This window comes from Melitaea cinxia, chromosome 14, assembly GCF_905220565.1.
Source record: "Melitaea cinxia chromosome 14, ilMelCinx1.1, whole genome shotgun sequence".
Taxonomy (NCBI): domain Eukaryota; kingdom Metazoa; phylum Arthropoda; class Insecta; order Lepidoptera; family Nymphalidae; genus Melitaea; species Melitaea cinxia.
In genome coordinates, this window is record NC_059407.1 from 10,198,390 (window position 1) to 10,342,568 (window position 144,179).

General features: G+C 34.5%; 1 protein-coding gene and 4 long non-coding RNA genes across 5 annotated transcripts; 4 read left to right on the forward strand and 1 right to left on the reverse strand.

Moving 5' to 3' along the window:
- The first annotated feature begins 20,648 nt into the window (after window positions 1–20,648).
- LOC123659998 (zinc transporter ZIP11) lies at window positions 20,649–87,539 on the forward strand. The gene is made up of 7 exons (XM_045595147.1): window positions 20,649–20,832; window positions 20,906–21,140; window positions 31,549–31,730; window positions 33,170–33,360; window positions 63,738–63,836; window positions 77,141–77,299; window positions 86,573–87,539. Exons 1-7 carry the CDS (start codon window positions 20,725–20,727, stop codon window positions 86,649–86,651), a joined length of 1,053 nt encoding a protein of 350 aa, XP_045451103.1. The 5' UTR covers window positions 20,649–20,724; the 3' UTR covers window positions 86,652–87,539.
- LOC123660000 lies at window positions 33,962–59,411 on the forward strand. Its single transcript, XR_006744117.1, has 3 exons — window positions 33,962–34,073; window positions 47,569–47,574; window positions 59,400–59,411. It is a non-coding gene; the product is annotated as an uncharacterized LOC123660000 (long non-coding RNA).
- LOC123660004 lies at window positions 82,866–116,327 on the reverse strand. The gene is made up of 2 exons (XR_006744122.1): window positions 116,164–116,327; window positions 82,866–83,335 (listed from the first exon to the last, which is right to left on the reverse strand). It is a non-coding gene; the product is annotated as an uncharacterized LOC123660004 (long non-coding RNA).
- On the forward strand, window positions 93,338–94,557 carry LOC123660003. The gene is made up of 2 exons (XR_006744121.1): window positions 93,338–93,828; window positions 94,287–94,557. It is a non-coding gene; the product is annotated as an uncharacterized LOC123660003 (long non-coding RNA).
- Window positions 116,328–134,862: 18,535 nt separating the features above from the next.
- Window positions 134,863–135,817, forward strand: LOC123660001. The gene is made up of 2 exons (XR_006744119.1): window positions 134,863–134,964; window positions 135,346–135,817. It is a non-coding gene; the product is annotated as an uncharacterized LOC123660001 (long non-coding RNA).
- The last annotated feature ends 8,362 nt before the right edge of the window (window positions 135,818–144,179 follow it).

Sequence of the window (144,179 nt, forward strand, 5' to 3'; positions counted from 1 at the left end):
TCTAAAAACTGAGATACAACGACATTTCCTAAAAATAAAAACGACCTAGATTTATTTATCTCCCCCGATATTCCCTGCATACTAAATTTCATGAAAATTGTTTGAGCCGTTTTCGAGATTCAGATTATATATATACACATATATAAGAATTGCTCGTTTAATAGTATAAGATTTTTAGTAAATACGATAATTTAAATTCAATTGAAATACTCGCCCAACTCTTTTAAGTTATAAAAATGTTCGCTTCGCAATCTAAGGATTGTAGATCAAACGATCAACCTTAGCCAAAATGATTTTCTAACAAAAGAATATAGTAAATGCCAAAATTTTTCAAAAATCATTTGGGCGCTATCTAAGCACTCCAAAAAAATCGGGCAAGTGCGAGTCGGACTCGTACACGAAGGGTTCCGTACCATTGATCCGTATTTTGTGAATATTTCAAGTGCCTAACTGTTACCATTTATTGATATCGAGCCAAAAAAAATGGCGTTTTTTGTATGTGAGCCCCCCTTAAATATTGGATCGAAGTTCCTTACGGCAGGCTTGACATTTAGCTGGGTGACCGAACTGAAAAAAATGTGATACTAAAACCGTAAGAAAAATATATAACGGAAGTGACGTAATATCAGTTACACGACTGTATAATATGACGTTTGTAAAATTAAAATATTACTAGTAAACTTTTATTAAAATTATTTATGTAATTTTATACTGTCGACAAAAATAAAATAAAAACCACGTTTTTTTATTTCACTTAATAGTTTGAATTATTACTATTATTATTATTTTGTTTGATTTATTTTATTTTACGGTATTTGTCATTTTCAAAAATACTAAATTTCCTAAATACGTAAAATAATATATGTAATTAATTAAAAACCAATCAACAAAATTAAACAAAAAAAAACAAGAACTAGAACATATAATATAAAGTTCAACATTTTTTTTTTCAAATTGTGTTGCTTCTATACATACTATCCGAAGGAACATCGTTCCAACCTGGTTTCCCATGACACCAAATAATTTTTTATTTTATTTTGTTTTTATTTTGCTTTTAACTACTTTTTCTACTTTTTAGCAGAGATTCTACATATTTCTTATTAAGCATGATGTATTAAGTACCTAAGGTAATGATCAATGAATGACAACCGAGATATAAGGTTTTGTTTGCAAGTCGGAGGCAGCTGAGAGCATCGATCCATGACCGTGACCGCTTCTGTCACGCCCTTTCTTTACTTTAATAACAATAAAATCTTCGCAGCTCTAAGCTTATGCAAGAATTCATTAGAATCATAACTTGCTCTGTTGGTTTCCATATTCGCTTTATGAATTGCGTGAGATACGAAATCTTTGCATTGGAGTAGCTTGGTGGATTAAGCTCTGATCTTTCTCCTACACTGTGAAAGAGGTCTACACTGTGAAGATATTACAGACTGAAGCGTTATATATAGTAAATATGTATAGCAAATTTATGTTGCAATGATTTAATGTAAAGTAATTTTGCTCATCTACTTGGTAACTAGTTTTGAATTCAATTGAAGATTTAACCTGTAGGTACCTATAAGAAAAAAAAAACTAATATAATTTGAATGTTATTGTATTGTCATCGTCTCGAAGTGGAAGTATAATGAATCGCAAGATTCCATTACGTATAAATGGACACGTATCAATCCACAAAAAGCTGGTTTATAAAAAAGTTTAAAAAGGTCCCTCACCGTATGAGATAGTGATTAGACTTTTAAAGATTAGATTATAAAAAGTCTATTTATGATGTGAAATTTACACCCACAATCATAGTTATATTATTATAAAAAGTAAATTAAAGGAAAATATTCGATGTTTTTTTTTTTATATTTCTGAAATTATAGATAGTTCATCAATTCAGCCTATTGCAGTCCACTGCTGGACATAGGCCTCCACAAGTTCGCGCCAAAAATTCGTGAACTCATGTGTGTTGCCCATAGTCACCACGCTGGGCAGGCGGGTTGGTGACCGCAGGGCTGGCTTTGTCGCACTTAAGACGCTGCTGCCCGTCTTCGGCCTGTGTATTTCAAAGCCAAAAAAAAGTTAGATGATTATCGCGCCATCGGTCGGCTTCTTAAGTTCCAAGGTGGTAGTGGAACCTTGTTATCCCTTAGTCGCCACTTACGACACCCACGGGAGAGAGGGGGTGGCTATATTCTTTGGTGCCGTAGCCACACAGCACATATATAGATAGTTATGTCTCATATAATACATAATTAATCCAATTAATTATGTACTTAACGACACGTAAAGAATTTGATAACTTCTTAACGTCAATAAAATTTGCTAGGAACTTTAAAAATATTTCACTTTGATACAAATGAGACAACAACAACAACCGCTCTAGTGTAGTGGTGCAAGCAGTCGCCGATTTGTGGGTTCGATTCCCGCTCGGGATGGATATTTTTATTTGTACAAATATTTCTTTTCCGGTTTGGATGTCTGTCCTTGTGGAGGCAGCGTGGTGGATTAAACTGCAATCATATTATACATGATAAAAAGTTTACTATCAAAGTGCTCACAAAAAAGTTCCCACGACAATGTTTAAGCACGCTTGCAAGCAAAGAACTTACCTGATTTATGATTAAGCGCAGGTAATGAAATTTGTTAATTTCGTCCATGTCGTCATTACTATTATTAATTTAGTAGTTATGATCTATTAAAACAGATATTTCGGTACACCAGTGCTCAAGATGTCAAATCTCGCTAAATGAATTTTTCGGCGAGATTCGATTTATATATATTTATTTTATATAACATACACTCATGACCGTCTGTTTCTACGGTAAGCAACTTAATGCCTGTGTTATAGGGTTATAGGTAACGGCCGACTGATATAGCTAAATAGTTTTTTTTTAAATAATTACACATAGAATTGTTACATATATACATTTATAAATACAAACATTACATCCAAACACAGGCGGGAATCGAACCCGGAATACGAGAGAGTCAGGCAGTTACTTTCGCATTTTTTATATTAATGAGGATATAGAGAGGGAGTGCAGAATACCGATATGTTTAAAAATATGCATAAAATACATTAAAGCAATAATCAAAAAAAGAAACATTATATTCACTACCGCGTATTTGACACACACACACACACACACACACACACACATAGATTACTCTTTTGTTTATTGTTAAAGTTCGTTGTTTAAGTTATGGTCGAACTTCGAGCACTAGGCGACCTCTAGTATAAATATGTTTCTAAAGATAACCACAAAAAATCAGATACAAAAGCTTAAAACTAGCTTTAATTTTTTTTTTAATACCCAGATACGTCGGGTCTATAATTCTATAATAAAATATTATAATTATAACAGAGGTGTAAATACATATAAGACTGACGAGTACGATGCATGGTATTTGATTAAGATTTTTTGATCTCAAAACCAAATTTAGCTTGCGAAAACTCTGAGACTAGAACGTACTGTTGGCGTTCGCGTGTTCTATCCATTCAGCCATTTATCTTCATGATAACTATAATATATCTAACTAGTAACTAGATTTTCTCGGTATCACAGATTGCTTTCACTGTAAACTAGGTTTACTTGTTCCACAGATAGGACAGAATAACACTAAAGGAATTCGACGTAAAATGGAAGTCTTAAACGAGTCTGTTATATCTTTACGCCAAGTGATTTATTTTGTACATCATATCCTGAATTATTTTATGTCGAAAGCAGTCGTCTTCGGGAGTAGTGAAGAAAGTAGGATTTACTTTGATGATCGCGAGTTCGAGGACGATTGAAATGTATTAATACAAGGAATAGGTACGCGCATAACTTCTAAATGAATGCAGCAAATTGTGTAATTCCTTATTTTCTTATTCGTTGTTTTCTTTTTTTTTTGTTTACTTTGTAGTCAGCTTTTGAACAGGATTCGTACAGAAGGAAATTATAATAAAGGCGATATGTATGCAAAAAAGAATACGTTGCACTATATAAAAATCCCCAAGAATTTATGGGTGGACCCGAGTAGAAATTTTTTCGACTTCCTGAGAAGGACCGGACCAGGCATGCCTGATCAGGATTAGATAAGGCATGTAACGCAGATGATTGGTCTGGACCCGATCAGGAAATCTTATCTCATCCTGGTCAGGTCCAGATCAGGAAATCTCATCTCATCCTGATCAGCCGGTTCGGTCCGGTCCTTTTAAAAAACACGAATGTATATTCTTGAAAAAATTGTTTAACAAAAAAAAACGACGATATTATAAATGTTACTTAACATAATTATTATGATATTTATTTCCGTTTATTTTTTCCAATGTATTATTTATTTATGTTTTTACTTTAGATATTAATTATTTATATTTATTTTTATGTTATTAATTAATTATTATTAATTAAATTTTATTTCTTAACTTCTAATATTTAACTACTAATTAACTATTTCCTATTACTTACGACTGCTCCACTGTGTAGAAATGGACTCCTTGCTAGACTGTCCTAATAACTGTATATATACTAAGTGCGCTTAAAAACTTTAATAGCGCGGTTCAGGCTCAGTTCGCGTAATTTCTTTCAGGCTATCCTGATCTGGACCGGACCTGGTCCTGATGAAGTATGCCTTACCATACTTGGTTATATTTTACATCGGTCTATCCTTGTCTGGACCGGGTCTGGTCCTGATCCAGTATGCCTTACCATACTTGATTATATTTTACATCAGGCTATCCTTGTCTGGACCGGACCTGGTCCTGATCCAGTATGCCTTACCATACTTGATTATATTTTACTTCAGGCTATCTTTGTCTGGACCGGACCTGGTCCTGATAGAGCTTGCCGGATCAGGCGTACCTTATCCTATCCTGATCCGGTCCAGATACATGATCTGGTTGAGCCTGACCTTTTTTCTACTCGGGGAGTGGAGTTTAAAGGTGAATTAAGCTAATCTTTTCCAATATAAGAGCGAAGAAATTCGACATTTAGTAGCTTGGATGGCATTTAGTTCATTCAGTTAAGGTCTAATTAAGTTTTATATTATTTTTTTTGTAAGGGATCCTAAAAAATCCCAGCAGTGGGATAAAACCGTGTAAAGTGAATACAGAAGTTTTTAGTTTTTTAGATTTTATAAGGATATTTTTTAATGATACTATTTCAGTTGTCGATAATAATATCAATTATTAAAAAAAAAGAAATATTATCACTGTCGAAATACCTTCATTGAATTTTAAAATAGACTATCGAAAAATTTAAAATCTTTAACGAGATTAATATTGCCCACGCTTCGTTAAGTAATTACTTAAAGTAATATTTAAAGGAACCATTTTTAGAAAATGTCGTTTTATCCCTGTTTTTAGACAATGAAAAAATGGCTACAATATCGTTAGAATAAGAAGGTAAATTTCGCAATTGTTAATAACATTGTAATAGCTCAGGTGGGAAATCGGCCGGTCGAAAACGACTGAGAAGATCACGGTTCAAATCCTCAAGTCTTCTAAGTCGTTTATTTTTTTTTATTTCACTCGTGATTTTTTATTTAAATAGCCAGTACTGATTTTTTATTATTGTCGGTAAAATCAAAAAATATTATTCATATTTTATAAATATGTAATTCGTATTTAAATATGATTTCCAAAAAACACGATTTACTAAAAATACCGAGCTAAGCTCGGTCCGCCAGGGACTATTTAATAATTTAATACTATACGTAAATTACATGGTCAAGTAAATTCTAAAGTTTTACTTACCTAATTAGTCAAGAAATAATTTTCTTTTATTGTGATTTGCCATAAAAATTTCATTAAAAAAATAACAGAAGTAACATATGTACCTATATTTTTAACATCTTGTAGGTTTTATATTTTGATATTCTTATTGACGTGATTATATATATTCTAAAAATAAATAATAGTATTCATAATACTCTGATGTGTAACATTTGTGAAGAATAGAATTGAGGAAAATCAATTCGATTTCGTTTTATTTAGTAACTAGCTGTGCCCGCGACTTCATTCGCGTGGAATTTAACAAAAAGTTAATGTTCAATTTGTAGAGTTATAAAATAAATAAATAAATTTTAAAAATAAAAATATCCAAGTTACTCCTCCCTACATCAACTATCTGCCTGTGAAATTCCCGTCAAAATTGGTCCAGCCGTTTCAGAGATTAGCCGGAACAAACAGAAAGACAGACAAAAATTGTAATAAATGTAATTTTGGTATATGTACCGTGTATACATCCATATGTATTTAGTATAAAGCGGTTATTTTAATATTACTAACAGACACTCCAATTTTATTTATTTGTATAGATAGAGCAGGAATGTTGGAGCTAGGTGGCGAATGCTAGCGCGACCCCTCTCGCCCCACCCAGGCGGATGCCTGCTAACACGTGGTGGTTTTTAGTCAGTAGGAGTCTGACATAACCCTCTGGCGCCCCCGCGCTGGAGGGTATCCATGATGGATTTTCCCCACGTAAAAAAAAAGAAAAAAAAAAGGAATGTTGGAGCTATTATTATACATACTTACATGTCATGCGTATAACTTAATTATACCCTAGCAACATTTTTGCAGTTATTGTTTAAAAATACACATTCGACTTTTTACAGTAACGAATGAATTTAATATTTAAAAGATAACTTGATCAAGATAACTGGATAAAAATGACTTGACGTCTTTTACTCTTCATCGTATATATTTTTTGGACATTTTAAAGCTTTTATTTTCTGTTTAATCTCAGATTTAACTTGATTTTTTCTAGTACCGCACTTTTTGCAGTAGATGTTGCTTGCCGTAAGAAAAAATTCTGTTATTCTGAATTTGCATTAAAATTAACTAGTCTACATTTTAATTGTAAAATTTAGTTCGATTACGGGCATTATCGAACTTCACATAACGTGGTTTGTCTTTGACTTGGCATAGATTGTGTATTTAAGGAGATAGTATTAGTTATTTTAGATAGTATTCCTTTAGTGTTCATACTACGCTATTCGTTTGAACCAATTCTCACTTGACTGACAAGCATGGAATTACGCTCCACAAAATTTAGAGTAGGTTTAGTTTTATCTTATTTTTAAACCTTTTTAGCGAATGAGCTATTTACCGGTTGGAGTAATGATAAGATCTTTGCTATCTCTACCGAATCTTTATTAAAGAATATTAATAATAATAATAATAACAAAGTGCACGAATTCAAATTACAAATTCTTGACATATATCAAAAAATATTTTTATAAACAAAATAAAAACAAGAAATGAGGTTTCATTATTATTTCCATATCAACGATTTAGACAGTGTCAGACAGACATTGTGTCGCCTAGGACACTCTTCAGGAAAACGCAGAGTTGCCTAAGCTCTGCGCCACCCTCTCGACCTCACTGGCTAGGCCCAGAGGAACGACGAGTCGATACGTGTGCAGCCAGTTCGGCTGCAGGAGGCTTTCGCATTTTAGAGCTATGTCACGAATACTTGACGAAGACCCCATTCCGGGTTTCAAATGAAGTTTTCCTTCCCCAGGACTCTGATGGTTTTGAGCCAGGTTTATTCCTCAGGCGCCTTTTACGATCCCTATGAGAAGAAAGGGGGTGGTGCTATTCTACTCAGCTGACACCACACGGTATAAAAAGTCTATATATGTGGATACGCCCCACTTTGTTATATTAAAATTTGTAAAAACTTGTGATAATAACTACTCTATATTATACTATCTGACCCGACAGACTTTGTCCTGTCTTGGAAACCGTCAAATTCGTGATTTTGAAGAAATTGTTACACGCTCGCTCACTTTAGCCTGTAATATCCCACTGCTGAGCATAGGCTTCTTTCCCCGTGAAGGAAATTGTTATGATTTCTAAAATTTTACAATTTTCTGCGCAACTTTCTTAATTTTTCATTTCAAAAGAAGTATCTACAAATTATTAGACACTTTTAAAAAAATGAGCTCCGTTTGTCCAGGCGTCGTCAATTTTTACGCTTAGCGACACATTTATCAATTCATTTTAATTTAACTATATACTTTTGTACTCTATTGCGAATGAACCATAAATCTTACACAATATTATTCTTTACAAACGATATAATATATAATCCCGCTTATCACAGAATACCGGAATACAGTGAATGGTCAATTTATTGTACATTCTTCGCTTACGAGCAATATTGAAAGCATTAGGGAAACGCTCGGCGAGCGCGTGCCGTCGACGCGTTTTTGCCACCATTACGACCGAGCGCGAATCGAATCCTGTGATTGATGATCGAAAACCTTCCGCCTCGTGACACGACTGGACGTGGGCCGAAACCGATATAAACAGTAATGCCTAGTCCCCGTTACACAATCGTCTCAAAGACGTGCATGAAAATGATTCGTGGACCTGGCGCGAATCGTCATTAACTCACAACGTAACAACATTCATGATTTTATTGAATTTCATATCGTAGGACGTCTAAAAGTTTATTCAATTTATGTCCCTGTTCTTTCCCTTTGCTCTTCAGTCTTGAGCTCGATTTCCGCTCTGATACTAGATATAATATTTTATATAGGTATTTCTAAATGTATTACATTTAGGTACTAAGTTGCCTGCCCCCCTAGATAGTCTATAGTTATACTTAGTTAAACATTTTTTTGATTTAATTTAATATTTAGTTGAAAAATCACAATTGGAATACAGATAATAAAAATTAATCTGAGAGGTAAGGTATATAATCAAATTAGGTTTTTCTTCTTTGTTATCAATAGAGTAGTTTGTTTTCGATTACAAATAATAATTTGTTCGCCGTTCGTCACCTGGACTCGGCTTGTTTCGATCTGTTTGTTTACCGGGCCGTTCACACGGTTATCCACTACGGACGAACGCCTCTAATTTTGACCAAACTAATCGTAATTTCAAACTTGAAGTAAATGGGACAAAAAGCGTAGACCGGAACAAACGAATAACTAGTACAGCAAAAATTTGAATAATGACGATCTAGCGGATTTTGTTGATACGGTAGCTGCGTCTCCGCTGACGTCAGCGATGAGAAAAAATAGCGACAACTGCGTGTACCGTACTTATCTCGGATAACACTTTTGCTAGCATATCATATCATATAATATCACATCATATAAAATCACATCACATGACATCACATCACATCATATCATACGGACTATAATATTATAATAATATCATACTATTGCATGACAGTTTTCGCTTATGTATATTTTAGGTACAAAACTGGCACACACCATTGTCACGCTCGGAAGAAAGTGAATTCTAGAGCTAATCTTACCAGCCACTTAGATATAACGAATAATAAGGTTAGAGCGCTGTAATGGAGGAATATAATAAAATTGTCAATATATGTCGATTATATAAAAAAGAACAACGTTCCTGACTTTGTTTTAAAATTATTGGATTCAAAAGATGACCTACATAAAGTAATTAACTCAAAGAAGTGGAAATCCGAAGAAGGGTTGGGATGCACTTTGTTCTACTGCGGATTGTCGAATTATTTATCTACAAAATGTAATGACACTAATTGTTGTAATTCCAAAGTGCTCATAATGACATCCAGGACCAATGCTATTGCGTGTTCTCTCGAAGTCAGTGACGAAATGTACAAGGATTAACATCTCCAAATTTTTGTTACCACTAGATAAGAAAGGTCGTCAAAAGCAACATCGATCATCAACATTGATTACTTGTTGTTGTTAGACACGGGCTGTTTTCCGCAACTCGACGTCTTTATGCGCCTATTTTGCGTGACTCGCTATTGATTACTTAAATTTCAATTATTTCTTTGCACTATTTATCGCAAGTGGCAGCCCTGTTAATTGTTTTGCAAGTGGAGCTTACGGGACCTAATGTCGGACTCTCGTCGGTTCACCCGGTGGTTACCTTAATGCACGTGGCTAGTCAGTCTGGTTGCCTGACGCCTACTACGCCTACCAACTACACCACTTACACAGAAACAATTAGGTGTTTATAATCAAGTGTTCTTACATTGTTATGAGAGTCCCTAATTGATAATTGTTAAATGAGAAATATAGCGGTAGAATTTATTTATTAGATAAGCCTTCAAATAATCAAAAAGTGCGTCTAAATGTGGTTATGCTTTGAAATTTCAATATTGAACTCAACTTTGAGAAAAGAGTTGTAATCAACGTAATTATAATAGTTCTATGCCCCCGAACACTATGACCTGATAACATAATGCTTAAAAACATCAAAAAGGATAAGACAAAATAATTTCAAAATTAGATTTCATCAATTTTAGTTATAATTCGTAAACTTATGAAATGAAATGAAAATATTTATTTCTCTATAAGATGTTATACAAAGTTAACGAACGTCAAAAAAACCAACATTTCAAAAAATATAATAAAAGAGTCATGTTAGCAAATCAACCAACAATTTCAAAATTAACATTAGATTTATTATAAACTAAGGCAATATAGGTATAGGCAAAGCAATATAGGTAAGGTAGGTGAGTTACTAATTTGAGCATGAAGCAAAATTAAAAATAATTACTAATAATTACTAAGAGCAGCGCAGGAAAATGCTAAACAAGAGGTAAAGAAATAATGCTAACATAAATACATACCTAAATAAAAACATAAGTGTACAGAATAAATTACCTATATTTTAAAACGGGCAAGTAAAAATCATTGGCACGCGCATTCTTTTATATATGTCATGTATGCTTAAAACTGTATATTAGTCTACATAATTATGTATAAATATTAATTAAATATACGTATTAGTGTGTAACAGTTTTAAGTTGTGAAAAATTATAACACATTAAGAAAATTACACTTTTCATCTTTCAATCATATGCAATATACACAGAATATATATTGCGATTGTCAAAATTTTTATTATACGCAGTGTGTAGGTAGTCCACAGGCAAGATGTTCTTTTTTAATAAAAATTATGTGGTGTCCTGCCACACCAGGTAGGAACGAAGTTCCTTCGGATAGTATAGAAGCAATACAATTTGAAAAAAAAAATCTTGAATTTTATATATATTTTAAAGAAAGATCGGAGCTTAATCCACCACACTGCTCCAATGCAGATTGGCGGATATATTTCCTACTATGAGTAACGATTAGTATCAGGTATATATGATAACAACCGGGGCCAACGTCATAACGTCCTCTCCGACGCACGGTGGGGAGACCCACAAGGACTGTACAAACACCCAGACCGCAGCAAACATCTGTATGGCCAATAAAAATGTTTGTCATGTGCGGGGATCGAACCCGCAACCGTCAGCGCAACACTCACAAACCAGTGCTATGACCGTGTGTCGTCCTTTCTTAAATCCTTAATCCTTTCTTAACTGACGTTTACTCCTTGTACACTATCATTCAATTCAATAAGATAATATTATAAATATCAAGCTGTTTAATTAATGTGAAATACATTGAAATTTAGCCTACTTTTAGTTTTCTTTAAAAATAATGAATTGCAAATAAAACAATTTCGTTTGTTACGGTATCGTTATCTCCATCTTAAAATATCCATAACGGTACGTTACTTCTGTTAAGTATTGTTGTAGTACCTACAAATATTTTAAAAAGGTCTCAATTAACACTAATATATTAGTATGATAACAATTGTATGATAGATTAAATTAATTACCGTCGAACGCTTAATAACACCGTCGCTAAAATTATTTCTATTGTGTGTCAAATCCGATATTAATGACTTATTAAATATTTGCCTACTTTTGGACTATTACATACTACATTTGGTTGGTAATTAGTTGAAGACTTGTATTAGTACTAGACATTGTATTCTAAAAGTTCAAAAGTTAGGTAATACATGACACAGCTAATGTCTAATCATCACTTTTTTTTTAATTTATATTTAATAATAGAAACTACAATTAATATAACAATATCTATTCTTTTAATTTAATATTCATAAATAAATTATTTAAAAGAAACAAAAGAACAAAGTTACAACCCATTAACAATTTTTAATGCATTTTTATTATCAGATTATTCTTTTTTACATATTTACGCTTACGTCAATGCGGTAATCGATCTTACCGTGTAAAAACTTAACAATGTTGTTATCGAATATAATTTCTGATTGCTGTCATTATACTAGTCTTCGTTAGCCTTGAAAATGTAAGTCAAACTTCAAATATAGGCGCTTCTAAATAACCTCTAGGATCTCTTTAACAAACTGTTTTATCACTATAAGATATCAGTCACGTAGTCATTGTGCTACCGGGTTAAACGTTTATTATAATTACCGTTTTTATTATAGATGTAAATTGCGTTAAGTACTTAAATTAATTACATGAACATTAGTCTTATATTATAAAGATAACGTTATACTGTATTATTTCACGTAAATTTTAAGGAAAAAATGTATAACACAATGCTGGTGTGAAGTTCTAGCGAGCGTTGATTATTACTGTAAACATGGATGAAAAAACATTTAATTCTACAATTATATTCTTACCTAGATTTTTAGCCTAACGTGTCTTTAAAAGCTGCGTTTTAAGCCAACTATCAGTTCATTCATTATAACTATGTTCCTAAGCTTAAGCTAAGCTAAGGTGATTATGTTCTTAAGACATTCCGTATATATGCATTTAAATCTCATTCCCGTATTATAATAGCTTTGGGAGAAATACTAACATCCCAGGAGAAAGCTTATAATGAGGGAGTAGCAAGTTATATCAATATACTACTTTGGCTTCAGGATATTACACTCCACCAAGTTAAGAAAATATTTATTTAATATAGTAACAGATAATACATATATAGCTAGTAAGTAGTAGTAGTTAATGGTAAGAATTATTTTTTATTTATTTATAATCTAGCGGCCGGCTCCGGCATCGGACGGGTATAAAATATATAGCCTATGTCATTCACTGAAAAAATGATTAAAATCGATCCAGTAGTTTTGATTTATTCATTACTGCCCGTGGCCCGCACGCGTTAAATTTAGAGTAAAAGCATTTTTCTTTTCCTAAACCATGAAGATTTCCTGCTATCTTTGAAATATCTAAATTCATATACTATATTTTTACTTATTTACTTTTTACATTTTTACCTATTTGTTTTATTTTTCATTTATATTTTAAAACTACTATCAGACAATTATTTATCGTAACTTACTTATAATATAACTGATACATTTTCGCGCTGAAAAGCACGTTTTTATTAAATATTGTTATTTTCCTCTCTAGAGACCTCCGATAATAAACGCGTCCGATAGCTGCTAAATTCAAAGTGCCAGAGGAAAAATCGCGGCCTCCGACGCGCTATTTATAGGCACGCTCCCGCCGCCCCGGCCGGCCGGAAACGCAGCAAACGCTACGTCCCGCAATTTTTAAATCTATAATATCGAAAATATTCATTTAAATCATATGCTGTAAAGGGCCATATAAATCTATATTAAATCAACAATGTATTTAAGGTATTTATTTACATAAGGATTAATGCTGTATTGGTTAAAATCGCTTCGAAAATTAGCCATTATTTGTCGTAAAAAGTAATATTATTAAAAAAAAATGGCACATTTTATTGCAAACATATATTTTTGTAAGTTATCATACTAATAGTAGCTCAAATATATTAAATCAACTATCATATTATATCACTATTACACATAGAAAGCTATGACATTACTTTTATAAATATAAGAAAATGAAAAACAAATAACTTTTTTATTTAAACGACTCTTTCGGATTTTATCGCGGTTTATTAAGTTTTTTAGACGCCCGACGTTTCCTAGACCCGGTTGCTAAACAAAAGTAATACTTGCGCAATACTACCTAGGGTTGCCTGATGGTCGGGATTTGGCGGGTTTCTCCAGAATTTTTGTATACCTTCCCGACTCCTGACAAAGAAAAAAAAAAAACTCCCGAAAAACAACTCCAGTTTAGAAAACAATAATTTTATGTTCCGTATTTTCGACAAACGAAACGTTGACACTCGGCGCTCCGGTAGTATTGGCGTGTTGTTATGAAACTGAGGTAGAGCACAGCAGTCCGTCTATTGCAGACGATTTAGACAGTGTCAGACAGACACTCTGTCGCCTAGGACACTCTTCAGAAAAACGCAGAGTTGCCTAAGCTCTGCGCCACCCTCTCGACCTCACTGGCTAGGCCCACTGGAACGACGAGTCGATACATGTGGAGCCAGTTCGGATGCAGGAGTCTTTCGCATTTTAGAGCTATACCACGAATGCTTGACGGAGACCCCATTCAGCGTTTCAAATGACGTTTTCCTTCTCTAGGACCCTGATGATTTTGAGCCAGGTTTATCCCTCGGTCGCCTTTTACGACTGCCACGGCAAGAAAGGGAGTGGTGCTATTTTACTCGTCTGACACCACACGGAATACTAGTAGTAGGAAGTATCTCGAACTTAATAATACTGATCACAGCTAAATAATACTGATTTCCAGCAATGTTGTATTTTATTGGTGAATAAGGTGTACTGAGGGGGGTTAGGGGTAGGGTTAAGACGCGCTTGCAATGCTGGTGTTGCAACCGTCTAAGTATATAAAAAAGATGCTGTAATCAGAAAACTACTAGCCAACTCAAAGGCCGAATGCAAGATAAATTCTATAGCAGTAAGAACAGATCCATATCCATTAGAGTATCCGGTGCTAAAAAGGAACAATTTTATAAAGAGGTAGAGTAGTTTTTCAAACGAGCTATTAAATACTTATAAGAAAGATTTTATTTCAGAGAGATCTCCATCTTTCCTCCTCCTTCGAGACTTTGATCTCATGGAATGAGCTCTTGCATCTAGTAGAATAATTGAACATTTCTAATGACATCAATAATGATGCATTGTATAATTTATTATTTTTCTTTATAATAAACATTTAATTTAAATCACCTCTCAGAAGGAAAAATGAATATGTCCAATGACAAAATATGGGCCTATTTTATTAGTAGGTGAAATAGGGTAAAGAATTATTTTTAAAAAAATGTGTTTAGTGCTGTCTATTCCAGTAAGCAATGCTTATTGTGTAAGAGTGTTTAGTTTACTGAACATTTTATGGATTTAATAAAAACAGAGGTAATAATTTCACTTAAAATTGAGGTCAATTATTTGGATTACAAGTTGAATAGTGAAAAATCACAGAAATGGTAAAATCTGTGAAAAGTAACAGAAATCACAGGTGGAAAGCTATAAAATAAATCACTTTATTCAATTTCGTTGATTATTATTGATAATACGATGATATAAGTAATAAGAAAACCATTTTCTATTTTTTTTTTGTTAGTGTTTATTTAAATAGATATTTGTATCGGCAGCGGACGATGTAATAATACCGTTAGGCCGTATTAACTTTTATTTTTTTTTTCTCTCGGCCAAAGACCCAATATCCCAAAAATTGTTTTCTTCTCCCGATAATAGGGTCTTTCGTCCTAGCAAACTTAGTCCTGCCCGTCGTTGTGGCTTGTTGTTTTTCTCCCGGCCAAAGACCCAATATCCCAAAAAATTGTTTTCTTCTTCCTTTAAAAGGGTCTTTCGATCTAGCAACCTCAGTCCTTCCCGTCGTTGTGGCGGGCGTCATGTCAACTATCGTTTCAAGGCCACGCACTGACACCAATTGAGTGAGTAAATAAAGATCCGTATCCGCGGATCTTGCTACTAAATATCCGTATTCGTATCCACGGATATCCATTTTTGATGATCCGGCACATCACTAGTAAATACATACAAAAAATATTTATACAAACATACAAATAAATATGACGGCAGCCACCTTATTTAACAGTTTTGAGAGACGGCGGCTAGATGGCGCTAGTGGAACGTGCACCGGACGCATCATTATCGACAGTACAATATTGTAACTGTTCTCCCCGCCAAGCAATCGCCTTTATAAGGAGCCGCGCTTTTGAGTCGACACGCCGCGTCTTCTGGACAAAAGGTCGACCCGGGAAAATAACCCTATTTGGCACCCCGATTCCTTGGCTAAAGGAAACAAAATACCTAGGCGTTATACTCGACAGTAAACTTACATTCAGAGCCCACATTAACCGGGTCCGAAACAGGGCAGCGTTCATATTAGGCCGACTGCACACACTGCTATGCGGGAGGAGTAAAATGTCTCTTAGAAATAAGACGACATTATACAAGGCCTGCATACGACCTATTATGACTTACGCGTGCCCCGTCTTCGCTCATGTGGCGCCAACCCTCATCCATAGGCTCCAAATCATTCAGAACAAGTTTCTGCGCACTGCCACGTACTCGCCGTGGTACGTGCGTAATGTCGACTTACATCGCGACCTTAAGATCGATTCAATCGCGAAGCACCTCAAAATACTCGCTACAGCGTATTTTGAGAGAGCGCGCAGTCACCCAAATCCTCTTGTAGCAGAGGCTTGCAAATACGTAGGTAGAGGTAACTTACAGACCGTACAAAGGCGTCCCATGCACGTCTTAACCGACCCTGACGATAGGATCACGGCGCTTAACGCCATATACACCACACACAATACACACACACACCGCCCCCGCCGGCGAGGGCGAGGTCCCCGCGTTCTGACGGCTCGCACGCGCCTAGGCGCGTAGCTGACCGTCCGTAAGCCGTCTCAGCGCTCCGCATAGCGCCTCCTCCACTCCGACGACGCTCTAAGCCGAGGTGCGATCTCGCTAGGAGACACCCTTAGGGCGGGCGTTTTTCCCCCCCGAGCCCTCCCAGAGGGCTCCCATTCTTCCTTCGCGGCCGGCTTGCCTAAGTGCCCGGCCCCTCTCACCGGTGACGCTGTAAAGGCCGCTAGGGCCAACAGCACTCTTCAATTCGAAAAAAAAAAAAAAAAAAAAAAAAAAAAAAAAGAGTCGACACGCATTTCAAACGGATGCGTCTTGGTGCACGGACCACTGTCTCTCGACAGTCAGTACTGCACAGTTATTGGACGTTGGAACGTTGTATAATTAGTACTGTCCTTATTGCAGTGGGTGCGTGGAACCCTGTCTCTGACAGTCAGTACAGCCCTATGTGACCGCCCTCACTGTCATATTTTGTAATTGTTTAATTTATTATATTTCATTTCTGTATTTCTAGATTTAAGATAACCGATTGTTCGACTGCAATAAATTTGTATAATACCTTATCTGAGTTTTCCTTCTGATGTCTGGGCCGAATCCGACAAATATTAAAAAATTTTTTTTAAATATTTACACAATACACACACGGTCGTCTGTTCCTAAAGTAAGCAACTTAATGCTTGTGTTATAGGTTACAGCCGACTGGTATATAGCTACATATTTTTTTTTTCAATAAACATACTTATAAATAATACATATATAAGTATATAAATAAATATTTATATTACACCCAGACTCGGGGTGGGAATCGAACCCACAACCCTCGGAGCAGAAAGCAGGGTCACTACAAACTGCGCCAACGGGCTAGTCATAAAAACAATATAATACATATATTTAATACTATCTAAGAGTTGGGTAGTATTTGTGCAAACGATTCTTTAAAATATTTATAGACTCCTCTTGACGGATGTTATTGAGCAAGGAATTCCAAAGCTTAATCTCTTTAGTAGTGAAGGAATTTTACCTTATTGTAAAGAATAATGCCACTAATGTTACGTTGCAGGATGGAGGACTGTTTATGACTTCCTTTACGAATTATTGTTATATTTCAATAATAATAACTAAAAAAGCCGACCGATGGTAGGATTCTATCCAACTGCTGGCTTTCAAATACGCAGGCCGAAAGACGGGCAGCAGCGTCTTCGGTGCGACAAAGTTAGTTCTGCGGTCATCAAACCGCCTGTCCAAAGTGGTGTTCGGACAAAACACAAGGACAACAGCCATTTTTTGGCGGGAACTTGGGGAGGCCTATGTCTAGCAGTGGGCTGTGATAGGCTGAAGTGATGATGATGGTAAAGTTTACATAACTTTCTTTAAAGTAAATAAAATTGATACACATTTATTTAATAAAAAGTGTGATTAGAATGTACTCGTTTCCAATTCAACTGTGTAACTTTGAAATACGTTTAAAATTTAGAATCATTAAGAATTGGTTAAATTTAAAAGTCCATTCAAAGTTTATGGCTATATTATTTTATGGCATACCATAATAATATTCAGGTGCATTAAAAGTAGGAATTTGCAAATTTGGTGATTTATTTTAGATTTTTACTTTTTTTAAGAGTGTTATTACACCTCTTATAATGTTATAATAAAAACTAATAATAATAATTCTGTATGAATTTGGACAAGACAAAGGTTATTTTTAACAACCAAGTCATACCGAGACCGGTATCGGTCGATGGTACCCTTCTCGAGGTTGTTCAGGATTATATTTACCTAGGCTATACTATCCAAATAGGCGGTAACAACTTCGAGAAGGAGGCCAATAGGAGGGTTCGGTTGAGCTGGGCGGCGCTTAGCAGGCTTCGTCGAGTCTTCACTGCGAAGATTCTGTAATGCTTGAAGACAAAAGTCTTCGAGAAATGCGTCCTGCCTGTTTTAATATACGGAGCCGAGACGTGAACACTGACGAAGGGACTGGTCCACAAGTTTAAAGTCGCTCAACGTGCAATGGAACGGGCTATGCTTGGGGTTTCTCTCAAAGATAGGATTAGAAATGAGACTGACCGCGAGAGAACGAAAGTAACCGACATAACCCACAGAATAAGCAAGGTGAGGTGGCAGTGGGCTGGTTATCTGTGTCGCAGGACTGATGGCCGTTGGAGCAGACGGGTCCTGGAGTAGAGACCGCGTTTTGGCAAACGTAGTGTGGGTCGTCCTTCAGCCCATTGGACCGACGATCTACGTAAGATTGCCGGTGTAAGCTAGATGAGGAATGCGAAAAACCAGGATGTCTGGCATAAACTTGTGGAGGCCCATGGCCAGTAGACTGCATGAGACTGATCTGAATAATAATAATAATGAAATCTGTCTAAGTAACACATTTTTATTTATTTTTTTGCTATGCGCGTTCAAGATGCTGATGGACATTCCAAGTTCGCGCCAAGCAATCCGTAATCTTCATTCACTGGCAATCTTACGTAGATCGTAGGTCCAGCGGACCAGTGGACGTCCCACATTGGGTTTGTCAACATGCGATTCCCACTTTAGGATACGTTTGCTACAGCGACCATCGGTCCTGCGACACACGTGACCGGCCCACTGCCACTTCAACTTGCATATTCATCAGACTATAGCAGCTACTTTCGTTCTTTCTTCTCTTCACCACGTTGTCGGTAGTCTCGTCCACGTCACTATTGTTTTCCTGGTAATCAAATCATTTTTGGTGTTGCAGTTAGAGCTGCTCGGAGTGAAGAATTATTTGGGGCAGCGAGATTATATTTTATCAAGTGGACTCGATTCTTTTGGAGGCAGGTATTCATAGAGCCTCGCAGGAGCTGGTGATCGTTTCCGGACTTAAAGAGGTTAGGTGTTAAATAGAAGGCAAAAGCTGTCTTTTATTCATCATGATGAAATCAATCTCATTCCTCGTCACATTATCGGGTTACTGCCATATCGATCGGCCTTTGGGGTTTCTTTATCATAAAATAGTTCATCAAAAAGAGTCGCTCCGATTCGAGGAAGTTGACAAGTATCTGCCCCTGTAACTCCTGTAAGCTAATCAGTGTAACCCGATTTTCGACCCGTCGTAGTCTTGTATTCTCCCTTTGGCGCTAAAGTCTCCCACAACAACGTTGTCGAAGGCCGATGTAGTTCCATGTATGACTTTTGTAATATCTTCATATCTGGCTTTGACTTTGTCGTCAGATTGACACAAGGTCGGCACATGCCTGTACCACTTTCAGGGAGAACTTGTCAGTGACTTTAAATACTAGGTGCGTTACCTGGGTTGAGACACTCCTGACCTCCGCAACGTTATTAGTGAGAGTTACTTGTGAAGTAGAAAACCGACACCACCTTGGCAAACCTCATCATCTTGAATGAACTGAGGTATGGCATAGCAGGAGATTTCCTGATCAAAGTATAATAAAATTAAGTAGTAAAATATATATTTACAAATATATATTTTTTATCGAAATATAACTACAACAGTTTTTTCGGTATATATGAAGCTCCTTAGAGCACATTAAAATACGGTTGAATGACCTCTGTGACATTGGCTTAATATTGCCATGTAAAAAAATCAAACTAACTTAAAACTACTTTGTACTTAAAATTGAAAACAAAAATCGATAAATAAGATTTAAAAAAAAAAAGTTCAATGTAACACTGATTCATGTTATAAAGTATGGGCTTATCTTGTACTTTTTTAAATATATGCAAATGTTTATACCTACATATGTAGAATCTAATACTTTTAATTTGGTTTTGTGTAGGTTAATAATTAAAAACATACATACGTACTTAATTACATTTTTACACTACGTTGCTTCATAACTGACTTATATTTAGATATCTGTACTGAGAATTTAATGACACAATAGTTTTGTTATTCTAATTTTTCTGCGAGGTATTTCACGAAGTGTTTTAATGAATGATGATTTAATCAAATGAATAATTTTTGTCATTACGGTTTATATTACTCTAATTACGTTACATTTGTTTTAATTATTTATGGTGGCAATAAAATATTTAAATATTTGACATATGTAACGCCACTATCGTTACACTGTCAAAGTGTCAGTCATGTCAGGACTGTAAACATGCGGAGTGCAGGTATAAAAAGATCGTGAAAGATAACATTCGCTTACTTCGAAAACATAACTTGAAATATGTGTAATAAAAAGTACTTAATCTGAAACTTGTTACTTAAAAAACAATATATAAAAATGATTCCGGGATACGGTCCAGTGACGCAAGCCCTTTTAGGGACACTATTCACGTGGGGACTTACTGCTGCGGGAGCCGGTTGTGTGTTTTTTATACGAGGAAAACACGTATGTATTATTTTCAAACGTCGAACGTTTGTTCGTTTTCTTTAAAATCTGTAATGTGAATGTTTGATTTTAGAGAAAACTACTAGATGTGTCGCTCGGTTTTGCTGCTGGTGTTATGACAGCTGCTTCGTATTGGTCTCTGCTAGAGCCAGCTATTGAGATGTGTGAAACCTCTGGCTTATATGGAGATAAAGGACAGTATGCGTTTGCCCCAGTCGCAGTGGGCTTTTTGTTTGGGGCTATATTTGTGTATGGAACTGACAAATTTTTGGATTATCTGGGCCTAAATTCAACAAATATGATGATGAGTGAGTACTCTTATTAATATTTTTTTACCAAAAAATTATGGCTATTTATATACAATACAGGTAGATTTTTTTATCGGAGGTTAAATTTTTGTTATTTCTGACTCTACCTTAATTCCAGTGCTGCGGTAAGTGTACTCCTGCTCCGTACTGCGACTATCATGCGTTATTTTCGAACAAATTTACGTAAAAACGATCTTTACTATAAGATCAAAATACGATACGAACTAACCTTTAACGACTGACAAATAGACACTTTTAAACAAAATAACGCGTCAGACAATATTCTAATAAAACTAGTAACATTGCATGCTAGAATATAGGTATAGAAATTCGAAAAATACCCAAAACCGAATCGGAGCACCCCACTGTCCACGTAGTCTTGGTCTGCCCTACCCCTAGAATGTTTTTTTTTAAGTCGGAGGCGCAGAGGGAGCCGGAGCCTAGCGTTACTCTAACCTTAAAGGTGATAGGTTAATTTTTTCCGATTTAAAAATTGAACCTCAAAACTTCAACCACAATATCTCTGTGAAAAACCCACACTACCTACCCCACCCCCACCCTTTTCCCCCCAACCCCATAAATTTCTCGCCGGGATTGTACATTAATACCGTACACTTGAATATTAATGATTTTAAAATGCATATACATTTATAACAATTGAAAAACCTTCAAAATATAAACATTTAAATAAATAAAAAAATCATTACATTCCATAACATTTCCTGTTAACAATAATAATATTTAATTATATATTATATGTAATAGTATTTAAAAATCTGAAGGTCTGATATGAATGATATGTTGTATCTGGATACATTATGTATTCTTCACAAAACTTTCCTGTTATATTTTGTTTCTATTATTTGTTAATATATGCAGCCTAAATAGTACTTAACACAATTTATTATTTTGTTTTTTCTCTTTATATGTCTAAAGGAGTTTTTATGTAATGAACATGGCACAAAGAATTTCATCAATATTAATAAACTATTTTTTTTTAATGTTAATTGTATTGGCTATTTATATGGAAATATTTTAGCAAACAGGTAAACTTGGCCAATAAATTAGGAATGAGATATAAGTATATTACTAAACTATTATAATATTGTAAATTTTGAGTGATACTTATGAAATTACTGCATTTCAATGTATACTAAAAATATTTATTGATTTACTAAGGTTGAAAAAATAATAAATGAACAATTTATGTGCTAAACTTTAATATAAGCTAAAAAGTATATTTATTAAAATTATTAAATTTAATTTTTATTCATATTTATTTGTTATCTTTTAACTTACTTGAGATTTTTGATTGTTGGTCCTTTACTAAAGGCTGAAACTGATTATCATTTAAGGAAGAAAAAATTTCGAAATCCATCATACAGTTTTGGTGCTAATAAAAGCCATTAATGAATGAAGAAAAAAATGCAGCATTTTGGTGTAATAATAATTAGACTGAAATAAAATATTTTGGCCTGTAAAAATTGTTCTCATGGGCACAATAATTTCTTTATCACTTGATAACTATTTTATAAATAAAAAATGCATCGTGTCTATAATGTTTACTGACGGAATGAACAAATGTCAATGACTCGAAGAGACAACACTAATTAGGTTAAAAACAGAAAGTTTGATAAAACTATCTTGAAAACTTTCAAAAAAAAAAATTTGTTTAATTGTTAGATTACAAATTACAGAAATATTATCATTAATGGTTTTCTACATGAATGATATCAAGTGTAATTATTTTGAATTCTGTTTTTAGTATAGATGTGTTTAAATAGTTTTATTAATTGTTGCAATTGACTAGATGCAGTTTAATTCATGCATAAAGAAAAATACATGGAATTTATTTTGGACTATGATGAAATATCATAGATACGCAACAGACAAAAAGTTTGAAGTTTAAAAACTAAACTTAATTAATAATCTTGATTGACTTTATCAAAAATACAATTTTTTTAGGAATGTCGGGATAAAAAGTAGCTTATGTATTATTTTCATCTCCACCTACGTACATACCAAGTTTTATAACAATCTGTCCAGTAGTTTTTGCATGAAAGAGTTAATAACATCCATATGCTTTTGTGATATTAATTAGAAACTCAAGAATCATAGTATCGAATTGACTTCGTTTATAAATATAAAATTACTTACATTACATTTTATCTACTGTTTTTTAACCGACTTTCAAAAAAGGAGGAGGTTCTCGATTCGAATGGTTTTTTTTTATGTATGTTACCTCAGAACTATTGACTGGGTGGAAACATTTTAATGATTTTTGTTTTAATCGAAAAGTCGTGCGTGTTATGTGATCCCTTTTGAATTTAATTGGGATGTGATGAATACTTTTTGAGTAATTTTTGATAACCTGCATTTACTTGACAATTTTTCGTTTAATTACGTTGTATTACTTGTTGATGTAATAGAAGTTGGTTTTTTTTTTCGTTTGTGAGCAAACACAATTATGTTACACAAATACAAACAGTGGCAATTTACAATAACGATCTCTTAAAGTCAACATTCTTACTAAATTGCAAATGTTATCAAATTGTAGTTGAATTAGTCAAATAAATATAAGGCATTCAAAAATTTCATTATAAAAATATAGTGTATTAATGATTTGAATATATTAAAATATAATAGAGGATGAAGGTTATTAGAAGGCACATTGACCTTGATGGCTAACCAAAATCGGCAGCTTGTTTTGAGGAAAGTCGAAGAAAGGAATATCTAACACTTTAAAGTAATGAGCGAGAATAACTTGCCTTGCAGTTACTATGGTGATAAAAGAACAATGGTGGTCTGAATAAAGGGACTATACATGTTTATAATTGAATAGTTAGGTTTAGTCTAGACCGATCTGTCTCTACTTACATGTGTAATGATTTATATATATATATATATATATATATAGGTTTCATGTACACAGCTTTGATATTATATTAAACTAGCGGTGCCCACAATATTTATATGAATATATATATATGAATTTAACAAAAAAGTTATTGTTCAGTTCGCAGAGTTATAAAATAAATTAATTTGTAAAATAAAAGTAGCCCAAGTTACTCCTTATTACATCAGCTATCTGCCAGTGAATGTTCCGTTAAAATCTGCCCAGCCGTTTCATAGATTATCCGGAACAAACAGACAGACAGACAGACAAAAAATGTAAAAAATGTTACTTTGGTATATGTACCGTGTTTATATATGCATTTGGAAAAGTGGTTTTTTTAAATTTAAATTATTAACTGTTATCATTTTAATTATTTCTATAGATATTTTCGTTTCGATAACATGAGGAGGTAAAAAGTAGTATGAAGGAGTTTACGCTAACGCCTACTGTTTATTACAAATCTCAATTACCATAATTATAAATATGCGTGTGATATAGTGTAAATGAGGAAAGTGCCTTGACATTTGATTAGAACAATGATATTTTACTTCATTTTCTTTTCGTAGATTATAAATAAATAAATAAATATCATATAACATAGGTACACACACGGTCCTCTGTTCCTATGGTAAGCAGCTTAATGCTTGTGTTACAGGTAACAGCCAATTGCTATAACTTTATATATAAATACAAATATTACACCCAGACTCAGGCGGGAATCGAATCCGCAAAGCAGGGCCACTACAAACTGCGCCAACGGGCTAGTCTAGTCAAATTATTCTTAGATTTCAATGATTTTAGAAAAACTTTTAGACGTCCTTTACAGACGTTCTATCCATATAGATTATGTCACCATTTTAGAAAATATCCTTTTTAATTTTATTCCTATCTATCAATATTTTTTACTTTTAGGTGATTTTAATAAATGTTTAATTAAAAACGATGCTCGTTCGCGTAAACTTCTTTGTATTCTCTCTTCAATAAACTTACAGTCTTCCACTGTCTGCTACACATCACTTTCCAAATACCACTCCTTCTCTTCTTGATCTTACTATCGTTTATCTATTCTCCTGAACTTGCTTCCGCTCATGGCCAATTAACCTTTTGTTTTTCTTACTATGGTCTTATTTTTCTATCTTTTAAAATCCGCCGCTGTAATTGTAAAATCTTGTATTTATATCGTCGAAGCTTTAGTCATATCGATGTTGAAAAATTGAAATCAGACCTTTCCAAAATTGATTATGCACTATTTTATAACGAGAAAAGTATTGACGCTAAGGTTGATTGGTTTAACTCTACAATAACTGATTTATTTAATCAACATGCTTCTTTAAAAAGAGTAAAACTGAAATCTCTCTGAATCTGATCTCAATAAGGCAAAGTATGACCAAGCGTGATAAATCAGAGTCACGTTTAAGAAAAAATGCATCTGATTTCAACTTGGATCGGTAGAGGTCCCTGCGTAACATATGCAATAAAATGTGTCGTGAGGCGAAGCGTCGTTATATCCACAGCACTATTGAAAGTTCTGACAGTAAACGTGTCTGGAAATTCCTCAAATCTTTTGGTATTGGAAAATCTCCGTCTTCTTGTGACAATTCTGTAGATATCAACGCTTTAAACTCTTACTTTTCAACTTCACCTATTTCTATGGATGACCACAAAAAATCAAAAACTATGTCGGACTTATCCAAATCTTTATTACTGAATTGTTATTATTTTGCTTTGCAACCGATTACCGAAGACGAAGTTCAAAAACATCTTTTATCTATAAATTCTGCTTCTGCTGTCATGATGGAGTATGTTTAAGAATGTTAAGTATCATTCTTCCAGAATTTCTTCCTATACTAACTCATTTATTTAATTCCTCTATCTCTATTTATTTTTATCCGTCAGCGTGGAAAAAAGCCCACGTTGTCCCTTTATCAAAAATTAACAAACCTACTTCATTAACTCATTACCGTCCTATCTCCATACTCTTTTTCTTTTCTAAAGTGCTGGAGCATATTGTGCACGAGCAATTGTTTCGATACTTGCTAACTAAATGCTTTTGAACCCTTGGCAGTCTGGATTCCGATCGTGACATAGCACTGTTACTGCGCTCGTAAAAGTTTCGGAGGATATCAGCTTTGTCATGGAGAATCAGAATCTTACGGTTAATGTTTTGCTGGATTTTAGCAATGCATTCAGTTCTGTCGATTTTGACATTTTATTAAGTGTCTTAAGATCTTTAAATGTGTTTTCCTCTGTGTGTTTGCTTGAGTGAAAGTTATTCAAATTGGTCACTCCGGTGGCGTTTTGTCTCTCTTACTATTCTTTATTTTCATAAATACAATTACATCGGTAATCTCTTCTAATTTTCACCTCTATGCTGATGATCTACAATTTTATCGACAATTTAGTGTTGCGGATGTTACGGCAGCTATTGCTCATATTAATGAAGACCTTGACCTTTGCTGTGTGGTTACAGCATCAAAGAATATAGCCACCCCCTCTCTTCCCGTGGGTGTCGTAAGAGGCGACTAAGGGATAATACAGTTCCACTACTATCTTGGAACTTAAAAAGCCGACCGATGGCGGGATAACCATCCAACTGCTGTCTTTAAAATACAAAGGCCGAAGACGGGGAGAAGCCAGCCCTGCGGTCATTGCGGCGTTTTTGGCGTGAACTTGTGGAGGCCTATGTCCAGTAGTGGACTGCGAAAGGCTGCTGTGTTGAATGAAGACCTTAATCATATATGCTACTTGGCTGAGTGTTTTAGTCTTGTCGTTAACTCCGCAAAATCACAAGCGCTGATTGTTGGTAGCCGTTATATACACTCTTGCCTATCTACTTACAATATTCCTATCGTGACGTATAATGGCGTACCTATTAATTATGTCGACACGGCAAAAAATCTAGGTCGTCTTTTTAGCAGTGACTTGTCCTGGTCCAAACATACCAGTGAAATCTCTAAAAAAGTACATTATTCATTTCATTTGCTTAAAAGTCTCCAAGATTTTCTTCCTATTAAAACTAAATTTATTCTTGTTCAGTCACTCTTACTTACTCACCTTGACTATGCTGATTTTGTTATCTAGATGCTACTAAAGAACAAGTCAATAAGCTAGAGAGACTACAGAACTCATGCATCCGTTTTATTTTTGGACTTCGTAAGTTTGACCACGTCTCTAAGTTTCGAACTGAGCTCAAATGGCTTCCTATTAGGCTTCGCAGGAATACTCATATTCTTTGTCTCCTTTATAACATTTTATTTAATTGTCCTTGTCACCTTCGCGAGCGTTTTGTATTTTTACATCCTCCTGGTTCCTCGTGCCGATCCAACGTACTACTGTTAACTGCGTATTCCTTCACACTCTTCTAGTTTCTATACTAATTCCTATACCGTCCACGCAGCTAGGCTGTGAAATTCATTGCCGTCATCAATTTGCACTTGTACGACTATAATATACTTTTAAAAAAAAAGAGGATTATCTTTTCTTATCATAATTTTAAAATGAAAATGAAAATGTGGGTATAAACATTTTTTAATATCATATCAAAAATCAGTCGGAGATGCAGGTTCGATCCCCGCTGGAATGGTCGATTTTTGATATGATATTAAAAAATGTTTTGAATTTCCTATGAACACAAAAAAATGTCAGTTATATTTTTTTCCTGTACCTATTGTATATATGTATATATTGTATATGTTTGCACGTGTGAATGTATGTCTATATATATCCGCGTGTGGATGCATATATATGTATATATATTTCAATGATTTAACGTTTTCTTATTGTACGTCTACCTACTTTAATTTCTGACTGTAACCGTTCCTTTTTGGGTGTGCTGGAAGAAATCTCTTACAGGGATAAGCACACCCATTATACGCGAGTCTCCATGACAAATATATTATGTATATAATTTTGTACATATAAAATTGAAATACTATGAAATTTAATTTTATTGTTACAAATATTTTAAATTTTAAATATTCAGTCAGTTTTAAAGGTTACTTTGTCCTTTTCATAGCATATTCATTGTCAAAACATTCATTGTTTGTTTGACCTATAACAGTTATAGTGTTTGTTATATAATAAAATTCCACTAGAAACCTTAACTGTTTATTAGATATTGCGACAATGTAATGTAAGTCCATTAAAACAAATAAATCTATGTAAATAAAAATGAATGTTGCTAAGCGCATAAATCGAGAATGGCTCGACCAATTCGGCTATTATTTTTTTTTTTTTTTGTAAGTTCTTTAAGGCCCACGGAAGGTTTTAATATAAAAAATAATTAATTTTACTATTAACTTTTGACAGAACGAAGTCTGTCCGGGCAGCTAGTAAAAAATAAAAATAAATAAAGTAATATGCGGGTAAATAGTCAGGTAAATTGCTTTTACAGAATATTTCGACATAAGCATAAGTTATTATTTTCTCCTCCTGAAAATGACCATTAGATAGGCTAAGGAATAATTTTACGGGGGGCAGATTTTGACACCACTTATTAATATACATATATATATTAATATACATATATATATTATACATACATATATTTACTTAAACCATAAATTTAAAATTTTATATATCTAGCCTTAGAAATACTGGATTATAAGTATTTACTTTAACTACATACACTTATTAAACTCGCTTTTAAATTATTTTTAGCACTTAACTTTAAATAAAAACATTAAAATTTAGTTCCGCAATTTTGATATGAAAATGTAATGGGCAGACGGAAATTATATTTATAATAATTTGAACTATGATAATTCGATGGGTATTATAAACACTTTTTGTTTTTACTTATCTTAATTGTAAAGATTAGATATTAAGTTCGAATCTTTACAATGAAAGTAGATAGATATTAAGTTAACAACCGCTCTGGTGTAGTGGTGCGAATAGTCGCATTGACCGACGGTTTGCGGGTTCGATTCCCGCTCGGGATGGATATTTGTATGTGTACAAATATTTCTTTCCGGTTTGGATTTCTGTCCTTGTGGTTCTCCCCACCGTGCCTCGGAAAGCGCGTTAAGCCCGTTGTTGTCATATATACCTGATAGCGATCGTTACTCATACTAGGGAACATATCCGTCAACCCGCAGTTGATTAAGCTCCAATCGCTCTCCTACATGGAGAAAGAGGCCTATGCCCAACATTAGGATGTTACAGGCTGAATACGAAATATTAAGTTATACATGCAAAACAATATTTAAAAATATTAAGTTATTTAAACATGCAATACAATAGTTAAAAAAAATGTATAAAAAATTTACATATAAAAATTGCAAAAAGTTCATGCAAGATCTTTGGTACATTATCACTTTTTTTATTGAAATGTCTTTTTTTTTGTTTATTTATTTGGTTCTGAAATTAAGTGTAACATTTGGAGGTTACATAATGATATGAAGATGCACTTGTGTCTATTCTAAATACGATAAATACAGTATGTATTTTTATAAACATTTAAAAGAATATGAACATTAGTTTAGTAGTAAAATGAGATTTATTGCAGTGAGAGATTACTTCTATCTTATCAAGGAAGAGAAGCTAACACGTGCTCCCGACTACAGACTTATTCAAGACCATGTTATCTCATATTGACAATGAATCTTTATACATTACTATACATATATACGTATACACAGTAGGATTTGTAGATGAAATACGTATGTACTTATATCAAAGTAATCTGCCGTTTTATCATCTGTGTGTATTCTTCATTTAAATTTAATCTATGTTACGAGTATTAGGTACAAAATATGAAATGTTGTTAAAACAATTGTTGGTGTAAGTTTGACGAATTCGTTGGCAGATGTAAACGAGTTATTTTAACGTGTTTTTCAGGCTCTGTATTTGTCATGTCATGTAATTTAGGTATTTTAATTTGACTTTGCGTGATACAAACAAAAAAACCTTATAATTACATGTATGATTTATATTTCAAATTGAATAATTAGTCCAATTACGAACAATATTTTTGTAATGTGTAAAATGATTCCGCCATACATTGTTTTACCGTCAAGTATATCTCAAAAGGGTTTTGCAGCGTTTTCGATGAAGCTTTAGGACAACTTGATTTATTCCGCTTTTTAACAATCATCATCATATTTTAATCAAGCTACACTAAACCTTAGCAAATAAAACACCTAACACATTCTTGTGAATCAAAATGTCACAATTTGAAAATCGCATGAAAATCCGTGCAATAGTTAATAAACAGGGACATAGATACACATACGCGGCGGTTGGCTTTGTTTTATAATATTATGTAATTATATATTTGAAATCTATACTTATTACGTCTATGATGAGTATGGAGTGTCAGATTTATACATAATTGTTAAATAATTCGCATACTCTTAAAATTGATTTTGTTAATTTTTATTCGTTTACCTCCAGTGATTTGTTCTACGACAGAATCGTACTGCATGAAAATAACTTTGTCACTGGATTTTTATCACCAACTTGCTGACCCGTCCGGTATTGCACCCCCAAGTGCTGAAGCCGACATACGGTCTAGGACTGCTTACCTGGATATCACCCGTAAATGGGTTCCCCTGCGATACCAAAACAAAAATAGACGTTGTTTTGCGAACTGTTAAATGCGCAAAGCTTGAATAAACTAATCATTCCATAAGAACTTTCTAAGAAGTATTAGAAAACTTATCAAAAAGTCACTAAATCAATTTAGCTATTTTTGAGTTTTTCGGTTAGCAACATATTTAGCAATTCAAATTTTTTTATAACACGAAGTCGATTCAACCTGTAACATCCCTTTGCTTCGCATAGGCCTCTTTCTCCGTGTAGGAGAAGGATTGGAGCTTAATCCACCACGCTGCTCCACTGCGGGTTGGTGGATATGAGTAACTATCGCTATCAGGTATTTGAGATAACAACCGGGACCGACAGTTTTTTTTTTATATATATGAAACGTTAATAAACACTTTGTACATATTTTAATTACGATACATTCTTTGTCTGTTTTTTTTTAATATGACATTAAACACATTTTATGACTTAGGTACAAATATTGAACTCGTGAAATGACTGCATTTATTGGAATCGATATTTATGCGGGCATTTCGATTTTTATGCGGGCAAAAAAATGAAATATGGCATTTTTCCAGTAAAGTTTTAACAATAGTCATTTAGAAATCCAAATGAACCTTCCATCACATTCACGAAATATGATTTTAGGCTTGTACCAAATAAGATATTTTGCTCGTTTCGAAAGTATTCAATAATGATATGTTTTAATTATCTATCTATCTCTTTTTCTCTATTTATAATTTGATATTATATTTATTTCGTTTAACAGTATTATTATACAAATGCAAAATGATTTTTTCCAAATCGCTCTTGTAACTAACTACATTAGCGCAAACAAACAAACGACCGCTTTATAATGTTATTATGATACTAGTAAAGATTTAGTTGTGATTGATATTTAAAATATTTTATCCAATTATTATTATTTACTATATAAAATAATTGAAACAGTTAAAATTTCATCGACAGCAATTACAAAAACCAAGGATTCAAAGGAGAAACTCGAAGACTTAGAAATGATGACAGCTCTCAGGCGGCCATCGCACCCCACACTGGTGACGATGGAGCAGCCCGCGGAATTCGCAGACTTCATCACGAACCAGCACACCGCTCAGAGGCGGCGTGGTCACCATCACTCGCAGAACTCATTGGTTTGTACTCCGATTATCGATTTAAAAAATGCAATCGTTTCTAGACAGTCTGGACTAAGTAACACTATTAAAAGTTGACGGATAAGCAAAAAAATTTATATATCACGGTTCCGCTACCACCTTGGAACTTAGAACTTGAAGCCGACCGGTGGCGGGATAACCATCCAACTGCTGGCTTTGAAATATACAGGCCGAAGACGGGCAGCAGCGTCTTCGGTGCGACAAAGCCAGTACTGCGGTCACCAACCCGCCTGCCCAGCGTGGTGACTATGGGCAAAACACATAAGTTCACGTTATTTTTGGCGTAAACTTGTGGAGGCCTATGTCCAGCAGTGGACTGTATAGGCTGTAATGATGAAGCAAAAAAATGCCTGACGAACAAAAAACGGCATGGACAATTAAGAATCTGTAGATGCTGTGTCCTTAAATATATGTAGTTAAAGAAATTATCTGTTCATCGTTATACACATTTGCGTCTTACTAGTATATCACTATCACATCTTCATTTCAGAATTAATAGATAATTAGTAATAAACTGTCTAGGAAAGCTAGGACGATTATTTATGGCACGTCTGACATTTAAATTATCAATATCAAATGTTAACGGAATGAAAACTAAATCTTATGTAAAAATATGATTATTAATTTATTATAAAAAGATAGGGGTTAACAATTTAAATGTACAGACAGATTAGGATTAATAATTGCCTCGATATATATATATATATATATATATATATATATATATATTACATATATATTTCCGTGAAGCAGCTATCTATCGTCGAAATAAAAATATGAATTTTTTTAAATATCCTTTCGCATGAAGCGAATCTATACTAATATTATAAAGTTAAAGAGTGTGTTTGTTTGTTGGAACACGCTATTCACAAGAACTATTACTACCTACCTAGGAAAACTGACTAAAAGAATATAGAATAGAAGGATATGGAACGCTTCAGCCTGTAATATCCCACTACTGGGCATAGGCCTCTTTCCCCATGTAGGAGAAGGATCAGAGCTTAATCCACCACGCTGCTCCAATGCGGGTTGGCGGATACATTCCCTACTATGAGTAACGATCGTTATCAGGTGTACATGATAACAACCGAGACCGACGACTTAACGTGCTCTCCGAGGGACGGTGGGGAGACCCACAAGGACTGCACAAACACCCAGACCACGGTAAACACCTGTATGGCCAATACAAATGTTTGTCATGTCCGGGGATCGAACCCGCAACCGCCAGCGCAACGGGTACAATCCATGGCTATAACCGTTGCGCCAACACGGCGAGAAGGATATGGAAGGAGGCTATTTAATATTTTAGTACATTTTTCAAAATGTGGGACGCAGCTAGTAATTAATAAAATAACTTGTGATATAAGTAAGCGTCATATAGAATCAATAAAATTATCAAAAACTTGAAAAAATTTCAGAAAACTGAGGGTGGTGAGGGCGACAGTCGTGATAGTGCAGCTCGGGCGCTGGAGGCGCGCCAGTCGCAATGGAAGCGAATAATGCTCCTCGTGGTCGCGATCACGGTCCACAACATACCGGAGGGACTGGCCGTGGGCGTGGGCTTCGGAGCCGCAGCCTCGTCCTCTGCGGCCTCCTTCCATAGCGCGAGGTCAGTGACATTTCATGATATCTGCAAATCTCATCATCCTCTTACCACATTGTGCAATTCCCCATTGACATGAGTTTTATTAGTGGCCATGTTAGGAGACTTGGAATTTAAGTGTGCATACTAAATTTAATTTAAAATTAAATGTGGTAATAATAATTGACTATCCCTTTGGCGCAGATTGTAGTGGTACTGATTTCTGTTTCTCGGGTTACGGTATCGATTCCCACCTCATTCTGGCTGTAATGTTTGTATTTATATATGTATAATTTTTATGAATATTTATCAAAAAAAAAATAGCTTTAACAGTTGATTGTTAGCCATAACACAAGCATTATGTTGCTTACCATAGAAGCAGCTACGACTGTGTGTGTATGTCATAAGATATTTATTATAATTATTAATAATGATAAATAGATTTTGGTTGTCTGTTGCTAACTGCCAACTGATATAGTTTTTTTTTTTTCTACAAGTATAAATACATAATACATATATTTTACAATACTCGGGGCGGGAATAGAACCCATAACTCTTCATAAAGATGCCTGCCTACCTAGAGAAGACTATCGTGTGTGTATGTTAAATATATTTAACCCCCGACGTATAAAGAGGGGTGTTATAAGTTTGACGTGTCGGTCTGTCAGTCTGTATTTCTGTGGCTCCGTAGCTCGCGAACGGATAAAGCGATTTCAATTTCTTTTTTTTTTGTATGAAAGGTGAGTTACGACCGAGTTTTTTTTAGATATGTTTGATGAAAATCGGTTGAGTCGTTTAAAAGTTGTGGGGGGTGAAAGTGGGGAAGAATAACTGAATGTCTGCAAATATAATCTAACAGGGTCTCAAATGAAAGCGCATCACGTGCACATTACAAAATAATGTGTTCAATGAAAATCGGTTGAGCCCTGAAAAAACTCTGGGGGTAAAAGTGGGGAAAATATCCAATTAATAACGACTTAACAAAATCTAGATTATAATAAGTGTACGTATAAAAAGTATAAAATAAAAGTTAAAATATAAGAATAAATATTGAATTTATTTAATTATTTTTTACTTTTTAAAGGCAACTCAGGTTATTGTGTCGGGGGTTTTTTAATTTTTTAATTTAATTTTTATTATTTAAAAAAAATGTAACTCAGTAATCAAACACTGTTACAAAATCTACAGTTTTCCATAGAACGGTATTTTATTAGAACACCTTAAATTTACACATGTCTGCATTCTATAATCATTTAAAATTAATTAGGATTTTAGATTGTATAGTATTATTTGATGTAGTAGTATTTTTCGGTTGGTCATAAAATATGCAGGTTTAAGTATTTTATATCCCAGCTTTACTACCATTTCAGCTTTACCTATTAAAAATTAGATAATGTTATCTAACTCATGGTCCAGCGTATAATTTGTTTACTGCATGTATTAATTCATTCGTCGCGATGCATGCCGATTGACGCAGAACATCTGACGTAATACTTCATTTATTAAGAAATACTGCGTATTATAAAGGTAGGTAATAAGAGATAAAAATAAAAATCATTTCTTGTTTATAGAGAAACAATTCGTTTACTAATATTTTTATGAATAAAGCATTATTATTATTATTGTTAAATCTCATAGGTGGTTATTTAAGTAACGTACGTTTTACATGATATTACTAATCTATAGGTAGATGATTTTTTGGTTAAAATTGTCATAATAATTTTATGATAAACTGCCGGCCAGCCCCGGTCGTCCAACTAGCGTTAACTTATAGGTATATTATAAATAAAGTCTTAAATGACCCACTGCGAATGCGGCAATTTAATTAGTCAGTAGGCATTTCTTTTCTTATATTATTTATGTAAACTCTATTGATCAACAATTTATAAAAAAGGAATTCTTTAACCAAAAAGGCGCACTTCATGCCTAGTGACATTCTTTCCCAGGCCCTGATTTTTTTTATTGTAGACATCTAATATTATTTACCGAGATATGATGTACACTACACATACACACACACACTTAACACTATTACACTAACAGACTATAGACAGCTGTTTAGGTAAAATAAGCTATTTTGTAATAGACTGAACTGTGACCTAGGCAAGAGCTTCTATTGTATTATATCTGTATCAAATGAAAACCACTCTACTTGGTATTATAAAATTTTCTTGATTTTGGGATATTACGTTTGTACGCCACAGTAAAACAGGCAAAAGATGACCCAATCTTTCGACTTTGATTAAATTATTTTGATCTAAAATGAAATTTTATAACCTACGCTACGACCCTAATGGCTATCGTACATATAAGATGCACTATCATTTATTTATACTATGGTTACCTTCTCATCCGCTGGTTCAATTTTTATATCCTTTAAATTAATTAACACTTACTATTATCACTATTCTTATAGTAAAATCATCTTACATATGTAATGTCATCATGATCATCTTGTATATGTAAGCTATATTTCATCAAATTTGGTTGTAATAGAAAGCTTCAATGCATAATTTATCCATTTATCCTTAAATTTGTATGTAAGTCATAGTGTGATATTATATCATATAGGTAACTAATGCGTATTAGGTACCTATCTATATCGTAAGAAATTTTTACGCTTTAACTTCATACAATTCTTGCGATTAAATCAGTTTAATCACTACTTAAATTTTAATTTATTTTCTTGCAACTCGGCGTAAATCAACTTGTAGGCAGTTTAATATAATTTTATTATCAACGCCATCTGTTACATGCCGTCGACATTTCAAAGCCCTATAACTACCGCCATCTAACGGTGATTCTAGAGAAGCTTGTCTATAATATATTTGTTAACAAACATCATAGGTGCGTAGCTCCTTTGTTATATTATTAGCTTCTGAGTTTTGTTACAGAGATGTCGCTACGTGTCATGTATTAAATTCTTTGTTGTAATTACCATAGTAGGTAAATAATTCAATATTACTACAATAACATACGCATTTAATTACACATATATGTATTTGTTCTATTTTTGGTATTTTAGTAGCTTTTATTTTTTATCATTCAGATAATTGTTATTTTTTTTATATTTGAAATTATAATAATTACATAAATTCTATTGAAGTCATAAAATCCAACTTTATAAAAATATTTATTATAAACATTGTATTTTTTTAAATAATTACCTATTATGGTAGTGTTGTGCGCACGATTCGAGGTATCATAGGTCGCCATTTTGTTACGTCAGAAGGAACGCGAGGCACCGGAGGGCGCCGTTTCAAGAATTTCATTGATAACTTGGCGTGAGCAGAATAAAACTAGTTACGCTATGGGCCCATCGCCGACTGGATTCCAATTAGATTAGGCTGTGTTATTTGATTTTATTAACGAGTTTCGTACCGTCACCGGCTATTGCTATCTCTGGTACTATTATTTTAAAACGTTTTTCTCTTGAGAACTGATAACAGGAGCGTGTAAGTTACGTCAATGCCATACTAACAGAGTAATAAAATAATGAGAACATGTTATTCTCAATATTCAGCCAATTTGATTTGAATGTTATATATTGTATATACCCTAACATTCTTGGATATTAAATAAACTGAAAAGAAGTAAGTTCGGGTGAAAGGCTAGTTAAGAAATAACAGAAGAACGTTGTTAAATTGTAATATCATCGCGTTTGTCTAAATTTCACTTTTATAATGTAGACGGACAATCATAACTGTCACGGTTCCGACCATTTCGCAAGCTATAAATAATCAACATTTTGTCAAAGTAAAAAAGTTGAAAATTATATCGTTTCGTCTCGTCGATCGTTTGGCATGGAGGAGCCGTCACACGCCTAGGTACTTACCGCGTTTGCATGGCGATCGACGCCTACTGCTAGAGTTAATTTTGTCAATAAGTGATTATGAAACGTTTAACGCGCTGTTTCAGTCCTGATTCAATCTGACATGTATTACAGGCGAATCGATTCTAAATGGCTATTTAATGTTTAGGGAAGCGACAAACTGCTACTTGAATAGTTTTTGAAACGGTATATATTTTTTTATTAGGAGTAATAAATTGTTTTATTTGACAAAAGTAAGATATCGTAGATAAATATTTCTTGACAATTTCGTTTACTTGAACATTGGGGATTATTTTCTTATTTATTTATGACCTCGACTATATAAAATAGAACCTGAAAGAAATATTTTCAAATTTTTTTTTTTTGCATTTTCCGTTTAGACAGTAAGCCATACTGATTCCTTCTTTCGTATCCAAAAAATCATAAATTTTCGTTTGATGATAATAAGAGGAGATGCGGTACTAGAATTGGCGAAGACGGTTCATTTGTAGATGCGGCGAGTGGAGCCAAATCGCGTGGCAGGCGGGGGCATCGACCCGCGCCGGCGCAGACGTTGCCGTCACCGCCGCCGACGCCGTTCGGTGAAACTATTTCACTGAAAAATCCGCCGGCACGGCGTATCATTGAAGTCAACCTTGACGATTTGTCGCGTCGTCTGTACCGCTGCGTGGGTGCCCCCCAAGTACATATTCATAACCGTTCAATATTGCCTATTCATGGTCTTGGAGACATTCTTGACAGTTTGCCCCGCCGGAACCGAAAAAATTCGATAAAGCTAATTTCGTAGGGTGATTTTAACTATAACATTCCTTTATTTCATCGTCACAATGATGTTACGCGTTATTGGCATTTCCTCAAGTCACAATGTATCTATTTCGGTAACACACGAAAGAAGATCCGCAACCGGCCCATGTGTCACTATTTGTAATAGATTGTTATATTTAGATTCTATATGTCACAATTGCAAGACTAACTTAGTAGTTCGATTAAAAATAATTCGATAAGTAAGATGCTAAAATTACTTACAACACGTACGAATTTTACATACGTCTATCGTATGTACATGGTATTCAAAATTTATTTAACCGTATGGAATTACTGAAATTGTTCGTTTTATGAAATACGTATCTCTTCACAATACAGATAACCGAAATATATAATCACCACATCAGAAATTACCTTACAATACAGATAACCGAAATCACCACATCAGAAATTATGTACCCAATAACTGACCTGGTGAACTTCGTACCGCTTCTTTTTTTTTCTTGAATATAATAATTAAATATAGCCTATCTTTTAAGTTGGATCAAACTGCACACGGTGTGTAAATTTGATTAAAATCGGTTACGTAGTTTAGGAGTCCATCGCGGACAAACGACGTGACGCGTAATTTATATATATTAAGATGTGCTTCTAATGTAGGTGTGATTAAAAGTAAAATTATTATTTACAAATTACGTTCTGGGTACACTGTCTGTTTGTGTTATTTTCTTTTAAACTTGCAACCACCTACAACATTTTTGTAGGTATATCTTCAATTTGTCTTTACCACGATGACTGTAAAAAATTTCATACGTACATATTATCAACCACCCACCGTTATTCTCATTTGAAGATGACGTAAATGACAATAATTCTGGTAAATTTACATTTTAAACAACTTGTTATAACGGTTGTACTTATACAAAACATGCGTTACTTACCGGCAGAAACCAATGGTTTTCTGCCTCTATCTATATCTACGGACCTTCTGAAATATAAGTCATTCTCAGCCGGTTAATTTCAAATTAACCGGCTTCTTTCTTATCCTATGTTGCAGGTTTTACTCTAAGATTATTTATACCACTCATAGATACACTCATAGATTTATTACCTATATATTTATTTATGTATATATGTGTGTATATTTATTTGTTCGTTACCTATCTACAACACAGGCATTAAGCTAAACATATTTATCATTATATAATGTGATTATGAAATCAGTCAATACGTAATTTGTTTGTAATACTTTAAATCAAATTCTGAATATATAGTACCTACAACGAGGTATTATTATCCTTATTTGTGGCATCAACTTTCACGCGGGATATTGCTCTCGTAAATAATTAAGGCGTTAATTAAATATAGACTTACTACTTAATCATATATATATCTAGCTAAGTTCTTTATGGCGTTTTATTATTATATCAAAATATATTATCTTAACCTTATAAAGTTAGTAGTAAGTGTAAAATGAATAGTCAACGAACTAAAGTACCCTCTTAGATTTGAAGGGTTGGCTTATTGGAATCATATACTCTATGTCACATTTATGAAATTGTTATAACAGAACATATGTTGGTTGTTTTTTAGCTTTACTTTTAATATTCGACATCAACGTGCTCTTTTTAATTGCCCTTGCCCTTATAAAGTATCATGCTTATTCTCCAGGTAATTATTTTACGACAACAGATCGATAATTCTATGAAAGTAAGTGTCAGGCGTGATCCCACAATATTCTTGTAAACATATAAGTAACTTAGTCGTAAAATGAATACACTCGAAAGTCGTTACCCGGGTTCTGGGGAAATCCAATAATCAGCTATTTAAAAATGCACCTCTGCACATGTTAAATTAAAAAGAATAACAGATTCCGTGTGTTTAAAACAATTCAATAAGTACCGACGATACAAGGTAAAACACATTAAAAATATAATGATAAAAATAATTAACAAAATAAAAAATAATCTTTATGCTTTTCTTTTGTAATATATTTGTGGTGTACAATAAAGTATAAAATAAAATAAATAAATAAATAAAAATATATACATCCTCTGCTTTCACGGATGTGTTCTTAGAAAGTTCAGACGTGTGTAATATAATAGAAATTGTCCGAAATATTGATTTGATTGTAGATATTTAATTAATTAAGCATACTAACAATATACCTACATATTTTTACATTGATATAAAGACATTATGAAATAGGACCTTAATATATACTTATATCAATAACCAGCATGCATTACATACAATCATTTTTTTCAGCTCAAAAAAACATTAATTATTATATTTATATAAAAAAAAAAAATATTAAAAAAGAATAGAAACAAAAGAGATCTCGATATTAATCAGTAGATGAAGCAGTTGTTACTGGTAGGTATAATCTATATATGTAAAACTGAATGTTGTGAATGTTTGTCTGTATGTACTGCCTATCGCAGTCCACTGCTGGACATAGCCTCCACAAGTTCGCGCAAAAAATGGCGTGAACTCATGTGCTTTGCCTATAGTCACCACGCAGGGCAGGCGGGTTGGTGACCGCAGGGCTGGCTTTGTCGCATCGAAGACGCTGCTGCCCGTCTTCGGCCTGTATATTTTTATATTAATTTATACTTGTATATATAGCTCAAGTAAACCGCAATTAATCGCGAAAACGTTGAATCTAGAATGACCATCAAGGGCTAGTAATTTATAGTTATGTAAAACATATCTAAACGATTATGGACCAGATAAAGTATAGACGGTGGTCAATCTTAAAAGTATAAAAAATAACACATTTGCTATTGCTAGAGATTTTAAACTTGCTGAAATAATTGAATGCAAATTTGAAATAAATTACGAATTCATTTTTAATTTTAATTATGATCTCTAAAAATAGGTATATAAAAATAAATTATTAAAGATAAAATATACGTATGCAGTCGTGGGTCGAGTTATGTTTATACACAAGTCTCGTAGTACTTTCCAGGAACCACATATCCAGTAAAAATCTAGTAAACACCGGTAGTAGTACGATCAAAGGAATTGCCGAATTGAATCGGCGAACACTGTGTAAAAAATGTAATAACCACTCAGATATGCATAAAAATAAAAGACGCATCCTTTTAAGTACCGAATAGCGTACTACTTGGTATGATAATTTTACATTAAGCATACTAGTACGTTTACTTAGGCATAAGTTTCTGTTAATCCATATATTAGTTAAGTATAGTTTTATTTATTAGAAGAAGAGTTAGAGATTAATAATAGAAAAATATTGGTAACGTTAATTCCTTAAAAATCTTTGTTTCTTTTGTTGTCAAAATCAAATAAACAATTACTTTATTTAAGTAAGCTTCAAGAGTAATTTTGAGTCGCCATTTATTAACGAAATAAAAGAACCGAATAAAAACTATTCGTTTAAATCTCGTTTTCTTCTAATTACAGTTTAAATAAAATGTATACAATAACATCGTCCAATACCTCGTCGCTTAGGGACATCTTCCTGGAAGTCGGACTGGAGATGCCTAAAAAGACCCCCGTGGTTTTCCCTTGGAATTCTATAATAGACTGTTATCCTAAAACCATAATAAATGATATATTTTTCCCGTATCGTTTTAACATTTTAAAATTATTATTTTGAACTTGATTTGTATTATATTGTTGAAACGAATATGAACAAAAACAATGAAATACGATCGAGTGTACTTAAAATATAGCTGAATTACTAATTCAGATCTAGATAGGATAATCTCTAGTCGGGACAATGGCGGAAAATGAAATAACTGTTAACAATTTCTTTGTTTCTCGCTACTTGCTATGCAAATCGGTCTATCTCATTATATAAATAACTACCGTCCCTGTTGTAATACATACCTGCTATAATTTACCCTGCTTTTACTTAGTTTTTAGATATTAGGTTAATAAAGAATCAAGTGGATATGCTGTAGTTCAATAACAAAAATTAATGAACAATGACAATGATGGATAAAAGACGTAGATACATGAACGATGTTCGCGAACTATCGCAAGCCCACGTTTACCTCGGCAATTTATTTGTCATATTCCGAGAAGAGCGATGTACCAATAATTTCTTAATATTTAATATTTATTTATGCATTAACAAAAACTTAGAACTAACATTACAGAAACCCAATGCGTTAGTTAGTATATTATTAGTTAATAACTGTTAGTAGTTAGCCGCGTCCCGCGCTCGAAGTCTCGTCCAGATAAGTGGCAAGCTAGCTGTGTAGCGGCAAGCCCGAGGTGGTCGTATGGCCCTGAGGAGCGGAGGGTGGCGCCCGAGTATAATGGGAGTCGGCGACCGCTTTGTGTCCGTCGCTGTTATTATGCAGATTAACACCGCCGGGAATTTGTTCAAATATCGTAACGAGCGCTCCTCCCGGCGCCGGCGCCGATCGCGCTCTTGTAATTTACGATTCGAGCCTCGGGAATGTGTCGGCGTTCGCTCCTTCTACGGAATTTGGAGCCGTTTTGTCCATTTTACATTACGCCTCTTGCCCGAGACGGCTGTTGAAATTTTTTGGGGTGTAATTAGGTTTTTTATACTTTGTTGCCCAATTTTCGCGTTAAGCTCGCAAGTGGAAACCGCTAACATTAACTATTCTAAAACAAATCCCTACACTAATAAATAATCGCTTTATTATTTCATATTTATTTAAGAGTAGATATACTTATTGTTTTCACTTTAATCATTAAAACATTAATAAAAAGAGTAATATTGAAATTAAATTGCTTACATAAATTAAATTAACGTGTGTGTGTGTGTGTGTGTGTGTAATTATGCGTAATACGTAAAATACCAATACACAATTAACGATAATTAATGCGTAAACGTATTATAATACGGTATAGTAGGCACTGTATACGTTAGAGCTAAAATCCCCTACAAGCAATTGTTTGAAAGCTTAATAAAGCATGGCGTCTGAAATTCCGCGCACATTTAGACATGAGTTAAGCAGCAAAGTGAAATAAATGGTTGGGAGCAGCGGCCCAAGGGAGGGGGGGAGGTCCGGCCGCATTCCTCCGAAGCCTCCGACCCTCGCATGCCGAACTTTCTGCCGCTTTCCCAGGATGGAATGCCAGCCTGCCTAATGTTACACATACATTTCTAACGTTTGAGTTGCCTTTAGCTTTTGTTTATCTTTTATGTACGTTTCTATTTTATAAAGTAGTAGAATAAAATTGTAGAAGTGTGATTGTAAAAAAAAACGTAAGTAATAGTAAGATATTGAGTGATAAAAAGGAAAAATTGTCTTGCTATTAAAGGTGTCCAAAGTAATTGGCAAAGTACCCACAAAAATAAAATTGTAATAAAGGAATTACTAATATAATAATAATTTTCACGGAGTCGTAATTTTCTTTCGATTAAAATCAATTTCCTAAATATACAACGAGCAAAAAAATATTTTGTGAGAAGGTTAAGACATGTAAAAGTTAGAAAATAAATAGTTACGGTCACTCGAAACACACACACAAATTATTTTTTCTTTTTTACGTGGTCCACATTTGGTGCGTACAATAAAATGTATAAAATTTGTTTACTTAACAAAACTCTCTAAAAAAAAAGAAGCTTTTAAACGAAGTGAATGTTGAAAACTTTGCTAAAAGTTCCGCGCGCAATTTTTGTATTTTTTTCAGTGGTAAACTTTTTAGATGACCGAAAATTTTGCTACTATATGTAAAAACATAATACACCCTTTAATATTTTTTATGTGACATTGGCGAAATTATCTGTGCTCATTTGGCACTATTGAAAGCCATTAACCCTAAAGAAGAAGAACCTTTAATATGTCTATCTTAAAATCTCATCTGTCTCAAAGTTACCCAAAAAAGGGTTATAACTTTGACACACAACAAAATTGCCAGTTTTTGATACATATTATGTTTTTTATAGATATTAAATAACTTGAGAGTATGAAAACCTACCTGAAAGCACATATTAAATTAACTCTTGTGTCTCATATTTAACATTGCCAAAGTTAGCTAACAAAATATAGTAATGATCTGTCAAAGTTACTCCGATTAACTGTACTTGTAAATTTAAATTCCTTAATTTAGTACGACACAACAATGTTTGTATATTTACATTAACATTTATCTCTAACATTTCATAGATTTTTAGCCTTATTTAAATGTGACAGGGATCATTATCGTTTGTTAAGATCGTACTTCCAATTAACTTGCGCCGCGAGCTTGAATTCTAACAAAACTATAACTAATGTAGTGGAGATCGCTGTGATTAGCAGTTACTTAAGCGACTGATACAATTTAGTTGCCATTTATTATCGTATAGTATCCCATAAAACTCCATTTTGATATTTAGACACACATCTTTCAGCATATTTACCATAGTAAATAGTACATAAGTACTTATTCAGTATATATATAGTTTCATAAGTGCTTATTGGAAAACAGCTTTTAGCTCCGCAAATTAGCAGCGTGATATTCTCAAAGAAAATATTCAATTATAGTTGTATATTAAATATTAAGGGCCCAGTTTCATCAATTGTGGATAACGCTATTTGATGGATGACGATATCCAATTTATAACAATTTTTTAAGTATTATTCTTATTCTTTTTTACCATCGAATTCCACTATACATATATTTGTGAGATATTTCTATTCGCAATGAATCTAAAAGTTATAGTTTATTAATTGAGGAGAAACGGGTCCCAATGAATGGTTCTACCTCCTGCTGTTCAAGTCTATTGGTAACTTATGTACAGGATAAACTTTGTCCACAACTGGTGAAACAGGCCCTCAATAGTTTTAACATGTATTTTTTTTTATGTCACTAGGTTGGCAAACAAGCGTACGGCTCACCTGATGGTAAGCGATTACCGTAGCTTATAGACGCCTGCAATACCAGAAGCATCGCAAGCGCGTTACCGACCCAATCCCCAATCCCCCAGGAGCTCTGGTCACCTTACTCACCAACAGGAAAACAATACTGCTTGAAAACAGTATTATTTTGCTGTGATCTTCTGTAAGGTCGAGGTACTACCCCAGTCGGGCTGCTCCATATTTTGAGCAGGAAATTTCTGCTGTGCCCTACCTCAGTTAATGTAAATAGATACTTTTCATATGGAATACTTTTAGTAAGTAAATAAAGGAACTTTTTATTTAGCTTAAAAGTTAAAATCTTTTCTTAGTAAATCGCAGACCGCATAATATGTGATAGACCCTTTTACAAATTTTGCTTTGCGATAAACATCCAGATAATAATTACCTTAACGATTAACGAAACAGTTATTAACATTTTTTTTTAAGTTTAGCTAATGAACGTCTTTACTAATCGTTGCATATTTTTTTCCATGCTTTTAATATGCGAAAGGGACTGCGTAACCAGCGTGTTTTACGCAATCGTCTGTATCTGTCTTAGTCCTAATTAACATTTGCAGAATATTTAGCAGATGTTTCGCTTGTTGCAAAAAAAATGGTGTTTATGTATGTGCATGTAAGCTAAACGCTACTCGCGCAGGGCGGGCGCGGCGGCTGCGGCCGGATTCACGAGCGTTGCACTTGTTTTTACGCACGCGCGCACCGTGTGGTGCATGACCCCATTGGAATGTACCACGTGCACTAGCCAATGGAATGCGCAACTGTTTACTTTTTCATTTTTTCCCTCCATCCACCACAAACAATACCTTTTCATGCTATTTCATAACGAATTCTTTATGCCCGTACTTTCTAATCTCGCTTGTGTATTGACATTTTTTATTTTGTAACGATTGTACTTGCGATTTCCTTTTAATTATTTTTTTTAAAATCATATTTACATAATAAATAAAGCAAATACTTTCGGTCGTAATACATAATTGATATATTTAATCTCATTGAAATTTACGATCGTTTCTAAAATGGAATGTAAGTTAAGATTAAGCCGATAGAACACGCGGCGCGCTTTCCTACTCCCGAAATAGAGGTTTACTAAACGAGAGCGTGTAAGGAAAGGATATTTGGCGAAAGCCAGGCCGGTGCCGGAAAGCGTACCGGAAGATGCTCGCTCTAGATGCGCTTTTACGATTTCCTGTGCGCCGGCGCGCGCCGGACACTCGTCCACTAATGACTCATTGCTGTCTGATTATTTTCATTCACTATTTCCCCCTATGTATCTTGAATTGGTTTTGTTGAACTTAAGAGTGCTTGAGATTTTTTGAGTTATACTTTTAATAATACCAATAAATGTGAATCACTTAAGAAATGTTAGAATAATATTCTTGTGGCTGTTTGTATATCTATTTACTTGGCATGATGTGTGGCCTAAATTGACAGGTGTTAACATACGAATTGTCGTTAGATTCGTTTTACTTTGGCTTCACCACCGAGGTGAAAGCAAATAAAACATAACTTGGCTATTTATTTTTTGATTATTTTTTTTTTCTTTCTTGAAAAATGTATAATTCATGGACACGAAATTAATTATATTTTATCTATATGAGAATAAAGAAAACATTTTTTGCTTTATCTTAAATTTAACGAGAAATATTACGTAGCATATTGCATGCCATAAATTATTCGTCATTTACTTATTATGTTAATAAATAAACATATGATTCATAGATTTATATTAAAATGATACGGTACATACAATCGGCGTCGTGCAGGTACGACAGCCGCGCCCGTTTCAACGTCAATCGTCAATTACCGTCTCCCGCATTTACTGGCTTAAAACACGTGCAATAAATATCGAGCCTTACCATTTTAGGATAAATTGTGGATAGTGGGATTAGAACTCGTAATAAACTTTGTAACTTGGTTCGTTTGTCTAGTTTATGAGGAATTTTTCTCGTGGCTTATAGAGTGAGAAGAACCATGGAACAGCTCCTTTAATTTAGTTATATAAATGTAAATAAATGAATTTTTTTTTATGTGACTAGGTCGGCAAACAAGCGTACGGCTCACCCGATGGTAAGCGATTACCGTAGCTTACACCAGAAGCATCGCAAGTGCGTTGCCGACCCAATCCCCAATCCCCCCAGGAGCTCTGTTCACCTTACTCACCAACAGGAACACAATGCTGCTTGAAAACAGTATTATTTTGCTGTGATCTTCTGTAAGGTCGAGGTACTACCCCAGTCGGGCTGCTTCCATATTTTTAGCAGGAAATTCCACACGGTCATCTGTTACTAAAGTAAGCAACATAATATTTGTGTTATATCTACGTATTCTACAACGCGATATCAAAGTCATCCGAAGATGTCACATATATTATACAAGAACCCGACAACGACCGTTGGGACAGTAGCCCACCAGACCAACACCCGTCTGGTCGGAGGACCCTTCCGTTTTAATGACCGTTACACCCTATTCCTCACACCCCCAAAATATTTTAGAGAATAAGGCCGGAAAGTTCATTCTTCGTATTTTTTTTATTTATAAATTGTGGTAACAATATCAGAAGTAGTGACATTGGCATCTGTAACTGAACTAGGCATAGATACAATTGGTTTTGAAAGCACTAATCTCAGACGTTATTTATTTATTTATTTTTATTTATTTACTCTTTATTGTACACCACAATACAATATGCAAATACAGAATAATAATAATACAGACAACTTAAGAATGTGCAGTACAAGAGGCGGTCTTATGGCTAGTTAGCCATTTCTTCCAGACAACCCGAAATAGGATTGAGTACTTACTATTATTATTAATTAGGAGTACTTATTATTATAAGTAATCTTAAATAATTATAATAGAAATCATTTAAGGAATAGATTCAAGATTGTGTTATAATGTACTATGTATTGAAAAGGTATGAACGAAGTTCCTTCGGATAGTATGGAAACAACACAATTTTTTTTTTTTTTTTTTTTTTAATGTAGTATTTGCAATCAGTCTGTCCTAACTATAAGCAAATTGGTTGTGATATTCGTCTGTGGCTGAGTGTGCCTCCAATGAGACATCTACTCTCAGTTTTTCTCCAGTTCACTGTCTGTTTTGTAGTTCCAGTATGTTATGCCTTCTTAGCCTTTTGATACAGTCGTCGATAGTTAATTGACGGGCTAGCTCATTCGGGTGGTTTAATAGCCTTTCTTTATATCTTGAGGTATTGGACCGGATCTCGTGCCTCACAGAATTCATCGATAGGTGTTGCATGATCTCATTGTTGGTGACATACCAGGGAACATTGGCTATAGATCTGAGTATCTTGTTCTGTTGCCTCTGGATTACATTCACATTAGAGTCGCTTGCGCTTCCCCATAGCTGTATCCCGTACATCCATATTGGTTTAATTATCGCTTTGTAAAGCAAGAGCTTGTTATCTAGCGATAGTTTTGCGTTTCTACCTAGCATCCAGTACAGATTCCGGTGTTGTATGGATATTTCGTCTCTCTTGGCCTTAATGTGCTTTTTCCATGTTAGACGACGATCGAGGTAACAACACAATTTGGAAAAAAAATTTTGAATTTAATATATATTTTCTAGTTCTTGATTTTTTTTAATTTTGTTGATTGGTTTTTAATTAAGTACATAAAAGTATTTAGGAAATTTAGTATTTTAGAAAATAACAAATACCGTAAAATAAAATAAATCAAACAAAATAATAATAATAATAATAATATGGCGGAGTGACATTCAGTAAGATAATAATAATAATCCAAACTATTAAGTGAAATAAAAAAACATACCTGTCTTTATTTATTTATGTCGACAATATAAAATAACATAAATATTTTTAAAAAAGTTTACTAGTAATATTTTAGTTTTACAAACATCATATTATACAGTCGCCTGACTGATGTTACGTCACTTCCGTTATATATTTTTCTTACGGTTTTAGTATCACATTTTTTTCAGTTCGGTCGCCCAGCCAAATGTGAAGCCTGCCGTCAGGAACTTCGTACCAATAACTTACTTTGTGACGAGCAAAATTTTATATCAATGTGTTTTTTAAAAGTGATTATTGTTTTTGTTGTTTCAATTTCAGCCCGGAAATTAAATTTCGTTCTGCTTACTACGAATTATGTTTCGTAGTATTGAATATTACGAGAATCTTCGTAATGTACAGTTGATCAGTGCCCGTGAGTCATTATGCTTGATTCGAACTAGTTCTCGTGATATACACAGTCTTTCCGAGTATTCAATGAACAAATCGTATGAATATTCAATATTGGTGAGTCGGTTATAATCTTCGCTAGGTACCGCCCTTGACATGTACCGGAGTTATGTGAATGGGTGAGTAATGCCAAGTGAATTATATGAAGGCTATTGAGACCTGCATACTTTATGAGACTTGCAGCTAAGCTAAACTTCTTGTGAGGAATTTTCAATTAACAACTAAAATATTTCGTTTGTAATTTAATTTGATATGTAATCAGGGCTCTATTTTCTGCTATAAACGTTTTTTATTTCATGTTTAATGATGAAATAAATATTATACGGTCAAAGACAATAATTTACGCGAATTCCTAACGGTTAGATATTTTCTGTTCGAAATTTAAAACATATCAACCATTCATTTCTAGGAATTGATAAACACGTTTGAATCTCAGATTATTTTTATGTAAAATATTTCGAATAAATATTTGATGATATATCTGGTAATTCGTCAATTAAGTATATTAGAAACTTTTTACATATTTTACGATTCACAAAAAAGGCAAATGAACATCGTAACCGACCTGTCATATCAAGTTACAAAATAGCATATAATTATATTTTTCACACCACCTTCGCACAAGGAAGCAATCTAAAGCTTGACAGATGTGTGTGTTTAGTGAGTAATTTAAGTAACACGTGGGCGTAATGTGACCCATTCATAGCACGTACCTTTTCATTGTACGACAGGTACCTTCGCGGTAATCGATGCGAAGGCTGAGTAATCGCGACGGACCGCATGGAATGTTGCATTTGTCGAAGGAAATCCGCCATGGCGCCTAGAATTCGTGTCTATACCTTACTCAGAAACTGTACTGTGAACAGATATGATATCATTTTCATTTACATTATTGTGCTATTGACAATATTGCTTTATGCTTCGAGTAATGTCGGAAATGCTCAAATTCGTCTTTTTGATTCCAATTATTACTATATTATAATTAACTTTTAATACACACATCTTCACACAAACTCATTGTGTAATGCGCCAGCTGTCAGGATAAAAATATTGTTTACTAATTGAAGTACCTAGGAACTTCATACTTATGTAACTTATTTAATGCCTGCGTATAAATGCAATGTCAAGGGCCTTTTATATTCATCTCAGTTAGTGATATTATTCCTTTTTTATATACCTAATATAATTTAATTAAGGAAACTTTAATTAAGACAATGTTATATTTTTTATTGTCTATCCGCCATCCCGCAGAGAAATAAAGTCCAATCTTTCTCCTGCATGGAGAAAGAGTCATTATGCCCAGGAGTAGGATGTTACATCTGTATCTTATATCTGTTTAGTCATCATTATCATCATCATTACAGCCTATACAGTCCACTGCTGGACATAGGCCTCCACAAGTTTACGCCAAAAATAACGTGAACTCATGTGTTTTGCCCATAGTCACCACGCTGGGCAGGCGGGTTGGTGACCGCAGTACTGGCTTTGTCGCACCGAAGACGCTGCTGCCCGTCTTCGGCCTGTGTATTTCAAAGCCAGCAGTTGGATGGTTATCCCGCCATCGGTCGGCTTCTTAAGTTCCAAGGTGGTTGTGGAACCTTGTTATCCCTTAGTCGCCTCTTACGACACCCACGGGAAGAGAGGGGGTGGCTAAATTCTTTAGTGCCGTAGCCACACAGCAGATCTGTTTAGTAGATTAAGCAAATTTATTTTTGATAAAAAATTAGGTCACTGAACATTTTCCAGAATTGGAATCTGTGGTTTGAAAAACGATTTTTACCTTTACTTGAATCAAAATAAATTTAGTTAATTCTCTTTAAATACCTACTTAAATCTTAGAATTTTATAATTACGTTACAAATAGAATAGATATATGATTATATATATAATATATAATTTTATGATATTTTTCGAGTTTTATTTTTGCACACGGTCGAACACCGGTAAACATAATATGTAGCGATACACTCATATATACTCGTACTTTCGCGTGTCGCGTCCGTCGCAAATTCCGAGCTGAAATCGTGCTTCGCACTTCATTTTCACGAATAATAAAGTCGTAGACTATCTAATGAGTCATTTTTTGGCGAGACATCTTGCGAGCAGACGAGACGACCTTAAAGATGCGACCTTATTTTTTTTTAAAGTAGAATGCGGCTGTGTTTACATCTTTCTCTTTATTGTGACATTTTTGGCTAGACTCCATATTGTGACATTGAGCAAATTACCCATCATATAATTTTGTGGCTGCAATCCGACTGACAACTTGAATGTGTCTCCATACATAAACATGCGTATGGGAATGTTGCTACATTTTCTCTTGATTTAAAATGGACACGTAAAGCAGTTTAGTTTAAATAACTTCTCATTGCTAAATTTTTCGATGTCATAGCAGTTATCGAAAAGAATGAAAAAAAAAAAATTATTCTCGTTTCGCAAAAAAAGCACGCCAATACAAATTTTTAGTTGAGGCTCGTACAAAATATGTTAACGACGCTGATGTATTATCGTTAGTACTTAAGCAAGAGGTTGAATAATATTAACCTGTTTTAAGCTAGCCACGAGTCGGGCGTCGTGCCTAACCACATTCCGCTCAGTTTGTAACAGAACTTTGTATTTAGCTGGTGAAGCGGCCTGCTTTGTTTATTGACGCTTGTTCTTGTTTCAGATTTAATTACTTACATAAGTATAATTAAAATTAATTAATTAAAAGCTTACGTCACTGTCATGATAGTTGATTAGTCATAAGTAATATAAGTAAAGTAATAAGTAAAGGCGGTAATAGCTGAGCACAGTCAGTATTTTGATTTTTACTGGACGTGTAATTGGTTTTATTAAAAATTGTCTAATAAAGAGCGATAGTGCGGCCCGGACACAAAGAGTTAACGGTAATGTACAAAGTCACCTGACTCGACAAACAACCTGCGTTTCTCACAGGAAACCGGCGATCGATCAAATCACATAGCCAGTATGCAAACATACATAGGTACGCATCGGCAGATATGCTGCGCTTGTGCCGAAAGGAACGCTTCATCACGAGAGAGCGGGACGGCCATATGTCGAGTGACGGACGTAAGATGGAACGCAGAAAGTCCGGTATCAAATCCGTGCGCTTGCGCTTACGAATTGCATTCCCATACAGGGTAACGGCGCTCGTTTTCCTTTCTCGTTCCTACCAGAGGCCTCACGGCGACCTCTCACTCGCGCAACATGAATGGAGGCGCCATGGAATGCGGTCGCGTGACGTGTGCGGCGCCGACGCCGATCTCGATGCACTTTAACATAGGGCTAGTTTTACCTTTGTGGAGGTTCTAATAATAAATAGCTAGGACAATTTTATGATCCTTCCAATCGTAAAGCGCCGTAGGTACTAAATACTATTAAAACGCTTAACAATTTAATGAAGTCGTATAATAACCTTTTTTTAAAAAATCACACGTTTTTTCTCGTCTTTTAAGATTATCATATATGTTCAGACTTTTTATAGCATGTTTGATCAACATAACTTTTATTAAAAAGTATATTAGGATTAAACGAATAGAAAACAAAATTGCTTTTGTATATGCTAATAGTATTGTCCTTGTCTTTTGGTTTATTTGACACTTTAAGTTATACAAAATAGTGTTGAATCAAGGGTCGATGCACTCAGTGCATAGGATTTGTAAATTAATTATGAGTTATGACATATCTAATGTATAAAATTCTCGTGTCGCGGTGTTTGTAGGTAAACTCCTCAGAAACGGCTTGACCGATTCACATGAAATTTTGTGTGCATATTGAGTAGGTCTGAGAATCGAACAACATCTATTTTTCATCCAACTAAATGTTAAGGGTAGTCCACCCCTAATTTTTTTAATATTATTTTTAGATAAATTATTTTTTTATTTTATTATGATTTGGCGTTAAAAATACATACAACCCTAAATTTTCACTCTTCTACCACCAACCCCTATTTTTTATTTTTAAATAGCGTTTAGCGGCAAGACAACGTTTGCCGAGTCAGCTAGTCTAAGTATAATATATGAAATAGTTAAAACACTAATAATGTTTAAATGGCGTTTATTTCGTTTTCGTAAATGAGTCGATGTAAACTGAGAAAATCTTAGTTTATTTATTTTTATTTGTATAGCCGAGCTGCGAGGCTTGAAATGCTAATGACGTCTATGCTTACTGCACAGTTTTTATAAGTTGCATCGAAATACAGTATAGCTTATAACCTACATAAAGAAACGGAAACCTTTCTGAAACAAGAAAATAAACAAATATATTAGAAATTGTGCCTACTTATTTTTAAACGACTTCAAAAAAGAAGGATGTTAATCAATTCGACCATAATCACCATACTCATATATATATATATATATATATATATATATATATATATCTATAATATATATAAAAGCGAAAGGTCACTCACTCATCACGAAATCTCCGAAACTATAACACCTACAAACTTGAAATTTGGCAGGTAGGCTCCTTATAGGACGTAGACGTCCGCTAAGAACGGATTTTACGAAAATCGACCCCTAAGGGGGTAAAACGGGGGTTGCAAGTTTGTATGAAAGTCCTATGTTTTTGAAGTAAGAGACTTGGAATTTAAAATGTATGCTCTATAGATGATGAGAAGGTGTCCAAATAATATATCTTTAGAAATCAACCCCCTTTTGGGGTTAAAACGAGGGATGGTAGGTTGACTCACTTATCACAAAATCTCCGAAACTATAACACCTACAAACTTGAAATTTGGCTAGAAGGTTCCTTATAGGGCGTAGACATCTGCTAAGAACGGGTTTTACGAAATTCAACCCCTAAAAGGGGTAAAACGGGAGTTGAAAGTTTGTATGAAAGTCCTATGTTTTTGAAGTAAGAGACTTGAAATTTAAAATGTACGCTCTTAAAATGGTGAGAAGGTGTCCAAATAATGTATCTTTAGAAATCAACTCCCTTTTGGGTTTAAAACGGGGGATGGTAGGTTGACTCACTCATCACAAAATCTCCGAAACTATAACAGCTATAAACTTGAAATTTGGCAGGTAGGTTCCTTATAGGGCGTAGACATTTGCTAAGAATGGATTTTATGAAACTCGACCTCTAAGGGAATAAAACGGGGGTTGGAAGTTTCTATGAAAGTCCTATGTTTTTGAAGTAAGAGACGAAATTTAAAATGTATGCTCTATAGATGGTGAGAATTTTGTTTGAGAACATTGTAATCAATATATATAAAATAGAAAGGTCACTGATTCATCATGAGAACTCAAAAACCGCTGGATGGTCCATCCATCCAGGATGGACAAAGATGTAATTGAGCAGGGAGGTAGATTATAGTTAGTAGACGTCCGCTAAGAACGGATTTTGCGATATTCCACCGCTAAAGGGGTTTAATTGGGGTTGATAGTTTGTATGAAACATATACAGCAGCTATAGCTTCGCCTGATAGGTTATTTATACTGCAGCCTAAAAATAAAACTAAAAATGTGGTGTATAGAGAGGTTTTATAAAAAAAAAAACTATTAAATTATACTAAATTGTGCCTTTTAAAAAGTTACTCAGTGTGATAAGCATTTCAAGTGACTGAAATAAAAAAAAAATTTCCGTTAAACATCTTGATAGTGATGCATATCTTCATAACCACGCGGACGTAGTCACGGGCAACAGTTAATGTATTATAAAACAAAGTCCCGAAAAGTGTATGTGATCGATTCCCTCAAAATCTACTGAACGGATTTTCTCGCGGTTTCACCAATGGAGAGAGAGCTTTAAGAGAAAGGTTTACGGAACGGCTAAGCCGATTTTGATGAGAGTTTCACTGGAAGTTTGCCGAGAAAACTTTGTGACACACTAATTTCACGCGGGCGAAGCCGCGGGCACAGCTAGTATATATATATATATATGTTCGGGGATAACTCCGTCGTTTATGAACCGATTTTGATAATTGTTTTTTTGTTGGAAAGGAGATATCCCTGGTGTGGTACCATGATAAGGAAATCAGGATCTGATGATGGGATCCCAGAGAAATCGAGGGAAACTCGAAAATCCGCATAACTTTTTACTGGGTGTACCGATTTTGATCAATTTTAATTTAATCGAAAGCCGATGTTTATTATTTGGTCACATTTAAATTTCATCGAGATCTGATTACAACTTTTGGAGTAATTTTGATAATGCGTATTTACTTGACTAATTTTTCGTCTACCTACGTTGTATTATTTTGTCGATATAATTGAAGTCGGTTTTTTTTCGTTTGTCTGCAAACACAATTATTAATAATCTATCCTTAATGTGTTAAAGTATAATACATAGTATGCATAGCAAGTATTATAACAATTTTATTTCTTTACTAGTCTTCCCTCGCAGTATTGTCTGCGTTTCACTTGAATTTTGTGGTTATATTTATTGATTACTCTGCATTTTTATAGTGTTGTAGTGGAATATTTTTCTATAGCGTAAGCTTAGTATAGCCGAATAAGTATCATTATAGATAACATGTTTCTAAGTATTAGAGATCAAAGCATTCTATTAAATAAACAAACCCGTCAGTTTTGTTACATATTTTGGATTATAATGATTTATTTATATAATCCTTAATTAGGGTGGCCTAAAGTGTAAAATAATAATTGTTATTATGAAAACAAGCAATCTTTTTGAAGTTATCTTCATCTTTTAATTAATCAAATTTGCACCTTGCCGTACATTCATAATCGCATTAAAGGCCATTCCAATTATTCTCTTACAATTATGTTATGGGTTATCGTGTGCGCGCTGTTTCTGCTGTTGACTATTGGAGCAAGGATTTGCATCGAGATGCGCTTTGAACGTATCAGGCAATTTCAAAGGTTATATATTGCAATAGTCTTCTATTCGCAATATTCCCTGTTATGCTGTTCATGCCTTTATTTAGTTTCGCATTTGTGGTTCTTTTGGAACTGCAAATTAATTATTATTTCTTAACGTCAGGTAATTGACGAACTAAATAAAGCCGATTTTCTAGCTGTTTTCATAAAAGTACAAATTGCTAATTATAGATTGATGGCATTAACCATGTTTCTGGCCAGATTATAAATTGAATCAATTGTTATATTTGATCAATAACTTAGGTAATTGTCTGTTCCACAGATTGTCTTGTAAAAAAATACTACTTTCCTAAATTAAAACATAGAATATCTAATTTACTAACCCAAAACCAAGCTGAAAGGTGAGTTCGCTATAACTCATTTCAAGGAGAAAGTACTAGCTACATGAAGTTCACGTTACTTTGTATACTTAGAACTTATCTACCATTATTGTAAACGTGTATAAACAAGCAAAGAGCTAAGATCCAGCAAACCAGGTGACTAGGAATCAAAGTTTCGGGCTACTGAATTTACTTTAACATGGCCATATCGAGTTTGTTGGCCAGCATGGTGTCATTTGTGACAATAAGCAACTATACCAGTCTTCACTGTTCCAGAATAATAACACAGAACTGGGTATTGTCTTTTAAAGAATGCTATCGTTAACTGCTTGTCTTTCTTTCTTGACTCGTATTGCTCAGACAAATCCTTGTTTTGTTAAATCCGTCTTAGATTTTCAAACATTACATGAAGGCTTAGCCGTTCATGTAATGCGTTTTTGCGCCTTGTCTATGTAATTTTTTTCATGTATCTATCCATTTCTCTCCTCTAAATTCCATCTTAATAAAAATATTATGGCGGATCTTTGGTATCTCCTACCTTCACAAACTTTTTAGCATGGGTAGAATTAAAGAGTTGTAAAATAGGAATCATCCTACAAGAAACCTTCGTATCCTGATTAGATCATTAGAGCCACGCTTGATCAATGAATTCTATGCGTTCGAGGAAGTCTGGAATTGCACTGTCAATGTATTATAGGTCCAGGGTCGAAATAAGCCATTAATGACGTAATAAAATAAAAATCTCGTAGTTAAATTAGGCGTTGTTGAAGTTCCGATAAATGCTTTCGACCCAGACAGTGTTAATGATAAGGAGCTCCTACATGCAGCAACTGCTACCTGACATGTATTCTTAGCTATAGATAGATTTATCAATACTAGTGGTCGCCCAATAGTCAAAATTTGACCACAATTAATTTAAATTATACGTTTGAACATATATGTATTAGTTATTAGCTATTATGTTTGACATTCAGTAAAGACAATATTAATTTATAGTGTAGATATAATCTATTCTCCATTCGATTGACGCGTGTGTCAAATACATGGTAGTGTGTGTAATATTTTTTTTATCGGTTTAATGTCTTTTTATGCATAATTTTAAAAAAATATTAGCATTCTGCACTCCTTCTCTATATAAATTATAAGTGTGCGAAATTTCATACTCCTCCATTTGCGCAATGTTCGTAAAAAGGGGTAGGTACAAAGTTTTTGCTTCACGTATTAATAATATATAAATGACGGCAGATTTTGCAACTAAAAGCGTACATTGGTGTTGAGTCGATGAAAGTCAGACACGTTATACGGGGTGTAGTTACAGGGGACAATGTTTTTGCAGGATTGAGAAATTAAGTGAGTAATCCCTTGTATCAGTACTTTTTTGAGAGAAATTCAACTAAATTATTAGAACGTTCCCTTGCAAATATGAAAGTAAATTATATGAATTAAAAGTTCAACTTGATGTTTAATGAATATGGTAAACGAGAAATGAATAGCAAACGAATATTATATAAATTAACCCAAAAATTTACTCCCATTTTTTAAGTTTTACTTTTGTGTAGCTATTCAAGCTAAAAATGTGGATACAATTGGATGAAACTAAGTTTGAAATGTATAAATTGTGTGACCTCTCGTAGACTAAGAATTTAGGACTGAAATTTAGTGATCCGCCCCGCGCCCCCGCCCCGGGCCGTCTGCTCGAGACGCTAGTATTAAACATTACTATTAATTACATTTACCGGCTGTACCGCGCTCGTCGCCGTGCCTCGACCATTTGCACAAGTAACGACTAACGGTCACATGTCTTTTGTAACATCCTCGATGTAATGTTTGCTCTATTTCTCCAAATCATTTCTATACATTTCTAATATTAAACATAGAAACCTTTTTTCTTTCTAGTTATGTCAACTAATATGGTTTCTGTAACGTTTTTGAGAGTTATGTTTGTATAGACATTAAATTGGGTAAAAGTTGTTAAAAACGGTGAAATATAAAATATTCGCACAAGCTATGCACGTCTGAGTCGCACACTCGCCGGTTCGTCGGTTATTTATGAGTGTATACTTGGTATAACTCGGTTCGCTGTGCAGTATCGATCGAAGTAGAGCACCTTTCGCGGTGATCGAGCTATCACGGCATTGCAAGTGGCAAGAGGCTGCTGTTAGCCTCCCATGCGGAGCCCCGCTGTCTGGCAGCCGGCTCCCCCTCCGCCTCGCTCCACACCCCGCGCAGCTCGCTAGCCGCTTGCACTCCCCACTTATAGCTAGCGCAACTACCTCGACTTAAAAAAAAATTGACACTGTCTCATATTGTTATAGCATTATAATTCGCTTGTACTGATAATAATCAAATTAAGAGGAATTCGATGTTCGATTTTGTCGTACACTTTAATCATACAATATACATATATCAAACAAACTTTCAGGTAAGCAATCTAGACATTGAACTCAATTTTAAACATAAATTGATGTATAGATAAATATAGCTAAGTTCTCAGTAATACATCGACGGTGGGTTAACAACCTAGCACTTATTCCGTATGTTATGTATTACGTCATGAAGACATAAAATTCACTAAAGAAAAATTAAACTTTGTTATAAATCAATTAATTATATTTTAATTAGGTATTTACGTTTTCTCTCTTATCCTATGTGATTACTTGTAGTTATTGTAACGTTACAGTAATTAAAAATATAAAGTATACTAAATTGTCCGTCACTTAAAAACTAAGTACATTACGAAATAATTTAAAGATTGTATGAATATATTTATGTAAATTAGGGCTTTTTATTAATCTTGAATGAAATTGTGCTGTTAAGTAGGGTGTTGCTTTGTCGTTAATTTAAGTATTTATTGTGTAGTACTTTACTCATTGATCGTAACGAAGAACGGATATCTTTATAATAATTATGCTTCCAAGTCAAAACTTGATCAATTTTGTTTGATTATTCAAAAAATGTTTTTAATGAATAAATATGAACCTTGAAATCATCAAGACTATGTTTTATTTTCCTTTATAACTACTGTTTTTGCATTTAGTTTAGCTTATTACATACTTCAAAAAAATTTACAGACAAAGGAATGGCATAACTGACGTATGAACACAAGGGCGCTTAAAAATTCTTCCCCAGAAAGACAAAGAGGGAGGGTTATCCACGTTACTATTATACCTTGGACTTTGTGTATTATTTCAGTGGCAAAGTATCGTATTATTTTAGTCGACGATGTAGAAACTTCTTTGTGTAAGTTGGTTGAATGAAGTGTCTAAGTGTCAACGAGATTGTTAATTGGTTTTAACAGACCAAGTGTAGATTACCTACGAAATGATTGCATTTATAGTGTTCGTTAAAATGGTCTGTTTAATGTCACTTATATTATTGATGCCAAAAAAAAATAGTTTGTGTTCGTGTGTTTATGCTGTATGCCAGTTATCCATTTGAGTGAAATTGGACTGTAATTGTTACAGGTTTTATCTTAGGTTAATTAAGTCAAACATTATGTCGTGCTTGTTTCCAGACACCATCATGAGGAAACATGTATGTATCGGTAGAAATTTCAGACATTTACATTTGTCAATACAAACAAGGTCTCAGTCTTAAAACAGTTGCTAGTCAATTTTTCAGTTAAGGTATAGTTGCAAAGACGGAATAAATTTAAAATGATCGTCGCGCTAGTTTGTCGAAAATAACATTTAACAAGCTTATACATAAACCCCAGCACACAAAATTACGAAAAGCTTACATTTATTGTAACTTAATCGAATCGAGTTTATTTTCGTCAAATGCGCATATTATTACAAGGCTCTCATTGAACACGCGCGGTGATGTCGGTGCTGCTTCGGACCGTCGTGCTCGAGTCCGATTGCGACAATGGCCATCATGAGGCCATGTAACTATTTGATGGAAATTGGAGTGTCGCAGCATTAGCGGTGCTGATACAGCATTAGTCCTGCGCGTCAAGCAGCGCGCGCGAGGCCGCGGCATGAATGGATCCACGGTATGTAGGTCACGGTGTCGTCAATGGACCGTCGCGTCGACGAGGCCCCGCGCCGCCGCTCGTGCGCCCCCATCTTAACGTGTCGTGAAAGTTGCAACTACTTTCGAGACTCGCACTCCACTCTCTACTACAATGTATACTCTAACCCTTGAAAATTAAGTTACTTTTTGAGGCACGCCGTCGAACATTCACATCCGCTTTAGTGTTTTGTGATCGCCTCCGACGCTTTCCGCGACAAGCGGTGGCGAGGACCGTATTGCGGCGTGGTAAGGCTTCGTTTCGCGTGCGAACATAATATCGGCCGCGCCGTATGATCGTGCTTAGGAATTCACTTCCGGGTAGGTCGGAAAGTGAAATGGTCACGTCTGTGATGTAATTGGAATTCGGATGTATCCGGAGTCAGCATTACTCCGTTCACTTATAAAATTTCTATATGAAACTGTTCGGCCGGCTCGGTCGATTCCGTCAAACGGTAAATCGTCGAAACGATCTCGCGCTCGATGACCATCGATGCAAAATAAATTTAATGGTCCATTGAAAATACTTTTATGCATATTTTTAATAAAGCCGTGAAGATGGTGTAAAAACTATTGGAATTCGTAACTGAGTATTTCAAAGGTGTCACTGACTCGTTTGAGGAATTTCTACGTTTTTTTGCTCGTGTTAACAATTAACCTGTTTCTATAAGTATTTAACACCTAGAGATGTTTCAGCTGTTGTATCCTCGCAGACTATTCCTGGAATTTATTTTTATGTTACGATAGAAATATTGTATAATCGTTTTAGGAATAGGTGTCAAAACGATGGTAAAAGCAGACAATAATATGTCTGTTTTATATCTGCAGCACTGTAAACATATTGATAATACCTCAAGAAAAACTTTCGAGTTATTCATTTTTTTACTTTATGGGGAAAAATAGAGTTATTAATATTGTTCGATAAAAATATATTTTAAATTAAATGTTAAAGATTCATGAGACTATTATAACGACTACTGCAAAATACTATACAACCGCAATTAGCTATCAAGTTCTGTTTTTCATGTGGATTACTTACAATAAGTTTTGTAATACATATCTATAGATATTTATCCCAATATTTCCAGCTCTATAATTCACATGCCACTAATACTCACAGATCATCTAAAAGACCAGCCTGTGTCAATTAACATGGAACTCGAGCACTTAAATTAAAAATGAATGTTATTAGTCTCCCATTAAAGTTCGGTACATTCTCGGGCGTACTACAGTCGATTTGTACTTTTTTTTTTGAACTAAATATAAGGAATGCCAGTGCGCGAGTACCTCGGGCGAGTTATCAGTAGCGGTGCGCATGCGCCACCCGTAGCGAGCAGCTTTCACCGTACTCAAAGGCTCCGCACCGGCGCGCATGTTTATTAAGTTAACCCTTTTAACAGGAATTCCCGAGGTTTTCGTTTATGTCGCTATTAGTGCCCACTTACATTCATGCACTCAGTTGTCGTCTCTTCGTTGTTATTTGGTAACTCTCTCAGCACTTGTACAAACAGAGCTCTTACATTTTATTAACTTTAACATAACTTATGTTTATACTATTTTTTTGTCATGCTAGTTGTACGAGTAGAAGTAACTAGAATTATGACGATCATAACGTGAGATAACTTATAAATGACTCCAATGCTAATTGAAGTACAGAAACTCTGAAGTATGGTAATGATGTACTCCACTATGGCATTACGTAATTGTACAGACGATGACCTTTAGCTGTAGGAACAGTTGAGTTTAACGGTGACGGAGGCTGTACAGTTAGCCGCATTCCTAGAGCCGACCGGGAACGGCAGGTGCAGCGGGGAGGGAAACGTCCTCCGCTGGAATGTTCGTATCTTCCTCCCACTTAATCACTAGGCGACCGCGTCGTAGCGAAACATCCGTGCTTCACTTGTTTTGGATGACGCTAGAGCTGATAAACAATCTCGTTTAGTAAATATACGAAACGTTACATTTGTACTATCTTGATATCAAGCGACAAACAATATGCAGAATAGCATTGCGTTCGACTTAGTCATCGTGTGATTCAATTCAATTATTTAGGCAGATTTTATCGTGCATTCGAATCGTTCGCATGGTGTCGCAAATGCCATAAGTGAGATTAGGTCCTGCGTGGGCGAAATATTAATAATAATATTGTAATAATATTGTAATACATCGTAGTCTGAATGTCAATATCGCAATGAGCGGTGATTATTAAATGCGGTGATTATAATAAACGAAAATGAACCTGTTTCTTCAACCATTTGACGTCTTTGAAATTTTAATAATTTATTGGAGTAATTAAAAGTTCCATTTTATGCCATTTTTGACTTCAGTCTCAACATATCAGTTAAGTCTATTTTTTGACTGCGAAATATCTAATCTAGTGTAAAGCGATAAAATTCAGTCTTTGAAGTTGCAATACCTAGGAGTTTTTGTCATCTTACAATTATTAGTGAATGCAGTTTCAAAAGACACGCGTCGGTTCCAAGTAATTGATGAAGATTTCGGAGAAAGAGCAAAGTAAAGAAGAAAAATAAGGAAAGCTGATCCCTCATATGGGATGAATTGCTTGGAAGAGAGACAGAAAGAGAGAGAGAGAGAAGGGGAGATGGAGTTTTATGTTTGGCTATGCAAAAAAACCTAAATACCGCTTGAACCATATATACAGAATACCAACCATCTTAACTTTTAAATATCTCATAGGGAACGTTTAAAATTGTTATTTTCGGTAGCAATAGTTCTATTGAAGGCAATTAAATAATTAATATGTAGTCAGTATATTATAATAGTCATTAAATATTTAAAAAATGTTATAACTCCATTTACTGCCCATCATAGGAGTCAATTCCTTAAGAACTTAAGATTGATACATTGACGATTAGTGATCATCCAAAAAGTACCTACATACATATTAGTTATACGATATGCTGCTTCGGTATATCTTATAATTGTGTTTGGTCACAAACTAAAAAAAACCGACTTCAATTACGTCGACATGTAACGTAATTTTAGCCGAAAAAATAGTCACGTAAAAACGCGATATTAAAAATTACTCAAAAATTAGAGATCAGATCTTAATCTAATATAAATTGGAATAAAAGACAAGTATCAGTTTTTTGATAAAACAAGAATAATTAAAATCGATATAGTCAATGAAAAGTCATGCGGTATACCTACCTACAACATAGATCGACGAAAAAATAATCAAGTAAATACGATTTATAAGATATAATTCGAAAAGTACTTGTCAGATCGCAATTAAAATTAAACGGGACCACCTTTCGATTTAAAAAAATCATCTAGATCGGTCTACCCAGTCAAAAGTTCTGAGTTAATATGCATAATAAAATAGAATCGAGTTGAGAACCTCCTCCTTTTTTGAAAGGCGGTTAAAAAGTGTATCGATTCACGAACAAGCATAGAAAAACATCTTACATAACATAACAAAAATACCCGTTGCATTAATTAAGACGATGTTTTATAAAATTTTATTTAATCATTTACGTATCTAACTTTCTTATTTTCCAATAAATAAATAATAAAGTATATTATTTTGTTTAGAAACTTGGCGCTTGGGATTGGCATCCAGAATTTCCCAGAAGGCCTCGCAGTCAGCCTACCACTGCAGTCTGCCGGGTTCTCTGTCTGGAGAGCGTTCTGGTAAGTATTGTTGAAATTACTAGTAAAACAATAGTGTAGACTAAAAAGTCCCTACTGTTGATCAAGGCCCCTTTTCCTATTAGGCAGCCGAGTAAAATCTTCGTCCGCTACGTTTCTCCATTACGGTGTAGCTGATATACATCATACATTTGTCGAAATTGCCCTATACACTATCATAGATGATTTTCGCTTTTTTTTTCTTTACATGACAGAAATAAGAACATACTTCTCTTCAATTTTATAAGCTGATGAATTTTTTAGTTTGTTAGAACGCGTTAATTTTCAGTAAAATGAATATTATAATGAAATTTAACACCGATAAACTGCAAGGAATGTTTAGTTGTTTTCTGAAACTCAGCCATTTTACAAAACTCTAATATAAAAATATGTATTCGATGAAAATATGGTTCAGATAACACTTGAAAACAGAACGTTTAATATAGTATAAATAATAACAAAAATATTTTCTGCTATTTTGTATTGCAGCTTACAAAATTATTCATATCATGAACCCTAGATGACGACAAATTATTAAAAATGCTAATAATTTAATATTTTGATGAATAACCGTTGTATTTACAGAAAATATTTAGTCTAGAAAAAATATACTTTTTTTATGTACCTAGAGGAAGTATGAACATATATGTATATAGGATGAGCTTAGCGCGAATCGCTCGGTGGCTAGATGTAGTTGAGAATGCGCTCGCGTCGTTAGGCCGAATGCCAACACAGCCAGACTGGCCGACCTCATTCCTGCTCAGGCTAATTCATTTAGCCAGCTCCGACGTTCCTCACATGCTCTGCTTATGTTCTTTATTCTAAGCCTCATTACTCTCCTGCGTTTTGTAACGATTATATCACCTAGGCTGACGCTTATTCAGACATATTTCAGACATCAATAAAATATCACAATTTGTTCAACCGTACACGCCGTAATTCCACACATAAAGAACCTTCACATTTAATCTAATGATTGATCAATACTATTTACAAAATCAAGTGTAATGTGTTCAACATACCTCGATATAATCCGTTTCATTTAAATTCAACGTCTAATCCGCCCGTTCAAAGAAAATACTTATGTCGAAGGAAGAATATTCAAATTGTCGGAGCAAAAGGTCACATCTGCTAGTGTAGGTACTACGTGCACACATTGTAAATGTTACCAAATAGGTAAAAGTTGTAAATAGTCGCATTCTGTCGTGTAATCGGAATGCTGGCGCCGTCCTGCCGTGTGGGCGCCGGGACGGAGCTTCGGAACTGGATATGATACTCCTCGTATTCCTTAGCATTTTTTTTAACTTTTTCATCAGATAATTGTAATATAATATTTGATAATAAATAGTTATCAATCTCAGATAGTATCGATTTTATAATTTTTATATTGAAATCTGTAGGTAATTAAAATAGTTGACTACTTAGTCCTTCCATGTGACGAGGATTTAAACAATTTTTCCTGTTTCTATTGTTAAAACAATTGTATTAACGATATTATACATTTTGTAGAATCGAGTAGTTTGTGAATATGATTTACTGTGTACCTATATAGATTTTAATTAAGTATAGTTATGAAATGTTTGCATATCATAGAATAACAGTCTGTTTAAATGTTGTCTGTTTCACATTAAATACTCGTAGATACGACTGCTAATGCAGCAAGATTGTGACCAAAAATCCAACTTGGAACAGAAAAAGAGCGATAACCTTTTTACCCTACTACATTTTTACCATACGACATACCCCACCAAACCCTATGATAAATAGAAATACAATAGTTGTATACGCGTTTTTGAGTTTAATAAAATTTTGTTAGTTTTTGTTTGTTCTACCAATAAATTTACAGCTAGCTATCCGATATGTAACGGTATAAAAGCTTTTGGTATGTTTCTTCCCGAGTACAAATTTTTTCGTCTTCCTTAGAAGGACCGGACCAGGCATGCCTGATCAGGACTAGATAAGGCATGTAACGCAGATGATTTGTCTGGACCTGATCAGGATGAGATGAGATTTTCTGATCTCTCTCGGACCCGATCAGGAAATCTCATCTCATCCTGATCAGCCGATTCGGTCCGGTCCTTTTAAAAATCACGAATGTATATTCTTGAAAAAATTGTTTAACAAAAAAAAAAGCGAATTGATATTATAAATATGTTACTTAACAAAATTATTATGATATTTATTTCCGTTTATTTTTTCCAATGTATTATTTATTTATGTTTTTACTTTAAATATTAATTATTTTTATTTATTTTTATGTTATTAATTAATTATTATTATTAATTAAATTTTATTTATTAACTTCTTATAACTAACTACTAATTAACTATTTGCTATTACTTACGACTGCTCCAGTGTGTAGAAATGGACTTCCTGCTAGACTGTCCTGAAAACTGTATATATGTAGGTATACTAAGTGCGCTTAAAAACATTAATAGCGCGATTCAGGCTCAGTTCACATAATTTTTTTCAGACTATCCTGATCCGAACCGGACCGGGTCTTGATCCAGTATGCCTTACCATACTTGATTATATTTCACATCAGGCTATCCTTGTCTGGACCAGACCTGGTCCTGATAGAACTTGCCGGTCCAGATACATGATCTGATTGAGTCTGACCTTTTTTCTAGTCGGGTTTGTTTTACCCTCACACTTTCGTTTTATATTTCGAGTACACTATTCGCAATATGTAGAAGCAAAACCTGCAATTTATTATTTAAGGTGAATCAGGCAAAGATTTACGGCTCATAGATTATCTGATAGCCTAGCTGTGACTTATGTGGAATATAAATTTTACCAACAATCGGAGAAACAAACTCTCAGACTTGACTAACAAGGGGTTGCGGACTGTGTAGCGCATCAAGTTGTGTGATTACGGAACATCGAGTAGCTGGCTTGAATTATGTGTCTACTAGGTTTATGACTGTTAATAATTGTGTTTGCTCGCAAACGAAAAAAAAACCGACTTCAATTACATCGAAGAGTAATACAACGTAGATCGACGAAAAAATAGTCAAGTAACTACACGTTATCAAAGATAACTCAAAAATTAGTTATCAGATTTCGATAAAATTTATATGTGACCACATGATAAACATCAGCTTTCGATTAAATTAAAAATTATCAAAATCAGTATACCCAGTAAAATTGTTATTGTGGATTTTCGAGAGTTTCCCTCAATTTCTCTGGGATCCTATCATCAGATTCTGGTTTCCTTATCATGGTACCAAACTAGGGATATCCCCTTCCCAACAAAAAAAGAATTATCAAAATCGGTATATCCAGTAGAAAGTTATGCGGTATAATACAACGTAGGTCGACGAAAAAAGCGTCAAGTAAAAACGCATTATTAGATATAACTCGAAAAGTAGTTGTTAGATCTCAAATAAATTTAAATGGGACCAATTGACACATACCACCTTTCGATTAAAAAAATTTTTGTCGAAATCGGTCCACCCGGTCAAAAGTTCTGATGTAACATACGTAAAAAAAAAAAATCAGTCGAATTGAGAACCTCCTCCTTTTTTGGAAGTCGGTTAAAAACTGAACAAGAGCTCCGCATATAAAACCCAAAAAGGTGGAACTAAATCGCTGAAAGAATACATTCTTTGTTTCTCTATCAATTTTTATATATTTAAAATAGATAACAGGTATTAGTTATATCAAGTCTTTTACTACAGTACCTACTGTGACAGAAGAGAGTGTACTGATGCCATTATTTTGAAATATTATAGATTTATCGGAGATACAATCAGATAGCTTTATTACCTGCCATTTGTATATTAAATAACTGAGGCAAGGCAAGTAACAGACTCTTTACATGAAACAGTCATAAATCAGTCTCTTGACGAGGCTCAAGCAACCGGGATCAAAAACAAAGATAGAGGGCGTTTTGCCAGCAACTATACTCTTATCCACAGACCCTAAAGAAGGCGTTCAGAAATTAATATAATTTTTTTTTATAAGTAAATAGAGACAATCAATTACAATATATATCTATATATAGACCAGAAGGACGAGTAACGCAGTCTTTGTAAGAGAGTTTAAGGTGCTCTAAGGGAACAGAAACCTAAATTAAATAAATAAATAAATATCATATAACAAACACACTCGGTCGTCTGTTCCTATGGTAAGCAACTTAATGCTTGTGTTACAGGTAATAGCCGACTGTAATAACTATTTTTTTTTTTTTGATAAACATACATCGAAATAATACATATATAAATATGTAAATACAAATGTTATATTACACCCAGACTGGCGGGAATCAAACCCGCAACCCGCAGAACAGAAAGCAGGGTCACTACAAACTGCGCCAACTTGCTGGTAAATTAGTTGCTGATGATGATAATGTATTACAATATTGCCTACTTTTTAGAGTTCCGTACCTCAAAAGGAAAAAAACGGAACCCTTATAGGATCCGTCTATCTGTCAAGACCCTTTTTTCTCAGGAACGCGTGAAGGTATCAAGCTGAAATTCATATCAAATACTCAGGTTTACTGTCCCTTGGAGCTGTAACAAAATCAAACTTCTAAGCCAACGCAATCAAAAGATACAGCCATTTATGCTGCAAATTTTTGACGCTCGCAAGGGAATCAAAACCTACAGGTTATTTCCCGTGTACTCAGAATCTTCAATTTTGGTACGAAGCAACGTCTTGTAGCTGTGCTAAATAAAAGTTTTCGAAAAGCCTAAATTTTTAATTACAGCATATAATATTTTTAATAATTTTATACCCTATACGTACTAATACATAAACGCACTAAGCGATTCGCTATTACATTCTTGATGCGTACGGCCAAAGAATGGAACTCTTTACCAGCGTCTGTGTTTTCGGAAAACTATAACCTGGGGATCTTTAAGTCGCGAGTGAATAGGTTACTTCAAGGTAAGCGTGCTCCATCTTAGACCGCATTTTCACTTATCATCTGGTGAAATAGTGGACAAACGAAAGCCTATCATTGTATAAAAAAAAATTGTTTGTACGGAACCCTCAGTGCGCGAGTCCGACTCGCACTTGACCGTTTTTTTTATTAATAATAGAAATACAACAAACTTTTGCAACGTGAATTGTATTTGTGTAATTTATAATTTACTGTAACTATAAATGTCACGTGGTCCGTATAAAATTAAAAACAATAAAAATTGAATAACCAGTAAAAATAGTAGTAGTAGTGTTCCTACGCAAGCACAAAGACCACTTGAAGAGTTTATCTTTGCGGTATGGTGATGTGTCCTCACGCGCTCGCGTTAACAGAATATATGTAGCGCAAGGAAAACGCAACTTAATTGGTAATCCTTTTAACTGAATCTGATATTAATCATCACATCATCATCACAGCAGTTCACACCAAAAATGGCGTGAACTCGTGTGTTTTGCCTATAGTTATCACGCTGGGCAGGCGGGTTGGTGATCGCAGGGCTGGCTTTGTCGCACCGAAGACGCCGCTACCCGTCTTCGGCCGGCCTTTTAAATTCCAAGGTACTAGTGGAATTGTGTTATCCCTTAGTCGCCTCTTACGACACCCACGGGAAGTGAGGGGGTGGCTATATTCTTTGATGCCGTAACCACACAGCAGCACACGTAACACACTGATATTAATATATTTGATCAAATTTACATATCTCATTTATGAATATAAGAGTAATAGTTTATTCGGCAGTTTTTTTCTTTTCAAAAGAAATTTATATGTTTGATGAAAGTGAGTTTTTTAATCGTTTTCGATATTTATTTTCACTGTCACTAAGAAGATCAGTCAAAAATCAAAGTGCGGTTCAATTAAATAAGACAGTAGGTACAAAGTGTGTCCGTAGTACGTACGTGTAACTATAGAGTTGCATTTACATAGCTTATAAAGTTTTCAAGAACAACTGCCTTCGAATTTGTCACAAAAAAAATAATGTACTAAATCACGTCATGTTGCTTATTTCCTTTTCACGATTTCTTTATGTAAAGGAATGTTAATGATTAAAGGGCAGTTTTGCATTGAAAGTGAATTCAATAATAATTTTTTTGAAAGATACTGATGGAAACTTCAACTACTACTGTGACTCTTTTTTATACAAGTACGGTTAAAAATTTACAATTATCATACTGTAATCACACTCGTAGCTCTAAGCCTTTAGGGTTCCCTAAAGGCTTAGAGCTACGAGTGTGATTACATAGGATAGGCCTCTTGCATAGCTTATAGTGATAAATGTAGAACCAGAACTATGCAAATAATTTCACATATCAATAATTGCAGCCTAGTCTATGTGTTAATTAATAGGGAATCATGCTCAGAACATTGTGAAGCTAGTTTGAATTATACCAAATTAATCGTTAATTGTGAAAAACTGTCGAACCGGATTAACTAGTTTGTTCTTTGTATCATAATTATCGCTTCAGCCTGTAATATCCCACTACTGGGCATAGGCCTCTTTTCCCATGTAGGGGAAGGATCAGAGCTTAATCCACCACGCTGCTCCAATGCGGGTTTGCGGATATCATAATTATGTTAAAATATAAATTTTATGCTCAATATCATTATCACGATAAAATAAATTATTATTATATTGATGTAATTTTTCGAGAAACACTTCGCTTTATTCTTAGTTCGATTTCGTATAAATTAATTTGACTTCCTTATCGTATCAGTTTTTTTTTTGTCTCTGTTTTTTAGTTTCGTTGTTCTATTTCAACTTCACTTTAATTTATATTAAATATTCACCACTAGCTAATGTTATTCTATCATATAATAAAAAGACTTAATTGAAAAATATTCTTTATTCAATAAAAAAATATTTTACTAAAATTATTAGGGTAGGTTAGAAAATTAATAAACTCCGCTCAATAAAATTTATGATACGCTTATGGACATCAGTATTACTAATACCAAACACAAAGAAACTTGAATTTTTATATCCTACTTATGAATTGCGATGTTTAATTTTTTTTTTTTTTTGTCTTAACTCTCAATAAACGTGAAGACACCTAAAAACTCGACCAAAGTGGTTTGAAGTGGTTTTTATTATTTTTGTTGATTATTGTTTGTTAGATGATAATAACTACATTATTTTAGTAGTGCATAGCTCTGTTGATTTTTATTTGATTATGACATAATCGAATTAAGTTGTTTTGTGATCCATTGTTGTAGACAATGCGTCTAGGCAAAGTTTCTCATCGCTGACTCATTACTCACGGATGACGTAGAAACGTCATTCATACCTTACGTACCATGGTACGTTTATGTATAATATTTTAAGAAACATTATGTACTATTAGTCTCGTTTTGAGAACTAGAATGTAATCATTTACATTTCGGAGTATCGTGACGTGGTGATACAAAGACGTCCCCGAGCAAACTTCAAGCGTCCATAAGTCGATGTAAGTACTAGCGTCCAATCGGTCACTCTCGGTGTGGACCCGAGAAAGTTATCTATGTCGAAATTTGAGTGTTGCGTGAGTCTGATGTGCGATGTGTCGCTGAGGTGCCTCCGAGTCTGGCGCAGTGCGGCAAGCATGCGGCGGCGCGCTGTCTGCGCGCTCTTCCGGACCGCACCCGTCGGACCAGTCGCAGCGCACCGCCCGCTGCCCGCCTCGGGCGATCGGCCTTCAAAGTTAAGTAATTAAATCGAGAGAGCGGCCGCAGTGGCTGCCGAGCTCGCTGCGGCCCGCGTTTAGCCGGTGGGCCCCGAAGACGCGGTTGCGGAAGGCGCTACCAGCCTTGATGGCGCTGATCTGCGCAATCGTGGCCGGTTTTCAGTGCGCATATTGCGTTGTTGCCGCGCCTAATCTTCTCGAATGTCGTTCTAGACTGCTCGATTGCCTTGTTTTTTTGATCGATGACGTCCTAACAACCAGCTTATGCGTGGGAAACAGCCATATCGTACTCAAACACAACTTGCTACTAAACTATCAAGCGCTGAAATGATTAAGAACTATATTTTTGTATCTTTAATGAAATGCTAATCGATGTTCATATACGAACATACACCTACCGTACATATGAATGTATACCAAACTAATAAAAACTACAGCATTTCTCAGTCATGTTAATCATATTTTTAAATATTTTGTTTGCTAATATCAGCTTCAGAGTAAATATTTATAGCAGTAAGGTTAAGGTTTTTAAGAGATGCTTTTTTAATGATTTTTTCGGATCCTAACCCGCGTTTTGGTTTAATGTCGCTTGCTTGGTATACTTACCTTATATCTGAAAGACCCAGAAAATATATTTTTTTTATCAAAAGCTGCTGTGCCCCCTGGTTTCACCTACGTTAATTTAAGGGAAAAAATAGCCTTTAGCCTTCCTCGGTAAATGTACTATCCAACACGACAAGAATTTTTGCAATTCGAAACCAGTAATTCCTGAGATTAGCGCATTTAAAAAAACAATAAACAAATTCTTTGGCTTTATAATATGAGTATAGCTATACAGCATCTATACAGATATACAATCTATCTATCTATGCAATCTATACAGATTTGCTCGCAAAAATTGTCGTCTGTAATATAAAATGTTTGGTTATTTCATATATATCTGTGCGGTAGCTTGGTTTCTGCGTAAATCTTGTTTTCACGGAAATTTCGGGATATAAAGTAGTCTGTATAATGCTCGACAACCTCCTCTATCTTCTAGTGAAAATCCTATTAAAATCGGTTCAGATGTTCCGAAGATTAGCCCTGATATACAGAAAGACAGACAGACAAACATTTTAAAATCGTTTGTTTACGTATTGTGTAAATTTCTAAGTATAAGCACTTGAAAAAAAAAACAGTTATTTTGAACTTACAGACAGACACATCAATTTCATTTATATGTATAGGTGTATATATTTTAATTGAAAAATTAACATAATAATAATAATAATATACTTAATTGCAAATTGAAATAAAAAACAAAATTTACTTATTATTTAATAAATTTACATTGCAAGAAATTATAGTCACAAATTGTACAATCGGGCGATGAGCAATCTCTTCCAGATCTCACTCTCCTCACTCTATCACTCTCCTTCTGAGGTATTGCTTTTCAGCAGATGGAGCATGGAGTTCTGCAGAGGCCGATGGTATATAAATATAAATAAGTAAAAAAAAAATATATAACAATTATAAATACATATAAACATACGTACACACATAAATATGAACCTTTACATACACATCAACATATAAATACAATAAGCGGATATATAACTTCATGACAAATTTTATGATATTTTATTAACTGATTGATTTATTCCTTTTCATAAAATGAAGAAACAAGATATTCTCTTTAAAACGTACTATAAACTGTCCGACTGACTATACATTTTTTAAATTGTCCAACATACCGAAGTTATGTTAAAACTTAACATATAAATAAATAAATAAAAAACTTTATAAAGCCTCGAGAATTAGATAACAGAGGAATGCATCGTTACATTTTTTGAAACTCGATAAACAAACATCTCGTAACTTTTATTCAAATTCAACATAGTTATTGAGTGAGGGGCATCCTGTTTTATGGGTTGTCGGCGACTCAACAGTCGGACGATTCTGCGAATCAGTGAATATTGTCGCAAATTGCCGCTTTCGCCACCCGCTGAATAATGCATGCGATAACATAACATCACGTCGCGCACACACCGCGCGCCTGCCTGCGCCCGCGACGTCGCCCGCTTCGCTCGCCATCGAACTTGTTTGCCCGACATTCCTCCTAGCTGCCTCACGAACTTAATGTACTCTAACGAAAGTTTCGACTTGTCCAAGTGCTCGTTATCATACCCTTATACAATGTCATCGAAACTTTCCAATTCGTCCGTTCCTTTTTGAAGCCGATCGGCCGATCGGCACGGTCTCGATCGTTTCTGCCACATACGATTAGTGTAACGGCTCCATTAAAGTATTAACAGTGAGAGAAGAGTCTTAATGTTCTCGGTTGATGATGAGCTGTCAGCGGTGGTCGGAATGGGTTGGGATTGGCATGGCACGGCGATGGCGGCGTTTCCCACAACGTCGACTCGTCGACCAGTTCGACGGAATGTGGTCGCGGCACCGGCCCGCACTTTCACCAAAACAATTCGTTAGCGGCCTCTTTCGCCACCGCACCGCGTGCCGCGCTACCCCGCGCCACCCGCACCACAGCACTAACTCACCTCGCTACCCAAACACGTGAAAATTAACAACATACAGCACTTTCCAATACCTATCTATGTTTTCAAATGTTGACGATAAACTTACTCGAGAAACATTCGCGTGATATATCTTAACTTTTCTTTGACAACGATTTTAATTTCAAATCATGCTGCGAGCTTTTTATGAGTTATCTAATCGTAAGAAAAAAATGCTAACTCTTATTTTAATTTAAATCAGAATAAATAAAATTATTGAAAGTAACAGTATGTTTTATGTTTAGGTATAGTGTACCATCGAGTGCTACTACCGCTGCAAAATTTACCATTTTGCTTAATGTTACGTACATCCTAACAGTTACAGACGTTTAAAAGTGAACTGACTATATTATTCTAGATAATAATTTCATTGATAATAATAATTCACCTTAGAAATAGTTAGCGAGTATTTGCAGTTATGTACCTTCGACTTAGTGTTGATTCACGATTCAGCCTGTAACAGCACACTACTGGCCATAGGCCTCTTTCGCCATGTAGAAGAAGGATTGGAGCTTAATCTACCGCGCCACTGCTGGTTGGCGGATATGTTTCCTACTATGACCAACAATCGCTACACGCTTACGGGCAAGCTTCTTAACGAGCTCCCCGAGGTGTGATGGAAAGACCGGCAAGGACAGACATCCAAACGGAAAGAAATATTTGTACAAATACAAATAAATACCCATCATCAAATACAACTACACCAGAGTGGTTGTTAGTGTGTGTTAATGATTTACACATAGACATTACTTTGCTTTGCTTCCTTCAGTCTTTAACTCAATCGTAGTATACGTAGTTACTTCTAAGGATTACATTTTGAGGGTTTCGAGATTTCATAATTGCCCTATATATATGTTTCAACTATGCTCATGATAATATATACAATATCGGTATACCGTACGAGGTACTTGACGAAACTCTTCACTGTTAATTTATGGATCTAAAGGCTAAATAATTACTTAATTTTTCTTTCTGTATCTCGTTGGTATCGTCCGTTATTGCTGATTTCTAAGTTGGTTGTAAGTTTGCTCAGTACCAACACACAACGCTGCAAGAACAAAATGAATACCTTATAAACTACTGCAACATTAAGGACCTCACTACGAGTATATTTGTGATCGAAACATATCTGTAAAACATTCGCGCCTTGTTCCCGCCAGCGATAAAGTTTATAGAATTTTCCTTCCTTTCCATTACAATTTGTCTTATATTTTTAACCGCTTCCAAAAAAGGAGGAGGTTCTCAATTCGACTGTATTTTTTTTTGTGTATGTTACATCAGAACTTCTGACCGTGTGGACCGATTTCGACAAATTTTTTTTTAATCGCAAGGTGGTGTGTGTCAATTGGTCTCATTTAAATTTATTTGAGATCTAATAACTACTTTTCGAGTTATATCTAATAATGCGTTTTTACTTGACGCTTTTTTCGTCGACCTACGTTGTATTATACCGCATAACTTTCTACTGGATGTACCGATTTGAATAATTCTTTTTTGTTAGAAAGGGGATATCCCTAGTTTAGTATCATGATAATGAAACCAGGATCTGATGATGGGATCTCAGAGAAATCGAGGGAAACTCTCGAAAATCCGCAATAACTTTTTACTGGGTGTACCGATTTTGATAATTTTTAATTTAATCAAAATCTGGTGTTTATCATGTGGTCACATATAAATTTTATCGAGATCTGATAACTGCTTTTTGAGTAATCTTTGATAACGCGTAGTTACTTGACTTTTTATTTTCGTCGATCTACGTTGTATTACTTGTCGATGTAATTGAAGTCGGTTTTTTTTTCGTTTGCGAGCAAACACAATTATCTAACAGCAATACCCAGTACCTTCAACGTTTTGAAATATTTGTAGGTTTTATTTTCAAAGAGATATCTAATTGACATAGATCTAAGTACGAGTATAAGGTTTTGTATTCAGGCGACACAATTATCTTTCTGCGTGACTGACGGTACATTTATTAACACCAAACTCCATCCCTCTATAAGAACTTAAACTTTCAGCACTATTTAAGAACTAAAATATTTGTGTTCGTTTAAATATTTAGTAACCGTGATATAAGCTTTATAACTTTGCGTACGAGACATTAGCAAAAGCTTTATACTGAGCTTATTATTATTACTCTCTACATGAAAACGTAATATTACTTTTGTTTCTAAATAATATCTATATATTAAATACGGGGTTTGTTTGAACACATAACTTGAGAACGGCTGGACGGATTTACATGGTTTTTGATTTGTTGTATTTGTCTTCGTCCCGAATAGCAGAATAACTATTATAAACATTAGAAAATACACAAAAAAAAGAAAGTCAAATTGGGTTTCGTAACTGTTAAACATTTAATGTTCATCCCGTCGATACGGTAAACTCTCCCCTCAAATTAACACAACAAAAAAACGTATTTAAATAAAGGTTCCGAATGGACAAGATATATTAACAACGAGCTGTGCCCGCGACTTCGCTCGCGTAGAATTTAAAAAAAATGTTATTGTTTTGTTTTTAGAGTTATAAAATAAATAAATTTCTAAAATAAAAGTAGCTTAAGTTACATCAATTCTGTAGAGACACCTTTGGGGTTTTTTTCTTTTCGTTTCTGTATAAAACTAATTTATTTGGCAATGAAAATAAGCTTAAATCAAAATAAAGCGAGTAAATTTTGTTTATGTTGAATTTAGTTGCTTTTGATAAATCTCTTTTTCTATATTATTGGTAGAAAGGTATAATAAAAAAATTAAGAGAAATTTGCCAACTTTTTTTCTTCAGTCATTTACATTACGAAAATGTCATCTGAAACTAAATCCAAGATTATAATATAAACCTAATAAGTAAGAAGCATTATTTTATATTATTATTTAATTCTCCAAATGATGAAGAAGGCAATAGATATGACTATATTTCAATCATCAATAGCAATTATTTTTAAATTTCCCCAATAAATATTACTATATTTATACGTAAACATAACTCTCAATCTTCACTAACTTATATTTCCTTCTCAATTTCCGTTCGCCTTGCCTGATCCTACTTTTCGTAACGCTCTCGTCACGCATTCACCAGCTCACTCCCAAGCGTCCGTAAAGAAGTTTTAATTCAATAATAACTCCTACACACCTCTAGTAGTATATAACATGAAATTATCAATAAGTTTTGTTTCAGGTATGGGCAGTTATCGGGTATGGTGGAGCCAGTTTTCGGCGTGCTGGGCGCAGTAGCGGTGGCGGCCGCTCAGCCCGCGCTACCGTACGCGCTGGCGTTCGCGGCGGGCGCCATGATATATGTCGTCGCCGATGACATTATTCCAGAGGCTAATGCATCGTAAGTTATCATTATTATTAGAAATTAACAACCAATTATTTATTCATTCAGTAGCAAAAAATATTCAATTTCGTACTTTCATCGATTTACGTATTTATTTTACGGCGACGATTATTATTATTTTTTAAAGTTAAACCAGTAGTTTTTTATGTCGAAAAACGAAAATAGTCATCTATACGTAATATTATAAAGCTGCAGAGTTTGTTTGTTTGCTTGAACGCGCTAATCTCAGGATCTACTGGTCCTACTTGAAAAATTATTTTAGTGTAAGACAACCCAGTCCAATAGGAGCGGAGCACCAATGAATAATGTTTCAAAATCGTTTTTTTTTTTTCTTTTGAGAGCTTCCGCTGCGTGCGCTGCGTAAACAGTTAGTAACGCAAATGATTATAGTTAGTGTAATTAATTCCACGCGGACGAAATCGCGGGCAGTAGCTAGTAATCAATACGCGACGATCGACCCGACATATTACTTCTAATTACATGTTCAGATTACCTTACAAAGGACTAGGTAAAATAAACCTTTTTAATCTAAATAACTGTCACTAAAGTAACGTAAACCATTTTTATACTCGTATGTCGAGAACAAAAATTAGTTACCAAAGATGAATGAGCTACCTTAAAGCAAATAATTGAAATGGTGTTGAATAAGAAGGTAATGTTAAATTACGAAATAAAAGTAACGTAGTCTCTTACCTTTCTTTTGTGTGCCGTGCTAATAATAAGATCAAAGATGCTTATTTTATGCCTTTTACTTTTTGTCCATGTACTCGTAACTTATACCGAATTCTTAACAAATCACTTGAGGTACGCGTTTAAAAATATTTACAGCCGTTATAAACACTTAAATTAGTAAACAGTTTTTACGATATTATCACTTCGCAAATAAGGGTCCTTGTTGGTAATTTTTAAAAGTATTTTGTTTGTATCATTTTTATTTTTGCATAATAAAAGAGCTACTCAAACTGACCTTGAGATTGACCCAAAAATACGAGAAGCTCGGGTCTTTGTTCTGACCCTTGCGAGACGCGGCTTTCGAGCCGGCTTTCAATGTCAATACAGACCAGATAACATTCTTTATTCCGTTCTTAAAAACCAGAGCCATATTCATTTCAAACGTACGCAATGAATATATGATAATGTGTTCTCTTTGATACATATCGATATTTCCTACTTCAATAGATAAGTGGTAAAACTCATTTTGAACTGTTATCTATAAAGCTCCGGGAGAGCACAAAATACAAGCTTCTGTCATAATCAGAGCGATGAGGGTCCCGACGATGTTTAAATATTCTGATACACATTGGTCTTTCGACAGTTTGAGATTTGAAATTCGCTCGTTAGTAGCACGAATATCCGGTGATCTGCTTGGGGTGCCGAATTCTATTGTAATATTCAGACACTTCCCCTTAGCAACGTCACCTTTGTCCATCTCCTTATTATCAGAACCGGTCCCTATTCCGTTTGTACCGACTTGTCCTTCAGGAACGCAATTTCACAAATTGTTAATCTGAGTACGTTTGTAGAATCCCGTTTGCGGGTCTTTAATATAATATTTCTGAGACATTGTCGAGACGGTTCGTTTTGTGCATATTTTCGATTTATCGATCTCATTGGCGTTTCTTGCTTATTTTCCCACGGTTTCACTCGATAGATATAGCCGTTAGGTAACACTGAAAGTTGGTGTTAAAATCCGTTCAGAAGTACCCATAACATTACGATTTTTATTATGTAACGGATTCACACATATCAATGTAAACTCTTATAATTGAACTGCTTGGATCGCGTTTATTGCCGCGTATCGAAATCTATTCGTACGAAATTAACAGAGCGTGCATTCCATTTATTCGTCTCGGGATACTTTAGACGATGCAGATTCCTCAAAGCAAAAATATTAGTGTATTTTTCTTAGGATAGCTTGTAATTTAAACAGATTAGATGATGATAAATTACTAGTAGAACATAGAGCGACCCTTAGCAACATTGGAAATAGAACGTTATCCTAGTGCAGGCGGCATATGTAGTGTGGGCGCAGAGACGACGCGACGCAAATACTTGGCCAGAAATAGCGGTATGCCGTCTGACACCCCGGACTCGACTGTACTGCCCTTACTGAAATGCCTCTATCCAATTTACTGTCTAATTTATATTATACATTCACCTTAACAAATTAATCGATGTGACGTTAGACTCGGGTGTTGATGGTTTTAAAGCATTTAAAGTTGATTATTAGTTTATATCGTTACTACGATTTTTTTTTATTATGTATTTCAGCATATTATAACAAGTATGTTATATATATGTACGTTGGGACGTACTTTATGTTATGAAAACTATAACTTCATATTTCTTTTTTCTTTGAAGAAGTGTGTAAGGATCGTAGCAAGTGGAAAGAAATGGTCTCTGCCTACCCCTACGGGAAAGAGGCCTGATTATAAGTATGTATGTATGTATAATAAAAAATAACCAGACAAACCCTACCATATATTGTTATTATACCATGTATTGTTAAAACACCAAAAAACATGTTTCTTGTAGAGTAAGTAACCCCTTTTGTTAAATTTTTTAGTGGTCCGTTATTGGAGCCAAAAAACATATATCCTGTGAAAATTAAAAAAAAATTACCTATCACGCTTCTAAAGATCACACTCTGATCAGATCACACTCTGATCAGATCAGACTCTGTGACAGACAGACAGTCCGTCACGAGGGCATGATACTGGAAATTCATTTTGGGATGAGACTCCTTGTAGATTTAGTTGTCCCTTAGGAGAGTTTATCTGAATTTAATAGCGTCGAGAAACAGTCCACGGTATGAAAAAACCTAAAATTCTTCATACTGAACTTTGAACACATATTATTAGTTCTTTTCGTTATTTTTTATGTAAATTAGAGACACATCGTCAGTATCATCGGATGCATCTCGATAAGTGTCACTTTTGGCTGCTATCACACAAGTGAATACTCAGGTGATCTTCGTCTTCTTCAATTTTGTCGACCTGCAAAATATATAAAATCTGCTGCTGCCTTGCGATCTCATCATTTTATAATTATAAACGTTCCAATATCAAATAAAACTCTTAAAAATCGTGTCAAGTATGGCACGAAGTTACGACATGAACAATATGGTTGGGTCATATCAACTTTTTCGTGTGTGCTTGCCGGGATAAGTGAAATTTCCACTCTCGTCCTTCTCTTTTTTTAGTGATAATATTTTATTGGTAGGTATCTATTGAGTACGGTATCTTAAACATAAAGTTAATGACGGATACAAAAGCTTCGATATAAAACTTGTTGCGTAGAAAAAACTAATAACGTTTAATCGTGAATTATATGTAATAATGAGTCTTAAGAGATTATACATCTATTTTTTGTATATTCTTAATTCATTTCATGTATATTCTTAACCGTAAAAACATTTGCGAGAAATTGCATTTCATTAAGCTATGAGCTGCAAAACGAATAAAAGAGTACTTGGCACTAGACTATGTCGTGCTCGTGAACCTATTTATACGAGCATTTTATTCCTCAACTCTCAATTTGAGTTATACTATTATATTTACACGATCGCTAACCGCTGTCTGCTCTTTAGATAAGACAAATGTGATAGTTTATAACCGCAGTTGATTCACGTTTTATTCAGTTGTTCGGTAAACACCTGTATAGTGTGAGCACTTCTTCAGCGGCGGATGCGCACTTCTATTTGCAGCGGCGCGGAGGGCAAGAGGCGCGCACTCGCGGCGTCGCTTTAACAAGTAAATTCGGTGCGTGCGTGGGTTTGTCACCGTCTCGCCACTGTCAATAATAATAAATAATGCGAAATAACGCATTTGTTATCGGAGTAAAGTCGGTGACACCGCTCTAGTTTGTCTAAATATTGACGTCACCGTCTGGGAATCCGGCGCGCCGGCCGACACTCCCTGACCTACCTCCAGAAATCGCACTACGCATCCCGGGTACGCACTAAATTTACCTATACAAGTACCTACTTCCTCGAATGCGGTATCAGCGTCGAAATATACCAGAGACTTCAAACATTAGAGAACTTAAAACGTTCACGTCTATTCATTGTATATCTACTTATTTGCATGCCTGCATGAAAATATACAATCGAATTTTTGGGTTTTTGTTGTTAAAATTCCTTAAAAGTGAAGATGATGTCAGTTTTGAAATTGAGTTGCGTGTCGTGTGTCCAGTCGGTGTTCCCCAACGCGTACGTGAGTCGCATGTGACATACCGTTATAGACTACGTAATTTTCACTAAATTAGATGTGACAATTCAAAGCGTTCGTAGGTATTTTTAAACTTCGAAATATTTCGTAAAATATTATATTTTATATCTGAAATAGCAGGTACTAATATGAAGGTGTTTTATTATTTTATTCTTATAATTAATATTGCATAATTACAGAGCAGATCGAAAGGCGAGAGAGAGAAATCCACAAACTTAGGTGGACAATGTGGAACACTTAACGTAATAAAATCAAATTCAAACCCGATATATATGACTAAATATATGTGGCCAATATATGTGACTTAATGCATTCATATAAATAATAAATAAATAAATATCTACACAATACACACACGGTCGTCTGTTCCTAAAGTAAGCAACTTAATGCTTGTGTTATATATAGGTAACAGCCGACTGGTATAGCTATTTTTTTTTCGATAAACATACTTATAAATAATACAAATATAAATTTATAAATAAATATTTATATTACACCCAGACTCGGAGTGGGAATCGGACCCAAAACCCTCGGAGCAGAAAGCAGGGTCACTACAAACTGCGCCAACGGGCTAGTCGCGATGAAAAAGAACAGTTTGCAAACAAAAAGATTCTTCTGTTTTCAACATATTACTTATATAGATGATAATTCGGCATCGTGTTAATCATTCAAACTGATAACTTTCCCCTTTGAAAACATTTTTGTCAGACGACTCAGTGGAATAGGGTGCAATGTCATGCTTTCACATTGATTTGTCGTTAGAATACACGTGGTTCCCGTCCCAGACAAACATATGTACATTAAATACAAGAGGAATGCAAAGATATTTCAGTATCACTAGGACTTAACATGTATTTTATGCTGTTTTGAGTATGCTTCGAGAGTATATTTATTTGTGTAAATATTGGTTTCTAGTCTAGGTATTTGTTATTATATGAGTACCATGACTCGGAAATCATAAAGCCGTTGGTTACTTTTGCCATCATCATCACTTGATTACGATCGTTACTTTGCTACGAAATTTATCTGCCAACCCATACTGGACCGTTGTGACAGAGTAAATTTTGATTTTCATCAATATAGGAGCGGAGGTCTTCATTCTGACTTCATCTGAGATCTTGTTTGTTACAAACACAACCAATATCGTTTAAGTTTTGGTCAAATATAACGCTGAACTAATACTCTTCGACTATGATAGCGCTTGACTGCTTGAAAAACGCGTCAAAAGAACCACATACTTGCAAATGTTTGATTAAACACGTTTTACAAACGACTTGATCACTTCAATATTGACTAGTAAAATTGTCCAATGTAGTAGAAAAAAAGCACCAGCATTTACTTTGATTATTTATTATTATTTGATGTCTCGGCTAACGATAATAAAGTTACATATTCAATAGAAGTGGTTCTAACGATCCTTATTTATCGATAAAATGAAGGGAACGCCGCAATTGTGATTGTATAAAAAGAGTCTTACCGTGTGCCCGATAGAAGTCCCTACACAACACCAATTTCATGTTTCTGAATTTCAATAGAATTATTTCTATTGTAAACTTTCGCACTTGATTGCTTATCCTTTGATCATCAATTGAAATAAGGTTTTGACTCAATTCCCTCATATATAACAGGAATTCTTTAAAAACTACTTCTTAGACATCTTTCTAAGACTGTGTTGTTTGAAATTCAATAATCAAGATAACTAAATTAATGTAATGGTTTCTTTTATGTGTGTGGTTACTACTCCACTGCAAGAAATCATGCCTTGATTTTCTTTTCTCTTCTAATCTTTCTGAATAAACAGGATCTGAAACACAAAAAGAATTTATCAAATCACACCAATAGATGCTGGTAGAAGTAGTGCATTAAAAAAACATACCTTAACTGTGTATTTTTTTTTCATTGGCTTAAAAAAACGATGAGGTATTTAATTCGTATAGGGGGTACCGATTTTGATGATTCTTTTTTTTTAAATCCAAAGCTTGTTCTTTCGTGTGGTCCCAATTAAATTTGGTCGAGATTTGACGAGTACTTTCTGATTTATCGTGTTTGACCGTCGTTGTATTAATTGTCGATCTAAGTAGAAATCGATCCAGCGCGATTATATTATATACGAGCTGACTTCGTATTGCCGTGAATATATCAATTGTTTTCAATTTTCATTTATACAAACAAAAAAGAAATCCAATTTTGCAGTAAGATATGCGCATATACACTTCGACGATTCGTTTTATTTATATAGATATCCAAATTCATAATTTATAGTAAGTACACCGTTGATTATGCCAAGCAGGAGCAGGCAGCTCGAGTACAGTTGAAACTCGTTCAGGAAACGCATTGCGTATTCTGCGGCAAAGTCAGCTCAAAATCCATTCAGCGATTCGTAAAATGCAATCACGTGGTTTCTTTTTATCGCTATTGTGTGTTAAGTAACCGATTACTTAGAAATTTAGCATTTATATATAAAAAATAAGTTTATTTATTATCCAAAACTAATTCTATTTATCGGATCTATGATATAGCAGATACATCTATACTAATCTATACGAATAGGTATTATAAAGAGGTAGAGTTACTAGCTTTGTTGGTTTGTAGGAGGTGATCTTCGCAAATACTGATCCGATCATAAAAATTCTTTTACTAACAAAAAGCTCCACTATACAGGAGTGATACGGGCTACATTTTATTGTTACTGAACAAAAAATTCAGTGAAAAATAATAGTATATGTAAATCAAGTCGGAGAAATGCGAGCGAGATGAAAACTTTACTATATATTTTCATAACAAAAAAAAATAATTAACGCCCAACGAAGTGGGCACGGGTCGGCCAGTATTAAATATATTCTATGCTGAAAGTTTAAATGTATGCGAACTGAGATTGCATGTACAAAGAGGACGTTTAGTGCGAATTTATATGTGCTTCGCGTATTGAATTTTATTGAATGTGTTAAGTAATTTTGATGTAATATTTATGACGGTTCGTAGTACCTAATTTAGATTTGCCAGATTTTTGTACTTCCTGCTTTACTAGTTAACTGCGCATTAATGGTGCTTTCTATTCGATGAAATATTTCTAAGCCAGTTAGTTCGATATAACATTGTAATTATTGTTTAAGCCACCAAAATATATTTACGACGTCAGGAAAGTTACTGATGCTGGCTAAATAGTACGAAATGTAAAAGATGTTACAATTGACGCTAAGCAAGATAAAAATAATGGGCTGTCAGTTTAGAACACTGAAACGGTTTATGAAATGATTTAGGTTTTTAGGGTTTCATATTATTAAACACGGAGCCGAGACGTGGACACTGACGAAGGTACTAGTCCGCAAGTGTAAAGTCGCTCAACGTGCAATGGAACGGGCTATGCTTGGGGTTTCTCTCAAAGATAGGATTAGAAATAAGACTATCCGCGGGAGGACGAAAGTAACCGACATAGCTCACAGAATTAGCAAGTTAAAGTGGCAGTGGGTTGGTCATCTGTGTCGCAGGACCGATGGCCGTTACTAGTATACCTCTCGGTAATATTTGTAGAAAATATGCGGATATCATCGTATCACTAATCTTTATCTTTACCAAGTTTGAAAGAACAATTTTGGTAAAAATGTGGAATTGGGGTGGTAATTGTATGAGAATATCAAATACGTATTTCATAGAGATATTCTCTTTACTAGTAAATTGGGCATAAGTGTGGTTGGGGCGTCCCTTGTTATTTTAATAATCTCAGAATCTTGAAAAAATACATGAAAATTAGGTACTTTAGAATCAGCGGTTTTAATGCCCAATTTAATTAAAAAAGAGACGTAATGTTAGTGTGACATAAAGATAATGTTTGAAGGTGAATTTAATTATGACAAATAATTGAAATCTGTAATAATAATGAGTTCGAATGTGCTAAAGTGCGTGTAGCCGTATAATGGCCGTTTAGCTCTACAATAGAGCCGGCTCGTAATCGGGCGATATACAAGTAAGTACGCGATACACGGAATCGTTTTATTGTAATGGGCATAATTCCAGTTAGCGGATTCCGTCCGGCCGTCAATGACTATTGTTTCTCTAAATCCGAGTGCGTGAGCCGCAAGCGTCATCGCCGGCCTTTCCGATATCGTAATTTTGCTAGCTCCTTGATATTCAGATGCCGTCTGCTCGTTACTTCTCAATGGCTCGCATCGTGTGACGACAGTATTTTATAACGGACCTCTATGTGTCGCCTCGAACTATTGTATTCACCCTGTCCTATTGAGGACCGTCGTATATCAATTCAATCGCGGAAGCATTAAATCTGCCCTGGTCAGGATATTTGCTTGCACGATTAATAAATTTAGTATTACGTGTTTCGTTTTTTATTGTATTTTTATAGTGCCGACGCCGACGTGGACGTTACCGAACTTTAAAGATAGTTAGAATACCGATAATTAGTTATATGTAATGTTGTTTATGCGTGTACATTAAATGCAGACATAAAAGATGCAGGTTTTGATGGAAATAGAATTTCGATGGTGTTCCTATTCTAGATAGATAGTTATGGTTGTCTTATTTAAATTTAATGGAATTCGCTATCGAATGTATCACGTCGGACGCGTCTTCCAAACGTATGTACATCCTATTTACATTTCTAAATTATTACGCTTCAGCCTGTAATAACCCACTGCTGGGCATAGGCCTCTTTCCCCGTGTAGGGGAAGGATCAGAGCTTAATCTACCACGCTCCTCCAATATATTCCGTATATGAGTAACGATCGCTATCAGGTTTACATGATAACAACCGGGACCAACGGCTTAACGTGCTCTCCGAGGCACGGTGGGGAGACCCAAAAGGACTGCACAAATTATTGCTTAGACAGAATGTTACATTGTTTTGTTTTGTGGAACACCGTCGAGATTTTGAAAAAGAATGTTTTAATTTGTGTTATGTTATTGCGACATTATTGTTAGTAAAAATCATAAAATTTCAAAGCGTATTAAAACATTCTGCAATCATTTATCATACTCATTTCATTTAATAAATGGTCTCGGATTGTCTAACATAAAATTTTGTGTTCAGTGGGAACGGCAAGCTGGCGACGTGGGGCTGCATCATCGGCTTCATGGTCATGATGTGTCTGGACGTAGGGCTCGGCTAACTGGCTCCCGCATCGTGCCTTCATCTCGCCCACACTCAGCATACAAAGCTTAGTCCCCTGTCGCATCGATCAATATATTCCTCGTGAAACTGCCAAAAAGCTATGCGGCACGGTTCTAAACACCCATTTAATAAACATGGCCAATCCGAGTACAAACAGCTGATTAAAGAACGGCTATCGAAGATTGAAATATGGATTGAGGTAAGCAACTTCATGCCCGATTGAGAGCTTTAAATAATTATTTATGAATAGACCTATCCATATATTGATTTACACATTTTGGCGAGAGTAGCACTTATTGCGGTCGTTTAATCGCTTTGGCAGCTGTTTGTTGTACGAATTCGCTGTAAACAGTAAATTTAATATGCATTGTTCTAGTTTATGTAAATCTGTAAATATCTAAGACTGTATACATAGGCCTTTACGTAGTATATATCGCACAGTTCCTCTTGCACAAGGAGGTTATGTTTCTGTGAGTGAATAATGAATGAAGGCAAGTTGTACCTATACATGCGACTATGGCTCTTGATAACGGTAAATAGATCACTTTAATATTTTAAGTAATTAATTTAAAAATATAATTTTTAGTTACAATTTATAAATAGGTGAACAATTCGATTTCTGTTTAGATTTATTAAGAAACAAGATTAACAAAACTTGGAAAAATAATGCTCAAAGCTATAATCAAATATTATTTATGAAAATATGAACCTTTTAGTGAAATCTAATACGAGTAATAAATGGAGATAAAGACCTAGCGTCTTAATTTCCGAGTAATCAGAGGTTTGATGTGAAATTTCTTAAAAAGACAATATTTGATTCTATTAGATTTAAGTAATGAATGTAATATATATTGTAAGTCAATTAATATTAAAAATAATTTTTTATTGCTTTATTGATATTTATTTATTGTCTGTTGGTCTGTTTTCTGGCCGTACAAACAAATAAAATTCAGTCCACATTCAGTCAAAAATGTAATTATAGTTTGATTACACATATTATTGTTTCGAAATTATTCTGTAAAAATGTTGATGTTATGTAGTTGTATGAATGATATGTCTATAATTTGGTGCAATTGTAAATTAATAAGTAATTACAAATTAATTAATGATGTAATTAAATTACGATTTTGTATTTAAATATAATGTATTATAATGAATTGTATTTTTATTTGATCCGCTACTTTTCAATATTTTCTTCTGTCTCAACTAACTTTCCCTTTGTCTTTTTTACAGCCAATATTTATACTCGTATATAAGTTACAAAAAATAAAAAATATTGTAAATAGTTCTTCAGAAAATATACCTTTGAACATAGATAAAAGGGCTTAGTTCAATAAAAACAAGTGATCGTAAATATGGGGCTTTAGAAGCACAATATTGTTATTTAGTTTTGAAATCTTGCGAAATAAATTAATTTAAAAATGAGGTTTAATACGGTAAATGTAATTGTCACCAAACGTCGAGAGTAAAATTTAAAGTAAATTAATGTGTCGTAAGGCTCAGACATGGTTAAAATATTAAAAATTAGAAATGACATGTGTGTATATATTTATTTTATTATTTCTACATAGTAGGAATATGCTCAATTAAATACAAAAATAGTTTGTTTTTTTAAATCTTTAATATATATAAATCTCGTGTCACAATGTTTGTCCTCAATGGACTCCTAAACCACTTAACCGATTATAATAAAATTCGCACACCATGTGCAGTTCGATCCAACTTAAAAGATAGGCTATATTTTATTTTGATATATTATGTTATTATAATATTTCAGAAAAAAATAAGGTGATACGAAGTTCGCCAGGTCAGCTAGTAAATTATGTAAAGAAACGCACGTTACAATAGTCAAGTATGTAGTGACAAACAACAAGGAATTGCATTAGAAAAGTATAAGGAAGGGCGTGCGGCGCTATGCGGCCATTGACCCCGAGGGCGCTGCGCCCGCGCACCCAAACACACGAATTCTTGGGTGTACGCAGCTGTACAGTCACCCCGCCATGCGATAAAACCCTCTCAATGGCATCTCTGGCATGTGACGCCTGCCTACTGCTACCAGGACTACCGAGCTACATACTGCTTAATACTTATGATCTTGTCTCTCTAAATTTTTGGATAATTTTTCTCTTTGTAAATTATGAACGTTTTGAAATTAAATCATCTTATTATAACATTTATAATGCAAACGATTTAATTATCATGAAACAAACAGTTCATTTAAATAAATGCAAATAGTTAAATTTCCCAAAATTACTTTAATTAGTAGTTAGTGTAAATAATTAGTTAGTACAAATGTTAACCGATCTAAAGTAAGACATCGAATAAATAAATACAAAATTTGAACGACGCGGTGTCAAAAATCAATAGCGATCGACAGAGGCGTATCGTCAATTAGTCCCGAGGCCGATGCATTCGATAGATGGTGCACAGAGTAATGTGAAGCACCGTCGCCGGCCTCATTTCCATTCATTCGGTGTTTGTTGACAATCTATCGGTGGCGCGGTCAGAGGGCGCGGGGTGCCCCTCTCGGCTGCAGTCGGCGGCGTGCGCCCGCGCCCCTCGCACGCTGCACGCTGCACCGATGCGCCCTCGCCGTCCCCGGACCCGCACACGTGCACTCGCCACATCTGTCACTTCTCTCTGCTACTTGGATGGACTTGTTGCATTGATTTGCGAAGCCGTCTCTCGCCTGCACATACCAGTAAGTTGCGCATGTCCTGTACGCGTTTGTACCCGATTTCATATGCGACGGCTTTGTTTGTTTACCTCGCGTCATCGAACCGCGACGTCGCTTGCACGTCCCATTCGAACTTCGCAGTGAGTTTCAGATTAATTATCAAAACGAAACGACAGACGACGTACACACATACTACGATCGATAGCGTCAATCCGTGCGTGGAATTCGTTTTGTCGCAAAATATGGAATCGCATACGGAGTAGGGGATTGTGCAGCTTATGAGTCGAATAACTTTGAGCTCTGTGGTGAAGTCGGGAGAGTCGTTATCGTCCTGCAACGTATTAATTGGAGTGAATTGCAATTTGTGGTGTCCAGACACGGTCGGAAGTGGGAGCACAACGGCCGGCAGCGCAGGGCCGCACACCTGCCCGTCACGCCGCGCTTCACACTCGCATTCAATTTAATTTTGCTATAGTTTTGTCCTTATATTTTAAATGAAACTCAACTTAGTTTAAGAACATTAGCTATCTAAAATACATTTTAACTATATTTTCTTACCTAGATAACAATAATTATTTTATTTAAAAAATACAACAATAATTAATTTGTTCAATCAATAATCAATATATAACTAAATAGATATAAACGAAAAAGATACGAATTTAAAAAAAATAATAGTCAGTTCTTGTAGATCGAAAAATATAGACCATAAAAATTGCAAATGAATGACAAACAAGGTTTTAATACAATTAGCGCTTTTAGAGCAATCGACTATGTATGAACCGAATTCAATACCAATTTGCAACAATTTACTTAGTCAGACAAATTCAAATTCCAGCATAATTAACAAAATGTTGTAACTTTTGGAGGGTTTTAGAGTTTAAGGGCTGTTTTACCAGTTGGGGATAAAGCTATTTGACGGATGATAATATCCGACAGTAAAAAGTTTTTGATTAATTATTCTTTTTTACGATCGAATTCTAATATATTAATCTTAAAGTTGCATTTTATTAATTGAGAAGAAACAGGTCCTAATGTCCTAATCTACCTCCCGCTGTCAAAGTCTATTTGTATCGTCATCCGTCAAATAGTGTTATCCACAACTTGTGAAGCAGGCCCTATGACTATGTAATCTTTACTAAATAAATAGATTTTATTTTCAATACATATTTTTACTGTTTCGAAAAGAGTTACGTATCACAGAATGAATGAATGAGTGAATGACATGTGCTTTATTCTACACCAATAGAGTTACAAGTAACAAAGGTTATATAGATAGTATAACGTTTAGTAGACAAACGGCGGCCTTATCACTAACAGAACAATCTCTTCCAGGCGACGGGCTTGGTAAGGGACATAGTAACATACTAATGCTGAGCTAGGGTTTATATATAAATAATATAATAAATATATATTTATGATCACTGCAATGTTTAATATATTTGTATTTTTTTTGTTTTTTTTTTTATTTTTATAAGTACATTGTTTTAACATTAAATCATTATAACATATGTATACAGAAAGATACGTGGCATGTAAATGTTGTTGTTACTTTATTTCATTTTTTTATTTGTTCTTTATCAGCCTATTTAAATACATTTTGAAAAAAAATTAAGTATCTGCCAATTACAGTTTAAAAAGTGTAGCCCTGTGACGTTCGATCGATGTGTGTCTGTTCGCACGGGTACGATGGACAGTTGGATATGGATAACAGAGCTTCTTTAGTTAATGCCATTTTCTTTCTCATCATTCTTTGGGTACAGAACTCAGTCACTAAAACTGTCGTTTCTGTAAAGGGTTGTGATTTATTTGTTTATCCTCAGAAAATATTGAAACAATTTCTCCACTGCAGAACTACATTGTGTCAAAAATCACCTTACCAGATAAGCCTTTACTCTTTTTTGGTCATAACTTAATTTTTTACTCATAAATTGAATTCGACACCAGAATATTATATTATTTGCATGAACAAGACTAGCTGGCCGGACAGACTTCGTTATATCAAAAGTTAATAGTAAATATTTTTCTTTATTTTTTTTTTAAAGTAGTAAACGTTCCGTGGGCTTTAATGAACGTACAAAAAATAAATTAGCCGAATTGGTCGAGCCATTCTCGAGGTATGCTCTTAGCAACATTCATTTTTATTTATATAGATTATTCTCAAGTTTAACAATACAAAGTTCGTTAATAAGCAAAAAATATTTGCAATGCATTATGAAACACAAATCTGCTTATTAATTTGTTATGTTTACGATTTTGAAACGGAATTCCAGTCTTCCATCTGTACGTGCATTTTGTATATCCTCAGACAATTATGTAAAATGATAGCGATTTATGTTTGAATTTTTTTAAATGTTGAAATTATATATTTTGCTCTTTACATTTCTAACAACAACATTTGCGACCAATATTCTTTAAAGAAAAAGTTTTTATGGGAGGAAATAAAATCTTTAATTTTAGTACACAAATGTAGTAGATATTATACGATACAAATAAATTACACCGATACATATGCGTAATTCATTTTATTATTTGATATTTGATTTATATTCAAAATTTAAAAAAAAATAGTAAAATTCATTTTTTTCTTCGATTCCAAAAACCAGAATGACGAATCCAAATTCTTGTAAATATATATTAGACAAAATATATTAATTAAATAATACTCTTTATTGTACACAATTAAAAGAAACGACATAATTGTGTATGCTCGCAAACGAAAAAAACCGACTTAAATTACATCGACAAGTAAGTAATTACAACGTTAGTAGACGAAAAAAATTAACAAACGCACTAGTCGTCACTACGATTTTCGAGGGGTTCCCTCGATTTCTCTGGGATTCCAACATCAGATCCTGGTTTCCTTGTCATGGTACCACACATAGGATATCTCCTTTTCAAAAAAAAAAGAATTATTAAAATCGGCTCATTGACGACGAAGTCATCCCCGAACATACATAAAAATAATATATACATATACGGTCGAATTGAGTAATCTCCTCCTTTTTTGAAGTCGGTTAAAAATGCGCATCATATTTTCATAAACTGTCAACACGTCATAATCAATAAGTCAAATGATATAGTTTAAGACGTATTTAAAACAACGTCCTATTTAGCACTTGGCACGTAACATATCTAAAAAACAAATAAACAACAGAAACACAATTTGCGCAATTGTAGATATTAGTAAAGAGTGAAGAAATGCGTGCCGCTCTCCGCAATAGTTATTGCAGATGCTGTTGCCTCACTTCTGATAGATTTAATATACAGCGCTAATATTATTCCTCTCGAATATTAGCAAATGTGTACAAGAAAGAGATACTCTTGATGTGTCCGAACGTGATGTGAAAATAAACAAATATTGCAAACAAAACACGAATGGACAATAATGTCGTCACAAAATTAAATTGTAATATTTAGCGAAAAGAGAAAATTATGAAGTGTGTCTCTTATCGACATAGATATCTATCAATATGTATATACATAACTGATCTTAGTACAGATGGTACGAAAAACATAGGTACAAAAGAATAAATATTCAGTATAAACGGTGGTTGATCTCTCCGTAGTAATCGTTTCCTTATAAAGTAAAGGTCAAGATAAACGGTCTTTATTTTATCATCGATCGACAATGATGATTAATCAATTAACGTAAATAATTATTTACGTGAGTAGACCCGCTACCTAAATCCGATTCGATACCCTAATCCGAGGCTACACTTAGAATTACCAGATGTTGAAAATCTAATCTAATATATAAAATTCTCGTGTCGCGGTGTTTGTAGTTAAACTGTTAAACTCCTCCGAAACGGCTTAACTGATTCTCATGAAATTTTTTGTGCATATTGGGTAGGTCTGAGAATCGAACAACATCTTTTTTTCATTCCCCTAAATGTTAAAGGTAGTCCCCCTAATTTTTTTTTAATTTTTGATAAATTATTTATTTATTATTTTATTATGATTTGGCGTTGAAAAATACATACAACCCTAAATTTTCACCCTTCTACCACCAACCCCTATTTTTAAATAGCGGCAATACAACGTTTGTCGAGTCAGCTAGTAATATAGATACAATAGATTCGGAAATATGGAGAGTTGTAGACGGATCACAAAAAATGTAAAAATTTTAAAATTATATCGTATACTAGCTGCACCCTGGCGTATCACTCGCGTTATTTTCGATCCCGAAGGAATGTCGGGATGAAATATAGGTGTTATTTTCAAGTGAGAAATAGGTGTTATTTTGAATCTCAAGCTGTTTTTTGTACCAAGTTCGTAATTACGGTTTAGTAATTCTTGCGTGAAAGACTAACAAACACCCGACCATCCTCACAAATTTTTGCATTTATGTTATTAATAGTATTGTTTACTTTCAACTGCTTGATCGCAGTTATTTGTGACCACTAATGTGTGTTGACAATAAATAAACGATATACAAAGTCATTTACCCTATCTTTTTATTTAAATGAATAATTCGGTTCGTATTTCATTAATATAGGTAATCTATACATATAATAAAATGGTAGGAAAGTCAAAACTGTGCATTGAATATTTTTTTAAAAGAATATTTGGGCTGTGATCTACAATCGATACCGAAGCCAAAAATATAGTTTTTAGAATTTTTGTCTGTTTGTCTGTATGTATGTCTGGGATAAACTCAAAAAGTACTGCATGGATTTACTTCAAATTTGGCACGAATATTATTAAGAAGTCGGGTCAACATATAGGCTACATAATATCACGCTATCACCTACGGGGAACGAGCAGTGAACCTTTATTTCTTCAACGCATTCTGTAACAACGTGTAATCTAACGACGCATATTTGAATATTGTTGTTATTATAGTTATTATGTTACTAACCATGCTATAAGATAGCTTCACACTTTAAATAAAGACATTCTGTAGTATATTTATTATCAGCATTGTACCCGTGCGAAGCCGGGGCGGGTCGCTAGTTACATAATAATTTAGTTTAAAAGTAATGAACGAAATTTGTAATCATTTCAAACATCCTCTGAGCAATTACTCGGAAATAAACAAAGAGACAAGAATATAAGAAATATTCAATCCCAAATAAGTACAGATATAAATGTACGAAGTAAATATTGAAATGAATACTACACAGATCGAAACACAAAATGTCAGTAGAACTCTCATAGAAAGAATTCCGTACAATTGTAATATCATTATGCCGAAATAAACGTATTTCTTCTTTAAAAAGTTCAATATCTTTATTTTCTTGGACTCTTAGTATCATTGCTAAAGAGTAGGTACCTTCGAAATCCTACTAAGATTTCGCTTTTATTCGTCTGTCCTAGGATGTTAGGATCTGTTTCTCATTTTTAAAACTGTAAGAGATAAGCCGTTGATATTAATGTTGGTAGTCATAACAATATTGAATAAAAATAAAATAGCATTAGAAAATAATATGAGAACCCCTACCAGAAACTGACTTTTCGACAGTTTTTTTTTTAGTTCAATCGAAAATAATGTATGGTGTAGAACAATGCGTGGTAGTATGTAATCCTTCTGGTCCAAGTTCAACACACATTTGGCCTTTTTGTGATAGTCAGTTATGATAAAAAAATTATAGTATCGTTTAAAACAGCTCTCTGAAAAGTGCATGCCCGGATAGAAAGCTAAAGTCATTACCACTAGTGCTCACTGACACCCTTCGACTACGAAACACAAGAAAATCGCGAAACAGTCTGCGAATGCACGTCGCTAGACAATGTTATGTAAACATTATGAAAGTGGCCACACTCCGCCTAGATGTCTCTCAGATGGAACGATCAAACACGGAATGTAAATAGCGTCATTGTCATGTATACAGCTTTAATATCTGATAAATAATTATGTCTCAAAAGATTCCATCTAATAATTTACTCACCTCATCGACCTGCATGAACTGAATCCTACCTCAAATGGATCCGCATCGTGATCACCTCGCTGATGTATTCAAGTTTTCTGAGTGTGAATAAATGAATATCGAGGAAAAACCAGAGGCATATTGTATTTGATTGGCGGGTGACGGGGCCCGACGGAGCACGCGGGTCTGCGCTAAAAACTCGCGGAGGTGATAATAAGGCGCGCAAAAGAATATGTAGGTATGGTAATACGTTCCTGCCGAGCTGTGTCACTTGTGACCAGCGGATGTACTCGTGACGGATGGAGTGACTAACGTCACAATTGCGCAGAAAACTCATTGATTTATTTAAAATTTATCGTTTAGTAAGAACTACTCAAAGTTTTTGTGAAATTCGAACTTTGAATTGCTAAGTGCTCTGTGAAAAGTTTCATTTGCCTTTTTATAATGTTGTGTCTACTACAAGATTTAGACACACATTAATACGTTATCGAGATTAGATTCTACTTTTACAGTAGAATATAAAACCACAATACTAATCTTGGCAAATATTTATTTGTCCCACACATGACACTATGGACTTATTAACAAAGCTTAAATTATTATCTCTAAATGTTTTATTTTTACATTGAAGATTAAATTTAAATAACTTGCGCTTTATTTACTATTTAATTTATTAGTAGCAGAATAGGTAAATACAATGAAAATACATAATAATATATAGCTATCACCATATTTGTAGTCAAATATACTTTCCTTTAGTAAATAGAATTCCCCGAAAGCAACATAGCATCAAGAATATCTTTCCGATTTTCCCAATTATTACAATTTTTAGGCCGCTAGTCCGAATAAAGTTTTCGAATAAAGGCCATATCTCTCTTAATTTTGGTAAAATTGACATCTTTGATCACACCTAGTTACCCTACCAGAGGTCGTTCTTCTTTAATCACTGTCAGCCCACAACGTCACATCTACATTAATGATACCCTGCACAACGAATGCGAGTCTGTGAACAGTCATACACGTTAAAATGTGGCTACTACAATTTACAAAAAAGATAGGTAAACAAAATAGGTAATTACAAATCAAATGACGCATTTGTTGTGTCAATTATTATTTTAGTAGCGTTTCCTTAGTGAAATTATTAAAAGTGTATATACCGTATTCGGTAATTTTTTGTACCCTTGTAGCCTATGGACGCCTGCAACACCAAGTGTCGCAAACGCATTGCAGACTCTACTCCCGGCCCTCTCCAGAAGCTATGACCATTTTACACACCACAGAAACACAACAGTTATTTAGCTTTAACCTGCTGTAAGATTGAGGTGCCTCTGCAAATGAACTGCTCCAGATTTTGAACAGAATATATCCTGTGGTGCCCTCAATGAAAAAAAATTCATTCCTCTTGTTGTTTCAGCTGTCATTATTTATTGGTATAATGTAACAAGAAGTAATCTATATGTTTAAATTTTTTATAGTCTAGTATAGTCGAGTAGTAGCTTTCAGAATCTCCTTAGTTGTTTTAAACTTAGAACATTTTCTAAATGACATTTGGATAAGTTTTTTTTTCTTAATCATGTTTGATTTCTTCGTTGACTATTATTTTGTAAAATTCGAAATTTGTTTGTGACGTCTCAAGCTTGACTGATGACTGAGTGCTTTTTTGAGAGTTTACAAAAGTTGTGTTTGTGTTTTCGTAGTTGGGATCAATTTTATTCTGTCTAAAGTTGTTGTTACTTTTGTTGGTTAGTTAAGTTTCTATTTTTGATTGTATTTATTAATATGTAAGCTGTTAACCTCTTAAGTCTTTAACCTCTTCTATATTTGCCATTTTAGTTTTCTTTCCTTGTTTGCAAAAAGTTTTTTTTTTTTATTAACTGGGTCGGCAAACAAGCGTACAACTCACCTGGTGGTAAGCGATTACCGTTGTTTATAGACGTCTGCAACATTGGAAGCATCGCAAGCGCGTTCCGACTCTATCCCCAATTCTGTCCAAGAGCTCTGGTTACTTTACTCGCCAACAGGAACACAACACTGCTTGAAAACAGTATTATTATATAGCTGTGGCTTCTGTAAGGTCGAGGTACTACCCCAGTCGGGGCCCAGTCGGGTTTTTTGTTATATCAGTTTTACTCTCAAGAAATGTATTTACCATTATTAGTAGGTACTCTATCCAATTGAGTTCGCTTTCGATCTCCCTTTTCATGTTTTTTTTTTTTGTATTATTTGGACTAACAATGAGTTTACTAATAATAGTCATTTATAATTTAACTGCAATGAACATACGCCTACTATTTATGTTGTCATAATTTTTTTTTATATTGTGGTTATTGTAGATAAAAATGTATTCTAAATAAATTTTATATTCAGGGTAATAAACTATTTAGTATTGGGTATTAGTTTCTTAAATGTCTTCTGATGAAATTTAATTACTATTTGCCATTGCAATATTTATTTTCAGAGTTTAATTAATTAATTATTTTTTTTTGGTTTTTTAATATTTATCAAAAGTTTCTAAATCAGTCCTGCATAAAGTTATTTATGTATTTTTACTATAAGTTGCCCGCGACTTCACTCGCGTAGAAATTGATAATATCTACATAGAGCTTGATAATATCTTCTATTAGGTTTCTCAAGCCATTAGTACGTTATTTCAGTAAAATGAACTAAACTAAATAGTGAACGATTTTACCACACACAATTTCCGTAGGCGCTGGTATAGTATCTATTTATGTTATACGCAATCAAACCCTAAAAATAAAATTTCGTGCCACTGAAATTTTGATATGACAGGAAAATATTTAAGATATATTGAGGCGTAAAATTTACATCAAGACTAAAAAGGAATTTGATTTCTTATTTATTTTTAACTAATAGCTAACCGGGTCTTAAAAATAAGAGGTAAAATAATATGTATGCATAATTAAGATGCATTTAATACGAAACATCAATGATTTTGATCTAAGTGACTTTCCCTCAATTTCAAAAATACTAATCAAACGTCTATAGAAAAAGTTTAAAGCTTCTAACTCCAGAAGTAGTGCATTTTCATATTTTATACCCTGTTTCAACCAATTAAGGTTATAATTATCACAAAAACTGAAATACATGTCCACTCATTTTTAATTAATAGTCAAGAAGAAATTTTGATATTTTTAGCTTCAAAAATACCGAATTTTTTATTTAAGCTTTCAATCCCTATTTACATCATACAATGAGGGATGTTCACTAACTCTGAAATGCATATTTATTCATTTTAAGCAACAATGCAAAAATTAAGTTTCATACTTATAATTAACAAAAAAATTATGGGCGGACGGACTGTACGACAAATATAATAAAGATTTATTTATTTACACTTTATTGTACGCCAAACAAGAAATAAAATAAACAAGCAACATTAACTAATACATTAATTAAAAAATGTACAAAAGGCTATACATTTGTCATACAATTTGAACCCCTATTTTCCAAATCTGTTCTTATTGGACCTCTATTACAATAAATTTGTAGTATTTGTTGCATGAATAAAGAAAAATTTCACACATACTTGTCCAAGTCCTTAAACCACCTTAAATTCGGCCCTGTCAAAAAATTCGTTCATAAGGACGTCTAATATCTTTTCTTCCTCTGTATCCAATTTTAAGTGTGTAGCACAGAAATTAGGAACTTTCGTAATATCTCTCTATAGCCCTTAAACCTTCTGAATACTGTCCTTTCGCAAAAGTAGTTCTTAGTTGACGTTTACTAACTATTAACTATCTTCCTGCCAAATTTCAAGCTTATTGCATAAAAAATGAAGGACTTTTATAAAAACTTATAGGACTTTTTACTGCCCTTTAATCCGGCCTTATCGAAATATTCGTTCATAGCGGGTGTCTACTAACTATAAATAAACAATTTCCCGGCCAAATTTTAACTTTAGCGGTTTTTGAAACTACGCAATTGAACTTCGTGTGGCCTAACGGTTTTATGTATATTATATAAGAGAGTTATTTGGAACTGAGAAAAAGATTTTCATATAATTTAGGTGCATTTTTTTTTAACTGTAAATTCAAAGGTACTTTTGAATCGTCATATTACAAATTATAATTTATTGTTCTTTAAAAAATTAGTTTTATAATCAATGATAATGTGAAGATACCGCCAATTCGGATGTGGATGCTAGGTAAAATTGGCAGAAAACTCAGTAGCTACTCGTACAAACTCTGTGGCTCTCATTGACGACGCGATAGCGCAACGGTCACGGCGCTGGATTGCGCCTGTTGCGCTGGCGGTTGCGAGTTCAATCTTCGCACATGATATACATTTGTTTGTCGTGGTCTGGGCGTTTGTGCTTGTATATTGTGTGTGTTATCGGACCCCCGACACGGGAATGAATCCTAGCGGGGGCCGTTAAGTGTAAGACGTTTTTTCCGTTTTTAAAAGCCATTGTGGCTTGTATAATCTATATTACAATAATATTTAATATAGATTTAAAAAATCAGTAAAATGTTAAACCTCATTTATTCTGCTATTTTAAAGTAGACAGATTTACACTGAATACCTTTACAATTACACTAAAATTCGCAATATATAAAAGATAGTGAAAAAATATGAAAACTGAAATATCAATATATTTATTTAATTTTTATCACCATACTCCTACTCAATTAGTTCAATTTAAGACATGCCTCAACCCAGTCGTAGGTATTCTTGTCTCTATTATGTATACTTGATTAAAATTTAAAATCAATCTTATCACAGTATGTTAAAGTTCAATATTCCTTGTACGATTGTTGTATATACCTATCAAAGCTAGCTATGCGTATGCGCCAGATCTATCATATCGAGACAAGGTAACTTTGCGTTCTTAGATGTTAGTATTAGGCTGCAGTACGAGCACGAGATTAATATGAAAAAAAAAATATAAAAAATTATATACTTGTATTACTCGTTTATTTACAGTTTTTTTTTTTTTTTTTTTTTTTGTTTGAGCATGAAATAAAAATCCCTGCTTCGTATTTCATATGCTAAGTTGTCACTTGTAATAAAAAGTATATAAATAACAAGTATTTGACAATACAACTTCATAATTAAATTCATTCTTGATTCGTATAGCGCTCCCATATTTAGTAAAAACCAAAATGGTCATCATCACTTATAGCAGATACGCCCACTTCCCGTATTAAATTGTAATATATACATAAACTGCAATCTATCACGTGTTTCTTTTGATAAAAGTATAAATATTTTGAAATACATACTATAATTATAATAAACTAACTTACCGGTTAAAGAAAGATAAATGACAATTTATTTTTTTAAGTTACTTCTTGGGAAAGTTACAATAAAAAAAAAAGCATTAAAACAACTATTTTTATGATCAGGTTTGGTACATTTTGTACTTTAAATTAAATCATAGTATCGGTGTCCTCAAATCTTTCCATCTTCAACGCCACGAAAGCTCGTGACCTATGCCTAATTAGAACGGTCAGAAAATAGCTAGTGAGTAGTACCGTCGATGACGTCGACTCAGGTGGTCGGTGACGCGGCGCTGACGGCGCCCGCGTCACGGTAACTCGAGCTACTCACAACGGCCCACCATCGCCCCGACAAAACCTACTCATTATTTACATGCCACCTAAAATATTTCGAAAGGATTCGTCATACTTAATTTAATTTTAATATAACTTTTTTCGTTTTCAAAATATTCATTAACTTATCAAACTTACGTTCTAATTAAACGGTTTTATTTAGCTCACCCCGTTTGTTTTATTTTTTATTTATTATTTATTCTTGGGTCAAATTTAGTAATTCAAATTTCACCCTCTTCCTGTCAACCGATTAATCTGAAATTTTGTATACACTTTGGATTTTGGTGACAATACAATTATGTTTATTCATTATCATTATAAATTCAAGATGGCCGCCGCTACAAAATGGCGGATAATTCATGTTTTATTAATCCCATCAATATGGGTATCAAATGAAAGGGCTCAACAAGCAGAATACAATATACTATAAAAAATTGAAATCCAAGATGGCGGCCGCTACAAAATGGCGGATAACGTAGGTTTTATCAATCCCATCAATATGGGTATCAAATGAAAGGGCTCAACAAGCAGAATACAATATACTATAAAAAATTGAAATACAAGATGGCGGCCGCTACAAAATGGCGGATAACGTAGGTTTTATCGATCCCATCAATATGGGTATCAAATGAAAGTGCTCAACCAGTATAATCAATGTACTATATAAAATTAAAATCCAAGATGGCGGCCTCTACAAAATGGCGGATAACTTAGGTTTTATCAATCCCATCAACATGGGTATCAAATGAAAGGTCTCAACAAGTAGAATACAATTTACTATGCAAAATTGAAATCTAAGCTGGCCACCGCTACCAAATGTCTGATAACAATTTTTTATCAATCCCACCAATATGGGTATCAAATAAAAGGGCTTGATAAGAAGAATACAGTGCACTATACAACCTCAATATTTAAGATGGGCCTTGCAATAATGAAGCACTAAATGAATTAAACAGAATGCGAAATAAAAACTAAAAACTAGAAAATAAAAATAGGTAAAAAAACTTTTTAAGTTAAACGGTTTTATGTTAAACATACATTGCAATGTTTAAGATAAATGTACTAAAAACCAAAAAATAATAAAATAGATACAGTCGTGGGAATTATAAACATATGCATAGACTAGACTAAAATAAAACCGTGGGGCACGTCAATTGTCTACAAATTATCGACTTAATGTGCTTCTCTAGCTTGTTTCCACATTCTAGCCCTACTTATCACACGTCCATCGTTGTCGGTTGAACAACTGCCTAATTATAGTGTAACATTACAAAACAAACATTTTAATCAACGATTGTAGACAATTGACGTGCCCCACGGTTTTATTTTAGTCTAGTCTATGCATATGTTTATAATTCCCACGACTGTATCTATTTTATTATTTTTTGGTTTTTAGTACATTTATCTTAAACATTGCAATGTATGTTTAACATAAAACCGTTTAACTTAAAAAGTTTTTTTACCTATTTTTTTAAACAAACAGAACGCTCGTATAGTGAAAACATGGACCCATTTATCCTCGTCATTTAAATTTAAATTGACTAACAATACATATGCCTCCTCCATTAAGGGTATTAAATTTATCGTGGTTCTTAATTGTGATAAATCGAATAGCTAATGTCAATGAATGCATATAAAACAAATTTAACCGAGTCGGGGTCGAATCAAAAATAAATCGAGTTTCTTTAATTTTCATATTTGTCATAGATCTATTAGTCGCGGAAATATTCAAACGAGACATAATACAAAACGGTCGGACGGTAGCGTTGTTCCGACAGATACTGCGCGAATCTTCGGACGGCCCTAATGCAGTCCTCTGGCGGCTGGCCCCCGGCCGCCCGTTGTCCTTTTCGCGACATGAAAACTATAGTAGTACATGGCACAACTGTAACTGTTGGCGATGCTAAGTCCGCGCATCATGTATGTTTAAAGAATTAAAGTGTGCCACATGTCTGGTATAATTGTAGCGCAGTGTGAGAGCGCTCTAGCAGTCGAGAGGCGATAATGAGGAGTGCAATGGTGACGTCAGGAGGCGCGCGGGTGGGCGCGGGGTGAGGTTGGCGGGCGGGGCGGCGCACGCGGGGGGAAGGGGGCGCGGGACACCGAGGACGGAGCCGCGCGCCCGTTCATTGTAGTTTTTCGATTATTGTTTAATTAGGGCGAAGCGGCGGCGGAGCGGCGGCCAGAGGACATCAACTCGTGGGTCGCTTTTCCTCAACAAATTTAAAATTAATATAAAATACAAAATTTTCTAAAATTCTATTATATTCTCAACCCACAGGATCCAGTTATTTCCAAAAATATGTTATTAATATGGATAAATTATAAATTTTATTAATATACGATTTTTCATTCAACAATTCTTCATAATTACGTGTTACTAATAACGATCTCCACCGATACGGAAATAAAAATAGTCGTCACTATAAACTCTACATGAATCAGTATATAACAATAAATATCGATTAAGTTTTATGTCGTCCGCAATAACATGTTAAAATATACGTAAGTGATATGTCGGGGCGCAGACGGAGCATCGGTTGGTAGCAACTGGCTCGCTATCTGCGGGCGGCGACCGGCGGGGCCCGCGGGGTTGGCGGCGCGGGAAAGAGCGCGTAAAAAGGCGAGCGGCCGGCGCGGGCGCGGATCCGCCGCCGCGCGCCTTTCACGAGGTCGACGCCCGCCGGGGCCCCGCCGAAACCGACCCCGGCCCCCGCGCACTCACCCTACCCCTGACCCCTCTACGAAATTTTCCCCAATTTTACACCAAGAAAACGTCCACAGCTTGTATCGACGTCTTCAACGTAATCGGCGCGCCATTGTCACCTCGAGTACGTAATCCGATGTCTATATTTAGGATGCGTCGTCCGCCGCTCAAGGTGAGGCGACACGGCGCTCCGACCAGCGAGTGTCCTTCTGAGAACGACTTCTCCGCGAAAATAAGACCAGGCCGCAGACTCTCAGGCCGCAGGAAAATGTTTTACGACACGCCCACAACGTGATCGCACAAACGACGTTCGCCGACAATAAAAGGACCATTAGCGTCGACTCTACTCTTTGACGTCGAACTTACCCACCATCACATGATCTCTAAATTTGTATATTTGCGGTAGATCAGGATCGCAAAGCTTTTTACTATTTAAAAATAAGACTCAATGTACTTTTAATTTTAAGCAATGAAAATCATTATTGATTCCATTTTATACAATTCTAATATGATAAATATTATACAATACTTATTTAAGTACGGCTTTGTGCGTTACAAAGAATAAAGAGAAGCATAGATTGCATATCGCGATAAAGGATGCCTGCAGAGACATTCCAGTAGATGACTAATGTTTGACTGCAAGTTGTCACGGCTGTACATAACGAGTGGACGTGCACGCTCATCGATAGTATCCGGGCCAATGCCAGCCGTACCTAAACTAGAAAAGTATTGTCCTCGAATGTTCCGAGCGATAACCAGAGGCGCGTCGCAAGCCAATGTGGGCTCTGTGGCGAGCGGGTAGAGCTCAGTGTCGTGCGGCGGCGGCGATAGAGGTTGCGCGTGAGATATGTGGAGTCGCGGCATGCGGGCCGCGCGGCGTTCTCACGCTTTGAATATTCCTGCTCCCGGCTGTTCCCCGCGACCTCTCGCCCCCGCCCGCGCCCCGCGCCCTTCTGCGCTACTATCGGCCCTTCAATGACGTCCCCTAACTCCCACTCCGAGTATCCCTATAATTGAATGAACCTTACTAAGAATGTTTATATCCGCACCGCTAACCTTCGTTGGCCGAACGTACGTCACAAATTTATATTACTCAAATTCTATGTCTAAGCCGTATCCTTCTTTATTGTTTCGTAAAACTTGACATTTATTACGTTCGAAACAAATACGCATAATTCTTTAAGATGTTAATTTTTTGCCAATCTTGAAAGTGAGGGAAATAGATGAATAATGACTTCTTAAATTTACAAAAATGAAGTGGCACGAATCGCGCAAGTCGCACGGTCATCGATACGAATGTCATAGTTGCAGCGGAGATGAATGAAAATGTATTGTGTGAGATGATAAATTCAACCTCCGGGCTGCCGGCGAGTAGCGGCGCCGTCCGCGCCTCTCCGATCGCTGAACTCTTTCGCCGACCCATTAATCACATCTTTACGATATTGTTCACTTCAGTGGGCTAACATTTTTCTATTTCAGAATCATTCATGTCGCGTCGCGCGGCTCGAGGAGGAGGACTCCCACGGTATGGAGTCAGACGTCCACACAATTCATCCTTGACTTACATTTTCAACATCGTACCTTTTATGCGAGACTCGGTTTCCGTGAGAACTGAATACTTTAAATTTCATGCGCCACTCGGAATAGATTAATATTGCCACTAGAACAAAGGATAACTGTTATACGCTAAAAAGTAACGACTTAACGTACGCTTCGAATGTTTTGACTGATTGTTTTTTAATTATTTTTGAATTATTTTCTTAACATTTTATATATTTTTAATATAAGTCTAAATATTTATAGCCCTTAAATTTTATGAAACATAAAATACTGTTACATCCGTTATAATAAATAACACGATATAAAGATTTTATCTTTTGAGAACGATCTCGTTTAAATTATTATTTACATACAAAAAGCTAGTTTTAATTTATCGCTGTCCTTACAACACGTGTTTGAGGCATACCAAATAACACCTCCGTCAATTGCAAACACTAATCAACTTAGCTCGAGACAGACTTCGTTACGTAAAAATATAAATATGGTCACACTCTGTCTGCACGCTTTACTGACTAAACTGTTTTGTTTTACGCAAAAATGTCCCGTAATTCAATTGATATAAAATACATTTTCGCGCGCAGCAACATTACAGCCTTTTAAACTTTAATGTGCAAGTTTTGTATTTAGAGTTTATATTGGCGTGACTTCATAACTTATTGTTTGATTGTTAATAAAGTGAATTCACTCATAGTTTTATACGACACAGTACAAGGAGTATAGTTTATAGGAAGAGAGAATTCGCGTTATTGTCTATCAGGTACAATTAATAATGCATCACTGCGGCCGTTAGAAGGTGACACCCACACTTCTGGGAAGCGCCCGGACACGCGACAACTGGCCCCGAGCTCCATAGCTTCGCATTATGTCTAGTTAGCTCATTCTTTACTTGGTTGCCGTTTATATACCCATTAACCACATCTTTATATTAATCGTTTCAAATTTTTATTATTTCTATACACACATATTTGGTTTGTGTAATAGAAATTCAAATAAACAAAAGCTAATTTGATAAATTCTAAGAACAACGTGAAAGTACGCATTATAATTAGATATCTATGCTAAATTTTAATATTAAGTAACAAATTTGTAATCTGCTTTTCAGACAATACTTACTAGTATAACAAAACACGCACGAGTATGCAAACAAAGAAACCAGTAGGTTACTCAGCAAAATGAATACTTTTATTTTTAAGAAGGATTAATGCTTAGGATGTTTTCAACTATCCTCTATAAATTCCGAAGACTGTACGAGATATACCATATCATTGAGGCAGAACTTTAAAGATGTCACAGGTACCATACAGGGACCCGTAGGCTTTTCAATTATTTCCTTCTACGGTGTGGGAATAAATCGTGAGAAACGTTGCACATCGAAAAGACATTCTAAAACATCTCGGCTCGACAACTAACAGGAACAGGTTAGCGGAGACCAATTCCCGGGAGGAATTTCGAGGCCTTTGCTCTCTGAAGCTTATCTTTATGCCTGAATAACAGTTTCACGAATATCTATGAAAACATTACGAGCTGTTCGCTTTTATTTCAATATAAAGAAGATCTACAAATCATAATGGAATTTGTAGTAAATATTTCTCATTAAAGTATTTTAAGAAGAAAACAAATAGGAAGGAAAGGAAAATTCTTTTTATTTTATATAAAACAGGACTTTTTTATATTGAATTCCCAATGGTAATAGTTTAACTAAGGTAGGACACGGGAGGATATTTCCTGTTCAAAATATGGAGCATCCCGACGGGGGTACCTTACAGAAGATCACAGCTAAATAATACTGTTTTGAAGCAGTGATGTGTTCTATTTGGTGAGTAAGGTGACCAGAGATCGTGGGGGGAAATGTGGATAGGGTTGGCAACGTACTTGCGGTGCTTCTGGTGTTGCAGACGCCTACCATCAGGTGAGCCGTACGCTTGTTTGCCAATCTAATATATAAAAAAATAGTGGACACTCAGCTGCTTGAGTACAACCAGACTTTTAGTATATTTTAAAAAAAAGGTGAAAATTTTAACATTAAACAAACAAAAACAAGATCTAGACAGTTATCATATAAAATTAGTAGGTTAATTTTAAGCCTTTGCACTGATTTACCTGATGTTTTAGTAAAATTGTAATTTATTTTACATAACTTATGTAAAATAAATTTCTTTATCTTCCATCAAGATGTCTTTCTTTTCGTACCTATTTAAAAAAAAAATCTTAGAATCATTAATCAAAGTTAAATCTACGTTACCGTACAATCTGCGATTGAATCTAATTCCATCATTGGTTCTGAAAGCTGATCCTACTTCATTTGTTGGTTTTCGAAATTTGGATAAATACAAACAATTCTCCTGAGTAATTGACTAATTAACAGCCTGTAATATTGGGACATTAACATACGAAATGGTTACAATATAATCCGCCAAGCTGCTGTATGTGTTAGTAACCGAAACTGAAGGCTTGACGTCCTCTCGGAGACACGGTAGACAAACCAGACCAGCAACAAACACCCGATGTTTGGAATTAATCGAGCTTGCGAGAAATCAGAACGGTTTGAAACAAATAATATAGTTATGTATAGTCTAACGTTTAGAACAAACTTTTCAAAGGAAAAAAATAGTAAATAGGTCATCTGATTGTGTGCGTCACAATCACTGGTCATGAGCAATTGCGTCTCCACAGCATTCATACCTATAATTGATAAAAATTACAAACGAGAGTAAGAGAAGGATGACTAAAGAGGGGATATTGGTCATTGATTGTCTCACTAACTTTACGAAATAAAGCTATGGTTGTCAGAAAGTGGGACTACCCTGTTTAACCTACCCTTTACCGACTGCTCAGCCATATGACATCGTCTATGCGAATATCTATATGAATGTAAAATTATAATATATTGCCAAACAATTTATTTAAAATGATAATAAACACCCAAGAAATAATTATATCAGTAAACAGTGCTAAGATACCTATATTGTTATAAATTTAAAACGAGCGAGAAAACGCAATTTTGCAAGTCTGTTCAGAAAGGACCAGTTTAAAATGTCTTAGGTACGACTGAGCGCATATGGAAAGTTCCAAAACAACTTCTAAATTATTTATATTTTTAAAATATCTCAAAACACGTGTATAATTGATTTTAAAATTTTACAGTATAGTCACTAATACTATTTATATGTGATATAACAATGTTTGTTGAATTCATTAATTTCGACGTCCTTATGAGTCCCCAATCGGAGCTATTCCAAGCGTCATCCATGGTCAAAGGTACCGGAGAGCGCCTTGAAAATACCTTTTATAAATAAATATAGTATCAGATTTTTCTGCGATAAATTTTCATTAGTACAATATACATACATAATGATAATATACATAATGCTGTATGTATCATTACATAGTATAAAACAAAGTCGCTTCCCGCGGTCTGTATGCTTAGATCTTTAAAACTACGCAACTGATTTCGATACGGTTTTCTTTAGTTAATAGAGTGATTCCAGAGGGAGGTTTATATGTATAATACATTCATAATATAGTTAAGGAACACTGATAGTTTTTGCACCCGTGCGAAATCGGGGCGGATCGCTAGTATTTTATTAAAAAGTTATTACTATTTTGTTGTTAAAATGTTTGTTACAACATCGCAACATTTTTATATCTAACTAGCTGCGCTCGCGACTTCGTTCGCGTGGAATAGTGACTTTACATGTTCAACGTGATTCTTTAAATTTGCACAACTTTTTTATTTATGGACCGATTGATATGAAAGAAAAACTAAATGTTAAGCTAAACTTGCCACAATATATTAGTAAAACCCCACATCTAAATCGAATAAGCCCTTTCTGAGATTAGCGTGCACAAACGCACAGAGAAAGAGACAAAAATTATGACAGTCATTGTTATGGATGCTTTATGGATAATGGTCCCAATAACATTTTTTCTCATATATCTTAAATGCAGAGACAGCGACCTGTTACATTTTTATTATATATGTATTGACTAGCTGACCCGTTTTGCGCCATGCCTTGCGAACTGTCAATTACGTAAAGTTGAAAAATAATTGTTACGTTTTCTGAAATCCATTTTCAGTTTAATTTTATATATTAGATCAAGAATGACTTTAAAAAATTGCCAAAATGGTCCACCTGTTCTCGGGTTTTACGAAAATGAATGTACCTATAGTGATTCATTTTTATTTATATAGATCATCACATCATCCTCACAGCAGCCTTTCGCAGTCCACTACTGGACATAGGCTTCCACAAGTTCACGCCAAAAATGGCGTGAACTCATGTGTTTTGCCCATAGTCACCACGCTGGGCAGACGGGTTGGTGACCGCAGGGCTGACTTTGTCGCACCGAAGACGCTGTTGCCCGTCTTCGGCCTGTGTATTTCAAAGCCAGCAGTTGGATGGTTATCCCGCCATCGGTCGGCTTTTTAAGTTCCAAGGTAGTAGTGGAACTGTATTATCCCTTAGTCCAGTAGGTATTTATATAGATATTATTTATATTAAACTGACTGCGCTTACTTTTACAAACACAATTCTTTTTATCCCATATTTAGCATTAAAACATTTAATAAAATATTTTGTTTTTTTTTTTTTAAATATTAAACGCTACACACTCAACGGATCCCCCAGTAGGATTTTCTCCTGTACTTGGGGTCCGGAAACACATACAATACACAAACACAACGCCCAGACCACGACTAACATCTATATGGTCGATATAAATGTCCGTCGTGAGCGGGAATCGAACCCGCGACCGCTGGCGCAACAGCCAGTGCGTCAACCGTTGCGCCAGCGGGTCGTATTTAGTATTTATGTGCCAGTAATTACGAGACGTTACGATTTTTGTTACATATTTATCAAATATCTATTTAATGTATTTCAAAGATAAATTAAAATTATTTAATAAAAGAAATAGAATTATAAATTATTTAAATAAACTTATTTCATATATATATATACATACACTTCATAATCAGGGCGTCATTAAAAACTTAGGGAAAGCTATTTTCTGATTGCATAAAAAAGTCTAAAATGGTTCGACATTGAAATAAATCGCTGTATGTGTCGCTAAGCACTAAACACGAGAACGGTTGAACCAACTCTAAGCGGTTTTTTCTTTTTAAACTTTCCTAATACGTTGTTGAAAAATCTTTCGGAATAAAAAATTAAGAAAATTGACCAGAAAATTGGCCAAGATAAAAAAATTTAGCAAATATTTCATGTGTTTTTTGCGTTTGCGCACTTCGCAGGACAGAATAATGTCTGTCTGTCAGCTAGTTCAAAATATAGACACGCAAAAGTACGTCTACTAATTGATTACAAAATCAACATGCATATTTTGTAGTAATAGATATTAGACCAGACCCATATAGTGTTGTTGTTGTAGTAATAGCTACGGAATCTTAGACAATTCAGCGGAAAGTAGGTACTTCAAAACTGTAATTTAATTACAATTAATTAAACTCAAAAAATATTTATAGGCGCACAATGTATGTATCTTCTCATTTCCTTATCGCTAATTACGCTGTTAATAATATCCTGAGATCCGTCGATATTATTCAAGATATTATAACGTTTCTATGAAATCGTTCTAAATGCAAGAAAGTGTTGAAAGTCGCGATACGCACGACGCGTGGATATCCCATGGAAATCCACGAACGAGTACGCATATGCGTATCAGTAATCTGCGGTCGGAACCGGACGTCCGTCTAATGAACGAAAAACATTCTTGTATCGAAACGACTGCTTTTATAACGTTTAATTAAAATTTTATTCTGTGCATATTAAGTTTTTCTTTTTGTTTTTGGGTTATCTGAAGAAATTATTGAGTAGCCCATTCGCCCACTGTACTACAAAACTCGTATCTGTCTTTAAGCTTTGAGGATTTAAATTTAGTAACTTTGTAAGTGATAAACTCAAAAACTACTATATCGACAATGAATATTCTTTCACCAGTAGAATACTGTGTCATTACCGTAACATAGGCTATATTTTAACTGGAGAAGACGGAACAGACAAAACTATGTACAGGCCGCGGGCGGAAAGTTAGTGTATAAATGATTTAGTTTTATAATAATTATAGTATGATAATTAAAATAATGCACATGTTTTCAAAAAGTTTTAAATAACATCATTTTGTCTCTTTGGGAAAGCTGAGTAAGTGAGTAACAATGACACTTTTATGTATATGTTGATTTAGATCTTTGAATGTTGTATTCAAATTTTATCTCGTTTTCATGAGAACCATCTAAACGTTAAAAATGGTAACGTAACATATACATCGGAGCAATAAAATCAATGTGCGATTATGTTATTACATCAAATTGGTCATACATCAAATTATCTACATTAATACGTGAAGCAAAAACTTTGTACCCCTTTTTTCGAAAATTGTGCAGACGTAGGAGTATTAAATGTCGCACACTTATAGTTTATATAGAGAAGGAGTGTAAAATGCTATTTCTTTAATTGTGCATATAAATATATTAAATCCATAAAAAAAACACATACCATGTATTTGACACACACACGCATATCTCTTTTGTTGACTGTCAAAGTCTGTAGCTAAATTAAAATTAAAAAAAGGTTCTTTATTTTCATATTTTTTTTGGTTTTCTTTAATTTAAAGTTTAAAAGAAAACTAGGCATTTTAATGCAATTATGCCTTCGATGCATTTAGTAGGATATCCGACCTAATTATCTTCACCCATCTGCTTAATGAATGAAAATTATTTTATTTATTTTAGTATATTAGAAAAATAATCACGAAAGGGTTGACTAATAATTCCCGATTATGCCATATTTTAAACATTTTTTAATGAAATATTTTATTTAAATTGGAAAATGTTTTTTTTTTATATAAAAATTCACCTTCGAGTTTAAAGAATAAATTTAATATCTACCGACAGTATGAAGCCCGTAGAAAGTGCAAACGTTGAATTGTTTATTATTTTCCTGGCATAACTACTGAGTTTGCTAAGTACAAACAGGTGTATTAATATTTATTGCTCTAGTAACTTTCATCCACATGTTTAATAAATAAATCTTACATCAAAATGAATGCTTTTTCATTGCGAATACACTGACATAGGATTGCTTGATATAAGTCTGGTTTGAATGGCGGTTGTCGAATATAATACAGCCTGGCCAGGAATTTTCAAACCAACTTTTTCGTGATTTGTTTTTTACAAACTAAAGAAAATAATTATTTAATTTTTAACCACTAAGCTGTCAGTAGTGTAACAAGTAGACGATCAGTAATAAAACTAAAAATCGGAATAACAAAAGCACGGGCACTATAAGCCTGTGGACATAACTTTATAAATAAATAAAAAACCACTAAGCAGATGGGTGAAGATCACGTCTAGTTCGGATCTTAGACTATGTCGTTCATCTTATCTATTTAGTGATATCGGTAACTTTTGTCCATTAGACAAAATATTCAATAAGAATGGACCTAGAACTTTTGCAAAAAGTTTTTTAAATGGTTCATCTGATCTCAACTAAGAAGCAATGGCTTAAAAGGGATATCGTTCTTAACTCTCCCATACTTTTTGAATATTTCTCTGTAGTGTGGTTTATAACCATTTATTTTAGGTCAAATAATTGGAATTCCAATAGGAGCACAAGTTTTGCTAAGTTTCAGTTGAGATTTTTATTAATATGTGTATACTAAGTTCCGTGCACCTTCACCTAAGTTGCACAGTGAAGGATTTGGTGTAGAAAGTTGAGGAATTAAAAGGAATTTCAAGAAGTAGATTGTTATTAGCCCGTTAACTACGCTCATGTAAGTCATTTACTATATACCTACTTTTAGGTAAGACAAGGTTGCTGAATTCAACAAAATTAAGTATAGTAAATAGCCTGAAGGCGAATTGAAAGCCAATTGAATTTTTTACGAAAATCGGAAATGTGATCATATTTGCGGAGACCAAATATGAATCGAATACATAAATTTTGAATGCGCTGAAGTTTATTCAATATCTCCTCGGTTATGTCAAGATTGCAAGTGTCACCATAGTCATAGATAGGTAAGAGAAGACTATGTGCTAGCGCAGTTTGGTGGACGTAAGAAGCAAATTTTATAACATTCAAAGCAGAATTTACGACTTATTTCACAAATATATCAATTTTTATTAAATTATGTCACAAATATACCAAGAGAGGTTTTGATCAAATACGATTCCTAAACTTGTCACTTTTTCTCCGTATGGAATTTCAAACATTGTTATTATGTATTATTTCACGAGAAAAAAATTTTGAGCTTCCAACAATGATAGCTTGAGTTGTTAATATGAGTGCTATAAGCAGTTGGTTAGGTACAAACAAACAAAGCTATTTATTTATTAATATAGTAGATTATCTCCATGGAAGAGAACTGGAACGGCTCAATGGCCAACCTCGTTTCAATTATAAGCTATTCTGTTCACATCAGCTTCGTCTCCGTCAGGACATCGATTGACACGAGATTTATCGGTTTAAATCTGTACAGTACTTCGGTGCACTGAACTGTATCTATTAATTACAAATCAGCTTACTTTAAAGTTTTCTAGATTAACTATCCTCTTTACATTGACCTTTTTGGCGTAAACGTATTTCATTATGCGAGAAGGGAAACAATGTCTTATTAAAATTAAAATTAATGGAGAAATGTCGTCTTAGTTAACGATGTGCAAATACCTTGATATTGTATAATGGTTATAGGAGGTAGGCTGTGTCTATGTTAAGTTTTATTAAAATCTATACAATGGTTTTAACGACTTCAAAAAAGATGGAGGTTTCTCAATTGGACCTTATATATTTTTTTATGTATGTTCGCGGATAACTTCGTCCTTTATAAACCGATTTTGAACACCAGGATCTGATGATGGCATCCCAGATTTAAAAATCCTAGTAACGACTAGTGCGTTTGTTAATTTTTTTCGTCTACTTACGTTTGTATTACTTGTCGATGTAATTGAAGTCGGTTTTTTTCGTTTCCTAGCAAACACAATTATGGTAGGGTGTCGTTATTGTATTTGTGAAAAAGTTATTATTTACAAAAATTTATATGGATACAATTGTTACTTTACTTTGTCCCACACCAATGGTGTTTAATGCGAAGTAATAAAAACTAATAATCCTCATAAGAAGTTTACGTCGAAGAGATTGAAGGACAGAACCTTTGTTATGGTTTTTGTCCGTTTGGTTTACCGGTGGAATTTCTGCATAACTATTAAAATGTACCTGACGTTGTATGGAATTTGTGTTTTCGGATATTACCTGAATTGGAACAGTTTTGTCCAATAAGGTTAGTTTCAAGCATAGTAATTTAAATTTTCGAAAACATAACATACCTACATTTTTTTTCAAAAGAATTACTCGTAAGTCTATGCAAGCATCTAATAGATATTTTCTAGACTTTTCATTGTACCTATAGAATCTTCTTTGTTTGAAGCAAGTGTTGAGGAAAAACCTTACTTATACCTTATTATATACTTATACTCTTACTATATATATATATATATATAACTCTTAATATATATATATATACTCTTAATATATATATATATATATATATATATATATAACTCTTAATATATATATATATACTCTTAATATATATATATATATATATATATAACTCTTAATATATATATATATATATATTAAGAGTTCAAACTACCCGACTAAAAAAAGGTCAGGCTCAACCAGATCATGTATCTGGACCAGATCGGGATAGAATGAGGCATGTCAGATCCGGCAAGCTCTATCAGGACCAGGTCTGGTCCAGACAAGGATAGCCTGATGTAAAATATAATCAATTACGGTAAGGCATACTGGATCAGGACCCGGTCCGGTCCAGATCAGGATAGCCTGATGTAAAATATAATCAAGTATGGTAAGGCATACTGGATCAGGACCCGGTCCGGTCCAGATCCGGATAGCCTGATGTAAAATATAATGAAGTATGGTAAAGCATACTGAATCAGGACCCCGTCCGGTCCAGATCAGGATAGCCTGAAAAAAATTACGCGAACTGAGCCGGAATCGCACTATTAATGTTTTTAAGCGCACTTAGTATATATACAGCTATCAGGACAGTCTAGCAGGTAGTCCATTTCTGCACAGTGGAGCAGTCGTAAGTAATAGGAAATAGTTAATTATTAGAAGTTTCTGAGGTAGGGCACAGCAGGAATTTCCTGCTCAAAATATGGAGCAGCCCGACTGGGGTAGTACCTCGACCTTACAGAAGACCACAGCTAAATAATACTGTTTTCAAGCAGTATTGTGTTCCTGTTGGTGAGTAAGGTGACCAGAGCTCCTGGGGGGATTGGGGATTGGGTCGGCAACGCGCTTGCGATGCTTCTGGTGTTGCAGGTGTCTATAAGCTACGGTAATCGCTTACCATCAGGTGAGCCGTACGCTTGTTTGCCGACCTAGTGACATAAAAAAAAAGTTACTAAAAAAAATTAAATAATAATATTAATTAATTAATAACATAAAAATAAATAAAAATAATGAATATTTAAAGTAAAAACATAAATAAATAATACATTGGAAAAAATTAACGGAAATAAATATCATAATAATTATGTTAAGTAACATATTTATAATATCAATTCGCTTTTTTTTTTTCGTTAAACAATTTTTTCAAGAATATACATTCGTGTTTTTTAAAAGCACCGGACCGAACCGGCTGATCAGGATGAGATGAGATTTCCTGATCTGGATTGGGTGATCAGGAAATCTCATCTCATCCTGATCAGGTCCAGACCAATCATCTGCGTTACATGCCTTATCTAGTCCTGACCAGGCATGCCTGGTCCGGTCCTTCTAAGGAAGACGAAAAAATTTCTACTCGGGTACATTCTACATTTCATTTATAGCCCTAATCATCAAAAATACACAGTAATTTCTGTGTAATATATTGTAATTCAGTGTATTGCGTACATTTATTAAGGCGTTTACATTTGCTACGTGCTAATGGATAACCAGCCCCTTTAAACGTTATGTTTCAAATGAAGCAAAACATTGATACAACCTAGGAAATTAGATGTTACGCCTGTTATTACATTAAATCATGTATCTTAGGAAAGAGTTAAGTGGGCATACCGAAACTTAACTGGGCTTGAAGTAACATACCTATTTGAGTACGGCATCAATTTTAACGAGCCTGCATAGAGAGCGCTATCGATACAATATAGTTGAAATAAGGGATCGTGTCGGCTTGGGGATTACAGGCGGTGTTTGGGTGCGGGCGCGGAGCCCGGCGGCGGGCGGCCGACGACGCCACGCTCGTATTTTTAACTCGTGAGGCCGCCGCGCTCAAGCTCACCTTTCGATCTATTCCTAGCCGTCTAATTTTAAACTTTTGTCTAGATTACTTTTCTGCTTATTAGTGGATGATTAAGATGCGTCGCAGGGGGCGCTCGACTGAAATATATCGCCGTGATATTTCCGGTGTAACATCCGCCGTCACGTGACACAGATGCGGTGGAAACGTCGCAGCGACATGTGTCACGTGTGACGTTGCTGGGGGAAGATGTTCCCTTTTGAGATCCTTAAAGCTTTCTCTTGTACAAGCATTTCAGTGTGCCCTTTCTAATTTTAGAATACGCTGTCTATTATCTCGAAAATAGATACTATACACTACATATAGGTACGTCTCATAAAGACATAGGTAGGGTAACGTGACTTGGTTTTTTTATAATTTGAACTTTATCTTTATGCTAGAAATGTTTCAGTGCCAACAAAATAAATTTCTATAACGGCTATATACTAGTCACAAAGACTAGAAAAGTGTCCAAAAAGATGATCTTGCAAACTATACGTTATATGAAACACTGCGAATTTGGAAACAACCCACAAAATTTATCTAGAGTCAGCAACTGTAATAATTTCCACATTTTGCTTTTCTAGAACTGACTTTTTACATACGTGTATTTGCTATATGTACCAATTAAACAATTTAGGCTTCTACAGAAACAAATTTACGTAAACTTTGTAATATCAGAATTAATAATAATAAAAAAATTGGTGGTCTGTAAAGTTGGTTTACGGGCGACAGTTTAACGTAACGGGACAATGGGCGTAACGGGACAACGAGGCGTTCATCGATATATTAGACGTTGTCACGTAAAATAAAATTAATTTTAGAAAAAAAGATGGACTTGGTTACATATTATTTTAGCAGATATATGTTAAGGTGGACGAACCGCGAGATTTCACTGCGGCGGACGTTTATAGTAACTACTTCGTCCCTATGCATCTTAATTTTATAGCCTTACCTTTCTCGATAAACAAGCATTTTAAAGCAAAACAGTTTTAACCCTCCCTAGTTAATAGACCTATTTAAACAAACATAATATTAAGCTCTACATCGACTTCCTCATTTTCGGATATATTGTTTTCAAGTCTTTCATGACGATCATAATTATGACAATTCCAAAAAAAAAAAAAAATTGTTTAACGAGCTGTTCCGTCTGTACATCCACATCTGGCCGGTCGGAACTCAGCGGAGTCTGCCAGAGCGCGTTAGTATCGACTCCCACTCACAATTATTAGGACACATACATAAGTTGAAGTTTCATCCGATTTTTTGTCCCTCAAACCGACGGAGACCTATTTGTGAATGAACCCGCTCCGCTGTCGTTGTGTCATTGTTCTCTATGAATGATTATACTTCTGCTTACTAACGCGTAAACGAGATGCCCGTAAAATGTAATTGATACTACTTTATTACTAGTACGAGAACGTATCGACTTGTAGTACCATTTGGTACTTTCAAATGTGTTTAAATATTATTTTTTATGGATAATATTTGCTATGTCAGAAATATATTCTGTAATTATTATGTCGGACAAAAGAATTACGCGAAAGTATTTTTGATTTTTCCTTCACATTATTATTCACAAAGTATATTTTGTTCGTATTACTGTTCTTTGTTGAGTAATATATTTGTCCATCTCTTGTTTTCATATATTTAAAATTACATTTATTAACAATTTATAAAAATACTAAATTGTAAATATAAATAGATATTTATTTAAGGGTACAAAATTACAGAAAATAGTGGAAAGAAACTTGCACTCCAGGTGCATAATATCATAGCGCTTGAATGAAGGTATTTATTTATAGAGACGGCGGCGTGCGCGTGCGCAGTCGAGGGTGAGGGTGTGCCCCATACTTAAACTGTTAACTTCACATGAGAATCTAGCTATTGTGCTGTCAACGTCGACATAGGGGCTCGGAACACAACAATCTGATTAAAAGAGAAGAGCACAAAAAATTGGAACTGTCATGATCGTAAAGATGTTTTTATCGTTCCAAAGAGCACAGTTCTAAGCGTCACAGGAATTATTGTTATTATATTGTAAAATTTCAACTTATCTCGTTCGATGTGCATTTTCGAGATAAGCTCGCCCGGTTCCTAACTTCACAAGTACTCGGTCTACAGTCTCGGTCGCGGGTTACCGAAACGTGGAGTCCAAAAAATCATCGTAGACGCCTTCGTGGAATTCATATCGATATGTACAAGCGATGAATTTTAGGTGAAGAAGGTCCGGATGGTGCAGATAGAATGCGGCGGGATCGCCCGACTGGTTTCTAACTCAATGTCGTTTGGAATGCAGCGGCGGGTGGGGCGCGGGGCGGGGGCGGGTGCATCGCACGGTGTTGTCGCAAGTGGCCGCCGCACTTGTCGGCGCGTTTGACTGCCGGAGATATTCGGCACGGTAACGGGCCGCGGCCTTCCTGGAATCGGTTACCTGTTGCATTCCTCCGCCGGCCGCCGAGCCGTCCGCCGCGCTGCTGCTATATACCTCGCGGTTTAGCTGGACACTTGTTACTCTGATAGACAAATTAACTGGCACTTTGTGAACGCTGTATACTATCCTAACTACCCTATATACATCTACCTACCGCGCCAATTATTTATTACGTACAAAACACGACTGAAGTACATTTGTTTACTACTTACAGAAAAAATAGACATCTTATCCATTCACTTATTTGACTAGTTGTATGTTAGTAGAAAATAAAATTCCACAAAACGTGCCTGTTTAAGTCTATGCCGGACGACCAGTATAAGTTGACCCCTTACAAATATGGGAACGCTTACTTAGTAGGACCCAACTACGTGTCCGCTTCCACTGAGTGAAATGAAATGGAATGTAACACGGGACAGATGTAATTGAACTTGAACTAATAGATTTTATTACATACACTCAGACTACATACAGACGTTCGTGCATACACATACATATGCTTATACTGCTAATGAAAATATTTGAAAAAAAAGACGATTATAATTTGAACGTTAAAAATTTAAAATTATGAAATACAATATACATACATAAATGCATATATACTAATCAATGTAGTAAATTGTAGTATAGTCTATCTCGTACGTATTATCGTCGTATTAATATGACCATTTGCAATATAAATTGGTTTGACTAGTGCTGAATTTTGACCATATGTTTGTCATCGGATAGGTATGTGCGCTCGCTCCTGTTCGCTATACGATAGAGTGCCGCGCACTGAGTGCCGAACATAGAGTACTGAGTACCGAGTACTGAACACCGAGTACTGAGTACTGAGTATCGAGCACCGATTACTGAGCCCCGGCCGCTCCGTCACACAGCTATCGGTCCCCGAGCCCGTATCCACGTGACTCCTAACTGCCGTTATTTAGTTCAAGTAAAGCAACCGTAACAAATCAACTCCATGCCGTATTCATTTTTAATACGAGAAATCGTTCTATAAATGTTAACCACTTACATACGATTAAATATAGCTGCTAATTAATACGAATAAACTTCGACTGATTATGAGAATAATGAACGAATGTCGTCGCTAACTTTAGACACTCGCCAAAACATGGAAGTACATGGGAAATAATAATTATGTTACTCGCAAGCTCACGTACACTGAGTTCGTTTTACCTAATCTCCATAGATTCATGATCGAGGTGGGCAAAAGCGTATTTTTTTAAATAGTAATAATAAGCGACTCATTAAAGATTGATAACCTCGTTGGTGGGCCGCACGCACACCTCTACACACGCGCACACAAGCGCACGCAAACAGCCGCCGCACGCACACCATCGACGTGCGATACGCCATTATCTACATTCTCGAATACACTGCTCGGTACGTTAACCCACAGTTTCGTTTCTCGCAACGTAATGTATATTCCTGGCCATCCATTATTATATTCGTCGTACGCCGTGTCTTGCGTGTGTGCGACGCGCGAAACTAATACGTTCGTGTGCGTAAGGTAATGAAGGAAAGACGAATTTCTGCTTCAAATAGGGAGTACGTTTAAAAGTTGCATGTTAATATAATAATATAATTGTGGATGTTTATAATGACGTGTTTGTAAAAGGACGCGCTGGTCGGCGGAGGCGTGTCCGCCAGTTATGTGGAACCCCAGCGGCCCCAAGTAGGCAGTCGGCGTGCGCGTGCTTTTGTACCAATTGCCAAACGATTAGAAAAACTAACTGTTCAATGTACCTGCGTATTTGGCCCAAATAATTTATAAAACCGCTAGGAATGTCATCTGGTCTAACTTATTATTACTATTGATACTAAGTAAACTGCCACTAAATTGTACTAAATGTTAATATAACTTTTAATTATTTATTTTTTTAAGTTAACGTCAAATACTCCTATTTATCAAATGTTTGTCGGTTATCATAACACCACACTATCTCAAATATTTTCTTGACGCAAGCGAAAACGGAAACATAATAAATTATAAAGGATATCTGTCTACACACGTCTAGAGAATATAATTCCGGGACTCGGGAGTCTCGGGATTCCGAATCATGAAATTCCGAAAGATGTCTTGTTACTGAAATATCGGAAATTATGATCATGATCACTAACGGGATTTTCGAAATAAATACAATATTAATAATAACCATTTAATACTTATATGAATGCACCTAAGCGTTGCGTTTGCGATCCATTTCTAATGCCAATTTTATTTCATAAGAAGCCAGTCATTGTACGGAGACTTTATTACTGTATTCAAATTTCAAACAAATTTTCCATTATCAGTATTGATAAATCAGTTGATTGTAAATACGCAATAGGAGTAAAATTTTGTTCAGTTAAAATCTAAAATATTAAAAAATTTGGTATAACTGCTGCGTTATTAAATAAGATTTTATTTAACAAAGGTATTTGTAAAATTAAATGTTCCTTCCTACATATATTAGAGAATAATTTTTCTTCATCCTATATTTATTGGACATCTACTAATTTCTTCAGTTACAACTAAAAATTATATTTTTTGTCTTGAAATCTCGGAATCCAAGCAATTCATTGTTCACATTAGCGAGATATAATATACTTATTAATTTATTTTAACATAATAAAAAAGTATAAATAGAAATTAAATTAGGCAAAATTATTTATATCACAAGCGCAAATATTAGAGTATTTGCAATTAACTATCAAAAATTGCAACATTTTTTTCATCATCCATTCACCCATCAATTGAAACAAAAGTGACAATAAAATCTAAATATGATAAGGGATTATACCAATTTCAAGATGGCGGAAATGAATGACATAAATTTTTTACAAAATATAGTGTTATATGCAGCTTATATATTATTGGTATTGTTTGAAACACATATCCAACACCAGTCAGCTATTGATACCTAGATAAGGCTGATATAAAAATTTGATAGAAACATTGCTACCTACTAAGTAGATATATATATTGCAAGAACCACATAATTCGATAATGATTGTAGGTACCTATTGTAGTTTTATCTATATATATTGGCATACTCAATAAACAACTGTTTTTATACTGTAATAAATATTACATATCTAGTGTTTATGTATTTCAGTTGAAATAATTATAATTATTGTTTGATGTTTATTTCTCAATTTACTGTCTTTTAAAAGCTTGAAATAACTTTTATTAAATACTAACCCTATAATTTTTAGAATTACTAAATAAAAGATAATATAAATAGAGATTATATTTATTATTTTATATATTCTTTATTTTTATATCTGCTTACAGACATTTGTATTGGCCTTACAGATGTTGGTCGCGCTCTGGGCGTTTGTGCTTGTACGAGTACCTATATTGTGTGTGTCTGCGGACCCCCGACACAGGAGTAAATCCTACTGGGGACCGTTGAGTGTGAAGCGTTTATTTATTTATTTATATTACGCTTATCTTCTCATAAACATAATATCAAATATTAAATAAATATATATACATATTAGTAGAGATACTGTTAGTGGCTACGTGCACTATTTCCGAAGTTACTAAAAACTTCTCGACTAGACTAACTTCTTCAAAATCTGTTTAAAGTTTCATGTGTTCATGCCATCAAAATACACTTTATTACTTGTATATTTGTACTGAAAACTTAAAAATTCGTGTTATATGTGTTCTAGACAGATAACTTGTTCGCATTGTAAGGAAAATAAGTCCAAAAAATAGTTCAATGCAGCCATTGTACCCAAAACAGATAATATAAATTTATCAAAATATAAAATGTTTGATATTTATGTATAAATCTATACATAAAATTAGTTAATTTTTTTTTAGAAATATTCGCTTTTTAACTGACTGAAAAAAGGAAGAGGTTAACTGGGTGGACCGATTTCAATGTTTTTTTTTTTAATCGAAAGGTGATTCGTGTCATGTGGTTCCATTTAAATTTAACTGAGATCTCAATAGTAGATTTAGAGTTACATCAAATAACGCGTATTTACTTGACTATTTTTTCGTCGACCTACGTTGTACTTGTCGATGTAATTGTAGTCGTTTTTTTTTTCGTTTACGAGCAAACACAATTATTACATGTTTTCTTTTTTATACATGAATGGTGAAAAAATAATACTATTAAAAACAGAACTGTAAAAAAGAACTGTAAAAGAATGAATCGCTACAAGTCTGTGTTTAAGGGTAGGGCACAGCAGGAAATTTCCTGTTCAAAATATGGAGCAGCCCGACTGGGGTAGTACTTAGACCTTACAGAAGTAAATAATACTGTTTTTAAGCAGTATTGTGTTCCTGTTGGTGAGTAAGGTGACCAGAGCTCCTAGGGGAATTGGGGATTGGGTCGGCAACACGCTTGCGATGCTTTTGGTGTTGCAGGCGTCTATAAGCTATGGTAATCTCTTACTATCAGGTGAGCCGTACGCTTGTTTGCCGACCTATTTAAATAAAAAAAGTCTCTTGTGCTTTGATACACCGTTTACCAGTAATTATACCTACCCTATAAATTCCTTGTCCAATCGCTATTATTTACAGTTTACCAGTAAAATAATGTAATTCTCCTTACTATAAACTTGGTTAAAAAAAACGTACAAATAAAGTGTCTTTCTCCAACTCTCACCGTGACAAAACCAGATCGGGATATTTTTTCCTCGCCAAGCGTTTGTTAGTTAGCGCCACTCGGCGCTCACTGTCGGCGCTAGGTGGCTTTGTTATTCATTGAACACGGTAAAAAAAGGTTTTTTTATACTATTTTTACCCTTTGTTATTGAAAAAAGTTATTCTTTAATCTGTACTACGTGGTAATAAAGACAAGTTTATTAGTTACAAAGTGAGCATCTGAGTAAGATAAAAGTTAAAATAATAAAGTTAAACAATATAGTTAAAATATATACATTGAATATTCAAAGTCTACGAGTGAAGTCACGTGTGTAATGTGCTTACGATTGTTGGGTTGGATAGTAATGTTTCAAACATTTTGTAATTAAAATGACAATAAACGCTACTATAAAATATTTATTTCTTTAGGGAAAAGGAATTATTAATTACTTATTAATATTTTGCCTACACCGATGACAGCATCGGGAATACCGTCCGACCGTACGACGATAAGATTCACGTACTTACTAGGAATTAGTAATTTAAAATTAAAATTAACGCCACAGTTGCGTTGTAAGTCGAAAGTATACATAAATATATCTATTAACGCGATATATGAAATAAATATCGAATAAGGAAAATATGATCCAGTCGAGTAAGCGTCGAACCCGAGCGGGCGCGGGTTGCGTCAACGGCGCGTACTCGGAACTCCCTCCACGTGCAACTCCTAACGGTGTCATTTTCCTGTACTTACCCGGTTACAACGAATTTATATTTTTCCTACGCCACTAAACTATGCCGAGTCGCGTTCTAATTGTTCGCGGTCGATTGCCGGCGAACTGTGGCCGCTATGCGCGCGCGATAGAGTCGCTACTCCGGGCGTCGTTATCGGCGCATGCGGCACACGTGTGCCTCACTCTGTTTCCGCCCTTCGTTTCCCTCGGGGAAGTCAAGGACAGTAATAAACTCTTACTTAATTACCATATATGTAATTAACGAACTTCCTAAGTAACGACGAAACGATGAAAACGACGAACTTTTTTGTTTAATTAATTCTTAACGGATTTATTCTATACAAGACAAACCGCTCGGTTTCTGGTTATAATTCTAACGGAATATTCAACCGCAGCGCTATGCTATATAGCCTATAATATTCTTTAATAAATAGGCATTATTCTGCACCTATACAGGATTTTTAAATTAGGATTGGCAAAACCTAAGATTCGCGCGTTCAGACAAACAATATCTGGACATTACTATGTAGGTACAATATAAGGAATGCAATTTGAGCTTGAAATAAGCATTTTAGGATTGTCAAGATGTTTATACTTATCAATTAAGCCAGTAGGTATTTCTATCAGATTCAGGTGTACCTATATATGTATATATTATGACCAATGAATACTGTGGAATTACCGTCAATAAATAAACATTTTTTTAAAGAATAGAACATCTATTCAGGATGATGATGATGATGGCATGAATGTTGTATGTAAAACAAGATGATTTCATCTTGTTTTACATACAACATTCATGCCATCATAAGTATATAGGGTAAAACCGGGATAGATGCCTCACTTTTTGAAATAGCCACCTAATTTTTAAATTTTATTTTTATACGAATAATTTTTATTAATATAGCTAGCTCAATCCTTTATGATGAATTATGACTATTTTTTTTCAACCTAGCCAATGCAGATTAAGCAGAAATTAGCTTTTCGTGAACCCTTTTTTTGAGGATAGATGCCTACCTGTATGGATAGTTGCCTCACCATGAAAATAGTGAGTAGGATAGATGCCCTTTAAACCGTGTAAACGAAAAACCAAACCAAATGTTAGGTTAGGCTACTCCTAAAACATCGATTGTCTTCAAGAAACATGGGCCATAGCAATGAAAAATTTTTTGTATTTTTTTATATCTTTTAATTGTTATAATTAGAATATAATTTTTATATCACACAGATTATACTATATATATATATATATATATATATATATATATATAAATTTAATTAAATTTTACAAGCATTTATTCAACAAAAGTATAAATTCTTAATTGTTGGTCTAAAATATTCATATCAAGTATCAACATGCACATTGCACAATCATACTTTCTCATCGAAAGCTGACTGTAGGTTTTCTATAGTCCAAGAACATACTCGAGCTCGCATTTCTTCCTTTCTTTTATATTTTCGTGGCATAGTTCTGCTAGAATCAGTAAAAGATCCAAACATACATATACCTAAATACATAAAAAAACATAACAGACACAAAAAAAAATTATACATATAAACTTACTCTGTATATGGTAAGGGCACCTATACCTCAAAAAATCAGGGCAACTATCCTTTGTGATTGGGATAGATGCCCACGTATTTTTTAAATAAATTATAAACAAAATAGCATCTATTTACAACTATATGCAGACTCAATGACCCAGTATATAGATGTGATGAAAAATATAACGGAATTTATTACTATTTGTAAAATTATACAACCTTAAATACTAACCTTTAAAACTTTGACGTGTTTTTAAATTTCGCCACGGAGAAAATTACACACACGATCCAAACGCGTCCTTGCCACACGAATATCTGTGGATATCCAAGGTACGGGGTGTCTTCGACTCCTACTTATGCGATTAATTTTTATTTGCGAGTTCGGGATGTTAGGTTTTTAGAACATGAGGCATCTATCCCACTGCGGCATCTCTCCCGGTTTTACCATATACCTAACATTTCATTTCATGTTTATGTTTTTGTAACAAATACGGGCGTATCTTTAACAATGGTTTATCTATGAAAAATAACGATTGAAAAAATTTGATAAAATGTTAAGAAATTAACCGCCCCTAAGTTTTAGGGTTCCTTACTCAAAGGGTAAAAACGGGACCCTATTCCTAAGAATTCGCTATCTGTTCGTCCGTCCATTCGTCCGTCTATCTGTCCGTCACAAAGGCTGTATCTTAAGAACCACGATAGTTAGACAGTTGATTTTTTAAAAATTATGTATATTTCTGTTGCCGCTATGACAACAAATACTAAAAACAAAAGAAAATAAATATTCAAGGAGGGCTCCGATACAACATACGTATTTTTTTTGCACTTCTTTGCTCGATATCGATAATGGTAACAGGTAGGCACTTGAAATATTCACAAAATACTCAGTTGTATTTTTACTTTAATAATAAGTAATAAAATAAAAATTGAAGGGGACTCCCGTACAAAAAACGCCATTTTTGCCTATTTTTGCTCGATATCAATAAATGGTAACTGGAATACATTGAAAGGTTACAATATATTTGTATACCCACTGTTGTTTACCTAATCAATGGTACGGAACCTGTCATGCGCAAGTCCGACTCGCACTTGTCATTGTACATTAATATACTACATTGACACTTCTGTTACATATACTAAGTTGACTTGATCGTGAGCTTACTGTATAGGAGTCATAATCCCTATTAACTGCATAAACTTTGCACCATTTTTAGAAGTAGGTAGGTACGATTATTTTGCGTTATTGCTTTTTATATAACTTTTATTATAATTTTAGTAAAATTTGAAAATATTATTTTACGATAATTACGAGAGGGTTTCACTTAAAACCAGATAACACCTTAAATTCAATTGGTTTAATATTATTTGGTGGTGAAGATGTTTGTATTGGGTCGACGTATTCCTGTTCCAGTTCTAATATACTTCGGTACTTATTGTATATTAAAATGTGTCTTAATAGAATCTTAAAGAAGTGTTAGAAGGTTTAAATACCCATACCCATTTTATAAGTAACTTACTTTACCTAATATTTACTACAATAATTGACACAGTGTAAAAAAAATAGTTTTGTTTTCGCTGTATGACGACATGTATGTATGTATGTATGTCTATATAAAGTCTATCTATATGAAAAATATATTTTTCGTACTATTAATATAGATATTAAAAATTTGTAAATGGTAATAATGTAATGGAAATAATTGCTTGAATATGTAGGAGGATAGTCTCGAGGTACGTAATTATATACGTTTCGTACACCTATTAGAGGACTTGAGACAATTGTATTAATTTAGTGCCAATACCTATTTTATCTCAATGACTTACTTTTAGTGTTGAAGTTTTTCTAAATTGATACAATATCTAACTTTTACCCGCTTTGAAATTATTTTGAATTTAATTTGTTACCTAACATAGCTATTAGGCAACAAAATAAAATGGCAATTATTTTATTACCTATATACCTAAAACCTTAAAATTGCAATTTTCAAAAGAAATATACCTAATTAAAAAATCCTTCCAGTGTAGTAAAAAACTACAGATACAAAGTAATTATTTAAATATTGAAATGATTATTTCATGATTCAAAATGGTTGTAATTGAAGCTGTAATTGAAGATAGGTAAATAGTTACCGGCTGTCTTAGTACCTACAGTAGGTACGTCGGTGGACTCCAATGTCCGCGCGAAGGATGCGTGCAGTCCCGCACGATTTTACATATTTTTACCGATCAAAATTTTAAATGTTATCTACGAAATGCATTTAGACTGTCGACTTTAACAATTCTCGGAATAGAGCCCTCGTTCTCGGAAAACTTCTACCTACCCCGTCGAGCCGCCGCCGACTCTATCACTCTACGAAAAAATTTTTTTTATGCATTAAACGTCGTCATTGTATAAAAATACGACACGGGGCAGGAAGAGATAATTTTTAAAAGTAATCTCATCGACTCTACTTGCACTCGGCCGCCGGCCGGGCCGCTCTCTTGACGTCAGAGATGCAGCGCGGCCGGAAAATTTTTAACAATTTTCCTTCGCATACTAAACGGTATTTTAATTTTTTTAAGGTACACACGTGACCCCCATGCTTGCGCCTCGCCAATGGAGGTAAAATATTCAGGGTGCGAGATTATTTTTTTTCTTTAGCACGGTCGAGCGAGGGGCGCACCGCAGACGCCGCACCCGCGCCCGGCGCGCGCCTGGGCGGGCCCGCGCGCGGACCCGCGCACTGCGAATTTTACTTTTTATTTACATTCGTAGGGATGAACTTTAATTAAAAAAATAATAAAAGTTTATTTTTTTTGTTCAATTTCGACGCCGGGGCGACAGGCGCGCCTGTAATTTTAAAAGTGACTCCCGCGAGCCCCATCGCACCCCCGTCACCGGGGATGACTCGATCGATTTGCGCTCACCAAAGGGATAAGGGTTAGGGATGATTCGGAATTTTTTTTTCGACGAAAAAGTCGGGAAAATTTATCAAAGTTCGGAGGGTACGTCGGCGGACGGGTGGCTTGAACAATTTTTTTGGGGTAGTGTTGTGTGGCGGGGTGGGTCCGCGGTGATGTCGGCGAAGGCCTGGGGTGTGCGCGGGGGTGCTCGCTCCCTAAACGTGCACAGAAAGCGAACGGCGGCGCGGGCGGGGGTGCGCGCGCCGGCCCGCGCGCGCCCGCAGCGACACCGCCGAACTACCTTCGCTAAGTCATCATTTCCAGACTCAATTGACTTTAAACTTTTATTTTTACGTATTTATTTTTAGTTTTTAACTTATTAAATACGACTTAAAAAATTACACAAGGAAAAATTAAAAATTATCAGATAAAAAAAATTGCTTTTATTTCATCTTCTACTGTTTTCAACGATTTTTTTATAAAAAACTATCCTTTTCACAGATAATTACATATATTTATATAATTTGTTTTATTTTATTTATTTGGTACCTACCTAAGTATCTTAATAAATTTATAAATGTTTATATATTTCTATATATACCTAACATTTATAGATTAATAGTTATAGATAGGTACCAACTACTTTATTTTATTTATATGTTTTTACTTAATGTGTAGGTATGCAAAATGTCTACCTAGTTTATAAAAACTAGGGATAGCTTACGAAGGAACCTCAAAAAAAAATATTTAATTTTAATTTTTCTACCATAGCTAGGTAGGTAGGTAGGTACCATGTCTCCTTATCTCTAGTTTTTTCTGCCTAAATAAAAAAAATCCACCCATAGGAGCGCAATAAACCACAATGCATTATCATTCATTATCATTTTAATATTTAAATTAATTTAATGATTTATACTCTTTACCGACAAAACTATTTGTCTCAAACTATCATATTAAAGATACAAGCCAATATTGAGATTCTGTAGGTGTTTGTTATCCAAATATAAAATTCATATAGACCTACTAGCACTAGCCTATGAATTCTATATATGGATAAAAAATTCTTACTTTAATGCAGTAAATAACAAAAAAATCTACATTTATTCCACAATATAATATTATTAATATTTATTTACCTAGGTATGTATACCTATTACATTAAATAAATAGATATATGAAAAAAACAGGTAGATATGTACCCAAGGTAGATGATATGATGAATGAAAACCATTAGTACATACACATAGTTATGAATTAGACAATAACAAATAAGTACTTCCCAATAATAATTTAAAAATAAATTAATTTTTTGGGTTGTCTGGAAGAAATGGCTAATTAGCCACATGTCCGCCCATTGTACTTCACTGTCTGTAACTATTTTTATAAATAAATAAATAAATAAAATATTAGTCAAATTATTAAATTGTATATTAAAGCTTAAAATAAAAGTAGTAAAAATTATAAAGCATCAATCATATTATACTAATATTAGTCACCAAAACTTGGAGGATTTTTTTTGTTTTTGATACAGTTCGGTCGACACCTGGGTAAGTGGTTTCCGTACTCTATAAACGCTTGTAATACCAAAAGCACCGATAACTCGTTGCAGACCCTGCCCTTAATCCCCCTCCCCCCCCCAGGAGCTCTAGTCATCTTAACACTGCTTGAGAGCAGAAATAATTAGCAGTGGTCTCCTGTAAGGTCGAGGTACTTCCCCAGTCGGCCGCGTATTCCTCAGCTAAGCTCCTACTCCTAGAAGTAGGGTAGACCGAGGCGAATCGGATCACAGGGCGAATCGGATCAAAATAAGAAATCTATTGATAATTCAAATATCACATTCGCATAAAACGCACTCAACCAGCGGTTTGCGCCTCTCCTCTCACCCCGCACCTCCCGACATAGACAGTATTTCGATCGCGCTTGTGAATCAGTAGCGACGCCGTTCATCAGCGACTCGGTCGTTTGTGCGTGTCGCAATTTTTGCGCTCATCTAAGGTACGTATTTACGATTTCTTTGTGTCATATTACGATTTGTGTTAAAACTCAACTACATTGGTTTATATTGTTAATCAAGGTGTGTATATTAGAGAACCAATTCGCTTTTAAGTATGATCTTAAAGGTTAACGTCTAAAATATTTATTTCAAAAGTCTTGATTATGGGGTTAATCGGATCATATCGTCAGGGGCGAATTGGATCACACTTTTAAATTGATTTATTACATGTTTGTGGTTATTGATTCATATTTTTTCCATTCTAGATGGTTCGCACGTACAAAAAAAAGACTAACGCCGGAGAGTGGTCTCAAGAAAAAATGACAGAGGCTGTAAATAAGGTCCAGAATAAGGTGTTGACCTTACGTAAGGCTGCGGAGATTTTCGAAGTGCCGTACACGAGCTTACAAAGAAGAGTTAATTTATCCAGAGGCGTTATTAAACGTCGAGGTGGACAGCCAGTTAGATGAGGAAGCAGAACAGAAGATAGCTGACCGGCTATTGCACTTGGCAAGTCGTGGCTTTGGAATCACACCCAAAGTGGTACATAAGTACGCGTTTGAATTCGCAGAAAAGCAAAATATACAACACAAATTTAACAGAAGCGCTGGAATGGCTGGCCAGGACTGGTTTCATCGCTTCATGCGAAGAAATAAAAAATTAACTATTCGGAAGCCGGAGGGTTTATCTAGAGCAAGGATTGATGGTATGAAGAAAGAAAAAGTGGCAGAATTCTTTAATACTTTGGAAACAATAGTAGATAACAACAATTTAAGAGGAAGACCTGAATGTATATACAATGTTGATGAAACAGGGATGCCGCTTAGTAATCGTCCACCCAACATTATAGCCCAAAAAGGTGCTAAAGATGTTGTTAGCATGACCACTGTTGAACGAGGTGAAAATGTAACCGTTCTAGCCTGTATGAATGCAGCAGGACAGTACATACCTCCATTTGTTTTATTCAAAGGTGTGCGTAAACGTGACGATTTTCTCCTAGGTATGCCACCTGGCACTGAAGTTGCCATGACAGAAAAGGGCTGGGTCACCGAAGAAGCTTTTAAGTTGTGGCTGCAACATTTCAATCGCTACCGGACCCCAGGAAAAGTAATTCTAATTTTAGATGGGCACGCGTCTCACACCAGCTACTCAGTGGTAGACTTGTGTGATTCTTTCGAAATTGAACTTGTACTTCTTCCTCCACATACATCACATGCCCTGCAACCGCTCAATTTATCGTTTTTCAAACCGCTCAAAACCTACTATCACCAACAAGCTACAGCATGGCAACATTCACATCCGAATCGAGGAATCACAAAAGTCGCTTTCGGAGCACTTTTCCAACGAGCTTGGAATCAGGCTGCCACTGTTGGGAATGCTACAAAAGGCTTCGAAAAGACCGGAATATTTCCACTAAACGCCAATGCAATACCTGACCACAAGTTCATCGGTGATCAAAAGTCGGACATTGTAGAGTCCCTAGTCCAGACCCCAGATACACAACCAGTAGTTGATCCAGTGTCATCGGCAAGTTCACGACAGTCTGACAAAGCCCAGTCTTCCACCTGTGCAGATGAAGAAAGAAAAAAGATGAAGAATAAAGCAACACCTGGGATAAAAATTAAGAGTTCCTCAACAAAACAGAGAGAGTGTCAAGTGCCCCAAGTCCAATTCAAGAGTTTTCAACAGGTGCAGCCACAAGACCAATCCTCAAGTGTAGAACAAGTGCAGTCAAAAATAATGGTACAAGTCCAAGCCACAAATACAAAACCACTTGATAATATAGTGCCATTCACAAGTTCGCAACAAGCTCACGAAGCCCAGCCTCCCACCTGTGCAGAAATAATTAAAGAAATTCTTCCATCACCGTTAAAGTCGCCAATTCCCTCTAAAAAAATTCGTAAAGTTTCAAAACCGGTCTTGCATTTAACATCACCTCAGAGTAAGACTGCTCTTCTTGAAAAAGAAACAAAGAAGAAATTTAAGGTAGACAATAAAATCAAGGAAAATAAGGAAAAGGCTGTAGGCAAAGAAAATACTTTAAAGAAGATGAAGAATAAAGCAAAGCCTGCGATAAAAATTAAGAGTCCATCTGCAAAACAGAGAGAGTGGCACTGCATTTACTGTTCCGAAATATTCTTTCATCCACCAACAGAGGATTGGATTCAGTGCAATGCCTGCGAAGAATGGTGCCACAAAAAATGTGCTGATATGGGGGGGGAAAGGGGACCATATATATGTGAATTATGTGCCCATAATTAAAATTGATCTCATCATTAAGTTTTCAGCGATTCCAAAGCTATAGTGTTAAGAAACTTAAAATTTTGTTACATTTTGTGTACGATCCGATTCACCCCGAAAATTGGGGCGATTCGGATATTTTTCTTTTTTTAGTTTTTAATAGCTAATTAAGAGAATATATGTATGATTTCAGTTTTCAAGTGTTTATTTCATAGCTGATTGTTACTTCTTACGTTTTTATCAATAAAAATAATATTATATAACACTTTAGTATGATTTGCTCAACCTCAAAGAAAAAGTGATCCCATTCGCCTCGGTCTACCCTAGGTCTTTTAAAAATATGTAGGAAGTACATGAATACATATCTACCTATTAATAATAAATAGACAACATAATACCTCGCATCGTCCATACATAAATTGCAAGAACCACGAAAATTAATCATTATTTTTTTAAACCTAACTAACTGATTTTAAGAATCCCTGCAATTAATTCCGTAACACGAGTTAACCAATAGATAGTTTCGACTCCTAGGATAGAAGGCGCTAGAATAGATACCAAGCACTGAGTTTACAAAATTATTCAATATTTTCTTCACAATTTTTATTTTACTTATTTTAGCAATATATGTATATATAGGTAAAACACACTTTAATGGTATTTAAAAGTTAAATAAAATATTAAAACTAAACAAAGTGAAAGGTGATCTTATCACTGATAAGTATATAGCTACTAGCTGACCCAGCAAACGTTGTTTTGCCATATATATTATCAGCCCCCTTAATCCCCCCCCCTTGTAATTTAAGTCTATGAAAAATAGATGTTGGCCAATTTCCAGACCTACCCGATATGCACACAAAATTTCATTAAAATCAGTCCAGCCGTTTCGGAGGAATTTGGCAACAAATACCGACACGACCCTACCGATACCGACACGAGAATTTTATATTTTAAGATTACTAAAAACAAGCAAAAAGAACAAAATTACTAAATTAAAGAACAACTTGATCAGAAAAACTGTGAAATTCAGAAAAAATCTGTGAAACATATTTCTTTATAATTACGGGTATGTATACGTACCCGTTTAACTGCAGTTGTGCAGCTTGGTGAATTAAGCTTCTTCTACCCCTCCTACAAAATAGTTCAGAGAGGTAGAGGCCAGTGTTCAGCGGGGCGTTATTAGGGTTTCGTAGCTATATACCTGTACTAAGGTGGAGTATGTCAGTTATACGCTAGAAATTTCGTAGCAGCCCGATCAGGAAGTATCACAACTCTATGATCACACCAAATATTATACCTCTCAAGTAGTCTTATGTTCCGTTGGTGAAGAAGTTAGCTAGAGTTCCTAGACAGGGTCGTTGGGGTAGAAACGCGCTTGCAATGCTCTTGATATACCTGGTGCTATAAGCTACAGTGCCCGCTTACCACCAGTTGAACCGTAAGCTAGTTTGGCACCCTTGTGAAATAAAAAGAATCTGTACTCACGTATGTAATTTGCGTAAATCTTTCGTTTTTTCTCTCCCAGGCAAAATTCTTTTCTACGTCATTTAGGCGATTATCAATCCTTACTTATCCCGTTTATTACGTCCGATAGTTAAAGTAAAACTACGGACGGCGGTCGTCCGCTTGGGTCAGTGGAGCGTCGGGCAGGTGTCGAATCCCACCCCTTTAGACCGCGGGCGAGTTCTGTTAAGATTTGTAGATAAGCGAATTTCGAAAGCTCCTCAAAAACATAAAAATTAAAAGCGACCTATTAAAATTGTAGTTTTAATTAGGATACTAAACGGTTCACGCGATCTCATCTGTTCCATTTCACTGTTAGATCATTAAGAAAGAAGAAAGAAAGAAAAATATTTTATTGTTCACAATAAAAAAGATCAAAACAATACAAATACAGTTTACACACCGATATTACCGCCCATAATACAGTAGCCTTAAACGGTAAAAGCAATTAGCGATAGTAGTGTTAACATGTTTTTCGAAACGAAGGCATTAGAATATTCTTTCATACCATTGTGATAGCTAACAGGCGTACAGTTCACCTGATGGTAAACGGTTACTATAATGAATGTTTGCAAAACCAGGAGCACCACAAGCGCGTTACCGGTCCTACCCCCGCGGACAAGACAGCGCATCTTCAGGAGCGTTGTTTTGTGTTGCGGTGTTTGCCTCACCGCCGTGTGTAAGAGCTAGGTAAACTGATCTGATTGTGTTTTTATAATATATCGTATTAGTTTTTTTCTACATTCTGATTATTAAATTTGCACATCCATAACTAACTCCTGAACTTTTCTATTCCTTGTATTTTTAGTAACATCACCTGCATGTTGTGATGAGTATAACAATAACAATATGTAATCACACTTCATTACAAAAATAAAAATAATTTAAGTTTACAATTAAAATTTACCTATTTAAAAAATATACTGGACCAAAAATAAGTCCTACCTCGTATATTCATATTGTCCTAAGCTAAGTTTCAACACTTATTGTCACTATTTTTAAGTAACAATTAAATGCAGAATTTATAGTTTAATACATAAATTAAAATCGACATCATAATTTATATTGCAGGTGATAATATAAATATTTTGCAAATTGTCTCCACCGCACGCGTGGTGTTCTTTTGATTTTGTGGAACAGCGCAGAACACCTGCACACACATAAAGGACGGCGCTTGCGCAGCTGTCCCTACGTCATCGCGTAATCCAATTATTGTAATCGATTAATTGCAAACTGTCACCATGACAACTGGGCTAGGACCGAATTATAGATTATATTTTTAATTTCAACAGTTAATCCTAAATTTTGTTATTTATTTTTTAAACGGTGCCGCGATATTAGGTATATGTCAAAGTAAGAATGGCGCGAATACTGTAAGATAAGATTTGGAAATAATTGTACATCATGACAAGAATTAGAATATACTTGTGTCATAGCCATGATCTGTTATTTGTTTGTGGTAATTTATTAAATAAAATACTCCTTAACTACTTAATGTTCTTGTAATAATGCATGCGATATAGAATAAATCTTTTTTGGATTTGGTTCTTTTTCAAAACCTCATAATGGTCAATGTGATCTTTGAGTCAAAAAAATATTTCCCCTTGTGTCGGCAACGAATAGAATTATTTTTTGAATACTTTGTCGACATTATAAAAATATGAAAGTTACAAGAATTATCAGAAATGTATTGTTGTTGTTGTTTTTTGTTGTTGTACATTTGTGTTTGCGGCCCTATCATGAGCAGGAGGCTATTGCTTACAGGTTTCACCATGAATTTAAGTGACAATAATTCTAAAAAGATCAAATTGTCTTGTAAAGCCCACGAGCCCATTTTTTCTTCATCTTCGACCAAATTTGGTGGTATTTATAAAATGAAAAAACGCAATTTTTACTTGGCGACAACTGATAATACATATTCAAGTAGAATTTATAAGCATTTCCGATTCGCCAGTTACTTATTTACCTATTTTTTTTTTGCTTCGGCAAAAAAGCATACGGATCACCTGATGGTAAGTGATTAGTAGCCTATAAACGCCTGTAACACAACAAGCATCGCAACGTGTTTTCACTTTTCATTAATCTCCCTCCTGGAGCTCTGGTCACCTTACTCACCACAGGAACACAACACTACTTGATGTCTCGTCAAAGTTAGATAAAAACTGAATAATATTTTAGACAGTTGATTTGACTTTTTTTATAGCATTAAATAAACAAAATTTAAAAATTTAAAATCTAAACTATCATGTCTAAGAAATGGAACGAGAATCACTGATGATGACTAAATTGATAATAATTTTGGTGCATTTGACAAAGGCTCTTCTAATGCAGACAGATACTTTGCTATTACAATATTCCAAATATAAATGGCCTCGATTGACTATAAATGTTTTAATGATTATAATAAAGTTAGAACAGTAAAATTAGAAAATAAACAGAATAAAAGAAATAGATAAAGAATTAAACAATAATATATGACAACAGTCAACAACCAACAACAACACACGTAAGTTTTTGGTCTTAAAAAAAATTAATTAATATTTAATCCATTTCTACGCAGATTTCAAAAAATATTCTACTTCTATTATACTTTTTGACGTACCGTTGCCGCAACGGTCACAGCACTGGTTTGCGGCTGTTGCGCTGGCGGTTGCGGGTTCGATCCCCGCACATGAAAAACGTTTGTATTGACCATACAGCCATACATGTTTTCGTGATCTGGGCGTTTGTGCTTGTGTATTGTGTGTTTCAGGACCTCCGACACAGGATAATCCTAGTGAGGGCCGTTGAGTGTGAGGCGTTTATTTTATTTATTACTAGCTATCCGGACAGACTACGACATTCTGTCAAAAGTTAATAGAAAAAATTAACTATTTTTAACTTTTTTTTTAGTGTTTAAACCTTCCGTGGGCCTTAAGGAACATACAAAAGATAAATTAGCCGAATTGGTCGAGCCATTCTCGAGTTCACTTTTATTTATATACCTACCTATATACCTATAAGATAGATTTTATTTTATTAGTGTATTACCTATATTTTAATAATGATCTAAAAATGAAGCATATCATTTCGTCCTTGATTATATTAATGACAAAGATCCCAAGCAAGTACTTATATGGAATACAGACAGCTAGACATGACTACTTATTTTTATTAAGATTGACAGTTTTTTTTTTACAATAGAGTAACTGCGGATTTTCTTGCCGATTCTTCTCGGAACGATCTACTTTCTGAACTGATGCAAACTACTGACGATAATTAAATTTTTAAAGACTAGTTTAATTATAATTTGTAAAAGAACGATTCAGAAGCGCTTTAAGCCTACTTTGATTTAGATTATTTGAGTTTGAATTGATAAATCATTTTAATATTCTTTTTAAAGGTTGAAAAGCAAAATTACTTAAATTTGTAGCTAACCTAACAAAATAATATTTTAATGTCTTAATATATTTGTTTTATTATTTTATTGGAGTTATTTTATCACTTATTGTTAGTCATAATCAAGACCGCGGCCGTGACGTCATTGGTTTGATACATTTCTGACGTTTCCAGTATCGTTGTTGCACAATGTAAAGAAATATTATTTATTATTCCACAATGTTTAGACAACTTTCAACATTTTTTCAAATCTTTAACAGTAATTAATTAATTGAATACTAGCTGACCCGGTGAATTTCGTATCGCCAATTCTTTCATGAATATATCGTTAATATAATTTTTTCTTGCACAAAACATGTCTTGACAATAATGACGAATACAAAAATAATATTATCGAATTTAGTGCAAGCGATTTATTATTACTAGTAGTCGCCAAGTGGTCGAAATCGACCATAATTAATTTAAATTATAAGTTTGAACATTAAACAAGAGAATTGGTATATATGCGTGTGTGTGTCAAATACATGGTAGTGTGTGCAATGTATGTTATTTATTGATCTCGTGTTTTTTTTCATGCACATTAAAAAAAATAGCATTCTGCACTTTTTCTCTATATAAACTATAAATGTGCGAAATTTCATACTCCTCCGTCCGCGCAATTTTCGAAAAATGGGTACAAAGTTTTTGCTTCACGTATTATATATTAATATGTAGATTTATATGTTTAAAATACCTCCTTAGCACATAAAAGGTATGTAGTAAATAACTAATTTTAAAATGTTTCAATTGTTGAGGGATAAGAAGCACGATGTTTTGGTAGCTAGAACCTTGCGTTGAAATTCTTATTTCAACGGAATATTTACAGAAACTATTTATTAAAAATCTTAAACAACGTCCCTAAATTGATTAAATACTTATAAACCATGTTAAGCGATATTTAATCCATAAAATTATTCAGGATTATATAAAAAAATAAAAAGTATATGCTATTGCTACACTAATAATAAGTGTACTAATAATATGTTTAAAAAAAACATAAAGAAGAAGAAAAATTTAGTAGGGTAAATTATTGAGCAATCATTAGAGGCAAACGTAAACAATAGAAGTACATAGATACAGTCCAATGTACGTGACCAAATTCCCTATCCCGTATCGAGTCCCGCCGCCGGATGTTTCAGAGCTAATTTATTGAGGTGCTGAGTAATAAAACAAAACTGTAACGGGCCCCGATAACAAAACGTTCAACCTTTGTCCCCCTGACTTTCGTTGACACAAATTGATTTTTTTTTTAATATACGCGACAAGGCAATCAATTCATTCAGTTATCTGCTGTATAACGTCAATACTGTGTAAATAGAGAGATGAACTCAATTTTTAATCGACTCTCGAATTCCAGCGGATTCATGACGCCACTGCGATGATCTCCTTTGTTTTTTTATAATACTTTTGGCCTTCTTATTCGGTGTTTTCGTCAGAAATGTTACATTAATTGAGATAATTACCGCTCTGTGATACATTTCGTCTCGTTATCGCGAATACTTCATTAATCATCGTATCGTTTATTAAATTATTTTTGTTATTGTAATAATGTTTGCGTCAAAGACCATTTTTATTCGAATGTAATATAGAGTATCTATTACTCACTTTGTTTGAAAAAAAAAATATCCTAGCTTTCGCGTTTTAGAATAAAAATCTATTAAACTTTTAAGAAAATAATGGTTTATTTTTTTATATAAGGAACAATAGTTTTACTTTTTTTTTAAATAAAAATATATAACTAGTTGCTATATAACTGCAATGCTATTGAAATTGACGTACGAATTTTTTCGAATGAAAACGAGGAAGTTTTGTAAGCTATTTTTGTCTTTTGTTTTTAAAATACATATTTTCTTTGCGATAAGAATTACTTAATATTAAATTATAAATCCCCAATATATGGACTTACTTTTAGTTGAATTCATAGTAAATGTTCATAGTAATTTTCCTGCTCAAAATATGGAGCAGCCCGACTAGGGTAGTACCTCGACCTTACAGAAGATCACAGCTAAATAATACTGTTTTCAAGCAGTATTGTGTTCCTGTTGGTGAGTAAGGTGACCAGAGCTCCTGGGATTGGGGATTGGGTCGGCAACCCGCTTGCGATGCTTCTGGTGTTGCAGGCGTCTATAAGCTACGGTAATCGCTTACCATTAGGTGAGCCGTACGCTTGTTTGCCTGATTGATTGCTTGTGTGATATTAAAATAAAAATAAAAATGTAAAATTATTACTTCTCATAAGTGACACATCTAACACTTACAGGTGTCAAACCCTTATTAAAATATTTATAAAATATGTTATATATAAACAGACTAATTAATTATTGACAACGAGATTTAAAACCGTAAAAATCATTAGTAATTTTAATTTAGTGTGCGTTTATCAGGTTAATTATCTTAATTATTTCCCACACTAAATCCATATTAACGTACCAGCCAACCTACCAGCAACCAGTAAACAGTGTAGACCAATGAGACAGTGATCTTGGATACTGTCAATGAATTTTAGTAAGAATGATAATTTATTTCCATTTTAAACTAACATCCATTCATTATATAAGGTTTAATAAGATATACCATCGTAATACACAAATATTTAACACTAGCTGTGCCCGCGAATTCGTCCGCGTGGAATTTAACAAAAAAGTTATTGTTCAGTCCGCAGAGTTATAAAATAAATAAATTTCTAAAATAAAAGTAGCTTAAGTTGCTCCTTACTATTTCAGCTATCTGCCAGTGAAAGTCCTATAGAAGTTGGTCCAGCCGTTTCAGAGATTAGCCGCAACAAACAGACAGACAGACAGACAAAAATTGTAAACAATATTATTTTGTTATATTGTGTACACATCCACATGCATTTACTAACAAGCGTTTATTTTAATATTACAAACAGACACTCCAATTTTATTTATGTGTATAGATAACTGTCAACTTAATATTATTTAATTTATTATACTTTCAATTCTCTAGTGATAGAAAAGCTTCCTTTAAAATTAAATACTTATTTAATAAATGCCTAAGATAAAAAAAAAAATTGTAAAAGAAATGAGAATGAACTTAAATCATTTTATTTTTACATTTTAAGGATTATTGTTTTGTATTTGGATTTGATTTGGTAAAATTTAATTTTTATCATGTAATAGGATATTGATATGTTAAGCTGTGTGGCTACGGCAATAAAGAATATAGCCACCCCCTGTCTTTCCGTGTGTGTCGTATGAGGCGACTAAGGGATAACACAGTTCCACTTACTACCTTAGAACTTATAAAGTCGACCGATGGCGGGTAACCATCCAACTGCTGGCTTTGAAATACACAGGCCGAAGACGGGCAGCAGCGTCTTCGGCGCGACAAAGCCAGCCCTGCGGTCACCAACCCGCCTGCCTTGCGTGGTGACTATAATACACATGAGATCACACAATTTTTTTCTATGTCCAACAGTGGACTACGATAGGCTGAAGTGACATGTGAAGTTCATTGAATAGGATATTATGGACATATATTACATTCGGTTGCATATGATTAATTAATCAAATGGTGGCTTAGGCCCACAAAACAATATGCTTTCTCACTCTGACCAGATGCTGATGTTGGGTTTGCGAATTGATTTTTTATTTACATGAACGCATTTATTGCAATTTTTATCCATTCTTAACGATTTGTGGGCATTTTCTCAAAATTAGAGTTTGTAGGGACCAAACGAATCTCAAATTCGGATTCAACGTATTGAAATACATACATACAACTAAGGTACAAAGCACTTTTATGCGGGCCAGAGATAGCTAACTGATTTTCTTTAATTCCAAAAATCTTCAATCGTTAATTCTCTTTTCTAAAATTTTGGCAATTCAAAAATAAAATCCGGTATAACGTAAAACGCTTGACACATAATAACTTAAATGTCATAAATAAATAAAACACAATAATTTATACAGTTGTCATTTAAAAAACAGAACAAACAATTAAAGTAGTGTTAAAAAATAATTAAATTAAAAGCAATACATTAATAAGTTATAATTGCGTATTTCATTAAATATCTATTGACAGGTTTTTTCCCATCATTATATATTCTTGTACTTATTACGGAAAATTAATATTTACATCCTGTGTATGTGATAGTATCAAATACTGTGATCGTTTGCGGATTTACTTGACTTAGAACGACCTCTTCAAGGTTGTGCAAGTAAAATTTAAATATAAATTAGTAAATGTAATGTGATTTCATTGTAGTAATAATAATTTTGTTTAGAGTGAGATCTAATACAAGACATTAAAACCACAGACATAGTAGAGGTACAGGGTGTAGTAGGACATAGTAGAGTGACTTTCAACTTCTAGCTATTTCTTCTAGATTGAAGTACATCATATAGATTATAGAGCATGTAAATGTAACAATTTTGCACCCTGGTTCAATACGTGAACGTTCATTTGTTTTAAATACACACAATACAGACACGTCTTTATCACATACAAAAACATACATTTATGCATATACATATTTACGATAGAAGTTTTAATGAATACTTTGATATCGTTTATATGAAAATAAATTATACTCACTTATTTGTTTATCAGAGAACGTAACAGACCGAGGCTCTATGAATTAAACAAGTCGATCTCAATAGAAGATGCACACTTACAGCGTAAACACACCATCTCAATAAAGAAAAAACTATAGGAAAAATATATATGTTCGATTTCCAACCGCGTTTCTTGAAATGAGTGGTTCTGGGGTTTTATAGATCATGATCCACGTGAAAAATAATTATTAGCCTTTTTTTAAAATGTAACGTCAATAAAGGCAAATATTAATAGTTAGTACATACAACTAAAGAATCGCAAATGGTAACGCATTCCTCTTATAATAGAATGTTTAATTTGTAAATTATAGCCGTGCTTACGCGCTCACGGAAGGTATCATGCGTAAGTCTACCAAAGCTCCTCGTTTATTTAAACAATGTCCAATTTAAAAATAAGATAGGATTTTTTCCTCTAGCATCTATTACGTCTACAGAACTCCCAGTTTGAAGGAACTCAGGTGTCGAACACCTTATATAATCGCAATCGAAAATTGCACCTTAATTGCATTTACTCTACGCAGATACAAAACGTTCGCCATAAAAAGCCTCCAGGAAGATTTAGCTTTACATACAAATACCCGAATAATTTATCGTAGTTATTTTCAACAATTTCATCCATGTTGCAATTTAAATAGGTATAATGCACGTATCTTTTAAATGTCTTCGTTGTTTGAATTCAAGAGCTTCGATATCGAAAAAAATATTCCATCGACCAAGTAATAAAACTAGCATCAAGTGCTCTGACACACCGTTAAGTATGGTAAGCTTCGTATCGGCACCAAGACGGTTTTTGTACAATAGACCTTATTCCGTGCATGATAAGGCGACGTTAGCGCGGAGGTGAGGGCGCGCTGGCAAAGGGAGTCGGACGCCATCACCATATCAAAGTGCTATCGACTTCCGGCACGGGTTATCGGGCGACCTCCCGAAACCCGGCAATTAGCCACCCTCCCACCCGTCCGCCACTTCCGTTCTTCGCCTTAAGACGGTTGGAAGCAAACATCGACGGTTACACTACAAACACGTTATCTCTACACCGTGCTGTAGGTTTGTCGAACGTCGCCGTGGCGTCACCGCGCTAACCTGGCGCTGCGGACCCACGCATATCATCCATAAATACTTTCTACCTCACTTATTTATTAGTTTTAGGATCTCGTGCTCATGATCCGTCTACATTATAATTACTTAAAAGTTTATGCATTATCGGCCACATAGTGGACTTTAATTATACAATTAATAATATCAAAACATGTGAAATAACAATGTACGTACAAGGTAGAGCGGTATTTCCACGGTGTCCGCGTCTTGCGGATCCCTACGTGTCGTACGTACAGCCATGGCATTATCTGCGGGTGTAGGTAGTTACGTTAAATAAATACGTAGAACATGAATGAACGGGTCGGAGTCGCTTCCGCCGTCTTGTAATAAGGACACTGATAAGACGCCTGCACACCACGACGTTTCAATCTTACCGATGAATTCAATTGTGATATCATTTTTTTTTGTGTATGTAATTGTATGTATTATTTGAACTATTGTCTGACTTTTAAATTAACGAAACCTGTAAATGGTTCTAATGTTGATTTTAAAGCTATATATTTGAAATATTACTATCGGTAGTTCGCTACATGTTATTCGTCATTGTTCAAGTGACACACATCACTCGCAACAGGATATCGTAATTAGCTCGGTGAACACAAATAAACATTAAAATATATAGCGTCTATTCGACGATTCTCGGTATTAAATCCAAAATTAGGACAATGTTTTGGGAACCTAATTATCGCCGCGCCGGTACCGACATCGCGCCTCAAGCTCTCTGGCGTCATCGGCAGGCGCCTGCGATACCGATTCGAAACGGGAGACTAAAAGAGGTTACCTGATAAGATTACGGTAAACTGTGTAATCGAA

Bases quoted from the DNA above. Each gene is read 5' to 3' on its own strand.
- LOC123659998 (XM_045595147.1), top strand. From the start codon at position 20,725: ATGATTCCGGGATACGGTCCAGTGACGCAAGCCCTTTTAGGGACACTA. The intron at 20,833-20,905 runs GTATGTATTATT...GTTTGATTTTAG, and splicing joins TTTTTATACGAGGAAAACAC to AGAAAACTACTAGATGTGTC. The intron at 21,141-31,548 runs GTGAGTACTCTT...TTTCATCGACAG, and splicing joins TTCAACAAATATGATGATGA to CAATTACAAAAACCAAGGAT.